We start from the raw sequence: 121896 nt of genomic DNA on the forward strand, positions 1-121896 counted from the left end.
GAATCAGTTATTACGCTGAGGCTTGCAAAATAGTGATTTACTAATTACACAATTATTTATGTATTTATTAGGTGGCATTCTTTTATAAATAATGGCTGTAGTAAATACTGTGGTGCTCTGCTCAGATCTCCTCTTCAGGGCCAACACACTATCCTCCCACTTCTGGGAAAATCAGCTGCTGACTTCACAGCTATGTCCCTCATTTCAAACTGCCCTCGGCTACAGGGAACTGCTTTACTCAAGGCTACCCATCCCTTTCACCCCTCAAGGAACAGGCAGTAGTCAATGAGTATCTGATGTAGAAATACAAGTCATGCATGGCTTACTGATGGGGATACATTCTGAGAAATGCTCGCTCCTTTAGACAATTTCATCCATGTGCGAACATCATAGAGTGTATTTACACAAACCTAGATGTTATAATCTACTGTACACCTAGGCTACATGGTATAGCCTATTGCTTCTAGGCTACAAACCAGTACAGCGTATGACTGTACTGGATACTATAGGCAATTGTCACGCAATGGTAAGTATTTGTGCACATAAACATATCTAAACGTAGAGAAGGTGCTAAGATGTTATGACAGCTACAATATCACTAGATGATAGGAATTTTTCAGCTTCATTATAATCTTGTGGGATCACAGTTGTATATGCGGTCTGACATTGACTAAAACATTCTTAGGCAGTGCATGACTGTACAAAGGTTCAGCCCACTCTCCTTAATTTGAGACAACTCTGAAGGGCCATCCCAGCTCCAGAGCTCTCTGTAGAATTGTCTCAGGCCTCAGTTGTAACTGCATTGTAGGTCAACTTCTCTCTCGGTCCAGTCTTGTCTTCCTCACCCTCTTACAGATGTTTCTCCACAGATCTCTCCCCAATAAACTTTCTGTATCCAGCTTTCCATCTGACAGTCTGTTAACCTGAAATCCATTATAAGACAAAACAAAGAGCTTTCACCTTTTTTCCTTTTAATCTTTCCTTTTAATGTTTTTGAAGTATCACTATGAATTTAGGGAATTTAATTTATCGAATGTGTTAGAATAAATTATGGCCATTATTCTTTTTGATGTTGAAATGATCTCAAATGTGGCCAGTGAAGGCCCTTCATGATGCCGCCTATGTCATGGGGCCCCATGAGTCTTTAAGCATTTCCTTGCTTTTTAGCACAATAAGATATCCCATGAGCAACATGTATTTTTCTACCCCCAGATCCGGAATTAGACATTACCCAAAAAATCTCTGGTGCCCTTTTAGTGAGAATGGTGGTTAGAGATCAAGATAATGGGCACTAGGGGTAAACTATTTTGTTTAATTTCATTATCTAAATGTCTTTTTGTTGATATACAGAAATGCAATGTATTTCTGCACAGACATTCACGGGGGTTGCATTAGAATTAAAATTAAGTTCTCCTAAATCTCAATGTATATTAGAAATATTTTCAGCTGCAAGTAACAGGAAGCTCACTCACAATGGCCTACAAAAACAAGATGTTTAGTTAGCTCACCTGATAAGGAGTCTCGTTACAGTCAGTCTGGGACTAATGCAATGGCTCAATGATTCTGTCGGGGGGACCCATATTGTTACTGTTTAGCTCTTAGTTTGTCCTCTTGTTTTTTGCCTCATTGTTACAAGATGACTGGCCTACACCAGGTATTGTCTACATTCCAGGCGAGTATAAGGAAGGATAAAGAAGTTAATGACAAAAATATATTCTCCTTTCCAGGTTTTGCTTTTTTATTGGGGAAAAATGCCCTCTCTGGCCCGGTGTGTTGGCTCACACATGTAATCCCAGCACTCTGGGAGGACAAGGCAGAAGGATTGCTTGAGCCGAGGAGTTTCAGGCCAGCCTGGGCAACATGGCAAGACCCCAGCTCTACAAAAAATACAAAAATTAGCCTGGTGTGTTGGCCTATAGTTCCAGCTACTCGGGAGGCTGAGTTGGAAGGATTGATTAAACCCAGAAGGTGGTGGCTGCAGTGAGCTGTGATCATGCCACTGCACTCCAGCCTGGGTGACAGAGTGAGACCCTGTCTCAAAAAACAAATACCTCTCCAGATAATTCCACTTGCTCATTATTAGACAGAACTGTCACAAGTCCAACTCTTGATGTATAATAAAGTAGTTTAGAAAACTGAGTTTTATTTTTAGCTGCTAGCCCAGAATTATATTCCTAGTGAAAATATCCTTTAAAATGAACATAAAGTAAAACTAGTCTCAGAAAAACCAAAACTGATACAATTAATTGTCACCAGAGTATTTATTCGGGTTAGAAAATAATGATCCCCAAAATATGAAAATGCAAAAAGGAATAAAGAGTACAGGAAAGGATAAATATGTAGGTCAACCTATATGAATACTGATTGTATTAAACAATTATCATAACGTATTGAAAGGCTTAAAATACACATAGAACTGACATTCACAGCAACAATAGTACAAAATATAAGAGGGAATTAATTGAGTTGAAATATTTTACATCATTGCATTGTTGAGGAAGTAGTAAATACACTAATCTGTAGTGGACTAATAAATCAAGAGTGTACATCATAATCCTTAGAACCAGTAAAATAATGATCAAAGAATGCAAAACTAAGAAGGTGAAGGAAGGGAAATAGAATAATAAAAGTTAATTGATTAATCCAAAAAGTCAGGAAAGGACAAAAAAAAAGGAACAAATAATGGGAGACAAAACAGGTGACAAGTAGTAACGTGGTATACTGAAACATACATATATCAGTAATTATGATGAAGCTCAAATTGTCAGAAAGGATTTTAAAAAGAAGAGTAACTATATGTGGTTTACAGGAAATATATCACTAATGTGAAAACACAGAGATGAAAAGCAAAATGATGTAATATAATATACAATGCAAATACTAATCAAAAGAAGGTTGGTGTAGCTATGTTAATATTGTGGGTTGAATGGTAGTCCCCAAAAAGATATGTCCTAACCCCCAGAACCTGTGAATGTAGCCTTATTTGGAAAAGGGGTCTTTGCAAAAGTAATTAAGGATCTTGAGGTGAAATTATTCAGGATTATCCAGATGGGCTCTAAATCCAACAACAAATGTCCTTATTAGAGACTTAAGAGGAGAAGAGAGAGAAGAGGAGAATACCAGTAAAGACAAGCAGAGACTGGAGTTGCATTCCTGTCAAATCTTGATTTTAGACTTCTGCCTTCCAGAACTGTGTGAAAGTAAATTTCAGTTTTTAAGCCACTAACTTTGTGGTAATTTGTTATAGAAGCCTTAGGAAACTAATAAAGATTTTGGTACTAGGAAGCAGGGTGCTGGAGTAAGAAATAGCTAAAAATATGGAAATGGCTGTGGCATTGAATACCAGACAGAGGCTAGAAAAAGTTTAAGAAGCATGATGGAAAAATTCCAGATTGCCTTGAAATGATTGTTAGTAGAAATATGAACATCAAGGCAATTCACGTCACGGCTCAGGAGGAAATGAGGAGTATGGCAGAGAAGGCTTCTATAATCTTAGAGAATACATATATTGTTATGCAGAATGTTGATTAAAATATGAACAATAAAGGCACATATAGTAAGAATGCAGAAGGAAATGAGGGACATGCATTGGGAATGGAGAAAAGGTGATCCTTGTTATATAGTGGCAGAAAACTTGGCTGAGTTGTATTCCACAGTTGTGTAGAAAGCAGAACTTGTAAGTGATGAATTTAGGGATGTAGCTGAAGAGATTTCCAAGCAGTGCTAAAAGTGTGACCTAGTTTCTTCTTGCTGCTTAAAGTAAAATGCAGGAGGAAAGAGATAAATTGAGAAAGAAATTGTTAAACAAAATGGAATGAGCATTTGATGATTTGGGAGGTTCTTGGCCTACCCAGTTTGCAAAAGATGCTAAAATTAGAAAATTCACTGTTGGGAAAAAAAAAAAAGAGAAAATTTACTGTCGGGGAAAAAAAAAAAAAGAAGAAAATTCACTGTTGAGAATAAATGTTCCAGGGAGAGGGTTAAGGGTCTTGCTAAATAACTTTTTGCTGAAGAGATTAGGTGTGTTACTCATGGACCCAATCAACCATCTCAGCAGAAACCAAGAATCAAGGGATAGAAATGAGAATGGCACTACCCACCCCTAGAGATCCACTAGCAAAATTTTTGCTTCCAATCTCTGCGACCTTATGTTTTACTAGTCTAGAGATCTTAGTTTCAAAGGAAGGAATGCTTTCCACTAGGAGACGCAACAATGATTCCATTGAACTGGAAGTTAAGACTGCCATCCAGCTGCTTTGGGTCCCTCTTGCCTCTAAATCAACAGGCAAAGAAGGAAGTTACTGTACTGGCTGGGGTGATTAGGCCTGATGAGCAAGGAGAAACTGGGCTGCTAATACAATTGAAGGTAAGAAGGATTTTATCTAGAATACTGGAGTTTCCTTAGGGCATCCCTTGGTACTACCATGTGCTTGGATTAAAGTCAATGAAGAACTACAGCTCAATCCAGGCAGGACTCATAACTGTCCACACCCCTCAGAAATGAAGGTTGTGTAACCCCACCAGGCAAAATACCACAACCAGCTGAGGTGTTTGCTGAGGGCAAAGGGAGTATGAAATAGTGATGAAAGATGGCAGTTATAAGTACCTAGCTATGAGCACATGACTGGTTGCAGAAATGAGGACTGTAATTGTTATTTCTTCTTTGTTTTTGTATGAATATGTGATATTTATGTGTGTGTGTGCATATGTAATATTTTTGTTTTCTTCCCTCTCTTATCCATTTATAATCTAACGTAAGATGTATTAACAATAGTTAACTTCACATCACAGTATTTATTTAAGTTACAGGATGTCAAGGAGAAGAGTGAACATTATTCAAAGGTATTTGCATCCTCTTCTAGGGAAAGAGTTGGTGCAGTTTTGGTTGTATGCTGGATAATTGTATCACGTTAGGTGGAAATATGACTTTGTTATTATCTTTATTTGAAGATTAAGCATAGTTTAAGGAGATGTGTATGGTACCAAGATTACAAGGGATAGACGGTGATGATTAGTTTTGTGTGTTAACTTAGCTAGGCTATAGTGTCCAGTTATTCAATCAAATACTAATCTAGGTGTTGTTACAAAGATATTTTGGAGATGTGATAACATCTAGAATCAGTTGACTTTAGGTAAAGAAGATTATTCTCAGTAATCTGGGTGGGCCTCATCCAATCAGCTGAAAGATCTTAAGAGCAAAACTGAGCTTTCCCTGAGGAAGAAAATTCCACCTGTGGACTGCAGCATCAGGTGTTTCCTGAGGGTTTCCAGCCTGCTGCCCAGCCCTACAGATTTCAGATTTGCATAGCCAGCCCCCACAATCATGTAAGCCAGGGGCCCCCCAACCCTTAGGTCATGGACGAGTACTGATCCGTGGCCTGCTAGGAACTGGGCTGGACAGGAGGAGGTGAGCACCCAAGAGCATTATTGCCTGAGCTGTGCCTCCTTGTCCAATCAGCAGCGGCATCAGATTCTCACAGGAACGAACCCTATTGTGCATGCAAGGGATCTAGGTTGAGTCCTCCTTATGGGAATCTAATGCCTGGCAATCTGAGGTGGAACAGTTTTACCCTGAAACCATCCGCCTGCCCCTATCAATGGAAAAACTCTCTTCCACGAAAACAGTCCCTGGTGCCAAAAAGGTTGGGGACCGCTGATGTAAGCCAATTTCTTGTATGTATTCTACTAAACTCCAACTGATACAATTAATATTAGACAAAGTAGATTTTATGGCAAGAAGAATGATTGGATGATTGGAGATAAACAATCATATTTTATATATATATATAGTTTTTGTTTGTTTCTATATATATATATACACACATATATATATAGTTTTTGTTTGTTGGTTGGTTGGTTTGTTTTTGAGACAGAGTCTCACTCTGTCACCCAGGCTGGAGTGCAGTGGTGCAATCTCGGCTCACTGCAACCTCCACCTCCCAGGTTCAAGCGATTCTCCTACCTCAGCCTCCTGAGTAGCTGGGACTACAGGCACGGGCCACCATGCCCAGCTAATTTTTTTTTGTATTTTTGGTAGAGATGGGATTTCGCCTTGTTGGCTAGGCTGGTCTCAAACTCTTGACCTCAGGTGATCCACCTGCCTCAGCCTCCCAAAGTGCTGGGATCACAGGCGTAAACCACCGTGCCCAACCTAAACAATGATGTTTTGATAGGCCAATTAAAAAGGCCAATTAACCAGGAAAATGTTGCCAGTTTAAATATTTAAGTGTATCTTTTTGAACAGGAAAAGGCCATGCTGAAAACATAATATAACACATTGAATAGCTTCCATCCCCTGGTAACAGTCATTTGGGGCACCAGTGCTTGTAACTTCAGAGCCAATATTGTGAGGGCAGCAATAATACACTCTACAAGAAAAAACGACACTCTGTACAACAACAAAATTACATTGAATTGACACATGTCTGTTTCTGTCTCTAACTACAAAACAGTCTCTTCTAAAGTAAGCTTTTTTTATTGTAATGTTCTTGCTATTTGATGAAGAAAAGAAGAATGTTTTCTGGGGTTAGACATATCCATGCCCAACCAACTACTGTTTGTCATTCCACTTGGGAGGAGCCAGACAGTCTATCCTCTTCTCGGAGCAGTACATTCCACAGAGACCCAGGAATTACCATTTTATCAACACAAATGACCTCAGAAGAAGACTGTGTCTGCTGAACCAATGGATGTAAGGCCAGATTCCTTAATCTGAGCAATGTGAGCCATTCGTCCCCACACCCAGATGAGTACCCATTGGGCAGCTGCCAAGTTCAGTGTGTGCACATGATGGCAGCCTTCAATGAAGAGTGGAGCAAGGCTGACAATGATGTACTCCAAAGGAGAAGCCATACCTCCATCTACTCCTCCAACTTGAGGACACAGGGATACCTCCTTGGGAGTCTGAGCCCCTCAGATTTCACACCAGTCTCTGTCATTGGCCTCTGCACATGTGGCCCATCATGTGGTATCATGTAGGCAGAAGAAGGTGAGCTTTGTCTTCATCCCATCCCAGTAGGTACAGAGAAGATGACCCTGGGAATCCATGTAAGATGCAGGGGATAGGCATTATGGAGGACATCACACGGAGAGGGGGGTTCTGTTCCCCCCTCCCCACCTTCTGACTCATGGAGCTCATGAGCCCTCCCCAGAGTAGAGACACCAGAAGTCATGATTGTTTTTTTGGTTGACTTTTCGTCAGTATTCCTTCTTACAGCAAGTCACAAGACTAATTGTTTTGGAGGCCATTATCACAAGTCTAAATGAATGAGTCCAGTCCAGCCAGACTTGGGCTACTTTGTAGGACCCCATGTCTCTTATCCCATAAGACAGAGTATGTGGATCCAGCATGATGATTATCTCATCCATTATGATATTCTCTGGTTGAAGGAGAAAAGTTAGGGGCATCTTCCACTTAAAAGGTCGCGCCATATTCCCATTCACCATTTTGAGTCAAGGCTTATCATTGGACTCCCAGGAACTTTGACTCCCAAGATTCCCATGTAAACCATACTAAAATGGCAAGCTGTCTCAAAGCAATTCCAACCTCACAGGGATATTACCTCTACATTCAGGAGCTCAGGGATGCCCCTGCCCCATGTGTATGTGAACCTAATTCCCCTGAACCCCCATTTCAGGAATAGGCATATATGACATATTCCAGATATGTCAGTAGACATATCTGATCCCTCCTGTTGACTGTTGGATCAGTGCTCATCAGAGTCATTCTTCTGCAGAGTTCTGTACTGAACACCATTTTACTCACCACTTGCTTCATTCAACTGCATGAATGTCACCCCTTTATCACGTAGACAAATAATCCAGTCTCCCAGAGATTTCTTCAGCCCTGCATGGTACTACCAGTCTTGGGAGAAGTCTTATTATTATTTCCATGAATTGTAACAGTTTTACCTATACCTGATTTTATCCAAAAGTCCTCTGTCTGGTACATTGTATAATGATTGAATCTGAGGAGTTGGGCTGCATCAGCTGCCACAATGATGACCAGATTTAGGGGTGGGGTGGGCTCTCTTTCGTCCCTTTCTCTTCATCTTTAAAGCTCAAACATAGAAAAGCTGAGAAATATAACAATAGGCAGCCTTGTATCTCAGCCTCTTTTTTTTACCATAGTGATGTAGCCAAATTATCTGCTCATTCAGGTATTCTGCTCATCTGTGGCCTCCAGACATTGTAACTACCCAGTGACTAGCTACCTAGGGCCAAATGAACTGCCCATTCAGGAGTGTTTCTGTGACGTAGAGACATCCTGGCCATATGATCAAAAGGCTATCAATTCAAATTGCCTGTCAGTTTAGGGGCATTTATGGGCCACAGAAAATGAGGCCATTCAATCATGAGCATTATGGGTGATTTGTCCTCAAACCCAGAGAGGATGCTTCTCAACCCTTGAATGAAACAGCGAAACTTTTCTGCCATGATCACTCCACATTAGGCACTACTATCAAGTAAAGGGCTTAGTCAATCACCAGAAAGTATCACTGAGGCAGGCAGGTCACACATGCATGGGTCAGCAAAAAGCACAGGTCTCCCACTCCCTTGTTATCTTGCAGAGACACATGCTTGGGCTGGGTGCAACTGGATGAACCAGGAAAGGACCCCCTTCCCCTACTTCTCTTCCTTTTCATAGGTAGAGCATGAAAGTGCCATTGTAAGTAGAAGACAATGATCTGAGCTTGGATGCCGGTTGTTCAGGGGAGTGCTAAAAATGACAGCTGCCCAGCAACCTTGTGAGAAGTTGAGATCATGAGCAGTCCCTCATTTAATTTGGAGGATCAGTAGCCATTTATCCCACTTAGCCCATTTTCAGGCAACTATAGGACACATTATTATTCAGCAAATAATCTTTTTCATCTCTCTATATGATCTTCGGAATAAGTTCTATAGTGAGACACACTTGGAAAATGTATTATGGGAGACCTATACAGTAAATTAGCATTTTACAGGTTCTAGAAGTCCTAACATGAAAAAACATTTGTACACAATGTTCCCCAAGTTTTCACAGTTACAGAACTCTTACATCATACTTGCTAATAAGCCAGAGAACCAATGTTTTGTGGAACATATTTTGTGAAATGCTACACTTAGGCAGGCATGGTAAATAAATTTCAAAATATTTGCCAATTCTGATTGGTAGAGATAGTCTAGAACATACCGTTGAGAATGATTTTAAGACCTTGTCTGACCTCAGCTGGAAAGAGTACAATTACTGACAAACAATAGCAGCTATGGATGTAGAAGAATATAACGGCAGCACGGGGGCAATGGGTTCAGTCTTGATCCAGCTCATTTAGCTTCATTTTCTCCAGCAAAAGATTCCTCTAGGTCAGAATCATTGACTCAAGAATTCCTTCATCAGGAACCCAACTTGGGAAACATGACTCTTCATTCACTATAGTTTGCTCATGCTTATTGAGTGTTCACTGAGTAGATGGGGCTCTCAGGAGGGTGAGTAGGTTGTTTCTATTGATGGGACTGCTCTCAAAGGTGCCACACAAAAAAATCCTGGAATTTTCCTCCAAGCTCAGTGCACAGGAGGATGCTCCATGCCTGAGGGCCTCCATGACTGCAGACTTGGCCTCTGAGGCCAGTGGTATTTGGGCAGAATCTACAAAGTTCTCCCAACTCATCTGAAGCATCCTTTGTCTCATGATTTAGGAATGTTTTAAGCTTCTCCTCTGTGACACTGGGAGATTTTCTGTCTGAGATATGGGTCTGCAAGTGCATGTATATGCACATGCACAAGTACATACATGTACAAGTGTATACAAGTGTCTTAGTTCATTTTGTGCTTCTATAACAGAATATCACAAAATGGTAATTTATAACAAGTGGAAATTTATTTTGCATACAGTTCTCGAGTTTGGGAAGTCCAAGATGAAGGGGCCACATCTGGTGAGGGCCTTCTTGCTGCATAACATGAGAAAAGGCATCATATGGGTGAGAAAGAGAGGAAAGGGAGTCAAACTCATCTTTTTATCAGGAAACTATTCCCAAGATAATAGCAGTAATCCATTCATGAGGGTAAAGCTCTCATGACCTAATTATCTCTTAAAGATCCCACCTCTCAACACTGCTGCATTAGGGATTAAGTTTCCAACACATGAACTTTGGGAGACACATTCAAACCATAGCATTCCACACCTGGCCCCCAAAATTCATGTCCTTCTCACAGGCAAAATACATTCATTCCATCTCAATAGCCCAAAAGGTTTTAACTTGTTTCAGCATCAACTCAAAAGTCAAAAGTCCAGAGTCTCATCTAAATTAGATATGGGTAACACTCAAGGTATGATCCATCCTGAGGCAAATTTTCCTCCAGCTGTGAGCTTGTGAAATTAAACACGTTATCTACTTCCAGAATACAACAGTAGGACCAGCATAAGATAGACATTCTCATTCCAAAAGTGAGAAAGAGGCAAAAATATAGGGGTAACTGATCCCCAATAAGTCCAAAACCCAAGAAGGAAAATAATATTGAAACTTAAGAAGACAGAACAATCTCCTTTGATTCCATGCCCTACATCCTGGGTACACTAGGGTGGGGGTTTGATCCCCAAGGCCTCGGGCAGTGCTGCCCCTATGGTTTTGCTGGGCTCAGACTACCCAGGAGCTCTCACTGGTTGAAGTCTCATGCCTGCAGCTTTCCCAGGCTGGAGTTGCATGCTGCTAGCCTTACAATTCTGTAGTCTCAGGAGCTGCCCCACTCCAATGACTCCACTAAGTAATACCCTAGGGGGACTCTGTGGTGGCTCTACCTCTGTGACAAGTCTGCCAGGGCTGCCAGGCTGTCCATTACATCCTTGAAATCTGACATGGCCCTATAGCTCTTACATTCTGAATGCCTGCAGAATTAGCATCATGTGGACTCCAGCAAGATTTACAGCTTCTACTTTCTGAAGTGGTAGGATGAGCCCTACCTGGGCCTTCTTGAGCCATGGCCAGGTGGCTGAGGAGCACTGTGCAGAACTCAGGGGGCAGAGTCCCAAGTTGGCACAGGGCAGTGAATGCTGAGGTCCTGCAGGGAACTCTCTGGAAACCCTGCTTTCAAAATCCTAGCTTGCCTTTAAGATCTCCAAAATCCCTTTGGGGTCATTCTCCCCAATATACTGATGAACAGAACTTTCTATCCATATTAATCTCTTTAGCAAACAGTGGCTTGGCCACACCTTTTATTCTCTCTCAAGCATCCTTTTTTATTCTTTACATGCCAGACTGGAAGTTTTACAAATCTTTCCATTCTGCTTCCCTTTTAATTATAAATTCTGCCTTTAAATAATTTGTTTTCTCTGATTTTACTGTGAACAGCCGAAAGAAGCCATGCAGCATGTTGAACGCTTTACTGCATAGATATTTCTTCTGCCAGATATCCTAGTTCATCACTCTTAGGTTCTGCCTTCCACAAAGTCTTAGGACATGAACACAAATTCCACCAAAGTCTTCGCAAATGTATAGCAAGGATGGCCTTTACTCCAGCTTCCAATACCTTGTCCCTCAGTTCCATCAGACCTCATCAGAATGGCTTTTACTGTCTGTATTTCTACTAACATTCTGATCACAACTGATATGGTTTGGATGTTGGCCCCTATAAATCACATGTTCAATTGTAATCCCTAATGTTGGAGGTGGGGCCTGGTGGGAGGTCACTGAATCATGGGGCTGCATTTCTCATGAATGGTTTAGCATCATCCCCTTGGTGCTGTCCTTGTGATAGTGAGTTCTCACAAGATCTGGTTGTTTAAAAGTGTGTGGCATCTTCCCCTTCGCTGTTTCTTGCTCCTGTTCTTACCATATGACACGCCTGCTCCCATTTTGCTTTCCACCATAAGTAAAAGCTCCCTGAGACCTCCCCAGAAGCCAAGCAGATGCTGGCACCATGTTTGTGTGGCCTGCAGAACTGTGAGCCAATTAAACCTCTTTTCTTTATAAATTACCCAACCTCAGGTATTTCTTTTCTTTTCTTCTTTTTTTTTCTTTGGCTGAGCACAGGGGACTTTACTGATGGTACATGACAAGGTGGGGCTCCCTAGGCCCTTCCCTCTTCAAGTGGTCTGCATGGAAACTGTGAGGAGGGGAGATTCAGTGTGGTGGGGGACTGAGTGTGGCAGGGACTCCCCAGCAGTGAGGGTCTCTCTCTTCCTCTTGTACTCTTGCTGGGGCTGGTGGTCCAGGGGTCTTACTCCTTGGAGGCCATGTGGGCCATGAGGTCCACCACCCTGTTGCTGTAGCCAAATTCACTGTCATACCAGGAAATGAGCTTGACAAAGTGGTCGTTGAGGGCAATGCCAGCCCCAGCATTGAAGGTGGAGGAGGGGGTGTCGCTGTTGAAATTGGAGGAGACCACCTGGTGCTCAGTTTAGCCCAGGATGCCCTTGAGGGGGGCCTTCAACGCCTGCTTCACCACCTTCTTGATGTCATCGTATTTGGCAGGTTTTTCCAGACAGCAGGTCAGGTCCACCACTGACACGTTGGCAGTGGGGACATGGAAGGCCATGCCAGTGAGCTTCCCGTTCAGCTCAGGGATGACCTTTCCCACAGCCTTGGCAGCGTCAGTAGAGGCAGGAATGATGTTCTGGAGAGCCCCGTGGCTGTCACGCCACAGTTTCCTGGAGGGGCCATCCACAGTCTTCTGGGTGGCAGTGATGGCGTAGACTGTGGTCATGAGTCCTTCCATGATACCAAAGTTGTCATGGATGACCTTGGCCAGGGGTGCTAAGTAGTTGGTGGTGCAGGAGGCATTGCTGACAATCTTGAGGTTGTTGTCATATTTCTCATGGTTCACGCCCATCACAAACATGGGGGCATCAGCAGAGGGGGCAGAGATGATGACCCTTTTGGCTCCCCCCTGCAAGTGAACCCCAGCCTTCTCCATGGTGGTGAAGACGCCAGTGGACTCCATGACATACTCAGCGCCCACATCACCCCACTTGATTTTAGAGGGATCTTGCTCCTGAAAGATGGTGATGGGATTTCCATTTGATGACAAATTTCCCATTCTCAGCCTTGACGATGCCATGGAATTTGCCATGGGTGGAATCATACTGGAACATGTAGACCATGTAGTTGAGGTCAATGAAAGGGTCATTGATGGCGACAATATCCACTTTAACAGAGTTAAACGCAACCCTGCTGACCAAGCGCCTAATACGACCAAATCCGTTGACTCCGACCTTCACCTTCCCCATGGTGTCTCATGGATGCAGCTGGTAATGCAAGAGAAGATGCCGTTGTCTGTCGAACAGGAGGAGCAGAGAGCCAGGTATTTATTTACAGCAATGCAAGAATGATGTAATAAAATGGCCACTTAACTAATCTCTAAGAAGATTTAGGCTTTTGCTACAGCTCTTGTCTTCTTCTGAGCCCTCACCAGAAATGACCTTTATGCTCCATTTACGGCAATATAGGCTTTTTCTAGTCTGCTCTTCTAAATTCTTCCAGCCTTTAACCATTACCCAATTTCAAAGGTGCTTCCACATTTTCAGGTATTTGTTATAACAATTGCCCCACTTCTCAGTACCAATTTTCTGTCTTAGTTCATTCTATGCTGCTATAACAGAATACCACAGACTAGGTAATTTTTAATTAACAGAATTTATTTGGGTCATGGTTCTGGAGTTTGGGAAGTCCAAGACTGAAGGGCCACATCACATCTGATGAAGGCCTTCTCACTGTATCATAACATAGCAGAAGGCATCACAGAAGAGAGACAGAGCAAGAGAGGGGACAAACTCATCCTTTATAAGAACTCCACTCCCACAATAACAAACCCAGTCCCACATTAATCCTACTCGCCTCTTAAACTTAAAGGCCCCACCTAAACAATGTTCCACTGGGGATTAACTTTCCAACACATGAATTTTGGGGGACACATTTAAACCAGGGGAACAAGAATACTGGGGAATATAAACTAGGACTAACTTTATACCCAGGGAGTTTAGGGCCTGGAAAAGAAAATTTCATGACACAAACCACTGTTGTTTGCCTCAGCAGCTGATGCCTCAGTTTGCAGCGACACTAGAGGGTTCTGCAGTCTTCTACTTCAGTTTGGAAGGAAGAAAAGGGAGACAAATCTTTCAACTTTAATGTGAATTTCAAAGATGCACCAGGTATTGTCTATTGACACTCCACAACATTCCCACTCTTATTCCCTTCCCTGGATTTCAGAGACTGGAGGCCTTGAGACAATATTTCTCAGACTCCCTTGCGAATGCAATCTCTGAAGAAAATTTGGAAGAGAGAAGGGAGCTAGAAGCCATACTTTTCCTCTAGCAGGAAGAGTAGATGTGAGTTTTCACAGCACCCTGTTAAACTCCTTTCTAAGCTAATCATCCTGGGGCCAATGGGATACTCATGCTATCAGCAATGGCTTTCTGCAATTTTCTGACCTCTGGGTGGCAGAAACAATTTCCTGACCATGGTGATCCTGAAAGCTAGTTGTAAACCCTGAGCTATGTTCGTCCACGTTCTTTCTTACTTCCAGGAATGATGACGACCAGAGTGCCTTGGAAGCCATTTTGAAGAGGGCAGAGATGATCACAGGCTGGGTCTACATGAAGGGGCACTGCTTGTCAATATGGAATGCCCATGGTTGATTCTTGTGTGAGCAAGAAAGAGATTGTATCTGAGCCATTAAATTTTGGGTCTAATCAGTAGTTTGGCCTAACCATAGTACTACAAAAGTTGTAGTATGCATTTAGTTACTGGTAGTTCCTGGAGTTTGTGGGCAGGCAACTGGGCTTACAAATGGTATCTGAGCATCTGAGAGGTTGCTGTAGTTACATTTTCCCCAGGATGGTAGCTGTATGGGCAAGCAGATTTCTGAAGGGAACCATTTTGACCTTTCTCCTAGGCGCAGTACAGCTGGGTCTTCCCGGGCAGCTAAATCACGTTTTCAGTACAGCATGGTGGGCAAGAAGATCTGGAATGAGGATCACCTTGTTTTTTTCCTGCAAAGTCATGAATAATGTGATATTGAACAACGCCCATTCCTTTACTACTGTTCTTCCCAGAAACCCTCATGCAACAGAGGAAGGAACGGGGAAGGGAGGAACACTAGCTGAGAAGTCAAGTGGAATGGGTCCTAGTTCCAGTCTGTTAATAACTCCCTAAAGAGTCTTTTCCCTCCTTGGGCCTCAGACTCTTCACCCCAGAAGGGAATTGTTAAGGGATCTCAGAAGTGAGACTCAGAGAACACACCTGCTGTGTCTTTGTGTGTGTGTGTGTGTGTGTGTGTGTAGGTAGATATGTGTTTAAGGAAATTCTCCTGCTCGGAAGCCACAGCTGCTAAACCAGAGGGTTGCTCAAATCTTCTTTTGACTGAAAGCATAGTCTGAGGACTGGCAGCAATAGCATTGCCTGGGAGCTTGTTAGAAATGCAGAATTTCAGGCCCTTTACAGAAGTATTGAATCAGAATCCCCAATTTAACAAGATCCTTAAGGGGATACCAATGTGCATTCAAGTCTGAGATGCACTGCTCCAGAGGACCTGGGATAAGACAAATGTCAGCCTAAAAAAAGAATGGGATTTGAAGTCAGGAGACCTAGGTGTTAGCTTTAATTCTGGCACTCACTGGCTGTCCAAACTGAGCAAGTCATGTAATCACCCTGATCCTTTTTTTGTAAATGTGGTGCTCTAGTAACTACAGAATGGTGTCAAGATCAATGGTGTATGTTCTGGAGCCAAACTGTCTAACCTTAAATCTTGAGTTCATTTATCAGCTATGAAGCTTTTCGTGAGTTGCTTGATATCTGTGGGCTTCAGTCTCTTTATCTGTAAGATACGGTATCATAATAGTGACAGACACTGAGAATTTTAAAATGGGCCAGGTGCGGTGGTTCATGCCTGTAATCCCAGCACTTTGGGAGACTGAGGCAGGCTGATCACCTGAGGTCAGGAATTCAAGACCAGCTGGACAACATGGTGAAACCCCATCTCTACTAAAAATACAAAAATTAGCTGGGTATGGTGGCACGCGCCTGTAATCCCAGCTACTGGGGAGGCTGAGGCAGGACAATCGCTTGAATCCAGGAGGTGGAGGTTGAAGTGAGCCAAGATCACGCCACTGCACTTCAGCCTGGGTGACAGAGCGAGACTCTGTCTAAAAAAAAAAAAAAAAAAAAAAAAGATTTTAAAATGAAGTAATTAATGTAAATCACATAGCACAAGGCCTGGCATCATCTAAATTCACTGTACATCTTATTATACTCTGACTTCCTGTACTATCTTTCAAGAACAGAAAGAGACCTCTAGAATAGAGCCACCTGGAGGCTTGCTGAAGACTCCCACCTTTGGTGTTTATGATAGTATACATACTTCTCAACAATGGGCACGGTCGCTCAAAGACTGGAGCTCTAACCTCTGAATCACCAGACAGCCATGAGATTGGCTTCATGGTATTATCTTAGGCCACCAACCAGTTCCCGTGCATGTATTCCCCATTCCTTTGTTGTCTATTCCAGTTACACTCAAGTCTAGATACTCCCTTCCCTGTGAAAATCCACAGGGCAGCCATATACAGAGCAGTGCCATCCAGGTGGGAGATGACCACTTGTAACTGGCTTTCCTTTCCCTACAGGAACTCACAGTTCAAAGAGTGGAATGTCATCAAGGCATTGCCTGATGGGCCTGTCACAGGCAACATCACTGGAGGGATGTTGGCCTGTCACACTCACTGGAGGGAAAGGATCTAGGAAGAGGCAGGTTCCAGGGATCATTAGCAACATACCAAACCACAGCAAGAAACCAAGCATGACTCAGCTCCTGCCCACTGCAATTACTCAGGACCTCTGCCCTTCCGATGTGGAAAAAGCCCAGCAGTGCCTTGCAGTAACTGCTGCTAAGGTCTGGAACTTCCTGATAAATAACCTTGCAAGTCTTTTGCTACAGGGGGGCTCAAACTGGATTTCAGAAGGCCCACCCCACCAGGATGACTGAAACAAACTGTGGACTGGGTATCAATGCAAATAATATTGTAGCATCAGGAATAAAATAAATTTCAACTCAATAAGAGGCCTAACTTATGCGTTTAAAAATGTCTGCAGGTGGATACAAGTGGTGATCCTGGGCAAAGTTGGTGCCAGGCACAGGCACAACTGTGCAAGGAAATGGCAAAAGGGAAGCCCACAGTATGGAAAAGTCCAAAAGGGGCACCAGCATGTTCCATAGTGTGGGAGAGAGGAAAATGAAAACACCATTTACCAGATGCCTGCCAAGGGCTATTCCTGGGCCTGCGGCTCTAGAGATGTTCCTCTGAACAAAACAGGAGCCATCTAGGATAGGTGGTGCTTGGCTATGGCAAAGAGGAGGGAACTTAAGCCCAACGGGTCAGTAAGTGATGGATTTGAGCCTTCTTTTCTAATGGATTAGTAGATCCCAACAGTCAATACGGTGGGGGGTTGGAAAAACCTTCCTGTGTTTCATGACACCCGAATGCCAATGTCATGAATGGCAAATGCTAGCATCCCAATAACGGTGTGCCCTTCACGAAACCCCATCCAAAGATTCAGCCCCTTCTCCTAATGTTCAAGCACCTGTTCCTGCAGAATCGGGATATGAAGAGAGGCTGGCAAAGGCCACAAACCAGGTACTTCTGCAGCTTGCGGGCGGGTGGAGGGTGGGGAGGTTTCTATGCTGTCCACACCACACTGTCACACTAACTCTATTAACCCTTTCCTACCTAGAGATAATGATATGAGAAAAGAAGGTTATCATCAGTTCACCTCTCCTCTAGAAGTAAATAGGATGGTATCTCCGAACCTGGCCATCGTTACAGATGCAAATAAAATACAGAGTGGGCAATAATGCAATGCACATATGCCTAAGACAAAACGGGCTGGCACGAACAAGGAAAGGGGCTTCATTTCTGAAAATACCAGCTCCACTTAACACTGGATATTCTCCTGCCTATGGAAATCCACAGGGGCAGTTGTAGAGAGTGCTGCATGTTTCATAGTGTTGGGAGAGGACAGTGAAAACTAACATTTACCAGGTGCCTGCCACGGGCTATTCCTGGGCTTGAGGCTCTAAAGATGTTCCTTTGAACAATAACAGCAGCCATCTAGGATAGGTGGTCCTCAGCTATGGGAGAAAGGGGGGGAATGAGACCCAAGAAGCTAGCAAGTGGTGGATTCCAGTCTTCTCTTCCAATGGATTAGTAGACACCAATGGCCCAGGCAGGGTGTTTCTTAATTTTTGAATACTAACATCACGAATAGCAAATGCTGGCATGGCAATAAGAGCGTGCCCTGCATCTGGTCACATCTAAAATATCAGTCCCTTCTCTTTCTGAAGAAATACCTGTTCCTGCAGAATCTCCATATCCTGATATGGAGAGATGCTCGTCAGGGACACAGACCAGCTGCTTCTGCAGTTTGCAGTTTCTCTATTGTCCTCAGGACACTGTCATACTATTAGCCCTTTCCTGTCTAGTGATAGTGATGTCTGAAAAGAATGTTATCAGTTCACCTCTCCTCTAAAAACGAATAGGTTGGTATCTCTAAACCTGGCCATCAGCAACACATACACATGAAATTATGAATGAGCAATAATTCACTGCTCACATGCCCAAAGGAAAACAGGTTCTTTTCCTAGGACTTGTACAGGAGGCTTAGACAGGGTAACTTCCCAGGGAATGGCTGTACTGAGTTTGCAAATTTGGGCTGAGACTCATTCAAACTACCTGGGGAATGCAAGTTAACCTGCAGAGGAGAAAGAGAAAAAGAAAAAGGAGAAAGACCCATGTTCAAATGGAAATTAAATACATATCTGATGGATTCCATGATCAGCTTTAACACTTTCATCTATAAACAATGTCTGGCACCAACTGGCTCCAGCACAAAAGGGATTGCTTTGTACCTGGTGGAGACCCTGCCATGCCTGACCCAAGGAAGCCTGCTTGGTAACTAGGCAGGCACAGAAGGATGGAGAACACACTTGGTCTGTTTCCCCCAGGCCCAGACAGGAAACAGAAAACTTTCCTCAAGGCCATTACAGGCCTTTTTAGGGGACCATGTTACCACTGGCTGGCAATCTCAGAGAAAACACCTCTTTGCTATTTACAGTGCGTTTTCAAAAAAGTAAAATCCAGATTCTCCCAGGGTGTCTAGGATCTCAGGAATTGGAGCCCCTCTATTGCGTAGAGAAAAATCAGAATGAGGGTTTCTTTCCTCATTTCAAGAGATCGCTGGCTCTGCAGCCCAATTCAAAAGCCCATCCTCCAGGCCACTTCCCCGTCTGAGCCAGACCCCTTGCTCCCATGACTCTCTGAGAGCCAGGCCCAGGGTCGGGTTCCCTGAGATCAGCCTGGACCCTAGATGGCCACGCCTCCGAGCGCTATTGACGCCGGAGGCGCGACTCTTTTTCCTATTCTCAGGAGGGGAAAAAAGCGAGAACAATGGCTTTTGGGACGGAGGGACACAAACACCCAATGCCGCAGCGACTGGGAGGGTCGCGATGCAGCAGGACGAAATGGGAGAAGGGGGACAAGGGGGACTTCGGCCTCCCTGCGGGCGGGAGCTAGGCCGCTGGAAAGTCCGCTCGCCTCTCGCCGCCAAGGGATGACGCCCTGGGCCTTTTGTACCACTCGCCACGGAAAATGGTCACACGCTTTTGTCCTCAAACCGAACACTATCAGAAACACAGGGTGCTTGGAAGCCGCCATCTTGGCCATTGGCGGTGGCGCACCCACTCCCGTGCTACTGCGCGTGCGCGGCGCTGCGACACACTCCGACCGCATCCCGCGTTCCCAGGGGGCGGTGGGAAGCGGAAGTGCTCCGCTGACCCGGGAGGGCGGTCGCTAGTTCACACTGGCTGTTGTCATCGGCCTCTGAGGTTTCAGGCTCTTGGCGGTGAAGTAAGAGGGACGCGGAGGTGGTGATGGTTTTGATGGGGGCGGGGGTTGACGGGGTCGTGGGGTCATGGGGCCATGGGTGAACGCCTTTGTAGGTGACAGGTGGCTCTACAGCCCAGCTCAAAAGCCCATACTCCAGGCCACTTCCCTGCCTGAGACAGGCCCCTTGCTCTCAGGACCCTCCGAGCCACGACCAGGGTCCGGTTCCCTGAGACCCGCAGGCCTGTGGGCGTGAGTGCTGGGGGCGAGGTTCGGGGCCAGCGAGTGACTGATTGATTGAGTCACTCGGCGCCTGTTTCCTGAGCGCCTAAAAATGCCAGGCAACCTTGCAAATGTTTCACATTAATCTTCACAGGAGCCCTGTGAGGTGTTACGATGATTATTTTCGTGCTATAGAGAGAAAATGGCTCAGTGTGGCTTGACAACCTGTCCAAAGTCACGTAGGTAGCAAACCCGAGGAATCCTTTTTCTTTTTCTTTTCCTGTGCTTTGTTTATCATGTTTATTGTTTCCTGTGTGTCTCCCCCGCTAGACTAGAAACTCTGCAGGAGCTGGGACTTTGAGATTTTGTTCACTGATGTATTTCCAGCACGGAAAACGGGCTCATGGAAGGCACTCGTTTCTTCAGTGAATAAAAGTGGCACAGCAGTCGATCAGTTGGTTCCAAAGCCCGGACTCAGGAAGGCAGGGTTTCGCTCACTGAGGATAATTGAGCTGTGCATGAATGTTAACTCTTAAAGCTAGAATGAGGGGTTGTCCCTCTTCTGCTGGGTAAAAACCTTTGGGTTTCACTCAACTTCACTGCATGGAAGGGAGCATAGGTGTTGCTAATTGAATCTCCCGTGGTCACTGTGTTTCCAGGGTCAGCGTGCAGACCTGAGACCACTGCTCACCGACTCCAGACTCCAGTTTATCTGTGCCCCGGCTTCCTCACTTAGTCTCAGAAGACTTAGGCTGAGGCCTCAGAAGGAGGTGAGTTCCCTGGGTCACAGGCAGAGATCTGTTGCTATAGTGATGGCCCCAACTGGGGCGTGTTTGTCTCTGAATCCCTTGGTCCTGCCGCCTTGGACACAAGAGAAGTACGCTGAGCTGAGGCGAGTTGGAGGAGAAGCCTCAGCAAGAGCCCAGACCTAGATCCTCAGAGCAGAGAAAGGAGGCTCACGGGACAGCAGGTCCTAGAAGAGCTGGACCCGTAGTGGCCTTTGTCCCTCACTTCAGCTGAGACAGAGCAAAGCTGGCTCAACTTCCAGGTGCCATGGAGGACCGTGTGACAGTGCAGTTTGATTCCTGCTGGAGGAGGGACAGGTGAAAGTCACAGGTGGATGGAGGCATAGATGTCCCCCCATGGGGCAGGTGCCCTGCTGTAGTACCTGCAAAGGCGGGATGAGGCTGGGAAGGATCACAGCCAGCCACAGAGGATTGGCCTCTCCTAGCACACCTATTTGTGCACCCCTGTGTTCCCGTCTCTTGCCATTGGCTATTTCTGAATTTGAGTCAGCCCCACACCATCAACCAGGCACCTGCTTCCAGGGGAAATGCTGAGTGTCCCTTCATCCTGACCAAAGTGCAGAAAATATATTTTTAGTTTATAGAATTTCCAAGTAGTCTCTAGGTACGCTGTCATCCATCTCTGCTGCCTTATTTCAATGCTTAATGAAAGTGGGCCGGGGGACATGACCTGCTAAGCTACACCAAGCTGAACCCTGTTGTCCTGATACTGTCACAATGATTGCTGCAGTATGCAATGGTTACTCTGCACAGAAGCTCCTTGCTGGAACTTTATTTGAAAAACTACCAAAGAAGGAGGAGGCTGGTAATCAAAATGCAAATTGTGAGAAAGGAGGAAGTGGTGGGGTGGGAGCAGGGTAGGTGGCCAGTTAAAGAGGCAGATGCAGGGGAGCAGGCACAGTGGTTTTCAGCCCCTCACAGAACCCACCCAGCCCCACACCTCTCCTCCACTGTGGCCCTCTGAGCCCTTGTTGGGCTCCTTCCTCCAAACCACATCAAGAGATCCTACTTATACACACTTGCAGAGGGTCTTTTCACCTCTAGGGCTCGGTTTGATAAGAGGTGATTTTTAATAATTTTTAATTTTTGTTTTACTAGTGATATTCTTTGTCAAAAATTGAGAAAATGCAAATAAAAGAAGAAAATTGAAATCACCACTCAGAAGTAACCAATATCAGCATTTTAATAAATCCTCTGAGACATCATATATGTGCATATTGATTATCAAAAATGAGATCACACTGCGCTTGCTTTCTTGGAACCTGCTTTTAAACACATTAGGAACTAAAAACAAATTCCATAGTATTTTGAAAAGCTGTTCAGTATACCTGCTTTTGCATGTGTCATATTTTTTAACTGTGTCCTCTTTGCTGGATATTTAGTTGCTTCCAATTTTTTTTGTTTGTTTATTTGTTTTTTGTTTAGACGGGGATTCCCTCTGTCACCCAGGCTGGAGTGCAGTGGTGCCATCTTGGCTCACTGCAACCTCCACTTCCTGGGCTCAAGTGATTGTTCCACCCAGCCTTCGGAATAGCAGGGACTACAGGTATGTGCTACCATGCCTGGCTAATTTTTGTAGAGATGGGGTTTCGCCATGTTGCCCAGGCTGGTCTCAAACTCCTGGGCTCCAGTGATCTGCCCACATCAGCCTCCCAAAGTGCTGGGATTACAAGCATGAGCCACTGCACCCGGCCGCTTCCACATATTAATATTTTAATGGTAGAAGTGACTACAGTTAACATTCTTTCAGCTTTTCCACATTTAGGATTGTTTCATTATGACAAATGTCTAAGAATAGAACTCTTAAGATAAAGGAGATGTTAATTGTTACTGGTTTCTAAAGTAGATATCTTTAGACATAAGCCATACATCTGTCTAGTAAGGGAAACAAAATTTCATGTGCAAAACCTACATGATCTTAGTAGAGTTTCATGGAAACAGGCTGGAGCTACCAGGTCATGTTTTTAGATCACTCTCCCTAGGGTACAAGGGTAATTATTATTGGGATGGTAATGATGGTCTAATGGCTGTACCTACCGAGCGTACTCTCCTAATTTTGCCTTTATAGATCTCCATCCTTTGTCCAGAGCAGAACAGGATGGCCATGTCCCAGGTGAGTTCCTAATTTACCCATACTTTGTTTCCATTGAAATTGAGGCAAGGTTTGGAATCTATATAGTAGACTTGAAAATACCAATTATCCCCTCTTCTCTGGCTGTTTTCTATTCAACTTGTTCTCAACCTCTGGTTTCTCTGATCCTCCCCCTCACCAGGAGAGAGGAAAAACAATGAGTCCTCTCTCTACTTCTTGTTTTTTCTTTTTCTTTTTCTTTTTTCTTTCTTTCTTTTTTTTTTTTTTTTTTTTTTTTGAGACAGAGTCTCACTGTATCACCCAGGCTGGAGTGCAGTGGTGCAATCTCAGATCACTGCAACCTCCACCTTCCGGGTTCAAGCGATTCTCCTGCCTCAGCCTTCCAAGTAGCTGAGATTACAGGTGCCCGCCACCACGCCTGGCTAATGTTTGTATTTTTAGTAGAGACGGGACTTCACCATGTTGGCCAGGCTGGTTTTGAACTCCTGACCTCAAGTGATCCCCCAACCTTGGCCTCCAAAGTGCTGGGATTACAGGTGTGAGCCACCATGCTCTCTACTTGTTCTTCTGAGAACTGTACCTCATCTTCTCTTCATTTCCTTCTCACAGAAGATTGTTTACATACATAGATTCATCTTGCTCTTTCCTCTTTCTTCACTTCTAGATCACTTGGTCTTTTTCATCATTCATATTTATGATAATAAGTTTGTGCATAATGTTTTGATGTGCGTAGAAAAAGCTAGTAGCCCAAAGGATTCTATTCCTTCTCCCCCGAGTACCATGTTCCTCGTCAGAGATGCCCACTGTTAACAGTTGGGTTAAATGTGGGGTAGATGCATTTATGTCAATTTAATGAACTAAAAACATATACATACGTATTGTTTTCATGCTTTTACACAAATGGCATCATACTCCCATACCCATGTTGCCTTTTGCACCTGATTACTTTCTGGGTGGTGTTCCTTGTCGATATATAAAGATTGTTTTAATTTCTATTTCATAGTATGGATGTATTAATATCATGTAACTTTATTTATGGATATTTAAGCTTTTAATTTCTTTTTACTGTTGTAAACAGTGCCTCATGAACAACTTTCTCTGTATCTACTTGCTCTGTAGTACCAGTGTTTATGGAGGTTATACCTGGAAGTCGGGTTTTGACTAAAAGATACTGAAACTTAAATTTGCCCTCTGAAATCCTTCATAATTACTCCTTTCACTAAATGTAAAGACCAGATAATTTCTGTCTTCCAATTTTCCAGGCTATTAAAGATGAAAAGGCACCCAGTTCATTTTGTGAAGCCACTTAACCTGAAATTTGAGGAAGATACTACAAAAAAGAAAATTATAGACCAGTTTCCCTTAAGAATATAAATGTCAAAATATTAAAAATACTCTGAATAGAACATTAACAAATTGCATTGGGCATTTCAAAAGCAATGGATGCACATGGTAAAAAAATTCAAACAAAAGCTTTGTTCAACCAAAAAAAGTTTTTTGTGGTTTTTGTTTTTTGATGCAGGGTCTAGCTCTGTCCCCCAGGCTGAAGTGCGGTGGCACAATTTCAGCTCACTGCAACCTCTGCCTCCCAGACTCAACAATCCTCCCACCTCAGCCTCCCAAGTTGCTGGGACTACAGGCACATGCCACCATGCCCAGCCAATTTTTGTATTTTTTGTAGAGATGGAGTTTTGCCATGTTGCCCAGGCTGGTCTTGAACTCATGAATCTCTTTCTCTGCCTACGCACAATCACTCGTTCTCTCCTGCATGTGCTTTCTCTCTCTCTTTCTCTTTCTCTCTTTAATAAGTTAAAGTACATCCTGGTCTTTCTGGTCCTTTTTTTTTTTTTAACGAACTTTTCACTTGTATTAACTCTACACCAGGGTTTCTTAGTGTGGCAATATTGACATTTTGGTTGAGGTCATTATTTGTCATGGGTTGCTTTCCTGTGCATTGTATATGTAACAGCATCCCTGGGCTCTCTCTACTAGATGCCAATAGTGCTCCCTCCTCCAGTTTTGGCAACCAAAATATCTCTTGTCATTGTCAAATATTCCCTGAGGAATAAAATTATCCAGTGTTTAAAACCAGTGGCCTACCCCGCTTACAAAAATGGCTGCTCGATATTTCATTTGATGGCAATACCACCATTTATTTACCTTTCTCCTAGTAATAGATATTTAGGATATTCCTAGTCTTTTGCTACCATAAACAACATAGCAGTGTATAGTAGATTCCCATTGTGTGCATGTGAGAACATTTATAGGATAACTTTCTAGATAGGAAGTTTCTAGGTCAAAGTTTATGCATCTTGAATTTTGATTCAAAACTGTCAATTGCCTTCCAAATAGGATGTACTGATTTGCATTGCTGGCAACATTATAATGCCTTTTCCTATAAATGGGAAATCACAGTGTATTATCCGCTATGATTTTTGCCATTGTGAGGGAGAAAAGAGTCGTGCATTTTAGTTTGTTTTTCTTGATTTGAGTGTCTTTTTTCATTTTTAACCACCATGTGTACTTTTTTCTTTCAAATATTTATTCTAGTCATTTGCCCCCTTTTCTCTTGGGTGTGGAATTACTTTGATTGCTGGATGTTAGCTCCTTGGGTTAACTTAAGCAAATGAGATCTCTGTCATATATGTTGTCAATATTTTTCATAGTTTATTATTTGCTTTGATTTGTCTTATACATCTTGGGGAGTGGACACTTAACGTGTTTTTAATGTCTAATTTTACAATATTTTGTGGCTTCTAGAGTTCTTGTATTGCTTAAATAGGATTCTGTGAGTTGAGATTATAAAAATGGCATTTCAGTTATGTGGAAAAAGTGGTTACTGAATGATGGTGGCACCATTGAGTCTCCATCTGGATGGAAAGAAAGTGAAACTCTTCTACATCATATAAAAGTGAATTCCAGATTGATCAAATACCTAAATATATATTTGAAAAATTAGGTGAAAATTTAAGAGGATATTGGTATAAGCTTGCTTAGTGCACTTTTTTTTTTAAATGGTACAATGTTTTTCTTTTAATGATCATTGGGACATCTTAAAATTAACTACTAAGTAACCACATGAATAAGGAAACATAAGAAATGCCATAACCCAAGTACTTTTGAAACTACTTCTTAGTTCCAAGCCCCAGCATGTATCAATTGTATGAATTAATTTTTTTTATTTAGAAACCGGATCTTTAAGACTAGTATAAACAAAAATAAAATGTAAACAACTTGTTATTAACATAATAGCTGCAGTTATTAACTGCAAGAATACAGTAAAAAAGTCATACTAAATGTTAATGTTCTTGTAACACAATTATCCATATCACCTTATGGTAGCAAATTCTGGCAAGAAATGATCATTCATTTCTTATTAAAAATACTTATTTCCAAGATCAGTTATACCACAAGTAAAACCACAGTTTATTCAATAGAGCCCTTACCTTTCTCTTTTTTTCCTGAAAGATCTGCCATTTACAGGGAACTACTAATTTCAGATCAGTTACTCAAACCAGGGTTATTCCTGTAAATGTACATCATAACTTTATATATAGTAGATGTACACTCATATTCCCTCTCTAGTCTTGAAGCTAAACACTTTCACAAAAGAAACAACCTAAAATCACTTCATGTGAATCTTGGTTCTTACTTTTCTTCTACCTCATTTGTTCTTCCTCCTCATCACAAAAATTCTCTTCCTGCATGGTGGCAAAGGAGAGAGATCTAGCAGCCACTTCTACAGCAAGGCCATCAGTGAAGGTAAAATTCAGTGACAGCTGTAGCCGTGCCAGCTTCTGCTGAATGGAAGTCTGTAAGGACTCCCTGGGAGATGGAGGGGTAGTGACCAGAACGCCTCCATCTGCTTGAGATTCATCTTCGCCCTCACATTGGTAACACATTCTGTCTTCTGCTCCTTGGAGGAAGACTTCATTTGCAGAATTGTCTTTATTTTTACCCTCTAGATCAAGCTTGTCCAACCCATGGCCCCGGGCCACATGCAGCCCAGGATAGCTTTGAATGAAGCCCAACACAATTCGTAAACTTTCTTAAAACATTATGAGATTTTTGGGCTCATGCCTGTAATCCCAGCACTTTGGGAGGCCGAGGCAGGCGGATCACAAGGTCAGGAGTTTGAGACCAGCCTGACCAACATGGTGAAACCCTGTCTCTACTAAAAATACAAAAATCAGCTGGGCATGGTGGTGCGTGCCTGTAATCCCAGCTACTCGGGAGGCTGAGGCAGGAGAATTGCTTGAACCCAGGAGGCAGAGGTTGCAGTGAGCTGAGATCGTGCCACTGCACTCCAGCCTGGGCGACAGAGCGAGACTCTGTCTCAAAAAAACAAAAACAACAACAAAAAACATTATGACATTTTGTTGTAGTTTTTTTTTTTTTTTTTTTTTTTTTTAGCTTATCAGCTGTCATTAGTGTTAGTGTATTTTATGTGTGGCCCAAGACAGTTCTTCTTCCAGTATGGCCCAGGGAAGCCAAAAGATTGGACACCCCTGCTCTAGAGAGTCTTCACATAAATACTCAGTCCTACTTATTTCATTGTCACTTGTGGAGTGTTTACTATCTTCCTCTTCAGTATCATTTTTACTGACTTTTCCTGTATCTGAATTCATTGATGGTTCTGAATTACTTGTGGGTTCCACTGGGTTTACAGGAGACAAGGATTTCAACACAGCATGATCACTAAGTAGAAGTTATAACCACTTCTGCCTTTCTGCCTCTGAAGCTTTAAATCCCAGCACAGATTTTAATTCTTAGAGCACCCTCTTGGATTCTTCATGCTCGTGCTTCTGTCTTTCTTTGTCTTCTTGAGACAAGTAATAAAAATCATCCTTTCTGCAATCACTGTCAATATCTGTATCATCTACATAAGCTTCTAAGTCCTATTCATCCTCCTCAGGGAGTGGATCTTTGTCTGCAATGTGTAGAGTAGGCTGCATCAAAGTTACCACTGTACAGTGTGGGTTTTCACACACTACCTCAGGCTTGCCTTTTTTAAATCTGTATTTCTTCATAGCAGTTTGTCCACCTGAGAAATGGCCTCTTCCCAGCAATTGTTGCTTGTTTAAACATGGGGCTGAATCAACTTTAATTTCTGTTCTAGGATTTGATAAGCCTCTGACACTGTTCTTGTGTTTCTTTAATACAAAAAAGCTTTTCAAATTTATCTTTGAGAATTATTACCTTATTCAGTAATGCTTTCACATGGAGCTGCAAGTTGCACACTGCTGTGTGAATGTTATTCAATTCTTTTGACTTCTGTTGAGTTTTGGATAAACGCTGGTACTGACTAGTGCTGAGTTTCAAAGTACTGATAGAATTCAGAGTTGCTCTTAAGCTCTTCCAAACAGGCATAGTAAGCATGACGTAGACCTTGAGTCAAATCAGATAAGATTTGATGATGCAAAAGTGCTGAAGTAAGGGCCCAGGAGGTGAATTGGCTGTAGAGAGTAATAAGGCTAGCCATCTGAAGAATTCTGAACTCTGCCACCCAGAGTTGGAACAAAACCTTCAATGTAGGCAGGCTGAAGTCATCTGTAAAGTTAGGTGCTTCCTCTTCTGAAATCTACTCTTCACTAAGTCCAAGGCCCAGCTCCTTAAAAGGCATGACACAGATATAGCTGGTTGCATTGTCACTTTCAGAGTTCAGGGGGTAGTTTTTCAGCATCTGTAGGATAGATAGCCTTGCTACTTGGAAGTTCTGTAGACAGCTTTCCAGAGACTGATGAGGTACTGAGTGGGATGCCGTCCAGCTTTATTAAATGAGATAAATAATTATTTATCATTTAATAATTTAATAATGTATTATTAAATTATATAATTTATAAATATATAAATTATAATTTATTATAAATTTAATAATTTATTATTAATCATTTAATAAATTATCTCATTTATTAAATGGGATAAAGCACTGACCCTGTCAAGCAAAAGTATAAATCCTCTGGAAATCACTTCAGTTTCTTGAATGAGATGTAAAGCTTTTCTTACAAGGTTAGTAAAAGCTCAGCTATTTGCTGCCATATCTTCCAAGTGAACATAGTATTTTTTTCAGGTCACTTGTAGTTTAGCTGTCCTTCATACTCTCAAAGCTCTTATGACCAAATAAACAAATAGAATCACTCCCCATACCAGCCAGGAAGATAACGTCCACCAAGCGGGAAGCATAACAAGCAAACTAATGAAGGCAAATAGCATTGAGACATCCCAAATATTAGGGGTTGCCAGGGAGCAAAGTGTTGGAAGGTGTCCACTTTCCTGTTGTTGAGGTTGCCCTGTTTACAGGATACTGGAATCAAGTAGCTCAGTGAGCTCCACATCCTCTTGAAACAAGACTTCCTGTTGCAGGATGGTATGTAATGAGTTGAGTCGGAATCCAATATCCAACTTGTGAAGTAAGTCATCTTTCTTACTGCGCTGAGAAAAAAACCAACTTTTGGTGGTTTTAGCCGCTTTTAACAGAATGCGTTGCTTAATAACCCATTCCCTGAGCATGCCAGTAAGTGGAGTTTATGTTCATTGAGTGATTACTGTATCCCAGGTATTTTGGTAGGACTCTTGTAGGAAGCTTTTGTTGTCCCTCCATGGTGCATTTTTCTGTTTTTGGTGACAAAGAACATATTTCAAAGTCTGTGTGTCCCAGATCCTGTAAGTACTGATAAAGCGGATAATTCCAAAAGCTACCTCCTTGCCAAACTCCAGTGTCATCCTTCTCTGCCATGCCACCCACTTCAGCACGTTGGGAAATCAGAAGAAACATTTTTAATGAAGATGGGAAACCTAGAAACCATAACGAGAAAGATTGTCAGATTAAACTGTATTAAAATGTTAAAACCCGTAGAGTCAAAAGACATATTTGAGGCTGAGAGAAAATACATGCAATGCATATGATATGCAAAGGATTCATATATAGAAAATGAAAAAGGATGAAAGAAGGCAAAAATGTGGTGGACATATAGTCAAAAAGATAAGGCAAGCAATTTATGAGAAAAAAGTGTGATGCCATTTGAAAAGATCTTTACTTTCCCCAGTTTTCAAGCCAGGAAAACAGGGCTGATTTTCATTCCTCCCTTTCTGTTGCATTCCAACAAATGAAACCAGTCTCAGCCCTTCAACTGTTTGCCTTTCAGAGTTTTTTTTTTTGTTTTATATATATACAAAACCACAACATTTTGCATGGGTTGTTTTTAATGAAAATATGCTCCTACTGTGCTTTTCTGTTTTGGGGTTTTTGTTGTTTGTTTGTTTGTTTGTTTTTTGAGATGGAGTTTCGCTCTGTCACCCAGGCTGGAGTGCAGTGGCACAGTCGGCTCACCACAACCTCTACTTCCCGGGTTCAAGCAATTCTCCTGCTCAGCCTCCCAAGTAGCTGGGATTACAGGTGCCTGCCACCACGCCCAGCTAATTTTTGTGTTTTTAGTAGAGATGAGGTTTCACCATGTTGGCCAGTCTGGTGTCAAACTCCTGACCTCAAGTGATCCACCCACCTTGGCCTTTCAAAGTGCTGGGATTACAGGCATGAGCCACCGCACCTGGCCCCGACATTAGAAATTTCTAAGCACAATGAAAATCTTAAAAATTATCAAACACATCCATATCAAAGTGAGAAAAATATTTGAAGTATACATAACAATGAGCTACCTTCTTTTATACACTAAAATTCTAACAAATCATTGAAGATCACACCTAATATATAGCTGAAAGAGTATGAAATGTATGTAGAATAGTATACCATGTATCATACTTCATATTCTTAAACATTAAAAAGGTTGATAATAGTTAGTACAGTCAAGTATGTAGAAAAAACACCAAAGAAGTTATAAACTATATACAGCATTTTGTGGTGGAACAGTTGGTTTATATATATCAACATTTACATTGCAAATACCCTTAACACAGTAATGCCCTTTCTAGAATTTTACCCTAGACCTTTAATATATCAATAAGACAAGACAACCCAACAGAATGAAGACTCATAGTAACAGAAATATTAGTGGCCTAGAAACATACAAAGAGATTATAATCCTCACTAAAACTCACATACCTGCTGTCATTTATCTGTAAGAATGGTAAACTTTGAAAAGATAGATAAGAGCCACTGTGGATGAGAGTACTGGCTGGTTGAGAGGTAATTTGGCTGTACTTATTAAAGATCTTTTTCTTATTTTAATCAGCAGTTGCATTGATAGGACTCCATCCTAGTGAAATATTTATATGTCCACAAAGATTTCCAAAGCAGTTCTATTCATACTAGTGAAAAGTAGAAGGAGAAAGCCCTAAGTGTCCCATGTTCCTGAGAATCCAATAATGGTAGAATGACAGCTATACTACCAGGTGGCATTGCTTATGATAAAAATGACCCCTGATTGGTAAACAAACTTCACATGGACGAGGAGGACTACAGAGTGGTTAAATAAATTGCCACATCCATACTCTGGAACTGTCATGATAAAAATTGACTCATATGTAAGAATGTCTGGGATACTTTTGTCTAAGTGAAAAAAATCAAAGTTCAGAAGAGCATAGTAGGAGCAGCCGGGCATGGTGACTCACACCTGTAATCCCAGCACTTTGGGAGGCCGAGGTGGGTGGATCACCTGAGGTCAGGAGTTCAAGACCAGCCTGGCCAACATGGTGAAACCCTGTCTCTACTAAAAATACAAAAAATTAGCCAGGCATGGTGGCGCATGCCTGTAATCCCACCTACTCAGGAGGCTGAAGCAGGAGAATTGCTTGAACCTGGGGGGCAGAGGTTGCAGTGAGCCAAGATAGTGCCACGGCACTCCAGCCTGGGCAACAGAGTGAGACTCTGTCTCAAAAAAAAAAAAAAAGAAAAAAAAAAGAAATTTCTAATGTCTAGGTAGTCAAGTTTATCACTCTGTAGCTATGTATTTTCTGAATTTGGGGATTGCTTAGAAAGGCTATCAGTCACTACAAAACTATCAAAACTTTTATCTATCATTTTTATGGTTATTTTGTACACATTTAAATCTCTAATCCATCTGTAATTTACTTGGGGGCTCAGAGTAAGATGAGTAATTTGCTTTTATGGAGTTTCTTCCCTCCATAAATGCCTAGCCAGATTTTCCTAATGACATCTTTTCTGCAGAGATTTAAGATACTTTTATTATGAAGTAACCTCTGACACTGTACTTCTAGGATCTGTTAGTGGTTATTAACTCTCATTATCATTGTCATGTTTAGCTCTGTGTTACTGGAAGCCTGATAATGGAATGACGGCTGTTTTACTGGGTCTGAGAGATAAGGAAGGAAACCCAAGTTTTTCCTACTGTCTACTCTCACTTGACACAACACTTCTGACACCATATGTAATCCCAGGCCCCAGGCTGTTCCCTCACATACCAAGCAGTTTTCCCTGGACACCAGCTGGGTGTGCTGTGAAGTCAATTCCATTCTGACACCGTCTGCCTGGAGTTAGTGTGAGCTCCCACAGGTTGAGGCTTAGTCCCACAAGACTGCCCCGACTTGAGATGCTAGTCACAAGTAGGGTGTCACCTATACATCTGACTGATGGGCCACAAATTGGGGGTTCCCATGAACCCCTCCTGAAGATTGATTAATTTGCTAGAGTGAGTTTCAGTTTCCCTGCGTTTCCTCTATTTGTTATAAAGGATATTACAGGCCAAGCGCGGTGGCTCATTAATCCCAGCACTTTGGGAGGCCAAGGCGGGCGGATCACCTGAGGTTGGGAGTTTGAGACCAGCCTGACCAACATGGAGAAACCCCGTCTCTACTAAAAATACAAAGTTAGCCAGGTGTGGTGGCGCATGCCTATAATCCTAGCTACTCAGGAGGCTGAGGCAGAAGAATCGCTTGAACCTGGGAGGTAGAGGTTGCAGTGAGCCAAGATCGCATCATTGCACTCCAGCCTGGGCAACAAGAGCGAAACTCAGTCTCCAAAAAAAAGCTGGGGGCAGGAGGGTGGATATTACAGAGGATACAGATGAACCGCCAGATGGAAGAGATGTATAGGGCAAGGGATGTGGGAAGGTCCACGGACCTTTCATGCCCTCTCTGGACTCACTACCATCCGGGAACCACCAAGTGTTCAGCTGTGTGGAAGCTGTCTGAACCCACCCAATCCTTTGGTTGTTGTTGTTATTGTTGTTTTTGAGAAACAAGGTCTTGCTCTGTCCCCCAGGCTGGAGAACAGTGGTGCAATCTTGGCTCACTGCAGGCCCAACCTCCTGGCCTCAAGTGATCCTCCCTTCTCAGCCACCCTTAGTGCTGGGATCACAGGAGCCAGCCACCACACCCAGCCACAGTGGGGTTTTTATGGAGGCTTCATCACAGAGGCATGATCATCATTGGCCCTTGGTGATCAACTCAACCTTCATCTTCTCTCCCCTCCCAGGAGTTTTGAGGATGGAGATGAAATTCCCAACCCTCTAATCCTGTCTGGTTTTCTGGTGACCAGCTTCCATCCAGAAGCTACCTAGGGGCAGCCAGCTAACAGTCATCTCATTAGCATATAAAAGACACTTTGATCACTTCAGAGGCTATTTCAAGGGTTGCAGGAGCTTTTTGCCAGGAGACAGGACAAAAACCAAATATATATTTCACAATATCAAACCAGGTGACATTACTCCAGATAAAAATGACTCTGGATTGGTAAACAAACTGCCTCTGGACTGGAGGACTGAGTAAACTATGACTGGCTGGTAGGAAGCCATGGATTGGGGTTTTCTGAGCACATTGTCACTCAGTGATATGTAACTGGGCACATCTTTTCTGGGACCCTGGAAGCCATGCCACTGGGACCATTACAAGAGATACTGGTCTATGGAACAGGTTAGGGCTTCCAAGCAACATCATCCTAGCACTCAGCAGTGTGGTTTTGTTCCCCAGCACCGGAGCTATCACGAGGGAGGGGCAGATTGGGCTAACAGCTCCTGGATTGCTCTGAGAAGCCCTCCTACTGGAGAAACCTGCCTGTCCCCGCCCTCTGGCACACTGGCTTTCCTGTCCCCTCTCCTTCTGCACAGCTGGGTAAACTGGTGCCACTGTGGCCGATTTGGGCCTTATGGGTGCAGCGAGTGGCTTGAATTGAAGGCCACCAAGTGTCGGCGTGACAGGATAGGATCTGGAGCAGAAACAGGCCGGTTATTAGTCTTTGCGAGGAAATGGGGCGCTTGTAGAAGTGAGTTCTTGTTTGGTGGTGATAAGGCCAAGCACAGACCTTTCCCCTTTTGCTTCAGTCAGCTGCCCAGGCCACAGACCTCTGGCTTCCTGTTCTTTGTTTCATGATTGATTAGCTATGTTTAGAACTGTTTGTTGTAGTTCTGTGTCCCCTGTGAAGCCTGCTCTGTCAGCCCCAAGCAGGATTGACTTCCTCCCTTGTGGACCACCCGGACCCCTTCCTACATCTGTCACTGTCCCTGTGAGGCAGGCTTCCTCCCTGCCTCTGTTTCATCTATGAGTGTCTTAAGTGTCGCTTTTCTCCCTCCACTAAAGTGAAGCTCCTTGAGTTCAAGAGGTGTGGTTTTGTATCAATCTTTACTTCACAGGACTTACCAGCCCGGCCTCTATTCAGTAAACATGTGTTGAATGAATGAATTTCCAGGGTAAAATATTTCTCATACCCTATCTGTTTCTCCTATAAAGTTCAAAATGATTTTAGTCACATAGATACTCTATGTAATATACTATGCCAAACTGACTAGTGACTGGCATAAGAACAATTACATGAGAAAGGCCAGGCCGGGCGCGATGGCTCACGCCTGTAATCCCAGCACTTTGGGAGGCTAAGGCGGGCAGATCACAAGGTCAGGAGTTCGAGACCAGCCTGGCCAATATGGTGAAACTCCGTCTGTACTAACAATACAAAAATTAGCCGGGCGTGGTGGCAGGCTCCTGTAGTCCCAGCTACTCGGGAGACTGAGGCAGGAGAATCGCTTGAACCCGGGAGGCGGAGGTAGCAATGGCCGAGATTACGCCACTGCACTCCAGCCTGGGCGACAGAGCGAGACTTGGTCTCAAAAAAAAAAGAAAGGCCATCGTGGGTGTGGGAACCAGACTGCGTGGATTCGACTCCCCTCATTCCTGGCTGTGTGACCTGGGCTAGTTACTTAGGCTCTGTGCACCTCACGCTCTTCATCTGTCAAGTTTCTCCTAGAGGGCGCAGAGTAAGCCCTCCGTGTGTGTGAGGTGCCATGTCCCAGTGCCCCAGGCTGGTCCTGGGGTGCTAAAGAGGAATGTGCTGTTACAGGAATCATTGACCTTCAAGGACGTGTTTGTGGACTTCACCCTGGAGGAGTGGCAGCAACTGGACTCTGCCCAGAAGAACCTCTACAGGGATGTCATGCTTGAGAACTACAGCCACCTGGTGTCCGTGGGTGAGGGACCGTGCCATAGGCTGATGCAGAATGCCTCCAGTACTGTGTTTCTTTCTCAGCTGCTCCAAGCTCTGGGGCCTAGGAACAATGAGTGTGGGTTACCACCCTCAGTGAGTTTGGGTTACTGCCCACTGTGTAGTATTCGTAGTCCCCTTTGGACACTGGAGAGCATATTGGTGCCCTTGCTTGCTATGTGAATGTTCTGTACTGAGGGGGCAGATAGCTGTGTGCATGCGCCATCACCGAGGCCTGCAGGGGTGGGCCTAGGTTCTGGAATTCCTCAGCATTAATAACGAAGTCCTATGTCATTTCCCCTGAACAGGGTATCTAGTTGCGAAGCCAGATGTGATCTTCAGGTTGGGACCAGGTGAAGAGTCCTGGATGGCAGATGGAGGGACCCCGCTACGGACCTGTGCAGGTGAGGACAGGCCAGGTGAGTCAGGCCGGGGAAAGGAGACCAGGTTCGTTGGTGAGATCTTGGCCTCTGGGATGTGCTCAGGAGCCCTTCTCAGAGCCTCAGACTTGTGGACATGCCTAGGCTCTGATGAGCGGAACTGTTGTCATGTCCAAATGAGGCTTCTGCCTGGCCGCCGGTTACAGTCTCTGTGTTCTTTGCTTGGCATTCACATAGATTGTGGCCACTCTTGTTCTGAGATCCCATTTCTACCTTCCAACCTCCTGGCTTGTTAGTGAGAAGTGCCAAGCCCCTTCTCATTCCTCTCCCACCACCTTTCTGAAAGCTTTTAAGACTTATTCTCCCACCTTCTTGGCCTTTTGTATTTTCACCATAGTAGATGTATTAATAGATGTCAACATTTCCTCTTTATTGGGCATACTGTGGGCCCTTTCAGGCTGAAATTTGGACTTTTTTTTTTTTTTAGCCTAAGGTAGATTATCATACCTGGTTTTTTGTTTGTTTGTTTTTTGTTTGTTTGTTTGTTTGCTTGTTTGTTTTGAGTCAGTATGGACACCAAAGCTTTGCCAGTGACCTTTACCCAGCCAGGTACCCACCACGTTCTTGCCTGCTTTCACTTTGTGGTTAACACTGTAAACCTCACACCATTTTCTGTTTTCTCTACTTATTTCTTCTCAGACTCTTACAAATCTGACTTCATACTACTTGTTATCAGATTCCTCCATTTTTCAATACATCCTTCCTACTCAACTCTTGTTTTTGTTATTATCTCTTTACTTATTCAAAAAAAAAAAAAAAACACACTTGAGAGGACATTACTCCCAGGGTGGAATACTTCAGTGAACTGTATTTTAGTCCTGCATAGAACTGCTTTTTCCTTGTCTATTTTTCCTGTGGGCTACCTACAAGGATCCAGAAACTCTTCAGATACACTGGTCTACTCTTTCTCTCCTCTTCATAGTACCCCCTTCACTGGCCCATGGCAAAGAAGCCTGTTTAGAATGCTATTACTCTTCAGAGGGTGATCCCTGCCTGGGCATTGTTGGGGCACTAAGTAGAAAATCAGAATCTGAGGCCCCACTCTAGATTTTCTGAAAGAGAATGTGCATTTCAACAAGCTCCCCAGGGACCCCATAGGCACAGTAAAGCTTGAGAAGCACTGCTCATTAGAGATTAATTTCAGAGCATCAGCTGTAGTCAGGTGCTGGCCCCAAGGACCCACAGGTGACTCCTCATATGGCTTCCTCCAGAACCCACTCCTCAGCACACACACCTACTCTCTGAGATCCTCCCTGTTCTGGCATTTGTGGCTCCCACCACGCTGTAGCTTCCCCCAGGAATGTTTTGGGTGATGATAACCTCTTTGTTGCTCAGTGTAATTCCCTATCTGCTGCTTAGAGATTCATCAGGATTTCTGGTGTGCTGATGGTATGCTTGCTTTCTTCCAGTGATGCCTGGAATTGTAATGACTGTGTGTCTTGTTCTCATTTCAGTGCTATCCCAGAAGGGAGGAAAAGCAAATTCAGGCACAGTCTACCCTCCTGAGTCCCAATTCCCTAAGAACAACTATATTATATTAAAATACAGACATTTATATATTCAGTCTAAGAGTGCAGAACAGTATAGGCTAAAAAGTAATCTTAGGTGCATTCCCAATCACACCTCCCAAGGGCAGCTTCTTCTAAAGATTTCTCTTTTTGGTTCTGGTGAGCACCTCCATAGGTTTAGGGAATACCTTTATATCTGCATTTTGCAGGTTTTCAGTTTTATCTTCCCTCTATGAAAAGTAAGGATTTCCCTCACACTTTGGCCCTCCACTCCCCAGCTCTTCACAAGTTTGTTATATGCTTATTTTTAGTTCCTTTATTGGTTACATTTGTAACTTTCAATAATATAGCTATGCATTTCATATGGTAACTTTTAAAAAATCTAGCTAAGTGCCAGTGGCTCATTTCTTTAGCTCAAACACAACCCCTAGACATAAGAGCCTACATCTTGTTCTGACTTGTTCCAGTGTGGGACTGGTGGAAGACATTCAATAAATATTGCACTGATTGTTTTGGACCTGGGCAGAGGAAGGAGCTTTGTTATTCATCCACATACAAGTGGCTAAGAGCATGGACTGTGGAGTCACATAGCCTGGGCTGGAATTCTGGCCACTTCCCTCACTAGCTATCACTGTGTACACATTGGTTGGCCTCTCTACCTGTTGTAGAATGGGGCTAATGATAAAACTGAATGATTTTCAGAAATTAATGAGTTGATCCATGTAAAGCACCTAAAAGGGTGCCTGGGATAAAGGAAACACTCAACAAATGATATCACTATTTTTATTGTTGTTATTATCCATAAAACAGTTTTTTTTAATTTAATGTAGTGGTTGTTAACCAGAGATGTATTACGTAGTTACCTGTGGATCTGTCAGAATACTCATGAGTAGGCCCCCACTCTAGAAATTGTTTCAGAAAGCCTGTGGTAGGCCTGGTTATGTGCATTTTGAGTGACACTCCAGAGGGTTCTGATGCCCATCTTTGGTTAAGATCCACTACTTGAAATATCTGCTGAGAGGAATTGCAAGGAAATAGGAGACAGCAATGAGCATGCGAGCGGGATGGGATGGGAAGACAGGAGCATATGGACTCACTCCTAGACAGCTCTCCAAACTCCCAGGGTTGGAAGCAGAAAACAGCAGAAAGCAACTTGAATTTCTGCCCTATTTCTCCATATTTAAATCTATTTCAGGAACTATATTTTTCCCTCTGTCTCCTGGATGAAACCTCTGGTTGGTCCCATAAGTTCACTGGTCATTCTGAGATAATAAAAATCTTCTAGGAACTGTTACTTTCAAGAGTAGCCTCATTATAGTAATGAAAACTGCCCAGTCTCATGTAGTAGTACAAACTGAAGTTTATTTCAAGTTTGTTGATCTTTTCTTAGAAGTTTTAGCTTTGTTAATTTTCTCTACCGTTTTTCTGTTTTATTGATTTCTCCTTTTATTTCCTTTTTCCTACTTACTTTCAGTTTACTTTGCTGTTCTTTATCTAGCTTCTCCCCCGACATTTTATTATGAAAATTTTTGTATAAAACAAGTAAAAGAATTGTAGGTTGAACACCCATATAATACCTCCACCTAGATTTATAATAACTATAAAAGGCCTACCCCAGGCTTTGCTATATTTATCCCCTGTCCATCTGCCAATTCCTCTGTCCTTCCATCAATTCGATTTATTTTCTTATAGTGCATTTCAAAGGAAGTTACAGAGATCAGTACCCTTAACCCCTAAGTCCCTCCACAGGCATATCGTTAATTAGAGTTCCATATTTGTTAGTACTTTATCATTAGCGCTCATGAAGTATTTTAATAAAACAAAATGCCCTTATGGCACCATATGATCTTTGGCCATACATGTTAATGTTTGAACATAATTTTCTATATGTGTTTTTATGTGTGGTCATTATATATTTAGGTTGATGTGACTGCATTCCTTTTATTTTTTCAAATGAAATTGATTAAGGTATAATGTACACACCATGAAATTTATCTTTCTTAGGTGTATAGTTGTATAGTTTTGACAAATATATAGCTGTGTAACTACTACTACAATCAAAGCATTGGACATTTTCATCCCCCGCAAAAAACTCCATGTTTCCTTTTATAATTCAGTCTCTCTCCTCATCCCAGGCTTGACCTCTTTTCCTTCTAGTTTGGTTCTTTCTAGAATATCATGTGGCTGGCTTCTTTCACTTACCTTAATGCATTTTAGGTTCATCCATGTTGTGGCATGTATCAGTTTGTTCCTTTTGATAGCTGAGTAGTGTTCCAGTTTGTCTGTCGATGGACCAGTTAATGCACATTTGAATTGTCCCTGGGTTTTTTTGGTTATTATGAATGAAGCTGGCGAACATTCTTGTACAGGCATTTCTATGGATCTGTGTTTTCATATCTCTTGGGTAAATATCTGGAGTGAGATTGCTTGGCCATACGGTAAGCATATGTTTAACTTTATAAGACATTGGGCCGGGTGTGGTGCCTCACGCTGGTAATCCCAGCACTTTGGGAGGCCAAGGCGAGCGGATTACTTGAGGTCAGGAATTTGAGACCAGCCTGGCCAGCATATAGTAAAACCCCGTCTCTACTAAAAATACAAAAATTAGCTGGGTGTAGTGGTGCACGCCTGTAATCCCAGCTACTTGGGAAGCTGAGGCAGGAGAATCGCTTGAACCCAGCAGGTGGAGATTGCAGTGAGCCGAGATCACGCCACTGTACTCCAGCCTGGGTGACAGAGTAAGACTCTGTCTCTCAAAAATAATAATAATAATAATAAGATATTGCCAGACTGTTTTCTAGTGTGGCTGTACTATTTTGTTTTCCCACCAACAACACACCTTTCTAGTAGGTATATAGGGGGATCTCATTGTGATTTAAATTTGCATTTCTGTAATGATCAGTGATGTTGAGCATGTTTTCATGTGCTTATTTGCCATCTGTATATGTTCTGTGGTGAAGTGTCTACTGTAATCTTTTGCCATTGTTTGTTATTAAATTGTGAGAGTTCTTTATATATTATGGATATAAATCTTGACCAGCTATGTGTTTTACAAGTATTTACTCCTAGGCTGTGGCTTGTTTTGTTCATAACAGTATCTTTTGAAAAACAAATGTTTCTGTTTTTATAAAGTCCAATTTATTAAATTTTTCTTTTATGGTTCATGCTTTTTGTGTCCTTTTTAGCAAATCTCTCACTAACCCCGGGTAACAGAGATTTTTTCTGTATGTTTTCTTCCAGGAGATTCATAATTTTAGTTCTTATATTTATAAGTCTGTGACTGTTAATGACTTAATTTTTGTATCTGATGTGAGGTAAGGGTCAACATATTTTTATATTATTTTTACATTGCATTTCCAATTGTTCCAGTAATATTTTTGAAAAGAATATTCTTTCTTTTTCTCAGATCAACAAGTGATCCATTTATTATTTGACATCTACTTTAAAATGATGCCAAGTGTGGTGCCTCACACCAATAATCCCAGCACTTTGGGAGGCTGAGGCAGGAGGATCCCTTGAGCCCAGGAGATCAAGACCAGCCAGGGCAACATAGTGAGACCCCGTCTATACTAAAAAATTAGCTGGGCATGGTGATGCGCACCTGTAGTCCTAGCTACTTGGGAGGCTGAGGCACAAGAATCGCTTGAACCTAGGAGGCAGAGGTTGCAGTGAGCCGAGACCGCACTGCTGTACTCCAGTGCTCCAGCACTCCAGCCTGGGCAACAGAGCAAGACTCTGTCTCAAAAAAAAAATGTTAATAGTAAGAATTTCACTGGGGAACTAGGATATATAAAATAATCTAATGAAAATTGAAAATTAAGAATTTAATATATATAAAAAAGAAACACAAAATTTAAAAAGCAACAACAAAAAAAGAATTTAATATATAGACTTAATAGCAGATTAACCAGAGCAGAAGAGAGGTTAAGTAAGAAAGATAAGTTACTATCAAATATTCAGTCTATTCTAGACTGTTCTTTCTTGATTAACTTACTTTGGCATCCTTTTTGAAAAGTATTTGAACATATGTGTCACTCTGTACACCAATACAGGTTGAGTATCCCTAATCCAGAAATCCAAAATCCTAAATTCTCCAAAATCCAAAACTTCTTGAGCACCGACATGGCATCCAAAGGAAATGCTCATTGAAGCTTTTCAGATTTCATGTTTTCAGGTTAGGCTGCTGAACCAGTAAATATATAATGTAAACATTCTGGAAATCAACAAAATCTGAAATCCAAAACACTTCTCGTTCCAAGCATTTTGCATAAATGATACACAACCTGTACCACATGTCTTAATTGCTGTAGCCTTATATTATGTGTTTAAATCAAGTAATATGAGTCCTCTTACTTTGTTCTTCCTTTTTGTAATGTTTTAGCTAGTCTAGGTCCTTGGTATTTTCCTAGAAATTTTAGACTCAGCTTGTCAATTTTTGCAAAAAAGCCTGCAGGGGGTTTTGACATTGCATGGAATCTGTGGATAATTGATGTGCAATATTGAGCCTTCTAAATCATGAATATGGTATATCCGTCTATTTCAGTTCTTTTAAATTTTATTTCAGTAATATTTGATAGTTTTGAATGGATAGGTCTTGCACATATTTTGTTTAATTTACCCCTGTGTTTTATGTTCTTACAAGGTAATATAAATGGGGTGTGTGTATGTACCTAGTTGTTTTGTATTTCATTTTCCTATTGCTCATTGCTAGTTTATAGAAGTGTAATTGATCTTTCCATATTGGCTTTGTATCCTGGAACCTTTCTAATAAGCTCATATATTAGTGCTAGTAGCTCTTTTATAGATGGTTTGGTATTTTCTACATAAACAATCATGTAGTTATGAATAAGGACAGTTTATTTCTTTTCCCAGTCTAGATGCCTTTACTTCTTTTTCTTACCTTATTGTACTTACTGGCTAGGATCTTCAGTATAATGTTGACTAGGGTAGGGAGGGCAGCATACTTGCCTTGATCCTGATCTTAGGACAAAAGCATTTACTCTCTTACCATTAGGCATAATTTTACTTGCAGGTTTTTTCATAATGGCCTGATAAAGGTTGAGGATATTTCCTTCTAATCCTGATTTTCTGAAAGTTTTTTTTATTATGAATGGATGTTATAAATTATTTTTATGGATCAATTCCTATGATGGTGTTTTTTCTCCTTTAGACCATTACTTCCTATGTAATTATTGATATTATTGGATTTACATGTACCTTTTTAAATTTATTTTCTGTTCATCCCCCCAACCAAACTTCTTTTTGGTTTTTTGTTGTTATTTTACTTCACCATTCTTCTCTTTGGAATATTTGACTGTTTTTAAAATTAAACATTCTGTATTGAGATAATAATAGATTCCCATGCCCTTGTAGGAAATAATACAGACAAATCTCGTGTATTCTACCCAGTTTCCACTAATGGTGACATCTTGAAAAACTATACTACAAATCACAACAAGGATATTGACATTGAGAAAGTCAAGATACAGAAAATTTCCATTACTACAAGGGTCCTTCATAGTGCTTTGTATAGCTATACCCATTCCTTCCCACCCCACCCATTCTTAAGCCCTGGCAACTACTAATTTGTTCTCCATTTCTATAATTTTGTCATTTCAAGAATATTACATAAATGAGGTCATACAGTATGATACTTTATGGGATTAGTTGTTTTCACTCAGCATACTTCTCAGTTGGATTCATCCTGTTGTGAGTACCCAGAGTTTCTTCCTTTTTGTCACTAATATTCCACCAAATGGATGTACCACAGTTTGTTTAGCCATTCACCATTTGAAGAACATTCCTGTTTTCAACTTCATTGATTTCTGCTCTTATTATTTCTTTTCTTCTGCTTGATCTTTATTTCTAATATATGCATTCAGTGCTATACATATCCCTCTAATTGCTGTGTCCCACAAATTATGATATGTTGCATTTTCATTTAATTCAAAATAGTTTCAAATTCCCCTTAAGACTTATTTAGAAGTAAGTATATCTTTAAATTTCCAAATATTTGGGGTTTTCCAAGTATCTTTCTCATTGATTTTTGTTGTAATACTTTTATTGCACATAATATGATTTCGTATAAATTTGTACAAGTTTGTTTTAAGACCCAGAATATGTTCTATCTTGGTGAATGTTTCATATGCACTTGAAAAGAATGTATATTCTGCTGTTGTTGGATGCAGTGTTCTCTGAATGTCAATTAGGTGAAGTTGGTTGATGGTGCTGTTCAGATTATCTATATCCTTGCTGGTTTTCTGTCTACTTGTTCTATCAATTATTGAGAGAAAGTGTTGAAGTCTCCAACAATAATTGTGGATTTGTCTGTTTCTCTTTCAGATGTATCCATTTTTGCCTCATGTATTTTGAAGTGCTGTTATTAGGTACATACACTTTTAGGATTGTTATTTCTTCTCAAAGAATTGACTGTTTTATCATTTTGTAATGTCCCTCTTTGTGCCAGAAAATCCTTCTTGTTCTGAAGTCATTGTCTGAAATTAATGTAATTTCTCCAGCTTTCTTTTGGTTAGGTTTTCATGGTATATCTCCATCCCTTTACACATCTCTCTACAGAGAGTTTCCTTATACCTCTCTCTACCCACCCCCACCCCGCCAATTTCCCCTAATAGTAACATCTTGCATTAGTATGGTACATGTGTTACAACTGGTGACTGAATACATTATTATTAACTAAAGTCACATCTTACATTAAGGTTCACTCTTTGTGTTGTTCAGTTCTATGGGTTTTGTCAAATGCATAAAAATCCACCATTACTGTTTCATACAGAATAGTCTTACCGCCCTAAAAATCCCCTGTGCTTTGCTTTTTCATCCCTTTTTCACTCTCTCCTGGCAAGTGCTGATCTTTTTACTATCTCTATAGTTTTGCCTTTTCTAGAATGTCATATAGTTGGAATCATATAGTATGTAGCCTTTTCAGACTGGCTTCTTTCAAATAGCAATATGCATTTAAGTTTCCTCCATGTCCATGGCTTGATAGCCCATTTCTTTTTATTGCTGAATAATATTCCATTGTGGATCACTTTGTTTATCCATTCACCTATTGAAGGACATCTTGGTTGCTTCCAGTTTGGGGCCATTATGAATGAAGCTGCTATAAACATCACGTGCAGGCTTTTCTGTAGACATAAGTTTTCAACTCATTGTGGTTCATTTCCTTTTGAAGTTTGTAATTTTTTTTTACTGTGAACTCCTTTTCAGTGAGAGTTATTTTCCATGGAAATTCTGTGTACCCTAAGCTATGAAAGCATCACCGCAGAACTATTTGGATTGCCACTGCTGGGGCCCACTGGTTTCACTAATGCAGGAACAATTTATAGGTGAATTTATCAACTTCGGGGGTTTTGTATTATACTTCAAATGTCCATTTGGAATGCACTCCTACATGTGGTACAGGACTGTGGTTCTGACTTCTTGTAAGTAACCCCTGATTCTTCTTAACATTTTCATTAGCCAGTGGGTGACATCTTTCTAGTTCCTATTTTACACACAGAGATGTCCTTTGTGACTCCCAGCTTTAAGCAGGTAGCTCAATTCTAATTCTCTGCACATTTGTGCCCTGTGGCCTAGAATTCACTTCACACTCATGATTAGAGCCTTAGTCCCCCAACTGCAAAGCCACACAGCTTTAATTTCTGTTCACCCCCTCACTTTAAATTTCTTCTTCATTTTTGTCACATAATAAATTTATTTTCTGGTTTGAGCTTGGCTGCATATTAAATTATTTTTGTTAAATTTGAGCCAGCATTTCTTTGTACTTGCACTCAGGGGAGGTGGTGGTGGTGGGACATGGGGAGGGTCCATCCACATCAGCTCAAGTCATGTTGATAGGAGTTCACTGCTTGGGCATTTAGGGATTAATGTTATTCCATAACATTCTAGTGGAAAGACTTAACAAGTTTGATGATTCATTCATTTTCTTCTAGAAGTCTGGCAAGTTGATGAGCAGATAGATCACTACAAGGAAAGCCAAGACAAACTTCCGTGGCAAGCTGCATTCATAGGCAAGGAAACACTGAAGGATGAAAGTGGTCAAGAATCCAGAACATGTAGAAAAAGCATTTATCTGAGCACAGAATTTGATTCTGTAAGACAAAGACTCCCTAAATATTATTCATGGGAAAAGGCATTCAAAACATAATTTAAACTTTCTTGGTCAAAATAGAAGCTATGTAAGAAAGAAAGATGATGGATGTAAGGCATATTGGAAAGTATGCCTCCATTATAATCTTCATACAGTTCAACCTGCAGAGAGATTTTTTGACCCTAATCAACGAGAGAAAGCCCTCCACCAAAAGCGAGCCCTTAGAAAAAGTCAGAGAAGTCAAACTGGGGAGAAACTCTACAAATGTACTGAATGTGGAAAAGTGTTTATCCAGAAAGCAAACTTAGTTGTACATCAAAGAACTCACACTGGAGAGAAACCTTATGAATGCTGTGAATGTGCAAAAGCCTTCAGCCAGAAGTCAACCCTCATAGCACACCAGAGAACTCACACAGGGGAGAAGCCCTATGAATGCAGTGAATGTGGAAAAACCTTTATCCAGAAGGCACCACTTATTAAACATAAGAAAATTCATATGGAGAGAGACCCTATAAATGCAGTGTCTGTGAGAAAGCCTTCAGTAGGAAGTCAACTCTCATTAAACATCAGATAATTCATATAGGAGAAACCTTGTGAATGTAATAAATGTGGGAAATCTTTTAGTGTTAAATCAACTCTAATTGTATGTCACAGAACATAAATGCATAAGTTGCATGCTATTGTGAGTAGTGTGATGAAATTTTGCACTGTCCTGCTCTTTCCTGCTCAGGATGCAAATCAGTGAATCTTTTTTTTTTTTTTTTGAGACAGAGTCTTGCTCTGTCATCCAAACTGGAGTGCAGTGGCACAATCTTGGCTCACTGCAACCTCCGCCTCTTGGGTTCAACCGATTCTCCTGCCTCAACCTCCCAATAGCTGGGATTACAGGCACATGCCACCATACCTAGCTAATTTGTATTTTTAGTAGAGACAGGGTTTCACCATGTTGGCCAGCCTGGTCTTGAACTCCTGACCTCAAGTGATCCGCCTGCCTCAGCCTCCCAAAGTGCTGGGATTACAGGCATGAGCCACTGCACCCGGCTTGAATCATCCTTTTGTCCAGTATTATATCCATGCTGTATATGCTACCCGCCCACTAGTCCCTTAGCTGTCACAGTTGTCAGATTGACTGTCATGGGATTGCAGTGCTTGCATTAAAGCTACCCTTATTGTATAATGACCCCAAAGTGCAAGAGTAGTGATGTTGGCAATTTGCATACACCAAAAATAAGTTATAAAGTGCTTCCTTAAAGTGAAATGGTTAAAGTTCTTGACTTAATAAAGAAAAAAAATGTATGCTGAGGTTGTTAAGATTTACAGTAAGAATGAATCTTCTATCCAAGAAATTGTGAAGAAGGAAAAAGAAACTTGTGCTAGTTTTGTTGTCACATCTCAAACTGCAAAAGTTATGGCCACAGTGCATCATAAGTGCTAAGATGAAAAAGACATTAAATTTGCGGGTGGAAGGCGTGAATAGAAATGGGTTCTGACAGCAATCGGGTTCGGTACTATTCACAGTTTCAGGCATCCGCTAGGGATCTTGGAACATATCCCCCATGGATAAGGGAGGACTACTGTACCTTGTCATATTGTGCATTAAAGAATTCATTGAGTGTAATCATGTAAGTCTAACACACATTTAAAAAGCCCTCAGATATCATTTCGCCTTCAGTTGATGTAAGAAAACTCAGAAGTTACTCAAATCATTCAATAAATGATAAATTATTTATTTATTTATTTATTCATTTTTGAGACAGGTTATCGCTCTGTCACTTAGGCTGGGATGCAGTGGCATGATCACGGCTCACCAGAGCTTCGACTTCCCAGGCTCAGGTTATCCTCCCACCTCAGCCTCCCGAGTAGTGGGGACTACAGGCACCTGCCACTACACCCAGCTAATTTTTGTATTTTTTTTAGATGGGATTTTGCCATGTTGCCCAAGCTAGTCTCGAACTCCTGGGCTCAAGTGATCTGCCCACCTCAGCCTCCCAGAGTGCTAGGATTACAGGTGTGAGCCACTGTGACCAGCCAATAAATGATAAATTCCTTACCCATGAGTTTTAGTACATTGTACATCAAATAATTTATGAAGGGTCGAAACCATGAAGCTAGCAAACACTGGAATGCCTTTGGAAAGAAGTGAGGTGTCATATCAGAGCACTTACATTCAGGAAACATCAATTTAATAAATTTGATAACCCAGCTTTCCTGTATAATATAAGGAAAGTCATGTCTCAGATATGTCATCATCCATTTTATAGAAAAGATCGCAGGGGTTACAGTCAAGCACTCAATTATAAATTATACACATATTCTCTGTAGAATAGGTTTAAAAGCTTCTGAAAGTATAAATATATTTTATAATCAGGAGGACAGAGGAAAAACATATTAATCCTTACTAGACCAATCCCCAAGATTATCTGTAAATAGATAATCCCTAAATAGATTAGTCTGAGAGCACATGAGCCAGCAGGACTGCCAAATAGACTTGCACATGTATTTTATCTATCATCAGTACAAAAGTGGAAGCATCTTATGGAGAAAGGTTATATTCTTCTGGGATACTTTTCTTTTGAAAAGTCAAAGTTTATTACTCTCTCTTAAAAAAAGTAATTATGGTGGAAAGATCCTATAAGAGCAGTATTAATTGAAATAAAAATAAGCAACTTGAATATCCAGTAATAGGTGATTGAGTTGATATATTCATAAATTGGAATCATGCTTCCATTAATGTATTCATATTTTAAGGAGTGTGGAAAATGTTCATAGTAAACTAAGACTATAAAACTACTTTATGATTTGTGTTGTAAAATGGCATATATAAGAAGGATATGGCTGGGCGTGGTGGCTCACGCCTGCAGTCCTAGCACTTTGGGAGGCCAAAGCGGGCGGATCACCTGAGGTCAGGAGTTGGAGACCAGCCTGGCCAACATGGCGAAACCCCATCTCTACTAAAAATACAAAAATTAGCCAGGCATGGCATCACGGGCCTGTAATCCCAGCTACTCGGGAGGCTGAGGCAGGAGAATCCCTTGAACCCAGGAGGCGGAGGTTGCAGTGAGCTGAGATCGCACCACTGCACTCTAGCCTGGGCAACAGAGTGACATTCCATCTCAAAAAAAAAAAAAAAAAAAAAAAACGATATGCGATATGCACCATTATAAGTTCAGTGTCTCTGGGTTGTAGGAATATAGGCAAATTTTTTATTAGTAAAAAGTTAGATACATATGTATATATTTATATTACCTTTCTATCTTGTCTATGTGTTTATTCTCACATGTGGAGAGACACACAAAAAAAGCTAGGAAGAAACTACACCGTCTATTAATAGTTATATTTGGAACAAAAATTATTGATTTTTAATGCCTCTGATTATACTCTCAAATTTCAAGAAACTACCAAGAAGGATTATTTACAATGTCTTTTATATAGTTTTCTTTATCCCTCCTTATTTTTCTATTCAGTTTTATTTTCAATATATTACACTATTCTGCTACTTTCTGTTCTGCACACATCATCCCACTTTGACATGTCTACACATACTCTGTTTTCCATGTGGTTGTCTGTTTGATCTCATTGTTAGAAGAACATATTCTACAACTTTGAGAAAGTATCTCTTATGATTTTAACTTGGAGAGTGATTTTCTAATGAGAGCTAAAACATCATCTTGCTTTTACACTTCATCCTCACAAATCCTGTGACCTAAATTGGAAGATACCAGATTTTACATATGAGAAAACACTGTAGTGAGTAACTCAAGGTCCCATGGGTAATAAGAACAAACTGACGAAAACCCAAACCTCCAGAAACCAAATATAAATTCTGATACTGGTGATTGCTATTGGATAACTATTTTCTCTGTTCCTCTTTTTTCCATATTCCCTATCACCAGCCCACAAAATGCACTGTGGTGAGTATCTCTTCATATTGATTTGTTATGAAAGTAAAGGCTTTTCATTTTATAAAAGCATTACATTGATAAATTCCACTGATTCTCGTGGTAACACTATTAAGAGGGAAGACAATGACAGTCCCACCTCCACCGATCAGACATACCTTCTGATATTTTATAGATGAAAAAGCAAAATCATAAGGAGTTTGTTTACTTAAAACTCATGGAAAACAAGAAGTATAGCAACATTAGCCACTGATACACATTCCGTGTGGCTCCATGCAGCCAATTTGTGCTCCTCTACAATGTCTTTCATCCCTCTACACCTCACCCAATGGAAGAGAGGAGGGAACATCTTATGTGGTAATTTAGTATCTTCTCATTTTTGTCTTGGATTTAAATGTTGAATAAGAACAGGCCCTCATTTCCATGTATATTGTAGTTGGTATTGCCAGGCCAGCAATCATGCTGCAACAAGTTGTGGCGGGGCAGGGGGTGGGGGATGGGGAGATAAGTTGAAAAAAGTTTAAAGATATTGCCAAGCTGCGGAAACAATGAGTTCTAGATGAATTAAAATTCCAGAAAGTGAAGTGCTTTTTCTAGGGGAGTTGACAATTGTTGACCATTATCTCATCTGGGGGCACTTGCTGATTTTCATTGTGAGCTGAGGATGGGGCTTGGTCTAGGCTGATAGACTTTACAAGAGGAACAGATCCGGAAGGGCTTATGGAAGTTACATAGGGCTGACTTAGAAACTAGAAGAGCTTCAAGCACATGATTAGTTTTGTCCACCGGACATTTGCTAAGTTTGTGATCATGTGGGAGGTTAGGGAACTGGGCCAGAAAGGCCGTCTCTCTGCTTTGGAAACAGTCCAAATAAGAGAATGGGCTTGCCACAGTCATGAGAAAGAAGGCTAAAGAGCTCAGCTCAAAACCCATGAAGGGGAGAACTAAATCTCAAGCAGTTTTTCTAGTCTGAGGAGATAGACCAAACGGGCTCTCCAGCAAAAGTGCAGGAGGGAAACACCTGAGGCACAGTGATGAACAAGAGCTGGGTTGTGTTCGTAACACTAAAGCCCTGATTGTTTAAGGTGATTAGTGCCTTACCTTACCTCTCTTATCTTTAGAGAAAAAGATAATAAACTACAGTCTCTACAGTTTGTTTTGTTTTTTTGACTTAGGGTCTCACTGTCACCCAGGCTGGAGTGCAGTGGTGTGACCATGGCTCACTGAGGCCTCAACCTCCAGGGTTCAAGAAATCCTCCCACCTCAGCCTCTTAAGTAGCTGGGACTACAGACATACACTACCATGCCTTGCTAATTTTGTATTTTTTGTGGAGATGGAGTCTTGCTATGTTGCCCAGGCTGGTCTCTAACTCCTGACCTCAAGTGATCCTCCTGCCTCAGCCTCCCAAAGTGATGGGATTACAGGTGTGAGCCATCACACCCAATCATCTACAGTTTTTAAAATGCACAATGACCACAAAATTAAAGATTACTAGGTGCAAGAAAAGGCAGAGAAATTCAGCTGTTAGGACAAAATAGGCCAGGCACAGTGGCTCACACCTATAATCCCAGCACTTTGGAAGGCTGAGGTGGGAGGACCAATTGAGCCCAGGAGTTTCAGACCAGCCTGACTGATACGGTTTGGCTGTATGCCCACCCAAATCTCGTCTTGAATTGTAGCTCCCATAATCCCCACATGTCGTGGGAGGGACCTGGTGGGGGGTAATTGAATCATGGGGGTGGTTATCCTCATGCTGTTATGATAGTGACTGAGTTCTCATAAGATCTGATGGTTTTATAAGGGGCTGTTCCCCCTTTGCTCAGCACTTCTCTGCTGCCACCATGTGAAGAAGGACATGTTTGCTTCTCCTTCTGCCATGATTGTAAGTTTCCTGAGGCTTTCCCAGCCATGAGGAACTGCGAGTTAATTCCTTTATAAATTACCTTTATAAATTACCCAGTCTCGGGTATTTCTTCATAACAGTGTGAAAATGGACTAACACAGTAAATTGGTACCAGGAGTGAGGTGCTGCTATGAGGACACCTGAAAAGGTGGAAGCAACTTTGGAACTGGGTAACAGACAGAGGTTGGAACAGTTTGGAGGGTTCAGAAGAAGACAGGAAAATGTGGGAAAGTTTGGAACTTCCTAGAGACTTGGAGGGCTCAGAAGACAGCAATATGTGGGAAAGTTTGGAACTTCCTAAAGACTTGTTGAATGGCTTTGACCAAAATGCTGATAGTGATATGGACAATGAAGTCCAGGCTGAAGTGGTCTCAGATGGAGACGCAGAACTTGTTGGGAACTGGAGCAAAGGTGACTCTTGCTATGCTTTTGCAAAGAGACTAGGCCAGGCATGGTGGCTCATGCCTGTAATCCCAGCACTTTGGGAGGCTGAGGTGGGCAGATCACTTGAGGCCAGGAGTTCAAGACCAGCCTGGGCAACATAGTAAAACCCTGTCTCTACCAAAAATACACAAAATCAGCTGGGCATGGTGGCGAATGCCTGTAATCCCAGGTACTTGGGAGGCTGAGGCAGGAGAATTGCTTGAACCTGGGAGGTGGAGGTTGCAGTGAGCCAAGATCAAACCACTGTACTCCAGAGCCTAGCTGACAGAATGAGACCCTGTCAAAAAAAAAAAAAAAAAAAAAAGACTAGCAGCATTTTGCCCCTGCCCTAGAGATCTGTGTAACTTTGAACTTGAGAGAGATAACTTAGGGTATTTGGTGAAGGAAATTTCTTTTTTGTTTTTTTTTTTTTTTTTTGCTGTCCTTTTTTTTTTTTTTAATCATACTTTAAGTTCTAGGTTATATGTGCAGAACGTGCAGATTTGCTACATAGGTATACATGTGCCATGTTAGTTTGCTGCACCCATCAACTCGTCACTTACATTAGGTATTTCTCCTAATGCTATCCCTCCCCCAGCCCCCCAACCCCCGACAAGCCCCAGTGTGTGATGTTCCCCGCCCTGTGTCCAAGTATTCTCATTGTTCCATTCCCACCTATGAGTGAGAACATGCGGTGTTTGGTTTCCTTTCCTTATGATAGTTTGCTGAGAATGATGGTTTCCAGCTTCATCCACGTCCCTGCAAAGGACATGAACTCATCCTTTTTTATGGCTGCATAGTATTCCATGGTGTATATGTGCCACATTTTCTCAATCCAGTCTATCATTGATGGACATTTGGGTTGGTTCCAAGTCTTTGCTATTGTGAATAGTGCTGCAATAAACATATGTGTGCATGTATCTTTATAATAGGATGATTTATAATCCTTTGGGTATATACCCAGTAATGGGATTGCTGGGTCAAATGGTATTTCTAGTTCTAGATCCTTGAGGAAACACCACACTGTCTTCCACAATGGCTGAACTAGTTTACGGTTCCACTAACAGTGTAAAAGCGTTCCTATTTCTCCACATCCTCTCCAGCATCTGTTGTTTCCTTACTTTTTAATGATCGCCATTCTAACTGGCATGAGATGGTATATCATTGTGGTTTGGATTCGCATTTCTCTGATGAGCAGTGATGATGAACATTTTTCCATATGTCTGTTGGCTGCATAAATGTCTTCTTTTGAGAAGTGTCTGTTCATATCCTTTGCCCACTTTTTGATGGGGTTGCTTGTTTTCTTCTTGTAAATTTGTTTAAGTTCTTTGTAGATTCTGGATATTAGCCTTTTGAGTTGCCTGTTCACTCTGATGATAGTTTCTTTTGCTGTGCAGAAGCTCTTTAGTTTATTTAGATCTCATTTGTCTATTTTGGCTTTTGTTGCCATTGCTTTTGGTGTTTTAGTCATGAAGTCTTTGCCCATGCCTATGTCCTGAATGGTATTGCCTAGGTTTTCTTCTAGGGTTTTTATGGTTTTAGGTCTAACATTTAAGTCTTTAATCCATCTTAATTTTTGTATAAGTTGTAAGGAAGGGATCCAGTTTCAGCTTTCTACATATGACTAGCCAGTTTTCCCAGCACCATTTATTAAATAGGGAATCCTTTCCCCATTGCTTGTTTTTGTCAGGTTTGTCAAAGATCAGATGTTGTAGAAGTGTGGTTTTATTTCTGAGGCCTCTGTTCTGTTCCATTGGTCTATATATCTGTTTTGGTACCAGTACCATGCTGTTTTGGTTACTGTAGCCTTGTAATGTAGTTTGAAGTCAGGTAGCATGATGCCTCCAGCTTTGTTCTTTTTGCTTAGGATTGTCTTAGCTATGCAAGCTCTTTTTTGGTTCCATATGAACTTTAGTTTTTTCCAATTCTGTGAAGAAAGTCATTGGTAGCTTGATGGGGATGGCATTGAATCTGTAAATTGCCTTGGGTAGTATGGCCATTTTCATGATATTGATTCTTCCTATCCATGAGCATGGAATGTTCTTCCATTTGTTTGTGTCCTCTTATTTCGTTGAGCAGTGGTTTGTAGTTCTCCTTGAAGAGGTCCTTCACATCCCTTGTAAGTTGGATTCCTAGGTATTTTATTCTCTTTGTAGTAATTGTGAATGGGAGTTCACTCATGATTTGGATCTCTGTTTGTCTGTTTTTGGTGTATAGGAATGGTTGTGATTTTTGCACATTGATTTTGTATCCTGAGACTTTGCTGAAGTTGCTTATCAGCTTAAGGAGATTTTGGGCTGAGACGATGGGATTTTCTAGATATACAATCATGTCATCTGCAAACAGGGGCAATTTGACTTCCTCTTTTCCTAATTGAATACTGCCAAGACCAGCTCGGTCGGGGAGACCCTAACCCAGCGGCGCTAAAGAAATTAAAGACACACACACAGAAATATAGAGGTGTGAAGTGGGAAATCAGGGGTCTCACAGCCTTCAGAGCTGAAAGCCCTGAACAGAGATTTACCCACATATTTATTAACAGCAAGCCAGTCATTAGCATTGTTTCTATAGATATTCGATTAACTAAAAGCTTCCCTTATGGGAAACGAAGGGATGGGCTGAATTAAAGGAATAGGTTGGGCTAGTTAACTGCAGCAGGAGCATGTCCTTAAGGCACAGATCACTCATGCTGTTGTTGGTGGCTTAAGAATGCCTTTAAGCGGTTTTCTGCCCTGGGCAGGCCAGGTGTCCCTTGCCCTCATTCCCATAAACCCACAACCTTCCAGCTTGGCGTTAGGGCCATTATGAACATGTTACGGTGCTGCAGAGATTTTCTTTATGGCCAGTTTTGGGGCCAGTTTATGGCCAGATTTTGGGGGGCCTGCTCCCAACAGAATACCCTTTATTGCTTTCTCTTGACTGATTGCCCTGGCCAGAACTTCCAACACTATGTTGAATAGGAGTGGTGAGAGAGGGCATCCCTGTCTTGTGCCATTTTCAAAGGGAATGCTTCCAGTTTTTGCCCATTCAGTATGATATTGGCTGTGGGTTTGTCATAAATAGCTCTTATCATTTTGAGATACGTTCCATCGACACCTAGTTTATTGAGAGTTTTTAGCATGAAGGGCTGTTGAATTTTGTCAAAGGCCTTTTCTGCATCTATTGAGATAATCATGTGTTTTTTGTCATTGGTTCTGTTTATGTGATGGATTACGTTTATTGATTTGTGTATGTTGAACCAAGCTTGCATCCCAGGAATGAAGCTGACTTGATCATGGTGGATAAGCTTTTTGATGTGCTGCTGGATCTGGCTTGCCAGTATTTTATTGAGGAGTTTTGCATCGATGTTCATCAGGGATATTGGCCTAAAATTGTCTTTTTTTGTTGTTGTGTCTCTTCCAGGCTTTGGTATCAGGATGATGCTGGCATCATAAAATGAGTTAGGGAGGATTCCCTCTTTTTCTATTGATCAGAATAGTTTCAGAAGGAATGGTACCAGCTCCTCTTTGTACCTCTCGTAGAATTCGGCTGTGAATCCATCTGTTCCTGGACTTTTTTTGGTTGGTAGGCTATTAATTATTGCCTCAATTTCAGAACCTGTTATTGGTCTATTCAGAGATTCAACTTTTTCCTGGTTTAGTCTTGGGAGGGTGTATGTGTCCAGGAATTTATCCATTTCTTCTAGCTTTTCTAGTTTATTTGCGTAGAGGTGTTTACAGTATTCTCTGATGGTACTTTGTATTTCTGTGGGATTGGTGGTGATATACTCTTTATCATTTTTTTATTGTGTCTATTTGATTCTTCTCTCTTTTCTTCTTTATTAGTCTTGCTAGCAGTCTATCATTTTGTTGATCTTTTAAAAAAAACCAGCTCCTGGATTCATTGATTTTTTTGAAGGGCTTTTTGTGTGTGTGTCTCTATCTCCTTCAGTTCTGCTCTGATCTTAGTTATTTCTTGCCTTCTGCTAGCTTTTGAATGTGTTTGCTCTTGCTTCTCTAGTTATTTTAATTGTGATGTTAGGGTGTCAATTTTAGATCTCTTCTGCTTTCTCTTGTGGGCATTTAATGCTATAAATTTCCCTCTACACACTGCTTTACATGTGTCCCAGAGATTCTGTTACGTTGTGTCTTTGTTCTCATTGGTTTCAAAGAACATCTTTATTTCTGCCTTCATTTTGTTATTTACCCAGTAGTCATTCAGGAGCAGGTTGTTCAGTTTCCATGTAGTTGTGCAGTTTTGAGTGAGTTTCTTAATCCCAAGTTCTAATTTGATTGCATTGTGGTCTGAGAGACAGCTCGTTGTGATTTCTGTTCTTTTACATTTGCTGAGGAGTGTTTTACTTCCAATTATGTGTTCAATTTTAGAATAAGTGGTATGTGGTGCTGAGAAGAATGTATATTCTGTTGATTGGGGTGGAGAGTTCTATAGATGTCTATTATGTTGGCTTGGTCCTGAATATCCTTGTCAAGCTTCTGTCTCGTTGATCTGTCTAATATTGACAGTGGGGTGTTAAAGTCTCCCATTATTATTGTGTGGGAGTCTAAGTCTCTTTGTAGGTCTCTAAGGACTTGCTTCATGAATCTGGGTCCTCCTGTATTGGGTGCATATATATTTAGGATAGTTAGCTCTTCTTGTTGAATTGATCCCTTTACCATTATGTAATGGCCTTGTTTGTCTCTTTTGATCTTTGTTATTTTAAAGTCTGTTTTATCAGAGACTAGGATTGAAACCCCTGCTTTTTTTTTTTTTTTTTTTTTTTTTGCTGTCCATTTGCTTGGTAGATCTTCCTCCATACCTTTATTTTGAGCCTATCTGTGTCTTTGCACGTGAGATGTGTCTTCTGAATACAGCACACTGATGGGTCTTGACTCTTTATCCAATTTGCCAGTCTGTGTCTTTTAATTGGGGCATTTCGCCCATTTACATTTAAGGTTAATATTGTTATGTGTGAATTTGATCCTGTCATTATGATGCTAGCTGGTTATTTTGCTTGTTAATTGATGCAGTTTCTTCATAGGGTTGATGGTCTTTACAATTTGGCATGTTTTTACAGTGGCCGGTACCAGTTGTTCCTTTCCATGTTTAGTGCTTCCTTCAGGAGCTCTGTAAGGCAGGCCTGGTGGTGACAAAATCTCTCAGCATTTGCTTGTTTGTAAAGGATTTTATTTCTCCTTCACTTATGAAGTTTAGTTTGGCTGGATATGAAATTCTGGGTTGAAAATTCTTTTCTTTAAGAATGTTGAGGCTGGGTTCAGTGGCTCACGCCTGTAATCCCAGCACTTTGGGAGGTCGAGGCAGTGGATCATGAGGTCAGGAGATTGAGGCCATCCTGGCTAACACGGTGAAACCCCATCTCTACCAAAAATACAAAAATATTAGCTGGGCGTGGTGGCACGCACCTGTAGTCCCAGCTACTCGGGAGACTGAGGCAGGAGAATGGCATGAACCCAGAAGGTAGAGCTTGCAGTGAGCCGAGATCACACCACTGCACTCCAGCCTGGGCAACAGAGCAAGACTCCATCTCAAAAAAAAAAAAAAAAAAAAAAGAATGTTGAACATTTGCCTCCACCCTCTTCTGGCTTATAGGGTTTCTACAGAGAGCTCCCCTGTTAGTCTGATGGGCTTCCCTTTGTGGGTAACCCCACCTTCCTCTCTGGCTGCCCTTAACATTTTTTCCTTCATTTTAACCTTGGCGAATCTGACAATTATGTGTCTTGGGGTTGCTCTTCTCGTGGAGTATCTTTGTGGTGTTCTCTGTATTTCCTGAATTTGAATGTTGGTCTGCCTTGCTAGGTTGGGGAAGTTCTCCTGGATAATATCCTGAAGAGTGTTTTCCTACTTGGTTCTGTTCTCCCCGTCACTTTCAGGTACACCAATCAGACGTAGATTTGGTCTTTTCTCATAGTCCCATATTTCTTAGAGGCTTTGTTCGTTTCTTTTCACTCGTTTTCTCTAATCTTGTCTTCTTGCTTTGTTTCATTAATTTGATCTTCAATCACTGATATCCTTTCTTCTGCTTGATTGAATCAGCTATTGAAGCTTGTGTATGCTTCACGAAGTTCTCATACTGTGGTTTTCAGCTCCATCAGGTCATTTAAGCTCTTCTCTACACTGGTTATTCTAGTTACCATTTCATCTAACCTTTTTTCAAGGTTTGTAGCTTCCTTGTGATGGGCTAGAACATACTCCTTTAGCTCAGAGAAGTTTGTTATTACTGACCTTCTGAAGCCTACTTCTGTCAACTCATCAAACTCATTCTCTGTCCAGTTTTGTTCCCTTGCTGGCAAAGAGTTGTGTTCCTTTGGATGTTTAGAGGCATTCTGGTTTTTGGAATTTTCAGCCTTTCTGCTTTGGTTTCTCCCCATCTTTGTGGTTTTATCTACCTTTGGTCTTTGATGTTGGTGACCTACGGATGGGGTTTTGGTGTGGATGTCCTTTTTGTTGATGTTGATGCTATTCCTTTTGTTAGTTTTCCTTTTAACAGACAGGCCCCTCAGCTGCAGGTCTATTGGAGTTTGCTGGAGGTCTACTCCAGACCCTGTTTGCCTGGGTATCACCAGCAGAGGTTGCAGAACAGCAAATATTGCTGCCTGATTCTTCCTCTGGAAGCTTTATCCCAGAGGGGCACCTGCCTGTATGAGGTGTCTGTCGGCCCCTACTGGGAGGTGTCTCCCAGTCAGGCTACACAGGGGTCAGGGACCCACTTGAAGAGGCAGTCTGTACATTATCGGAGCTTGAACGCCACGCTGGGAGAACCACTGCTCTCTTCAGAGCTGTCAGGCAGGGACATTTAAGTCTGGAGAAGCTGTCTGTTGCCTTTTGTTCAGATATGCCCTGCCCTCAGAGGTGAAATCTAGAGAGGCAGTAGACCTTGCTGAGCTGTGGTAGGCTCCACCCAGTTTGAGCTTCCTGGCCTCTTTGTTTACATTGTGAGCACAAAACCGCCTATTCAAGCCTCAGCAATGGCTGACCCCCCTCCCCTTGCCAAGCTCACGCGTCCCAGGTCGATCTCAGATTGCTGCACTAGCAGCGAGCAAGGCTCCACGGGCGTGGGACCTGCCGAGCCAGGCATGGAAGGGGATCTCCTGGTTTGCTGGTTGTGAAGACTGTGGGAAAAGCACAGTACTTGGGCAGGAGTCTACCACTCCTCCAGGTACAGTCACTCCTGGCTTCCCTTGGCTAGGAAAGGGAAATCCCCGACCCCTTGCGCTTCCTGGGTGAGGCGACACCCCGCCCTGCTTCGGCTCGCCCTCCATGGGCTGCACCCACTGTCCCAATGAGATGAACCAGGTACCTCAGTTGGAAATGGAGAAATCAGCCATCTTCTGCATCAATCTCACTGGGAGCTATAGACCAGAGCTGTTCCTATTTGGCCATCTCCCAGAAGATAAGCAGCCCAGACTTGAGTTTCTAGATGGATAAAACCAGGTGCATGTTCGAGGCACAGAGCAGGGTATTTATAACCCATGGTAACATTAAATGCAGTGCCTTCTTCTCCTGATTGAGCAGGACAATGGTCATCTGTAACTGATAAGCCCAATAAGAATAATTATGTGTAGCAGGTAAATCAGTGTGAGAGGAAACTGGTGAGACAGAAAGTATAAGGAGGAGAATCATTAAATAAAACCTAGTGTAAGCGAGATTCAGTGCTGAAGGAGGAAGAGAAGAACAGAGGGATGTTATTTTAAGGCTAATAGAAATGGTGAGATTTTTAGGTTTGTAAGGAGAAAAAGAAAGGTAATCAGGAGAAGTGGGATTAGTTAGATGGGTCTCCATTGCCATCAGGGAGGATTGAATCAGACCCATTGTGATTTGGTGTGCCAGCTTCTGAGGAGTTGGCACAGATCTCACCACATCTGAGGACAGTCTCTGACACAGACGTCTTTTCTCTGTGGTTTTCTTTTGATGATCTCCTGGTGAAACACAAGCATATCCTCTTTCCCACATTAAGTAGAATAAGAGACAATATTTAAAAGTTTGGGGAAATCCTGTAAGGCAGTAATTACAGCAATTAACTCTGCCTTTTGAGCAGAGGTATAAGAGGTAGAAATAAGCTTGTCTGTAGGTCTTAAATAATTAATGTTACCCAAAAGTTTTTGGAAGTCATTTAAAGTTTTGAAGGTATCTCTCCTAATTTGAACTTTTTGAGGTTGAATACGTTGTTTATCGACCACCATTCCTAAATAGTGAACAGCAGTGGTCTGTTGAATTTTATCCTGAGCGATGTGTAATCCAGCCTCTATAACACGGCGGTTCAAACTTTGATAACAGTCAATTAATTCTTTATCAGTGGGGGCAGCAATTAAAATATCATCAATATAATGAAGAATATAGGCCTGGGGAAATTGGGCTCAAACTAGTGAAAGCACTTATCCAACATAAAGCTGGCAGATTGTAGGGCTATTTAGCATTCCCTAAGGAAGTATTTTCCATTGATAATGAGCTGCAGGCTCCTGATTATTGATAGATGGTACAGTAAAATCAATTTTTTTACAATCCAATTTATGTAAAGCAATATAAACAATCTTTAAGATCAATAACTATGAGAGGCCAATTTTTAGGTATTAAAGCAGAGGCAGGCATGCCAGGTTGGACAGCTCCCATAGGTTTAATTACAGCATTAATAGCCCTTACATTGGTTACCATCCGCCATTTGCCTGATTTCTTTTTTACTAGAAACACAGGAGAATTCCAGGGGGAAAGAGAAGGTTCCACATTTCCAAGTTGTAACTGTTCAGAAACCAATTGAGTTAAAGCTTCCAGTTTTCTTTAGAAAGCGGCCACTGCTGAATCCAAACGGGTGTGTCAGATTTCCATTGTAAAGGGATAGGATCAGGAGGCGTGGCAGCAGCCACCACTAAAAAGAATAACCTAAACCATTACTGTCTTATTTTATAGTAATTGGGAGGGGTTTAGTAATCCCTTCATGCTTTGGACCGAGACCAAGCCCACGAACAAACCCCATGTTTTCCATCATATGCTGACTGGGAGCACTGTAAGAGTTATGTGGAATATTAATTTCAGCCTCAGTATCTACTAGGCCCTCAAAACTTTTTTAAGATCATTGGGGGTAACGTTAAGCCAAAGTTACCAGAGTTAGACATTGAATTTTTAGTATCGTTAGGTGGGGGAGGAGTAGGCGAAGGGAGAGGCTGAGCAGATAACGAAGGCCGTGTGGGAGAGGAAGGCTGAGGAAAAGGCAGAGAAACTGAGGAAAAGGCAGAAAACTGTGGCAACTGCAGGGGGTCACGGGATTGGCACACCACCAAGACAGCACACACCAAGGCCCAACCACCCCAAACAGTGACAGTAACATAATTCCCTGCCGGGACCAGCTCCCAGAATGTTGAACCAACATGATCCCATACTTTTACATATACGGTTCCTTTTTCAGGAAACCAAGGACAGTATTTTTCCACTGCCCTGAATAGAGTGACCATATTTTCCATGGTTACTCGGACCCTTCCCTGTTTCAACAGGTCTACGTCTAAGATTCCTTTTTCAGGAGACCAAGGACAGAATTTTACCACTGCCCTGAATAGAGTGACCATATTTCCCATGGGCACTTGAACCTTTTTCTGTTTTAACCGGAGTTTAATATAGAAGAGATAAGTATAATTTTTATACTCCATGTGACCCATAGTTAACCCGGACCATACACAGACTACTCACCAGTCATCAGGGAGTCAAACACGTGTATCTGTGGACCCAAACCAATGACATTTCTCTGCACCTACCAAAGGGAATCAGGTTCCCACATGCACTTAGGAAAAAAGAAAGACCACGTGGGCGTCAGATATCGGGCAAAATTCACCCCCGATATTTCACGTAGGTTCTTTTCTATTTTCTCTAAGTGTCGGCTGGTCTGAGAAATAAAGGGACAGAGTACAAAAGAGAGAAATTTTAAAGCTGGGCGTCCAGGGGAGACGTCATATGTCGGCAGGTTCCATGATGCCCCCTGAGCCATAAAACCAGCAAGTTTTTATTAGTGATTTTCAAAACGGGAGGGAGTGTACGAATAGGTGTGGGTCACAGAGATCACATACTTCACAAGGTACTAGAATATCACAAGGCAAACAGAGGCAGGGCAAGATCACAGGACCACAGGACCGGGGCAAAATTAAAATTGCTAATGAAGTTTCGGGTGCACACTGTCATTGATAACATCTTATCAGGAGACAGGGTTTGAGAGCAGACAACCAGACTGACCAAAATTTATTAGGCGGGAATTTCCTCATCTTAATAAGCCTGGGAGCGCTACAGGAGACCGGGGCTTATTTCATCCCTCAGCTACAACCGTAAAAGACAGCCGTCCCCAAAGTGGCCATTTCAGAGGCCTCCCCTCAGGGATGCATTCTCTTTCTCAGGGATGTTCCTTGCTGAGAAAAATAATTCAGTGATAGACCCTCTTCATTGTATCATTCCCTCAATAGTTTGAGTGTCTGGAGAACCTGTGAATACAATAAAATATCACTTCTGTGATTATGTTACTTTAAATGGCCAAAGGGAGATTGTCTGAGTGGGCCTAATGTTTTCACATGAGCTCTTTAAAAGCAGAGAACTTTCTCCTGTTGGGTGGCAAAAGAGGGAGTCACAGATTTGAAGTACAGGAGGGATTAGAACACAAGGGAGATTCTGTTACTGATATGGAGAAGGCTCATAGTAAGGAACTTTGAACAACCTCCAGGATTTGAAAGTAGCCCCTGGCTGACAGCCAGCTAGAATGAGGACCTCAATTCTACAATCAAAAGAAACAGAATTCAGCCAAGAACCTTAATGAGCATATAAGCAGATTCAGCCTCCAGATAAGCTCCTAGCCTGGCTTACATCATGATTTCCACCTTGTGAGACAGAACTCAGCTAAGCCCATCTGTAATTCTGACCTACAAAACTATGAATTAATAAATGGGTGTTGTTGGCTAGATGCAGTGGCTCACACCTGTAATCCCAGCACTTTGGGAGGTTGAGGCGGGCAGATCATTTGAGGTCAGTTCGAGACCAGCCTGACTAACATGGTGAAACCCCATCTCTACTAAAAATACAAAAAAATTAGCTAGGCATGGTGGTGTGTGCCTATAGTCCCAGCTACTTGGGAGGCTGAGGCAGGAGAATTGCTTGAACCTGAGAGGCAGAGGTTTCAGTGAGCCAAGATTGCGCCATTGCACTCCAGCCTAGGCAAGAGAGTGAGACTTTGTCTCTAAATAAATAAATAGGTGTTGTTTTAAACCACTAAGTTTTTGGAGGTTTGTTTTGGCAGCAATAGAAAACTAATGCAGAAAACTTAGATGATTTTCATACTGGAATTAGCCAAAAGCACTTTAAATTACCATTAATATAACAGATGTAAAGGAAATGGATTAAAATATGAAGGATTTCAAAATATTTGTAATATCTAAAAATGAATGAAATATTTATGCTACAAACTGAAACAAAATACAGTAGCCAAGAACTTACTGTATGGGTTTTAACAGCAGATTGGACACAACAGAAGACAGGATTCATGAATGTGAAGACAAGTCAATAGATTTGTCTCACTGGGAGGGAAAAAATGCAAATAACACAGACAGTGTTAGGCATTTGGGACACAGCCAAAAGGTAAAGCACATATAACTGGGGTCCCAGAGAAGAGAGAAACATTGGAACAGGAATAATATTTGAGACAATGGTTAAAATTGATAAAAATCCAGTGAAAGAGATCAAATTGTGGGGTCAAGAAGCTTTGAGAATCCCAATTCAAATAATATACCAAAATTCATTTCCAGCCATGATGGAGTAATCAGGTCCAAACTTACCCACCTGCTATAAACAACTAGAAATAATATATATACACTATATGAGGTAACAGTTTTTGTATATTGAACAAAGGCAGTACAGGATTATAAAGCTGAGAAAAGGAAAACAAATGAGGTGAGCTCTATGATTGCCCTGGCTTCCTGCCTGGATGTACTTTGCAAAATGTGATACAGGGACAGGGGTTTGAAGAAGAACATGATGGTTCACAGAGTTAAGAGGTCAGTACTCAGGAAGTCCAAAGCTACTGGAAGTTTCAGCAGAAAAGGGAGTTGACAAGAGAGAACAAGAGAAATCTGCATGAGGTCCCCTTAGGTTTGTAACTGAATATTAAGCTGTGTATAGTGGAACTCCACAAGGCAAGGGAAAGAGCAGTTGGGGAGCTGTAAGCTGAAGAGTTTCCAGAGGTCACACAGGGATGGAATGTGTGAGTTCTAGCAAGTCAGAGTGGAGAGTTCTTGTCAATCACCCCCAGGCAATCAGTGGAGACCCCACGGGAGTCATGTCTTAGTAGCGGGGATAAAATAGCCCTCGAAGGGAATGGGAGAAAATTTTTGCAATCTACCCATCTGACAAAGGTCTAATATCCAGAATTTACTAGGAACTTAAACAAATTTACAAGAAAAAAAACCATCAAAAAGTGGGCAAAGGATATGAACAGACAGTTCTTAAAAGAAGACATTTACGTGGCCAACAAACATAGGAAAAAAAGCTCAACATCACTGACCATTAGAGAAATGCAAATCAAAACCACAATGAGATACCATCTCATGCCAGCCAGAATGGTTATTATTAAAAAGTCAAGAAACAATAGATGCTGGTGAGGCTGTGGAGAAATAGGAACGCTTTTACACTGTTGGTGGGAATGTAAATTAGTTCAAACATTGTGGAAGACAGTATGGTGATTCCTCAAGGATCTAGAACCAGAAATACCATTTGACCCAGTGATCCCATTACTGGGTATATACCCACAAGAATATAAAGCATTCTACTATAAAGACACATGTACACATATGTTTACTGCAGCACTAGTTACAATAGGAAAGTCATGGAACCAACTCAAATGCCCATCAATGATAGACCGGATAAAGAAAATGTGGTACATATACACGATGGAATACTATGCAGCCATAAAAAGGAATGAGATCATGTCCTTTGCAGGGACATGGATGAAGCTGGAAGCCATCATCTTCAGCAAACTAACACAGGAACAGAAAACCAAACACTGCATGTTCTCACTCATAAGTGGGAGTTGAACAATGAGAACACATGGACACAGGGAGGGGAACAACACACACCAGGGCCTGGTGGGAGGGAACTTAGAGGATGGGTGCAGCAAACCACCATGGCACACGCATACCCATGTAACAAACCTGCATGTTCTGCACATGTATCCCGGAACTTAAAGTAATAAATAAATAAATTAATTAATTAATAAAAATATCCCTAGAGGGAAGGATACCATTAAACTTACCCTAACAAAGGTACAAATTAGTCTTGAAAGAATGAAGCATCTTAACCACTTGCTAGAATGAAGTCCAACATTCTTTAAAGGAATACAACAAAATAGCATTCAACAATGTAAATTTATTATGTAAATTTATTTAATATCCAATCAGATATTAAGATGTGAAGATATAGGAAATGTGATGCCTAGCTAAGAAAAAAATCAGATAATGAAAATAGACCAAGAAATGACAAATATGGTGGACTTTTAAAAATCTATTAAAATATTAGAAATATTCTTGAAGATTGAAAGGAAAGGTGAGGAATGGAAGATAACTTCATGTCAGAAATGATGCAAGCCAAAACACAGAGGAATGAAAGCTTCAAAATGCAGAAAGAAAAAACAAAATTGTTGATATAGAATTCAAAACCCAGAAAAAATATTCAAAAATGAAGGCAGGCCAGACACAGTGGCTCACACCTGTAATCACAGCACTTTGGGAGGATTTAAAGAAGGATTGCTTGAGTGAAGGAATTCAAGACTAGCCTGGGCAACACAGTGAGACCCCATATCTACAAAAAATTTAAAAAGTAGCTGGGTGTGGTGGTGCATCCCTGTAGTCCCAGCTATTCAGGAGGCTGAGGTGGGAGGATTGCTTGAGCCCAGGAGTTCAAAACCAGCCTGGGCAACATAGGGAGACTCTGTTTCTACAAAAAATTAAAATATTAGCCAGGCATAGTGGTGCATGCTTATAGTCCCAGCTACTTGGGAGGCCGATGTGGGAGGATTGCTTGAGCCCAGGAGGTCAAGGTTTCAGTGAGCCATGGTTGCACCACTGCACTCCAGCCTGGGCAGCAAAGTGAGATGCTGTCTTAAGAAAAAGAAATAAACCATGATCATCTCAATGGTTGCAGGAAAATCACTTGGAAAATTAATATATATTCATGAAAGAAAATAAACATCTCTCAGTAAACTAGGAATAGAAGGGAAATTCCTCAGTCTGTTAAACAGCAGCTACAAAAAGCCACAGCCAACATCATATTAAATAGTGAAACCCTGAACGCTTACTCTCAAGCTCATTAATTCTATTATTTAAAAAAAAATTTTTTAGAGACAGGGTCCTGCTTTGTTTACCAGGCTGGAGTATAGTGGCATGATCACTGTAGCCTCCAATTCCTGGGCCTAAGCGATCCTCCCACCTCAGCCTCCCAAGTAGCTGGGTCTCTGTGTGTGTGTGTGTGTGTGTGTGTGTGTGTGTGTGTGTGTGTGTGTGTGTGTGTGTATAGAGACGGGTTCTCACTTTGTTGCCCAGGCTAAGCTGGGACTGTGTGTGTCTGTGTGTCTGTGTGTGTCTATGTGTGTGTGTCTGTGTGTGTCTGTGTGTAGAGATGGGTTCTCACTTTGTTGCCCAGGCTGAGTCTCAAACTCCTTGCCTCAAGTGATCCTCCTGCTTTGGCCTCCCAAAGTACTGGGTTTACAGGCATGAGCTACCATGCCCAGCCTCAAGCTCATTAATTCTTTTCTCAATTGTATCAATTCTGCTGATAAGCCTGGCATTCCTAAGAGTTAAATTGATGGGTACCCAAAAGGTCAGCTATTTAATATTACAATCGGAAAAAGGAAAGATTCAAAGAGCAGGTGTCTGAGGACAACTACCTCATTAAAATATGAGTGTTCCTTGCTCAGTTCCCAGACCTGAGCCAATCTTCAGATCTAGAACCATTTGTCTACAGAGTTGTCCATGTGCCTCAGAGGAAGAACCCTACAGTTTTATGGCAGGCATAGATTATAATGCTTACCCTAGTCTCTCCCCAAAGTAACCTATGGCCATTTATTTGGGTGACTATACACTTGGGAAAGGAAATACCAAGAAATTTTTAGGACTATCAGAAAAAGCTTTCAAAGTTGACATCAATACACAGACACTGAAAGCATCATCATGGCCCTCCTATCATGTGGGGACTTAATGGGTCCAGGCAATAATGGCATCCTGGCCAAGATGGTAAATTTAAAACAATATTGTACTCTAGGGGATGATAGTGTCACCATTAAAGACCTAAATGATGAAGGAGTGGTGGTTACTAATATATTTCTGTTTAATTAATCATTCTGGCCTTTTCAAAAACCAGATAGATCCTACAGAATGACTGTAGAATATCACAAGCTCAACGAGACCAAGTTTAATTTTGCAAAAGAGAAGTACAGCCCATGTTAAGCCTCCTTGGGATCTAAAGGTAACATATTACACATCTAGAAGTGCTTCTCTGTCCCATACACCAAGTGATACAGAAGGCTGCCAGCTTTGAGTGGGGCCTAGAGCAGGAAAGGCTCTACAGTACACAGCTTTGGTACACACAGCCTTGTTGCTTAGATCATATGATCTGGCAGACTTTGGCGTGGAGGTGTCAGGGGTGGAAAAAATGAAGTATGAGAGCATCCCTGGGATTTTGGAGCAAGGCCATTAAATCTGCAACAGAGAATTATACTACTTTTGAGAAACCACTGCTTGTGTTAGGCACCATAAACCTCATTTTGTCATGCTGCTCCAGTCCATTTACTGACTAACCCACAAAATTGCCAATTTTCGCTGTGGCCCAGAGCAGGAATAACTTTTAAACAGACCTGATCTGTCATGCACACTGTCTCTTGGGCCATATGACCTAGTATATCATATGGAGCTGACGTGTCTGTGCCAGATAGAAATGTTGTATGACACCCTTGGAAAGTCCCTGTGTGTCACAGTACAATCCATTAGGATTTGGAAGCTGTATTAATCCGTTTTCATGCTGCTGATAAAGACGTACCCGAGACTGAGCAATTTACAAAAGAAAGAGGTTTAATGGACTTACAGTTCCATGTGGCTGGGGAGGCCTCACAATCATAGTGGAAGGCAAGGAGGACCGAGTCATGTCTTACATGGGTGGCAGCAGGCAAAGAGAGAGAGCTTGTGCAGGGAAACTCCCATTTTTAAAACCATCAGATCTTGTGAGACTTATTCATTATCATGAGAATAGCATGAGAAAGACTGGCCCCATGATTCAATTACCTCCCACTGGGTCCCTCCCACTGGGTCCCTCCCACAACACGTGGGAATTGTGGGAGATACAATTCAAGATGAGATTTGGGTGGGGACACAGCCAAAGCATATCAGAAGCAAAGCAATATCATCCTCTGCAGATAACTATTCTATAGAGAAGAAGTTTCTAGCTTGCTATGGAGCCAGTACCTTTTCTCTAATCCAGTCCCATCCCTCAAAGTTAATAACTATCCAGAATTGTAATGCCAAAGAAAAGGGAAGTTCCATAAATTAGATGGTATATTTGAGACCCTAGACAAACAAGAAAATAAAGGAAACTCCAGGAAAATTTTTAAATAAGCATAAATGATTATTAAAAATAATTCATATTTTCTTATGAATGTTATATATTTCCTTGACCATATTATTCAATTATTTTAGAATCCATGATTCATAGCTTTTATATCTGAAAGGCCTGTGGGCCTGCTTCTATTGTCCACTTTTTTCTTCTGACTCTGGGTAGACCTGGCAATTTTTGATTGAATGCCATTGTGCATAAGAAATTGTAGAAGCTCTAGATGAGCTTTTGTTTCTTTTGTTTGTTTAGAGACAGTGTCTTGCTCTGTTAGCCAGGCTGGAGTACAGTGGCACAATCATAGTTCACTGCAGCCTTGAACTCCTGGGCTCAAACAATCCTCCCACCTCAGCCTCCCGAGTAGCTGGGACTACAGGTGTGAGCCACCACACCTGGCTAATTTTTTATTTATTGTAGAGACAAGGTCTCACTATATTGTGAGGCTGGTTTCGAACTCCTAGCCTCAAGTAATTCTCCCACCTTGGCCTCCCAAAGTGCTGGGATTAGAGGCATGAGCCACCACACACAGCCAAGCTTTAGTTTCTGAAGGTAATTATAGTAGGAGCAAATTACCTGAATTCAGTTAGTGAGCTCATTCAAGGTGTGGTATCAATCTTAAGATCTGGTCTATGTTTACTCCTTCCTAATTCCTAGGTACAGTCCTTCAGAGGTTCCAACTGAAAGCCTGTGGTATTTAACAAGGCCCATCATCACCGGTGGAATCTGAACTTCAAGTCTGATTTCCTTGGCATACAATTTTCTACTAAAAGCTCTGCACCTGGCTGCTGTGAATTTCCAAATCTATCCCAAGCCATTCACCAATTAGTATATTCCTTGTGAGGAAAAGTAGCTTGGTCTATTGGACTTGTCTCTCTTCACTCCTCTTGTCACCAGGATCTTTCCATTCAGGTCCCATTGTCTTAGCTCACGGCTCCCTCAAGTACTATCAGCCAGCTGCAGTCTCTTGCTACATGGGCTTCTTCAATATGGCTGCTTACTTCATCAAACCAGCAAGGAAAATCTCTCCAGTCTGCTAAGACAGTCTTATATAACATAATGTAGTCATGGGAGTGACATCCCATCACCTTTGCCCATAGTCTATTGGCTAGCAGCAGTCTCAGTTCTGCCCACCTTCAGGGAAGGGATTATATAGGGCATTAATCATTGGGGGTCATCTAGTGTTTCTGCCTTAACTGCTAACAGAATGACAGGGACAAGAGGGAGTACAAGCATTCAGCAGCACTCACAAATATCACAGTGAAAAGAGCTTTCTTCAGAAGTTCATTTTGTCTCATTACTTGAACACTTAAGCATTCCTTACATCTCTCACTTGTAAAATTTGTTAACTAGTAACTTATATCACAGGATTTGGTGATTATAGAATAACAAGCGATTGAGATGATTTTATCAGAAAATCACATACAGATATTATTAAAATCATAGGATACTGTATTCCCAGCTACTTGGGAGGCCGAGCAGGACTGCTTGGGCCCAGGAATTTGAGACCAGCCTGAACAACATACTGAGAGCCCCTGCCTCCAAATATTATAGGATACCCAGTCTCGAGATGCAAAATATTGTTGACCCTGGAACATGGGATTATGGGCACTGACTCTCCAGCAATAAAATATCTGCATATAATTTATGAATCCCCCCAAATTTGACTACTAATAGCTTACTGTTGACCAGAAACCTTACTGATCATGTATACAGTCCATTAACACATTTTGTGTATTATATGTGTATCCTATTTACTATTCATTCAGTGAAGTGGATCATAAGAAGTTTTCATCCTCGTCATCTTCACATTGAATAGGCTGAGGAGGAGAAAGAAGGGTTGATCTTGCTGTCTCAGTGGTGGCACATATGGAAGAAAATCCACATATAAGTGGACATACACAGTTCAAACCCATGTTGTTCAAGGGTCAACTATGTACACACTCAAACCTGTAAACTCAATCATATGGAAAACAAATAGGCAATATGTATACATATGTGAAAATGGGATCATTTTAAGAAGAGAATGATGTTACATATTAAAGACAAAGCTGAGTGGCAAAATGGATGGGAAAAGAAAATAAGCATGCATAAGATACACTTTAAACGATATATTTTATTGGTGATTTCTGGAGACTACATTCAAAAAAATTTTTACACATCAATAATCCCCATACTCAAATGCCAATGTACTTAATAATTTGGTGTGTTTCTTTTCTTTTTCCCTCCACACTACACAGATATACCTTTTTGTTCCATGTGTTTATCTATATACATACTCACCTATGAAATAGGTGAATACAAATTTATACTTATATAGATGAAATACAAATTTATACTTATATGTGCATATAACCTTACTCATCACAAAATTTTTATATGTCAACCACCCAGAATCACTGATATAATGGTTCATATACTTCCTGTTTTTACAATATTAATCATATGGTTATTGTTTTATATTTTTTACTTAATGATTTACCATGAACATTTTCCCAAATTTGCCAGTAGTCTTAATTGGTGCATGTTATTTCACCTAATTGACATATCAATTTTTAATCATCTATCATTGGATATTGTCTTATTTTTTCACTACTGTAAATAATACTGCTGTTATGGAAGATACTCTGAAAATTTTAAATATTGCTTCACCATAAAATTGTTACTTTCTTAAAACATGGAGAATTTTAAGTTCTAAGCACTGTTCCTAAGGAAAGTATGTAAAAGCTTACTATGTGCCCTTTCTGTAATGGCTTTGCATTTTTGCACTGAAGATATTGATGAATAATATACGTAAGGTCTCCTGTTTGAGATCTTTGTTTCAGGGATCCTGATGACTCATCCTCTCTTACCCTATTTAAGAAAGCATTTTTTTCTATTTGTTTAGGAAAAGAATCTGGGAGTTTGCCCCACATAGGATATTTTATGCTTTATACTGTTCTTTTAAAAATGTCATACTCACTGAGCGTGGTGGCTCTCGCCTGTAATCCCAGCACTTTGGGAGGCTGAGGCGGGCGGATCACCTGAGGTCAGGAGTTCGAGACCAGCCTGCCCAACATGGCAAAACCACGTCTCTACTAAAAATACAAAAAAAAAAATATTAGCTGGGTGTGGTGGCGGGTGCCTGTAATCCCAGCTACTTGGGAGGCTGAGGCAGGAGAATCGCTTGAACCTGGGAGGCAGAGGCTGCAGTGAGCCAAGATCGTGCCACTGCACTCCAGCCTGGGCGACAAGAGTGAAACTCCATCTCTAAATAAATAAATAGTCATACTCTACTCCACAGTGAACATATCTTAAATTTATAATTGTTTTCCACCTCTACACCTCTTCCACAAAATGTTTGGTAAAGAACATGGTAAGTGTGGTGGCTCATATCTATAATCCGAGTGCTTTGGGAGGCAAAGGTGGGAGGATCAATTAATGCTAGGAGTTCAAGACCAGCCTGGGCAACATAGCAAGACCCTGTCTCTATTAATAAAAGAATATAGAGCATGATTCCTCTCATTTCTACCATGGGTTTGTTTATTTATTTATTTGACAAGGTCTGGCTATAACGCCCAGGCTGGAGTGCAGTGGCACGATCTCAGTTCACTGCAACCTCTGCCTCCTGGGCTCAAGCCATCCTCCTACTTCAACCTCCTGAGTAGCTGGGACTACAGGTATGCACCACTACACTCAGATAACTTTTGTATTTTTTGTAGAGACAGAGTTTTGCCATGTTGCCCAGGCTGGTCTCAAACTTGTGAGCTCAAGCAATCTGCCCACCTCAGCCTCCCAAAAGTGCTAGGATTACAGGTGTGAGCTACCTACCATGCCTGGCTACCATGGTTTTATAAGCTCACTAAATTCTTAGTTTTCCTCGGCATAAATACTCTGATAAACAGTGCCATTTAAATTATTTCTGAAGGCTTTCCCACATAACTACACTCAGTTTTGCCCCTTTTGAATTATTTGACATACAGTTCTTCACTCCTGGGTGAAGAATTCTGGGTGAAAAAACTGATCACATTTATTGACACCTCTGGAATTATACTTTTGTACTTTTTATTAAGTGAACATTAACATATCAAGAATTTCCAATATTCTGGACATTTATAAGATTACTCCCCATGATTAATTATTTGACAAATAATGAGACTAGTAATAGTCAAATGACAAATAACTACTAGTATAATTATCCCACTCTCAAGTATAATCATAGGTTTTTATCTCCTGTGTGACTTCTCTGATGTTTAATGAGAGTTGACTTCCCACTGAATGCTTTCCCACAGTCTCTGCATTCATAAGGTTTCTCTCCTGTATGAGTTCTGTGATGCACAATGAGAGTTGATTTCACACTGAAGGCCTTCCCACATTCATTACATTTGTAAGGTTTTTCTCCTGTATGAATTCTCTGATGTTTGATGAGAGTTGACTTCCTACTGAAGGCTTTTTTACAGTCAGTGCATTCATAGGGTCTCTCTCCTGTATGAATTCTCTGATGTTTAATCAGTGGTGACTTCTCACTAAAGGCTTTCCCACATTCGTTGCATTTATAGGGTTTCTCTCCTGTATGCATTCTCTGATGTACAATAAGGGTTGACTTCTCCCCAAAGGCTTTCCCACATCTTCTGCATTCATAAGGTTTCTCTCCTGTATGAGTTCTATGATGAACAGAGAGGTGTGACTTTCCACTGAAAGTCTTCCCACATATACTACATTCATAGGGTTTCTCTCCTGTATGAATTCTCTGATGAACAGAGAGGTGTGACTTTCCTCTGAAGCTTTTCCCACATTTACTACACTCATAAATGTTCTCTTTTGTATGAGTTCTCCAATGTTTAGTGGGACTGGGCCTCTCATCAGAGGCTTTCCCATGTTCACTGCACTCAGGTTTCTCACTTGTGTGAATCATTTGATATATAAGGCTGGACTTAGTACATTTAATACCTTTATAAAATGCTTGTCTAATATGTGTTTTTTCATGTCTAATAAGATGATATGAACTCTTAAAGGCTTTTGGACATTTGTCACATACAAATGGTTTCTCTCCTGTATGAGTTCGTTGATGTTTAATCAGAGTTGACTTCTGGATAAAGGTTTTTCCACATTCACTGCATTCATAGGGCTTCTCCCCTGTGTGAGTTCTCTGGTGTGCTATGAGGGTTGACTTCTGGCTGAAGGCTTTTGCACATTCACAGCATTCATAAGGTTTCTCTCCAGTGTGAGTTCTTTGATGTACAACTAAGTTTGCTTTCTGGATAAACACTTTTCCACATTCAGTACATTTGTAGAGTTTCTCCCCAGTTTGACTTCTCTGACTTTTTCTAAGGGCTCGCTTTTGGTGGAGGGCTTTCCCTCGTTGATTAGGGTCAAAAAATTTCTCTGCAGGTTGAGCTTTATGAAGATTATAATGGAGGCATACTTTCCAATATGCCTTACATCCATCATCTTTCTTTCTTACATAGCTTCTATTTTGACTAAGAAAGTTTAAATTATGTTTTGAACACCTTCCCCATGAATAATATTTAGGGAGTCTTTGTTTTACGGAAACAAAGTCTGTGTTGAGATAAATGATTTTTCTACATATTTTACATTCTTGACCACTTTCATCCTTCAGTGTTTCCTTGCCTATGAATGCAGCTTGCCACAGAAGTTTGTCTTGGCTTTCCTTGTAGTGATCTACCTGCTCGTCAACTTGCCAGACTTCTAGAAGAAAATGCAATGAATCATCAAACTTGTCTTCCCACTATAATTTATGAAATAACTAATCCCTAAATGCCCAAGCAGTGAACTCCTATCAACATGATTTGAGCTAATGTGGATGGAGGGCCCTTCCCATGTCCCAGGCTCAAAATCAAGAAAAGAAATGTATTAGGTATCAAAATGAAGTGGGAATTTGAAGTGAGAGAGTAAACAGAACAGCTTGAGGATTTGAAGGGGACCATAAGGCACAAATGTTCAGGAATTCAGCAAAGTCAGAGTGTAATTTTGGCTTAAAGCTCATATATATATATATATATACACACATATAATTGTATATATATATGTGTGTGTGTGTGTGTGTGTGTGTGTGTGTGTGTATATATGAAAGGTTGCCACTGCTATGAACCTACCAATAACAAGACCAACTTTTAAAATTTTTCAGTTTATAGGCTCTGTACTATGCTTGTAATCATTTGGATTGATTTACAGAATTAGGCTTTTGATGTCTTATATATAACATCCTTCTTGCCAATTTCTCTGGCTAGTGGGGAATCCTTCTAGTTCCTGTTTAACAAGCATGAGAGCCCTTGTAGTTCTATATATATATATATACACACACACTCATGTCTTTATAGCTGAAGACATCACAGAACTTCTAGGGAAAACCAACTCTCACTGAGGAGTTCACAGTAGAAAATTTAAAACCTGGCTGGGCGTGGTGGCTCACGCCTGTAATCCCAGCACTTTGGGAGGCCGAGGTGGGTGGATCACGAGGTCAGGAGTTCAAGACCAGACTGGCCAACATGGTGAAACCCTGTCTCTACTAAAAATACAAAAATTAGCTGGGCGTGATGGCAGGTGCCTGTAATCCCAGCTATTCAGGAGGCTGAGGCAGGAGAATTGCTTGAAGCTGGGAGGCGGAGGTTGCTGTGAGCTGAGATCCCACCACTGCACCCCAGCCTGGGTGACACAGCAAGACTCCGTCTCTAAAAAAAAAAAAAAAAAAAAGAAAAGAAAAGAAAATTTAAAACCTTAGAAGGAACTGATCCATCATTAGAAAGAATTGACCGATACATTTAAATATACTCACATTCCTAGAACTGTAGATAATAGAACAATCTGTACTTTAAAATAAGTATATTTCAAATGTACAAAGATAAGGTAAGAACTAGACTATGAAGGAAATAGCAGGAAATTTTGAAAAAAGACAGATGAGTATTTTTAAGGTAGGCATTACTTAAAAAAAACTCTAAATAGGTTGAACAGTAGACTAGCCACAGATAAGACAGATTTAATAAATTAGATGACAGATCTTGGGAAATCACTTAGTCTCTAATAGGCTTCCCTTGGCATAAACATCACACATGTTGGTGCATCTTTGATACTGGAGTTAGAGTGTGCTCTGTGTTCATGATAGGCAGACGGCATAAGGAAGTTAGAGTGTGCTCTGTATTCATGACAGGCAGACAGCATAAGGAAGCCTGCACATGAATGCCTCCAGATTCTGCCTGTGCCTTTTTCCCTTATAATCCAGTTGTTTATCATTACTACATCACTGTAATAAATCTTACCCATGATTACAACTATATGCTGAGTTCCATGAATTTCTCTAGAGAATATGTGAGTATGGGAGTGGTCTTGGGGACCCCTGATCTAGGCAGTATTTGAAGATACAATGACTGATTCTTTTCTAAAATGGAAGAAAGGCATGTATCCTACCACTGAATGTCCAAAGTCCTTGAGTGTGAAAAATAAACAAGTCTGCACTTAGACAAAGTTCAGTGTAGCTGTGCACAAGGCTTTCAAGTCAGAAAGAAAATATTGTAAGCTACCATGAATAAGTAAAAATATCCCCTATAAAGAAATAATTATATCAACATCAGACTTCTTCAAAAAAGAAGCCAGAAGATTAAAGAATAATATCTTCTCTGTCCCGAGACAAGCTTTCATCTTAGAACTCTATACCCAGATAAATTATCATAAAGAAAGATGACAAAGACATTTTTGGACAAAAAAAGACAAAGAATTTGCCATACACAAAACCTGGCTAAGAATAATGCTTGATACTTCAGTTATTCAGAAGGATAATGACTAAAGAGGAAAAAGGGGGTAAAGAAAATCCAGCAAAGGCAAGAAAAAAGAAGTAATGAAAAGCAGGCTATGTAGAAAATATACTAAAAGAAGAAATACAAATATAGTAATTTCACAATAAATATATATTAACCCTATTAGTTAAATGCCAGCCACATCAAATTGCATTTTTAAAAAATCAGCTCCATGTTTTCAGAAGACAATTAGGGCAAAATGACAGAGAAATGTTGAAAATAAAATTACGGGAAAAGCTACACCTGGCACTTAGTAACCAAAATAAAATTGGCAAGATAATGCTTATATGCCAAAAGCAAAGAAGGATAAAAGACGAGAATATTATAAAGCAATTTTCACTTACAAAGATGTGAAACTCTTAAATATACATGGCAAATTGATTCTACTTATGACGGATAAGAGGTAATACACTTAGTGTTATTGAAAAATATACAGCCTGGGCAACACGGCAAAACCCGTCTCCACAAAAAAATACAAAAAATTAGCTGGGCGTGGTGGCGCACACCTATAGTCCCAGGTACTTAGGGGGCTGAGGCAAGAGGATTGCTTGAGCCCAGGAGGTCAAGGTTGCAGTGAGCCATGTACACAACACTACACTCTAGCCTGGGTGAAAAAGTAAGACCCTGTCTCAAAAAAAAAAAATACACACATGTGCACACATGCACACATACACACACACATGCCTTACTACCTATTCCACTTGTAGTTCATACCATAGGGAAATTATGGCAAATTTTAACATGTACAAGAATGACAACAAAATATTAGAAACCACCAAATATCCACCAATAAAGGTATGGAAAGTGAACTATGACACTCATATTTCCGCTAGTACAGCAGTTAAAATAAATGATCTAAATCTAAAGTATCAGCATAAAGCTCAAAAGGTAATACTGAACACAGAAAACAAGTTGCAGAAAGAGCCCTATAATTTTTTTTTTTTTTTTGAGATGGAGTCTCGCTGTTGTCACCCAGGAGTACAGTAGTGTGATCTCGGCTCACTGCAACCTCTGCCTCCTGGGTTCAAGCAATTCTCCTGCCTCAGCCTCCCGAGTAGCTGGGATTACAGGCACCTGCTACCACGCCTGGCTAATTTTTGTATTTTTAGTAGAGATGGGGTTTCACCATGTTGGCCAGGCTGGTCTCAAACACCTGACCTCATGCGATCCATCCACCTCAGCCCCCCAAAGTGCTGGGATTACAGGCGTGAGCTACTGTGCCTGGCCAAGATTCCTATAATTTGAGTGTAACAATCTGGTAATTTTACAAAAAGAATTCTATATTGATTACAGGTACAAATATACGTAGCAAAAGTATAAAAACAGATTAGAAGGATACTCACAAAATTCATGATACTGTTTACCTGGGGAGGAGATAAGAGGAATAGGCCTCAGGAGGGGAAAAATGGGACTTCAACTTTATTTGTAAACCTCTGTTTCTTTTATTTTCTTTTTATTTTTTTAATTTTATTTATTTATTTATTTATTTCGAGATGGAGTCTCCCTCTGTCGCCCAGGCTGGAGTGCAGTGGCGGGATCTCGGCTCACTGCAACCTCCGCCTCCCGAGTTCAAGAGATTCTCCTACCTCAGCCTCCTGAGTAGCTGGGATTATAGGCACACACCACCACGCCTGGCTAATTTTTGTATTTTTAGTAGAGACGGGGTTTCACTGTTTTGGTCAGGCTTGTCTTGAACTCCTGACCTTGTGATATGCCCGCCTCGGCCTCCCAAAGTGCTGGGATTACAGGCGTGAGCCACCGTGCCTGGCCTGTTTCTTTTATTTTTTAAAAAATGACAAAATGTTAACATTTGCTAATACTGGGAAGGAAGTACAAGAGTGTTTGTTAAAATTATGATTTTCTGTACTTTTTTGCAGTTTTAAAAGAAAGGCTTTTAGGCTGGACTTCTGAAATGACAGAATGAGAGGAAGGACCTCAGTAAATCCTCTTCCCCCAAAAAGTAATGAAAATACTGGTAAAATCAAAAATTATCAAAATCAATCATTTCATGACTTCAGAAATTAACCAAAGGCAAACAATCAATTAAAAATCATTTATTCAAGAAAAACTATGCCGGACGTGGTGACTCATGCCTATAATCCCAGCACTTTGGGATGCCGAGGCGGATGTATCACCTGAGGTCAGGGGTTCAGGACCAGCCTGGCCAACATGGTGAAACCCCGTCTCTACTAAAAATACAAAAATTAGCCAGGCATGATGGCAGGCGCCTGTAATCCCAGCTACTCAGGAGGCTGAGGCAGGAAAACCACTTGAACCTGGGACACAGAGGTTGTAGTGAGCCGAGATTGTGCCATTGCACTCTAGCCTGGGCTAAAAGAGCAAAACTCTGTCTCACACACACAAACACACACACACACACACACACACACACACACACAAAAGAAAAAAAAACCAGTAAACCTCACTAAGAACAGCCAGGTCATGGTTCACTTGGCACTACTACTACTCTTCCTGCTCTCCCAACTGGCTCCCCAGCTCCATGAAAACTGATAGCCTCACAGCTACCCAAGGGGATGACCTGTTTTGGAGCTCTACCAAAAGCCCTATCCCCAGATTGCTGTTGCTATTTGATCTAACTTAAAGCTCAGCTCCAAGAAAATAAAGGACACTCTATGGTAACTCAAATCCACACAAAGAAATAAAGAGCACCAGTAAAGGTAACCTGTAGGAAAGTGTTAACACAGCAGAACTGATCTTTAGAAGGGCCTGCTCACAGGGCTGGCTCCTGGCTAAAGTCTGGGAACTTGGCTTGTGAAATATTCCCTATGTTGATATGATGGTTTTGCCTGCCTAGGGCACTGAACACCTGTTTTTCTTCTGGGAATCTGGATGCCCGAACACTAGAGGCTGATGATTTTCTGGTATGATGTGCCTATTTTTAGTGGGTCAAACTGGACGTGTCCACAGACAAAGTGAAAGGAGCTTAACAAAAAAGGCCTAGCTTGCCACTTGGATGTGCAGTGCAGCTGTCTGGCCCTGTAGCATCTTGGCTTTGCATGGGGAAAAAAAAAAAAAAAAAACTATCCCTGTGGGGATTTATTTCCTATCAGGCACCCAGAAATACTGGTGGCAGTGATCCCATATGGGGATATGTCAGAGCACCTGAGATAAAGGGGGTAAAATCTTATAAGCTGAAACAGAGAAAAAAATTATATCAAGTATCAATAATCAGAATAGCTTTACACTGAAAATTAGATGACAATGAAGCAATGCCTTCAAAAGTCTAAGGGAAAGACATTTCCATCCTAGAACTCTACTCCAAGCCAAACTCTCCATTAGGAGTCAAACACTTGTAGACATCCAAAAATCTCAAAACTTCATCTCCCATGGGCCTACATCCTTTCTTAGGAAAGTACTTGAAGACTGTGCTCCAACCAATGAGGAAGGGGGCATGGCATAAAGAAAATATGGAACCCAGCAATGCAGAAGGTGAAGGGAATCCCCAGAATGACACTGAAGAGCAATGTCAGGATGGTAGCTGCACAAGAAGGAATGAGGGTAATCCACCCAGATGAGAGCAGGTCAGAAGGCTCCAGAAAAACTCAGGGATATGACACTGAGGAAACCCTTGATATCTCCAGAAGCGCTCAGAGTCACTCTAGACAAATGGTGATGAGTATATGGAGAAAGAAACAAATGAAAGAAACAAAATAAGCCAGGAGAAGTGGTTCACTCCTGTAATCCCAGCGCTTTGGAAGGCCGAGGCAAGAGAATGACTTGAGTCCAGGAGTTTGAGACCGGCCTAGACTCTCAGTCCAGTGAGACCCCATCTCTATAAAAAACTTAAAAAATTAGCTGAGTGTGGTAGTGCACAGCTGTAGTCCCAGCTACTCGGGAACCTGAGGTGGGAAGATCGCTTGAGCCCAGGAGTTTATAGCTGCAGGCTGCAGTGAGCCAAGACCACACCACTGTACTCCAGCCTGGGCAACACAGCAAGACTCTGTCTCAAAAAAAATAATTATTAACCAAAGGAACACAGTTATGCAGGGAAGGTAAATTAATCATAGATTACTATGTGGCTTGGCTGTGTATAGTATTTATATATACAGTTAGCCCTCTGTATCCATGGGTTTTACGTCTGTGGATTCAACCAACCAAGGATCAAAACCCACAAATACGGAGGGCCAATTATACCTTGCCATTTTATATCAGGGACTTGAGTATCAATGGATTCTGGTATCCATGGAGGTTCTGGAACAAATCCCCTGCAGATACAGAGAGCTAACTGTATAGTCATATTGTAAAAAATAGTACTGATGGGAAACAAATTTATGGTATAATCACATTGGGACTATTGGGAAACAAGAAGTCTATGTACATATGCATGCCTTTGGGTGGGTGACAGGAGCAGCGTGGTGAGTTCAATCTTAACCTTCCACAGTGAAACATTTCAAATAAGTTTTGTAAAATATATGTAAGTTATAAAGAATAGTAATACCAAAAATAATACCTGTGTATCTACCACCCATTAAAACAAATTATAGTTATCTTTGAAGTTCTTCATATGCCCATTTCATTTTCTTTCTTTTCAGATAATCAATATCCTAAATTTTATGTTTATCATGCCCTTCACTTTCTTTACAGTTTCACCACATTTATTTTATTCTTTAAACATCAGGCATGACCTACTTTAATAAAACTAAGACTTTTTTTAAATCAAGAGAATACTGCCTTAGGTTGGTAAATCGGACATCTCAGATGAAACATAATGATCTAGAAAAATGACCAGAATTGACAGAAAATACAAGAAGCTTGAATAAATCAATAAATAATTGTTTTTTAAATTATAAAAACTGACTCCATAATCAAGTCTTGCCATATCCAGATGGTTTTGAAAATGATTAGTATCAAACTCTCAGGAAACTAAATTTCAGTCACAGTTTCAAAAATTACAAGAAGGAAAAGTACTCAGTTTATTTTATGCAGCTAGTATAACCTTGGATACCAGAATAAGAGAAGAAAGTACAAAAAAAGAAAATCTAAGATCTATTTTACTTCTAAACATTAATGCAAAATTCATAGGTTAAATACTAGTAAAATCAATTCTAAATTAATGTTTTAAAATGCTTCACGATTAAGTAGAGTTTAGCACAGGAACACAAGAACACTTCAATATCAGAAATTTATTCATGTAATCTATCACATCAATAGATTAAAGGAGGAAAAACTGTCTTCTCAACATATGCAGAAAATAAGCATTCAAGAAAATACAACACTCATTAGTGATTTTTTAAAAAGTCTTATTAGGCCGGGTGTGGTGGCTCACGCCTGTAATACCAGAATTTTGGGAGGCCGAAGTGGGTGGATCACCTGAGGCCAGGAGTTCAAGACCAGCCTGGCCAACATGGTGAAACCCCATCTCTACTAAAAAATACAAAAAATTAGCCGGGCGTGGTGGTGGATGCCTATAATCCCAGATACTTGGGAGGCTGAGGCAGGAAAATTGCTTGAACCTGGGAGGCGGAGGTTGCAGTGAGCCGAGATCATGCCACTGCGCTCCAGCCTAGGTAACAGAGCGAGACTCTGTCGCAAAACAAAAACAAAACAAAAGTCGTATTAACAAAATAGGACTAATAAAAGGGGCTCTTGATGAAAGATATTTTTCAAAATACCACAGCAAATACCATATTTAATAGTGAAAGCTATAGAAGTTACATCATTTCTGTGCCTCAGTTTTTTTCATATATAAAACAGGGATAACAACCAGCCTACTTTACAGGGTCATTGGGAGGATTCAATTATTTAATATGTGCAAAGCATACAGAACAATGCATTTGTGGCACATGGCAAGCATTCAAATGCTACTTATTATTTTATTACAATCATTGTCTTCATGATTATTTCCACTAAAATCAGAAACAAAGAATGCAACATCATTGTATCTATTAAACATTGTACTACAGGTCCTAATTCATTGAGTGAAGAAAAAGAAATAAAATGTATAATTGGAAAAGACAATTGCCTTTATAAAGATAATTATTCACATAGAAGACCCAAGAGAATAAAAAAAGATTAGTATTAATAAAAGCCTTCAGAAAGATTTCTGTACACATGATTTTATGAATATCACTAGCATTCTCATATACTAATATTAACCAATTAGAAGATGTGATAGGAAAGAAGATCCCAATCACAAATGTAACAATAACTCAGAGGTATCTAGGAAGAAATTCAACAAAAAATGCACAAGATCTTCCTGACAAAAAATTTGAAACATTATTAAATGACATAAAAGGAAAACTGAGTAAGAGTTCACTGAAAGGAAAATTCAATAGTATAAAGATGCCAATTCCCAACCCACTCCCAACTCATTTGTAAACACGTGCAATTGCAATTGGAATCCCAGAGTTTTCCTTGGAACTCAACAAACGAATCCTAAATTCCTATGGGAGACCAAAGGATCAAAAGAGATAAGGGGACTGAAGCCTATTAGCTCTTAACAACATTAATTGATAAGAATGGTACAACAGGCTGGGCGCAATGACTCATGCCTATAATCCCAGCACTTTGGGAGGCCGAGGCAGGTGGACCACCTGAGGTCGGAGTTTAAGACCGGCCTGGCCAACAGGGCAAAACCCTGTCTCTACTAAAAATACAAAAATTTGCTGGGCATGGTGGCATGTGCCTGTAATCCCAGCTACTCAGGAGGCTGAGACAGGAGAATTGGTTGAACCCAAGAGGTGGAGGCTGCAGTAAGCCAAGATCACAACATTGCACTCCAGCCTGTGCAACAAGAGTGAAACTCCATCTCAAAAAAAAAAATAAATAAAAATAAATTTAAAAAAAAAAAAAGATGCTCGCCTGGGCACAGTAGAACAACTGGGTTTTGGCCGGGTGCCACAGTGGCTCACACCTGTAATCCCAGCACTTTGGGAGGCCGAGGTGGGTGGATCACCTGAGGTTAGGTGTTTGAGACCAGCCTGGTCAACAAGGTGAAACCCCATCTCTACTAAAAATACACAAAATTAGCCGGCCGTGCTGGCACATGCCTGTAATCCCAGCTACGCAGGAGGCTGAGGCAGGAGAATCACCTGAACCTGGGAGGTGGCAGTTGCGGTGAGCCGAGATCACACCATTGCACTCCAGCCTGGGTCTCTAAATAAATAAATACATAAATTCCAGGCAGGTTTTAAGAAAATAAATAGCAAATATTTAAATTTTTAAAAAATTATATAAAAATATTTTTATGTGCTCAGCCAAAAAAAAAAAATTACTTAAAATTACACAAAAAGGGTCAGGCATGGTGGCTTACGCCTGTAATCCCAGCACTTTGGGAGGCCGAGGCAGGAGGATAACCTGAGGTCAGGAGTTCGAGTTCAGCCTGGCCAACATGGTGAAACCCCGTCTCTACCAAAAATACAAAAAAAATTAGTTGGGCATGGTGGCACATGCCTGTAGTCCCAGTTACTCAGGAGGCTGAGGCAAGAGAATCGCATGAACCCAGGAGACAGAGGTTGCAGTGAGCTGAGATGGCACCACTGCACTCCAGCCTGGGTGACAGAGTGAGACTCCATCTCACAAAAAAAAAAAAAATTACACAAAAAGCAAACTAAAAATTGATACATTTGATTATTTTACAATTAAAACTTATACTCAAAAAGACACCATAAACAGCCTAGACTAAGGAAAGATATTGACTACACACAAAATTGAAATCTAGAATATACAAAGAATTCATATAAAGCAATAAGAAGAGACAACTCAACAAAAACATGAATAAAGAATATGAACAGGTGGCTGGGCGCAGTGGCTCATGTCTGTAATCCCAGCACTTTGGGAGGCCGAGGCAGGCAGATCACGAGGTCAAGAGATCGAGACCATCCTGGCCAACATGGCGAAACTCTGTCTCTACTAAAAATACAAAAATTAGCTGGGCGTGATGGCGCACACCTGTAGTCTCAGCTACTCAGGAGGCTGAGGCAGGAGAATCACTTGAACCCGGGAGGCAGAGGTTGCAGTGATCCGACATTGCGCCACTGCACTCCAGCCTGGCAACGAGCGAGACTCCGTCTCAAAAAAAAAAAAAAAAAAAAAAGAATATGAACAGGCAAGCCACAGAAGAGGAAATCTAACTAGTCAATAACATATGAAATGATAAATACTTTCAATAGTAATCAGGGAAGTGAAAATTACAATAACATACCAATTTACCCTTGCCATATTACCAAAATTCAAAATCTATAATTCTGTGTGTGTGTACACGAGTCTAAATCACACACTATCTGTAACATTAATTTTGCCACATAAGGTCATAGAGCTTTGCATTTTAACATTGATGATTCCTATTCAAAAGCTGAATTCCATACATTTCACGAAGCTGTATCTGCCCACCTGGCTGCAATCCATGCTTTTAGGGGATTAATTTGACATGATGTTAAAACCAGCTTTTTTTATTTCAAAGACTGGTAATAAAATACTATCAAGTATTTTCCCAGTCCGCAGGCCTTTACGGGACTCAAAAGGAATAGGTCAAAACCACTTAATGTCCTTTATCTCTAACATACCCTTTAAAAGCATAAGAGTGTTGGTCGGGTGTGGTGGCTCACACCTGTCATCCCAGCACTTTGGGAAGTGAAGGCAGGCAGATCACTTGAGTCCAGGAGTTCAAGAGCAGCCTGGGCAACATGGCGAAACCCTGTCTCTACCAAACAAACAAACTTAGCCAGGTGTCGTGGCATGTGCCTGTAGTCTCAGCTACTCTGAAGGCTGAGGCAGAAGGATCAATTGGGCCCAGGAGGTTGAGGCTGCAATGAGCCAAGATGACACCATTGCTCTCCAGCCTAGGCAACAGAGAGAGACCCTCTCTCAAAAAATTTTAAAAAGAAGAAAAACAAAGTATAAGAGTGTTAAGGTTGAAGACGCTAAGAAAGAAAATTTCTTTAGAGATAGCCATTGGAAAGCTGCGGCATTTTCTCTCTCCAATAGGTGAGTGAGGAGTGTGTTCACCCCACCCCAATCTGATGAGAAGGATTTCAAAGAGATGACCTGTTTGATATACATCCACTAGACTTTAGGGGACACAGAGAACTTGGCACCTGACTTTCATGTAGAAAAACTTTATAAATGACAGGATGAGGCAGTCTGTGGTAGTAGAGAAGAGGTTGCGTGGGGGTGAACTGTGGGTCTTACCCCCACAATCACACATACTCCACAAGCCAGATGTGGACCCTCTGGACATGAACAGGCTGGGTTACTTTGGAAAGAGGGCTTTTTGCTAGCATCAAGGTGACCTCAGCAAAAGGAGACTGAAGGTACACCATGGGGCCCGGGGATATATTAAATAACTGGTTGGGAAAGTGGCCCTTCCTACATCAAGGAAATTGCAGTCAGGGGGCTCCACCTAGGACATCTCCAAGGAAACCATAAAGTGTCAAGAACAGGAAGAATCAGTCTTTGGAATCTGCAACATAGAGAGGGCATCAATATTAGATTACAACTTTGTCAGTTAGGTCAAACTTTTTTTGCCCATTGTATCTCCTTCCTTCCTTCCTCACCCACTACACTCAAGGGCCAGAGATGGCCTAGGAGTTGTGGGGGAGAAAGGGGAGGGAGAAGAGCTAGCTGGAAGAGTAAAGAATGAAAACACCGAGCATGCTCTTTTTGCCACTAAAATCTTTCAGCCTGAAGCAGGTATTTGCTGGGAGAGAGCTTTTCCTTTAAATGAACTTCATTGTTTTCAATACTATATGTGATGAGACTTACTTTAAAACTAAAATAAGACTACCACTGACCCTCAGAAATTGAAAGGATGATAAGGGAATATTAAGAACAACTTTATACTAATAAATTTGACAGACAAAACTGATAAAACTCCTTGAAAGACACAAATTATTGGCTAGGCGTGATGGTGCATGCGTATAATCCCAACACTCTGGGAGACCTAAGTGGGCAGATCACATGAGGTCACGAGTTCAAGACCAGCCTGGCCAACATGGCAAAACCCCATCTCTACTAAAAATACAAAAATTAGCCAGGCATGGTGGTGTACGCCTGTAATCCCAGCTACTCAGGAGGCTGAGACACGAGAATCACTTGAACCCGGGAGGCAGAGATTGCAGTGAGCTGAGTTGGTGCCACTGCCTTCTAGCCTGGGTGACAGAGCGAGACTGTCTCAAAAAAAAAAAAAAAAAAAAGGAGAAAAGAAAAAATTATGAAAGCTCATTCAAGAAGAAATAGATCATCTGAATAACCCAGTATCTATCAAACTTTTAAGGAAGAAAGAATACAATTCTACATAAACTCTTCCAAAGAATTGGAAAGACGAGGGAATACTTCCCAACTTGTTCTGTGATCTTATTATCTTGATTGTGGTGATGTGATCCTGGGTATATACATGTCAATACTTACCAAACTGTTTGCTTTATTTTTTATTTTTTGGAGACAGGGTCTTGCTCTATCACCCAAGCTGGAGTACAGTAGAACAATCATAGCTCACTGTAACCTCAAACTTCTAGGCTAAAGTGCTCCTCCCACCTTAGCTTCCTGAGTAGCTACGACTACAGGCATGTGCCACCATGCCCAGCTAATGTTTTTTATTTTTGGTAGGGATGGAGTCTTGCTATGTTGCTTAGGCTGGTCTTGAACTTCTGGTCTCAAGCAATCCCCCCCACCTCAGCCTCCCCAAGTGCTAGAATTACAGGTGTGAGCCACTGTGCCCATCCCTGTTTAAGTACGTATAATTTCTCGTATGCCAAATTAAACCACAGTAAAGGGTTTAAAATAGCTAAATCAGTACTTAGAGATAGTTATGGCATTCACAATGCTTATATTAGAAAAGAAGGGTCTCAAATGATGACCTAAGCATCCACCTTATGAAACTAGAAAAAGAGCAAATTAAATTCAAACTAGCAGAAAGACAGAAATAAAAAAGATAAAAGCAAGAATGAATGAAATCGAGGTTTCCATTTCTAGCCACAATGGAGTAAGTCTACTACAGCTTCTCCTACTGATTATTGCAACAAAAATCTCTGGACAAAATACTTAAAGTAACTACCCGAGGACTCTGACAAGTCAACAAAACCAGGAAGACTACAGAGGTGAGCCAAAAAGTAGAGAAGCAACTCATACATCAGTGGGTTCCCCTTTTATCCCTCATCTTCTCTCTCAAGACTCTGACCCAAATACAGGTCCCAGTGACTTATGAACATACACAAGTCCTGAGTTCATCCAGGGACTCTTCACTCAAGAGAAAGCAAAGCTACATACCAAGCCTTAAGAACTGAACTAAGATTTAAGCCACAGCTCAAGTCTGAGACTAACACCTGAGTGACAAATGTAAGCAGGGCAGTGAAGGCTTTGAACACTGTACAAAGACTGAACCCACCACTCAAGTCTCTAACCCCTAAATGGCACATGCACACGACAGATCGAAAGGCTTTGAAAACTGAACTGGTTGGAACTGACACCCATAGAAGGTGAGACAGACCTAGTGGTTTATTACCTGATAAAGATGAAAAGCAATAATGGGCTGGGTGCGGTGGCTCTTGCCTGTAATCCCAGCACTTTGGGAGGCCAAGGCGGGTGGATCACTTGAGGTCAGGAGTTCAGGACCAACCTGGCCAACATGGCGAAACCTGTCTCTACTAAAAACACAAAAATTAGCCAGGCATGGTGGCAGGCGCCTGTAATCTCAGCTACTCGGGAGGCTGAGGCAGGAGAATTGCTTGAACCTGGGAGGCAGAGGTTACAGATTGCAGTGAGCTGAGATTGTGCCACTGCACTCCAGCCCGGGCAACAGAGTGAAACTCCGTCTCAAAAAGAAAAGAAAAAGAAAAAGAAAAAAGAAAAGCAATAACGACACAGTCACCACTATCCAGGATAGAATCCAAAATTATTCAACATAACAACCGATCACAAAAAATGTGACCAATTCTCCAGGGAAAAAGACAACTAACAGATGTCAATCCTGAAATAACCTAGGTGCTGGAAATATCAAAGACATTTAAGTAGTTATGACATCTAAGCTCCATGAGGTAATGGCAAACACCTGAAATGAATGGATAAATAGAAGTTCTCAACAGAGAAACAGAAACTGTAAAAGTAAAAAATTATAAAAATGATTGGAAAAAAAAACAGGGCCTCTGGGGACCTGCAGGACAATACCAAAAGGTCCAATGTACATGTCATTAGAGTCCTCAAAGAAGGAGAAGAAGAGACTACTGTAGAAAAAAAAATTGCAAAAAATAATAACCAAAAACTTCCCATATTTGGAAAAAGACATATATTTACAGACTCAAGAAGCACAGCACACCAGAATCAATATAAACTCAAAAGAAACACCAGAAACATTATAATCAAAAGCCTGGAAAGCCAACTTAAAACATTTCTAATGCAGCCAGAGGAAAAAAAGGTACACTGCCTACGAGGAAACAAGGATTCAAAGGACTGCAAAATTCTCATCAGAAACAGTAGAGGTCAGAAAACAGTGGAACATCTTAAAAATACTAAAGGAAAAGAAATGTCAATTCGTAATTCTACATCCAGCAAAAACACCCTTCAAGAATGAAGACAAGTGCTCACTGTCTAAAATTGGAACATATACTAAAATTGGAACAATACAGAGAAGATTAGCATGGCTCCTGTGTAAGGATGACATGCAAATTTGTGAAGGGTTTCATATTTTTTTATAACACAAAGGATAAATGCTTGAGGGGATGGATACCCCATTCACTCTGATATGATTATTACACATCATATGCCTGTATCAAAATATCTGATGTACCCCATAAACATATATACCTACTATTTACCCATAAAAATAAAAATTTTAAAAAAAGGAGACGAAATGTAAAAATTATCAGGTGAAGGAAAATTAAGAGATTTTTGTCACTAGCACACTTCTTCTAAGAGAAATGCTGTAGGTTCTTCTTCAGGTGAAGGGAGATGATATCAGAGGGAAACACGGAACTTTGGGAATAAATGAGGAGCAACAGAAATGGCAAAATATCTGGGTAAATGTAATGTATAATTTTTCTCCTTTTGAATTCTTTAAGATATATATGATAGTTGAAAGCAAAAAAATATAACACTGGCTGGGGGATTTAAAATGTTATTAGATGTAATATGTTCGAAAACTGTAACATGAAAGAAATTAAAGACATCTATACTGTTGTAAAGTTTCTACATATTGCTTGAAGTATTAAACCATAAGTAGAATGTGAAAGGTTGTGTGTGACTATCTTAATGTCTACAGCAGCCACTGATTTTAAAAAATAACAACCAGGCATGACATCACACATCTGTAGTCCAAGCTACTTGGGAGAGTGAGGCAAGAGGATTGCTTGTGCCCAGGAGCCCAAGACCAGCCTGGGCAACATAGTGAGACCCCATCTTAAAAAATAAATAAATAGGCCAGGCGCGGTGGCTCACGCCTGTAATCCCAGCACTTTGAGAGGCTGAGGCGGGTGGATCACGAGGTCAGGAGATTGAGATCATCCTGACTAACATGGTGAAACCCTGTCTCTACTAAAAATACAAAAAAAAAAAAAAAATTAGCCAGGCATTGTGGTGGGTGGCTGTAGTCCCAGCTACTCAGGAGGCTGAGGCTGCAGAATGGTGTGAACCCGGGAGGCGGAGTTTGCAGTGAGCTGAGATCGCATCACGCCACTGCACTCCAGCCTGGGCAATAGAGCGAGACTCCGTCTCTAAGTAAATAAATAAATAAATAGGGCAGGACACAGTGGTTCACGCCTGTAATCCCAGCACTTTGGGAGGCTAAGGTGGGTAGATCACCTGAGGTCAGAATTCAAGATCAGCCTGACCAATATGGTGAAACCCCATGTATACTAAAAATATAAAACTTAGCCGGGCATGGTGGTGTGCACCTGTAGTCCCAGCTACTCGGGAGGCTGAGAAAGGAGAAACACTTGAACCCAGGAGGCAGAGGTTGCAGTGAGCCAAGATCGCACTACTGCACTCCAGCCTGGGCAACAGAGCGAGACACCATCTCAGATAGACAGATTAGATAGATAGATAGATTAGATAGATAGATAGATAGATAGATAGATAGATAGATAGATTAGATAGATAGATAGATTAGATAGAGTAGATAGATAGATAGATAGATAGATAGATAGATAGATAGATAGGCCAGGTGTGGTGGCTCACACCTGGAATTCCAGCACTTCAGCAGGCTGAGGTGGGTGGATCGCTTGAGGTCAGGAGTTCGAGACCAGCCTGGCCAACATGGTGAAACCCCGTCTCTACTAAAAATACAAAAATTAGCTGGGTATGGCAGTGTGCATGTGTAGTCCCAGCTACTCGGGAGGCTGGGGCAGGAGAATCGCTTGAACCAGGATGGTGGAGCTTGCAGTGAGCCAAGATCGCGCCACTGCCCTCCAGCCTGGGCGACAGAGCGAGACTCGCTCTCAAAAAAATAAAAAAATAAAAATAAATAAATAAATACATACATACATAAAAATTTAATTTAAAAACAAGGAGACAGTGACGAACAGTAAAGAGGTATGTTTAAAATATAATATTTAAATTATAATTGCACTCCTGGAAATTCATCCCAGAGAAATAAAAACTTATTACAAAAACCTACACAGAAATGTTTGTAGCAAATTTATTCGTAATAGCCCAACACTGGATACAACCTAGATGTCCTTCAACAGGTGAACGGTTAAACAAACATGCATACCATGGAATGCTACTCAGCAATAAAAAGAATCAAGCTTGATACATACAACAACCTGAATGAATCTCTGGAGGATTATGCTGAGTGAAAAAGAACTAATCCCTTAAGGTTACATATAGTATGATTCCATTATATAACATTTTTCAAATGACAAAATCATAGAAACAGAGAATATATTAGTAGTTACCAGGCTATAAGAGGAGATGGGCTGGGAGAAAATCGGTATGACTATAAAAGAGTGACGGTCAGGTGTGGTGTCTCGCGCCTGTAATCGCAGCACTTTGAGGGACCAAGTTGGGCAGATCACTTGAAGTCTGGAGTTCGAGACCAGCCTGGCCAACATGGTGAAACCCCATCTCTACTAAAATACAAAACTTAGCCAGGTGGTGGCAGGTGCCTGTAATCCCAGCTACTCGGGAGGCTGAGACAGGAGAATCGCTTGAACCCAGGAGGCAGAGGTTGCAGTGAGACCAGATCGCGCCATTGCACTCCAGCCTGGGCCACAGAGCGAGACTCCATCTCAAAAATAAATAAATAAATAATAAAAAGAGTGACATGAGGAATCCTTGCAGTGACAGAAATGTTCCATATTTGATCTGTATAGATGTCAATATCCTGGATGGGATACTGTACTACAGTTCTGTAAGATGTTGTCTACCAATGGGGGGAATTGGATAAAGGGTACATTACAATCTCTTTGTATTACTTCTTACAAGTGCATGAGAATGTATAATGATCTCAAAACAAAAAGTTTAAGAAAATATTCAAATGTTCCAAAGAGGAGAGGAATGGGAAAATAGAATAACAACAATCAGAAAAAGGGGGACAAAGAAGAAAGAAATAATAAAATGGTAGACCTACATCCAACAATGTCAATAATTACAAAAACACAGCAATTAATAGGCAGATTGTCAGATGAGATTAAACACACAAGATTCAACTATATCATGTCTACAAGAAACGCAATTTAAATATAAAGAATCTCTGTTCAACAAGAGACACAAGAAAGACAGTGAAAAGACAATCTAGACTGGGCGCAGTGGCTCACGACTCTAATCCCAGCACTTTGGGAGGCCGAGGTGGGCGAATTGCCTGAGCTCAGGAGTTTGAGACCAGCCTGGGCAACATGGTGAAATCCTATCTCTACTAAAATACAAAAAATTAGCTGGGCATGGTGGTGCATGCCTCTAATCCCAGCTACTTGGGAGACTGAGGCGGAAGAATCGCTTGAGCCTGGGAGGTGGAGGTTGCCCAGGAGGTGGAGGTTGCAGTGAGCCAAGATCACACTACTGCACTCCAGCCTAGGTGACAAAGCAAGACTCTGTCTCAAAAAAAAAAAAAAAAAAAAAAAAAAAGACAATCTAACAAAGAGACAGTATGCTTGCAATAAAGCATTAATATGTACTCTACCAAAAATAGTGCCACCAGGCATGGTGTCTCATGCCTGTAATCCTAACACTTTGGGACACTGAGGCAGGTGGATCGCTTGAGCCCAGGAATTTGAGACCAGTCTGGGCAACACGGCAAAAACTCATCTCTACAAAAAAATACAAATATTAGCTGGGTGTGGTGGTGCATGCCTGTAGTACCAGCTACTCAGGACGCTGATGAGGAAGTAGGATCACCTGAGCCCAAGGAGGTTGAGGCTGCAGTGAGCCATGATTTCCTGGGCAACAAAGTGAGACACCGTCTCGAAAAAAAGAAAGAAAGAAAATAGTACCATGGGCCGGGCGCAGTGGTTCACGCCTGTCATCTGAGTACTTTGGAAGGCCAAGGCAGGGGCGAGGCAGTGCATCACCTGAGGTCAGGAGTTCAAGACCAGCCTGGCTGACATGGCAAAAACCCATCTCTACTAAAAATACAAAAATTAGCCGGGTATGGTGGCACATGCCTGCAATCCCAGCTACTCGGGAGGCTGAGGCAGGAGAATTGCTTCAACCCAGGAGGCAGAGGTTACAGTGAGCTGAGATCTCCCCACTGCACTCTACCCTGGGCGACAGAGCAAGACTCTGTCTCAAAAAAAAAAAAAAGAAAGAAAGAAAAGAAAATAATAGAATAGAAAAGAAAAGAGTGCTATGAATAAGTAGGAGGAAGGCACATACCATAAGAAATAAATGAGTTGAAGACTTACGCAGACGCCGTGTAAGATTTACACAAGTCACTCAAGTTCTCTATAAAATATGAAATGAGGATCAATTACATTACTAATCAAGGAAATGAAAGTTTCAATCACAATAAGATACTAATACACACCTACCAGAATGGGAACAAATAAAAGTCTGACAAGCAGAAGTGGCACGGAGGGAGCATCTACAAATGTTTTACAAACCAACAACATTTGGCCTTATCTATAAATTTTTCACACCTCCAGAACCCAGACACCACAACCTAGGTATATACATAGGAAAGCTCTCACAGCAAATGTTCCTAGCAAACATGTAAAATAATGGCAGCATTATTATTAGCTATACTAGCCTTAAACCGGAAACAACCCAAACACCATCAAGAGAGTAAATACGGACTGAGTGCAGTGGCTGATACCTGTAATCCCACACTTTAGGAGGCCAAGACAGGAGGATTGCTTGAGGCCAAGAGTTCAAAACCAGCCTGGGTGACATAACGAGACCCCATCTCTACATGAAAAACAAGAATAGCTGAGCACAGTGGCACATGCCTATAGTACTGTCTACTCAGGAGGCTGAGGCAGGAGGATTGCTTAAGCCCAAGAGTTCAAGCCTGCAATGAGCTACGATCACACCACTGCACTCCAGCCTAGGTAGCAGAGTGAGACCCTGTCTCTAAAAAATAAATAAATAATTTAAAAGAGAGAAGAGTAGGTACTTTTAATTGTGTGATACCCAAACTAGAACAGTATCCTGCAATGAAAATAAACATCATGGCTGAATCTCACAACTATAGTAGTGAATAAAAGAAATAAGTCACAAAATAATTCATACGGATGATTCTGTTTTTATAAAGCTCAAAAAAGAAAAGTTCAAACTAAACAATATATTGCCTGTGTATACAAATATAGATAGCAGAAGCTCTAACAAAAATCTTAAAAATAATTGCCCCCGAATTTGAGATACAGGTTACATCCAGGAGAGAGGTAGGAGGATGCAATCTGGAAGGGGTAGAGTCGTAGTTCTCAACCTGAGAGGTGATTATCCAGGTGTTAGCTATATAGATCTTCTGAAAAGTACGCATGTGTTCTAAATGCTCTTCTGTATGCAAGATATAGTAATCAATAAGGATTTCTTTCTATCTCAAAGAAATAGAAAATGAAAAACACAAAAATAAACACAATCAAAAGCTGGTTCTGTGAAAAGATCAATACAATGGATAAATCTTAAGTCAGACTGATCAAGAAAAAACATACATTATCAATATCAGGAGAACATTACAGATCCTACAAATATTAAAAAATAATAAGGAAATTTATGAAAAAACCTTTATTTTATTTTATTTCTTTATTTTTTGGAGATGAAGTCTCACTCTGTTGCCCAAGCTAGAGTGCAGTGGCATGATCTTGGCTCACTGCAACCTCCGCCTCCTGGTTTCAAGCGATTCTCCTGCCTCAGCCTCCCGAGTAGCCGGGACTACAGGCACCTGTCACCATGCCCAGCTAATTTTTGTATTTTTAGTAGAGACAGGGTTTCACTAAGTTGGCCAGGCTGGTCTTGAACTCCTGACCTCGAGATCCGCCTGCCTAGGCCTCCCAAAGTGCTGGGATTACAGGCGTGAGCCACCCACCCGGCCAAAAAAAACACTTTATATCAAAAACTTGATAGTTTAGCTCTCCCTCCTCTCCCTCTCCCTCTCCCTCTCCCTCCTCTCCCTCTCCCTCCTCTCCCTCCTCTCCCTCTCCCTCTCTCCCTCTCCCTCTCCCCTTTCTTCGGTCTCCCTCTCCTTTTTTCGGTCTCCCTCTGTTGCCGAAGCTGGACTGTGCTGCCGTGATCTCGGCTCGCTGCAACCTCCCTGCCTCGGGCTCCTGTGACTCTCCTGCCTTGGCCTGCCGGGTGCCTGGGATTGCAGGCGCGCGCCGCCACGCCTGAATGGTTTTTGTGTTTTTGATGGAGACAGGGTTTCGCCGTGTTGACCGGGCTGGTCTCCAGCTCCTGGCCTCGAGTGATCTGCCTGCCTCGGCCTCCCGAGGTGCTGGGATTGCAGACGGAGTCTCGCTCACTCAATGCTCAATGGTGCTCAGGCTGGAGAGCAGTGGCGTGATCTCGGCTCGCTACAACCTCCACCTACCAGCCTCTTGCCTTGGCCTCTTAAACTGCTAAGATTACAGCCTCTGCCCCGCCGCCACCCCGTCTAGGAAGGGAGGAGCGTCTCTGCCTGGCCGCCCATCGTCTGGGATGTGAGGAGCCCCTCTGCCCAGCCGCCCCATCTGGGAAGTGAGGAGCGCCTCTGCCCGGCCGCCATCCCGTATAGGAAGTGAGGAACGTCTCTGCCCGGCCGCCCATCGTCTGGGATGTGAGGAGCGCCTCTGCCCGGCCACCCTGTCTGGGAGGTGAGGCGTGCCTCTGCCTGGCCGCCACCCCGTCTGGGAGGAAGTGAGGAGCACCTCTGCCTGGCTGCCCCGTCTGGAAGATGAGGAGCACCTCTGCCCGGCCGCCCCGTCTGGGAAGTGAGGAGCGCCTCTGCCCGGCCGCCCCGTCTGGGAGGTGAGGAGTGCCTCTGCCTGGCTGCCACCCCGTCTGGGAGGAAGTGAGGAGCGCCTCTGCCTGGCTGCCACCCCGTCTGGGAGGAAGTGAGGAGCGCCTCTGCCCGGCCACCCATCGTCTGGGATGTGAGGAGCGCCTCTGCCCGGCCGCCCATCGTCTGGGAGGTGAGGAGCACCTCTGCCTGGCCGCCACCCCATCTGGGAGGAAGTGAGGAACGCCTCTGCCCGGCCGCCCCGTCTGGGAGGTGAGGAGTGCCTCTGCCTGGCCGCCACCCCATCTGGAGGAAGTGAGGAGCGCCTCTGCCCGGCCACCCCATCTGGGAAGTGAGGAGCGCCTCTGCCCGGCCGCCCCGTCTGGGAAGTGAGGAGCGCCTCTGCCCGGCCACCCCGTCTGGGAGGTGAGGAGTGCCTCTGCCCGGCTGCCACCCCGTCTGGGAGGAAGTGAGGAGCACCTCTGCCCGGCTGCCCCGTCTGGGAGATGAGGAGCACTTCTGCCCGGCCGCCCCGTCTGGGAGGTGAGGAGCGCCTCTGCCTGGCCGCCACCCCATCTGGGAGGAAGTGAGGAGCACCTCTGCCTGGCTGCCCCATCTGGGAAGTGAGGAGCGCCTCTGCCCAGCCGCCACACCGTCTGGGAAGTGAGGAGCGCCTCTGCCTGGCCACCCCGTCTGGGAGGTGAGGAGCGCCTCTGCCCAGCCGCCCAGTGTGGGAAGTGAGGAGCACCTCTGCCCGGCTGCCCTGTCTGGGAGGTGAGGAGCGCCTCTGCCTGGCCGCCACCCCGTCTGGGAGGAAGTGAGGAGCGTCTCTGCCCGGCCGCCCCGTCTGGGAAGTGAGGAGCGCCTCTGCCCGGCCGCCCGGTCTGGGAAGTGAGGAGCGCCTCTGCCCGGCCGCCCCCTCTGGGAAGTGAGGAGCACCTCTGCCCGGCCGCCCCGTCTAGGAGGTGAGGAGCGCCTCTGCCTGGCTGCCACCCGGCTGGGAGGAAGTAAGGAGCGCCTCTGCCCGGCCACCCCGTCTGGGAGGTGAGGAGCGTCTCTGCCCGGCCGCCCCGTCTGGGAAATGAGGAGCGCCTCTGCCCGGCGGCCCCGTCTGGGAAGTGAGGAGCGCCTCTGCCCGGCCGCCCTGTCTGGGAGGTGTACCCAACAGCTCCGAAGAGACAGCGACCATCGGGAGCGGGCCATGAGGACGATGACGGTTTTGTTGAAAAGAAGAGGGGGAAGTGTGGGGAAAGGAAGGAGAGATCAGATTGTTGCTGTGTCTGTGTAGAAAGAGGTGGGCATAGGAGACTCCATTTTGTTCTGACTAGGAGAAGTTCTTCTGCCTTGGGATGCTGTTGATCTATGGCCTTTCCCCCAGCCCCGTGCTCTCTGAAACATGTGCTGTGTCAACTCAGGGTTAAATGGATTAAGGGCGGTGCAAGATGTGCTTTGTTAAACAGATGCTTGAAGGCAGCATGCTCTTTAAGAGTCATCACCACTCCCTAATCTCAAGTACCCAGGGACACAAACACTGCAGAAGGCCGCAGGGTCCTCTGCCTAGGAAAACCAGAGACCTTTGTTCATGTGTTTATCTCCTGACCTTCTCTCCACTATCATCCTATGACCCTCCCATATCCCCCTCTCCGAGAAACACCCAAGAATCATCAATAAATACTAAAAAAAAAAAAAAACTTGATAGTTTAGATGAGACAAATTCCTTCAAGGCCACAAACCACCAAAGCTTGCTCAAGAAGAAAAGAGTTATCTGAATATACCTATAATTATAAAAAAACAAATTTGTAGCCAGGTGCGGTGGCTCACACCTGTAATCCCAGCACTTTGAGAAGCCGAGGCTGGTAGATCACCTGACATCAGGAGTCTGAGACCACCCTGGCCAACATGGTGAAACCCTGTCTCTACTAAAAACACAAAAATTAGCCGGGCATGGTGGTGTTTGCCTGTATTCCCAGTTACTCAGGAGGCTGAAGCAAGAGAATTGCTTGAAGCAAGAGGTGGAGGTTGTGGTGAGCCACGATCGTGCCATTGCACTCCATCCTGGGCGACAAGAGCAAAACTCCATCTCAAAAAAAAAAAAAAAAAAGAATTTGTAGTTCAAAACTTATCCTCCAAGAAAACTCTAGGCCCAGATGTCTTCACTGATGAAGTCTACAGAACATTTAAGAAATAATGCTAGTCCTATATAAATTTCAGAAAACAGAAGAGAAGGAAACATTTCCCAACTCATTTTATGAGGCCAGCATAACCCTGACGTCAAAACTAGACACAAACAGTGTAAGTGAAGAAAACTACAAACGATTATGACGCATAAGCATAGATGCAAAATAACAAAATATGAGCAAAAATAAATAAGAGCATATCAAAGGAATGATAGGTCATTATCAAGTGGGGTTTACACAGGTAATGAAAGGCTGGTTCAGTATCTGCAAACTGGCTAGGCATGGTGGCTCACACCTGTAACCCCAGCACTTTGTGAGGCCAAAGCAGGTGGATCACCTGAGGTCAGGGGAGTTCGAGACCAGCCTGACCAACATGGAGAAACTCCGTCTCTATATATACACACAAAAAAATTAGCCAGGCATGGTGGCAGGTGCCTGTAATCCCAGGGATGCTGAGGTGGGAGAAACGCTTGAACTTGGGAGGTGGAGGTTGCAGTGAGCTGAGATCGTGCCACTGCACTCCAGCCTGGGCAACAGAGATTCCGTCTCAAAAAAAAAAAAAGAAAAAAAAAAAAAGAAAAATTTGCAAATTGACTAGGCATGGTAGCTCACACCTGTAATCCCAGCACTTTGGGAGGCTGAGATGGAGGATCACTTGAGGCCAGGAGTTCAAGACCAGTCTGGGCAACACAACAAGACCTCATCTTTACAAAAAAATTTAAAAAATAGCTGGGCATGGTGGTACATGCCTGTAGTCCCAGCTACCCTGGAGGCTAAGGCAGGAGGATCACTTGAGCACAGGTGTTCGAGGCCGCAATGAGCTATGACCACACCACTGCACTCCAGCCTTGGGAACAGAATGAGATTCCATCTCTAAATATAATAATAATTAATTAATTTAAAAATAAAGGAGAAGAAGCATGATCATATTCATTGATGCAGAAAAAGCATTTGCAACATTCAGCATCAATTCATGATAAAAACTCAAAAAACTAAGATTAAAAGGAATAATCCTCAAGCATTGTCAGGCCATCAAAGGAAAACTCTACAAATAAAAAATTATACTTAATGATGAGAAAGTGAGTACTTTTGCCCTAAAATCAGGAATAAAGCAAAGAAGTCATTCTCACTATGCCTATTCAACACAATACTAAAGATCCTAGCCAGTAAAAAATGGCAAAAAGAGGCCGGGCATGGTGGCTCACGCCTGTAATCTCAGCACTTTGGGAGGCCAAGGCAGGCAGATCACCTGAGGCTGGGAGTTCGAGACCAGCCTGATGAACATGGAGAAACCCCATCTCTACTAAAAATACAAAAAAAAAAAAAAAATTAGCTGGGCATGGTGGTGCATGCCTGTAGTCCCAGCTACTTGGGAGGCTGAGGCAGAAGAATCGCCTGAACCCAGGAGGTGGAGGTTGTGGTAAGCCAAGATCGTACCATTGCACTCCAGCCTGGGCAACAAGAGCGAAACTCCTTCTCAAAAAAAAAAAAAAAAAAAAAAAAAAGAGGGCAAAAAAAGAAGTAAATGATATCCAGACTGGAAAGGAAGAAATAAAACTGTCTTTATTTACAACTACATGATTGTTTACATAGGAAATGCCAAGCTATCTACAAAAAGTTACAAGCTATCTACAAAAAAGTTACAAGTTTTAATATGTACACTTAGAAAGGTCCCAGGATACAAGATCAATATACAAAAATCAATGGCATTTCTATAAGATAGTACTGGCCAATGGGAAATTGAAATTAAACAAAATACCATTTATAGTATCTTATAAGAACAAAAAAAGCTGGTATGAATTAAACAAAATGTGAAAGACTTATGCATTCAAAACTACAAAACATTGAGATAAAATTTAAGAAGATCTAGAGATACATGCTATTCATTAATTGGAAGACTCAATATTGTCAGTATATCAATGATCCACAGATTCAGTGTAATCCCATACAAAAATCCCTGCAGGCTTTTGCGTACAAATCCACAAGCTGATTCTAAGATTTATATAAAAATACCAAGGACCTAGAATAGGCAAAACATTAGGAAAGGAGGAACAAAGTTGGAAAATTCATACTTCCTGATTTGAACACTTAACATTAGGCTACAGTAATTAAACAGTATATTAATGATGTATAGACGGACACATCTCTGTTCAACTGTTTGGTTTTTTTTGAGACAGGGTCTTGCTGTACCCCAGGCTGGAGTGGCAGTGGTGTGATCACGGCTCACTGCAGCCTCGTCCTCTCATGCTCAAGCAGTCCTCCCACCTCAACCTCCCAAGTAGTGGGGACTACAAGTGCATGCCATCATGCTTGGCAAATTTTTAAAATATTTTGTAGACGGGGGCTCACTATGTTGCCTAGGCTAGTCTCAAGCTCCTAGGCTCAACTGATCCTCCCACCTCAGCCTCCCAAAGTGCTTGGATTACAAGTCTGAGTCACTGTGCCCGGCCATTCAAAGGTTATCAGCAACGATGGCAAAGTAAGTCAACAACAACAACAACAACAACAAAAAAGAGTATTTTCAAAAATGCTGCTGGAAAAATTGGATATACATATGCAAAAAACCCCCTGACCCTCAACTTATGTCAGATTTACAAACTTAACTCATTCTTTGACATAGGTCTAAATTTAAGAGCTAAAATTATAAATCTTCTGAAAGAAGACATAGGAGAAAAATCTCCATTGCTCTGAGTCAGAGATTTGTCAGATAGGATAGAAAAAGCATGAACCATAAAAGAACTTGATAAACTCAGCCTTATCAAAATTAAAAATGTCTACTCTACAAAGCACAGTTAAGAAAAAAAGAAGCCATAATCTGGGAGTACATACTTAAAGGACTTGCATCAAGAATATATAAAGAACCCGCTGGGCGCAGTGGCTCACACCTGTAATCCCAGCACTCCAGGAGGCCAAGGCGGGTGGATCACCTGAGGTCAGTTCGAGACCAGCCTGGCCAACATGGCGAAACCTCCTCTCTACTAAAAATACAAAAATTAGCTGGGCATGGTGGCAGGTGCCTGTAATCCCAGCTACTTGGGAGACTGAGGCAGGAGACTTGCTTGAACCCAGGAGGTGAGGTTGCAGTGAGCTGAGATTGCACCACTGCACTCCAGCCTGGGCAACAGAGCGAGACTCCATCTCAAAAAAAAATATATATATATATATAAAGAACCTTACAATTTCATAGCAAAGAAAAATGGCAAAAGATTACAACAAATACTTCCACAAAGAAGATATAAAGATGGCAAATAAGGGCTCAACAATATTCATCATTAGAAAAATGCAAAATTAAATCACAATGAGATCCCCCTACACACCTACTAGAAAAAAGGACTAACACTAACAATACCAAGTGCTGGCAAGGATGTGAAACACGTGGAACTCACATACATTGCTAGTGGAAAAAAAAGTGGTATAGCCACGTTGGAAAACAGTTTAGCAGTGTTTTATGAAGTATTCCAACCTGGGAATAATGTTCTCTCAAGTTTATTTTTGAAAAAATAAAGAGATAATATAAAAAACAAGAGTTGAGTAGGAGGAAGGTACTGAAAAGAGGAGGAATCTGAAAACAGGTGGTATCAAGTCAGATTTGTAAGAGTCTGGGAAGGAATACAAAGAGAAAATAGAAAACAGTGTGAGGTTTACAGTGTTTACAACAAAATAAGAGCAGGCAAGAACATGGTGGGTACCAGGCTGGGTAGAGTAAAGGTCACTAGCAAAGCTTTGTTGCCTATACCAACTCCAAAAAATAATGTATGATAATTTCCTTGAGTCTAAAAAAAAAAAGACTCCAACTTTCAGCCTGAAAGGGCCCACAGTATGCCAAGTAAAGAGGAAATGCTGACATTTGCATCTAGTCTGGTAAAAATACATAAGCACAAGAAGGGAGAAAAAGTTCTAAAAGCTTCCAGAAAGGACAGGGTGAGAGGAATGAGAAGGGGCTTGGCACTTCTCACTAACAAGCCAGGAGGTTGGAAGGTAGAAATGGGATCTCAGAACAAGAGTGGCCACAATCTATGTGAATGCCAAGCAAAGAACACAGAGACTGTAACCGGCGGCCAGGCAGAAGCCTCATTTGGACATGACAACAGTTCCGCTCATCAGAGCCTAGGCATGTCCACAAGTCTGAGGCTCTGAGAAGGGCTCCTGAGCACATCCCAGAGGCCAAGATCTCACCAACCAACCTGGTCCCTTTTCCCTGGCCTGACTCACCTGGCCTGTCCTCACCTGCACAGGTCCGTACCGGGGTCCCTCCATCTGCCATCCAGGACTCTTCACCTGGTCCCAACCTGAAGATCACATCTGGCTTCGCAACTAGATACCCTGTTCAGGGGAAATGACATAGGACTTTGTTATTAATGCTAAGGAATTCCAGAATCTAGGCCCACCCCTGCAGGCTGAAGGTGGCACGGCCTCGGTGATGGCCCCATGCACACAGCTATCTGCCCCTCAGTACAGAACATTCACATAGCAAGCAAGGGCACCAATATGCTCTCCAGTGTCCAAAGGGGACTACGAATACTACACAGTGGGCAGTAACCCAAACTCACTGAGGGTGGTAACCCACACTCATTGTTCCTAGGCCCCAGAGCTTGGAGCAGCTGAGAAAGAAACACAGTACTGGAGGCATTCTGCATCAGCCTGCGGCATGGTCCCTCACCCACGGACACCAGGTGACTGTAGTTCTCAAGCATGACATCCCTGTAGAGGTTCTTCTGGGCAGAGTCCAGTTGCTGCCACTCCTCCAGGGTGAAGTCCACAAACACGTCCTTGAAGGTCAATGATTCCTGTAACAGCACATTCCTCTTTAGCACCCCAGGACCAGCCTGGGGCACTGGGACATGGCACCTCACACACACGGAGGGCTTACTCTGTGCCCTTTGAAGTCCTTTACGTGTACTAAAGATTTCAATCTTCGCCGCCACCCTAGAAGGAACTTGACAGATGAAGAGCGTGAGGCACACAGAGCCTAAGAAACCAGCCCAGGTCACACAGCCAGGAATGAGGGATTCGAATCCACGCGGTCTGGCTCCCGCATCCACGCTGGCCTTTCTTTATATAATTGTTCTTATGCCAGTCACTAGTCAGTTTGGCATAGTATATTACATAAAGTATCTATATGACTAAAATCATTTTGAACTTTATAGGAGAAAGAGATAGGGTATGAGAAATATCTTACCCTGGAAATTCATTCAGTCAACACATGTTTACTAAATAGAGGCCAGGCTGGTAAGTCCTGTAACAAAAAGATTGATACAAAATGACACCTTGACAGGGTGTGATGGCTCACGCCTGTAATCCCAGCACTTTGGGAGGCCTAGGCGGGCGGATCACAAGGTCAGGAGTTCAAGACCAGCCTGGCCAATATGGTAAAACCCCGTCTCTACTAAAAATACAAAAAAATAGCTGGGCATAGTGGCGGGCACCTGTAATCCCAGCTACTTGGGAGGCTGACGTAGGAGAATCGTTTGAACCCAGGAGGCAGAGGATGCAGCGAGCCAAGATCACGCCACTGCACTCCAGCCTGGGCAACAGGGCGAGACTCCATCTCAAAAAAAAAAAAAAAAAAAAAAAAAAAAGACACCTCTTAAACTCAAGGAGCTTCAGTTTAGTGGAGGGAGAAAAGCGACACTTAGACACTCATAGAAGAAACAGAGGCAGCGAGGAAGCCTGCCTCACAGGGACAGTGACAGATGTAGGATGGGGTCCGGGTGGTCCACAAAGGAAGAAGTCAATTCTGCTTAGGGCTGACAGAGCAGGCCTTGCAGGGGACACAGAGCTACAACAAACAGTTCTAAACATAGCTAATCAATCAATACAAACCATTCTAACCTTCACTCATCAATCATGAAACAAAGAACAGGAAGCCAGAGGTCTGTGGCCTGGGCAGCTGACTGAGGCAAAAGGGGAAAGGTCTGTGCTTGGCCTTGTCACCACCAAACAAGAACTCACTTCTACAAGCGCCCCCAATTCCTCGCAAAGACTAATAACCCGCCTGTTTCTGCTCCAGATCCTATCCTGTCACGCCGACACTTGGTGGCCTTCAATTCAAGCTACTCGCTGCACCCATAAGGCCCAAATCAGCCACAGTGGCACCAGTTTACCCAGCTGTGCAGAAGGAGAGGGGACAGGAAAGCCAGTGTGCCAGAGGGCGGGGACAGGCAGGTTTCTCCAGTAGGAGGGCTTCTCAGAGCAATCCAGGAGCTGTTAGCCCAATCTGCCCCTCCCTCGTGATAGCTCCGGTGCTGGGGAACAAAATCACACTGCTGAGTGCTAGGATGATGTTGCTTGGAAGCCCTAACCTGTTCCATAGACCAGTATCTCTTGTAATGGTCCCAGTGGCATGGCTTCCAGGGTCCCAGAAAAGATGTGCCCAGTTACATATCACTGAGTGACAATGTGCTCAGAAAACCCCAATCCATGGCTTCCTACCAGCCATAGTTTACTCAGTCCTCCAGTCCAGATGCAGTTTGTTTACCAATCCAGAGTCAATTTTATCTGGAGTAATGTCACCTGGTTTGATATTGTAAAATATATATTTGGTTTTTGTCCTGTCTCCTGGCAAGAAGCTCCTGCAACCCTTGAAATAGCCTCTGAAGTGATCAAAGTGTCTTTTATATGCTAATGAAATGACTGTTAGCTGGCTGCCCCTAGGTAGCTTCTGGATGGAAGCTGGTCACCAGAAAACCAGACAGGATTAGAGGGTTGGGAATTTCATCTCCATCCTCAAAACTCCTGGGAGGGGAAAAAAGATGAAGGTTGAGTTGATCACCAAGGGCCAATGATGATCATGCCTCTGTGATGAAGCCTCCATAAAAACCCCACTGTGGCTGGGTGTGGTGGCTGGCTCCTGTGATCCCAGCACTAAGGGTGGCTGAGAAGGGAGGATCACTTGAGGCCAGGAGGTTGGGCCTGCAGTGAGCCAAGATTGCACCACTGTTCTCCAGCCTGGGGGACAGAGCAAGACCTTGTTTCTCAAAAACAACAATAACAACAACAACCAAAGGGCTGGGTGGGTTCAGACAGCTTCCACACAGCTGAACACTTGGTGGTTCCCGGATGGTAGTGAGTCCAGAGAGGGCATGAAACGTCCGTGGACCTTCCCACATCCCTTGCCCTATGCATCTCTTCCATCTGGCAGTTCATCTGTATCCTCTGTAATATCCTTTATAACAAATAGGGGAAATTCAGTTTCCGTTAGTTCTGTGACTAACTCTAGCAAATTAATCAAACACCAGGAGGGAGTCAAGGGAACCCCTGATTTGTGTCCCATCAATCAGATGTATAGATGATACCCTACTCGAGACTGGCATCTCAGGTGGGGGTAGTCTTGTGGGACTAAGCCTCAACCTGTGGGAGCTGACGCTAACTCCAGGTAGATGGTGTCAGAATGGAATTGACTTAGAGGAGACCCAACTGGTGTCCACTGGAGAGCGACTTGGTATGTGGGAAAACAGCCTGGGGCCTGGGATTACATCTCGTGTCAGGAGTGTTGTGTCAAGTAAGAGTAGACAATAGGAAAAACTTGGGTTTCCTTCCTTATCTCTCAGACCCAGTAAAACAGCCGTCATTCCATTATCAGGCTTCCAGTAACACAGAGCTAAACATGACAATGATGATGAAAGTTAATAACCACTAACAGATCCTCTGAGTGTCAGAGGTTACTTCATAAAAATGATACTGCCTGTGCACATGTACCCTAGAACTTAAAGTATAATTAAAAAAATAATAAAATAAAATAAAATAAATTTTAAAAAAATAAAACATAAGTATGTGGCCAGGTGTGGTGGCTCACGCCTGTGATCCCAGCACTTTGGGAAGCCGAGGCAGGCGAATCACGAGGTTAGGAGTTCGAGACCAGCCTGGTCAACATGATGAAACCCCGTCTTTACTAAAAATACAAAAATTAGCCAGGCGTGGTGGCGGGTGCCTGTAATCCCAGCTACTCAGGAGGCTGAGGCAGGGGAATTGCTTGAAACCAGAAGGTGGAGGTTGCAGTGATGAGCTGAGATCGCGCCACTGCACTCCAGCCTGGGCAACAAGAGCAAAACTCCATCTCAAAAAAAAAAACAAAACAAAACAAAGTATGTATGTGACTCTCTTAACAACTAAACCTCCTCTATTAGGAATCTTACTACTGTGTTTCTTCATCTCAAATCTTTTAATAGTCTCCTGGTGACTTTGAGAAGTATCATGTAGAAAACCTCTGCATTTTCACTCCACTTTGAAACTGGTCATGTCTTGGGAACTGACTCATTCTACTAATCATATAGCAAAGAGAAAAAACATAGTTCTTAGTTTAAAACATGAGCAATTAATTGTGTCACACATCTTTGTGTTTTGGTAAATTCATCATTAGAGAGAGAGAAAAAACATCAATGGAGTTTAAACCCTTTGTCTCGTTAAGTCACAAAAAAAAATTATTGGACTAAATAAACCATGCAGTGTCAAGTTCAAAAAAGAATGATACTGCCTTTACAAAAATTATAAGAGTGAGAAAATTATGACATTGAAAGAGATCTAACCAACCCCTATCTTGCCTTTAACCTCCAAATTGCCCTTAATCATTCCTCGGCCTGGCCCAAGCAAACTTTGAGAGACATTTGTTTTATAGTTTAAAAGATAATAGACCACAGGTGTCCAATCTTTTGGCTTTCCTGGGCCATACTGGAAGAATTATCCTGGGCCACATATAAAATACACCAACACTAAAGATAGCCGATGAGCTAAAAAATAAAAATCACAAAAAAAGTCACAATAAGTCTCATAATGTTTTAAGAAAGTTTACAAATTTGTATTGGGCCGCATTCAAAGCCATCCTGGGCCGCATGTGGCTCATGGGCCGTGGGTTGGACAAGCTTATAATAGCCTTCTGCAAAACTCAACCACCTTTGTAAAGCTGAGAGGCCACGAGGTTAGGAGGATATGAGGAGACTAAAATCCGCTAACATGTAGACATAAAAGATTTCCAGCTATTATTCCGGAGGTCACAAGATTTGGAACTCCCCAATTACTCCCGCAGATAATATCACCATTATAGAACCTAAGATTGGCCTTTTGAGGCATTTTTTCAAGTTTTTGCATTTCTGACGACCAGTGGGTCCACCAGGACTGGCCAACCTCCACCAACTGGTCCTATGGCCCCACCCAGAAGCTGAATCCATGGCCTACCAAACTATCCTTGAAAAACCCTACCCTCCAAATTTTCGGAGAGATTGATTTGAGTAATAACTCCATCTCCCACGTGGCATGGCCAGACTTATGTCAATTAAACTCTTTATTGCAATGCCGTGGTCTCAGTGAATTGGTTTTGACTGTGCAGCGGGTGGGAATAACCCATTGGCTGGTTACAGCAAAAATATCTTAAATCAGCCAGACACGGTGGCTCACACCTGAAATCCCAGCACTTTGGGAGTCCGAGGCGAGTGGATCACTTGAGGTCAGGAGTTCGAGACCAGCCTGGCCAACATGGTGAAACCCTTTCTCTACTAAAAATACAAAAATTAGCCAGGTGTGGTGGTGCACGCCTGTAATCCCAGATACTCGGGAGGCTGAGGCAGGCGAATCACCTATAATCCCAGCTACTCAGGAGGCTGAGGCAGGAGAATCGCTTGTACCCGGGAGGTGGAGGCTGCAGTGAGCCAAGATCACGCCACTGCACTCCAGCCCTCCAGCCTGGGTGATAGAGCGAGACCCTGTCTCAAAAAAAAAATATATATATATATATATATACACACACATAAAATCTATGCAGAAAAGATGACATTAGGAAAATCTGGTGGATTACTCTGTTCTCATGCTGTTGATAAAGACATACCTGAGACTGGCTAATTTATAAAGGAAAGAGGTTTAATTGACTCAGTTCAGCATGGCTGGGGAAGCCTCAGAAAATTTACACTCATGGAGGAAGGTGAAGGGGAAGCAAGGCACCTTCTTTACAAGGTGGCAGGAAGGAGATGTGCAAGCAGGAGAAATGCCAGAAGCTTATAAAACCATCAGCTCTCATGAGACTCACTTATTATCATGAGAACAGCATGGAGGAAACCGCCCCCATGACCCATTACCTTCACCTGGTCCCACCCTTGACACGTGGGGATTACAATTCAAGATGAAATTTTGGGTGGGGACACAGCCAAACCATATCTTCTGGCTAGGCATTTATGGAGGAAAATAACTCAATAAAACTGAATTACCCATCTCACTCTGAACCCTCAAATAAATTACACAGGATGAGATAGGTCTCCCTCTGTCATCCAGGCCGGAGTGCAGTGGTGAGATTATGGCTCATTGCAGCCTCAACCCCCCAGGCTCAAGCGATCCTCCTGGACTCAAGTGATCCTCCTGCCTCAGCCCCTCAAAGTATCTGGGACTCCAGGCACACGCCATCTCACCCAGCTAATTTTTGTATTTTTTGTAGAAACGAGGTTTCACCATGTTGCCAGGCTGGTCTCGAACTTCTGAGCTCAAATGATCCACCCGTGTCAGCTTCCCAAATTGCTGGAATTACTGGTGTGAGCCACCGCACCCAGCCTTAGAGATTTAAATGTGTACAAGATAACCATAAAATAGATCAAAGTTTTTATAATTTTATAGTGGCTAAAAGCCTTTTTTTTTTTTTTTTTTTTTCGAGACATAGTCTCACTCTGTTGCCCAGGCTGGAGTGCAGTGGTGTGATCTCAGCTCACTGCAACCTCTGCCTCCTGGGTTCGAGTGATTCTCCTGCCTCAGCCTCCCAAGTAGCTGGGATTACAGGCACCCGCCACCATACCCAACTAATTTTTGTATTTTTAGTAGAGACGGTGTTTCACCATGTTGGCCAGGCTGGTCTCGAACTCCTAACCTCAAGTGATCCACCAACCTCAGCCTCCCAAAGTGCTGGGATTACAGGCATGAGCCACCGTTTCCAGCTGGCTAAAAGCCTTTCTAAGCAATCCCCAAATTCAGAAGACATACAGTCACAGACTGATCAACACGACTGCCTAGACAATAGAAATTTCTAAATAGCAGAATGAATTTTTTTTTTTTTTTTTTTGGAGACAGGGTCTTGCTCTTGTTGCCCAGGCTGGAATGCAGTGGTATGCTCACAGATCACTGCAGCCTCAACTTCCTGGGCTCAAGCGATCCTCCCACCTCAGCTTCCCTCGTAGCTGGAACTATAGGCATGCACCACCACATCCAGCTAATTTTTGTATTTTTTGTAGAGACAAGGTTTTGCCATGTTGCCCAGGCTGGTCTCAAATTCCCGAGCTTAAGCAATCCTCCTGCCTCAGCTTTCCAAGTGCTGGGATTACAGGCATGAGCCACAGCACTTGGCCAAAAATTATATTATGAAACATCAATATCAAAGTGAGAAAAGTGTTTGAAATATACAAAAACAATGGGCTAATTTCCTTTATACACTAAAATTCTAACAAATCATTATGAAAAAGACCACAACCCAACATATAACTGAATGAATATAAAATAAACATATAACTTACCATGTATCCCTTTCATATTCTTAAACACTAAAAAGGTTGATAGTACAGTCAAGTATGTAGACAAAACACCAAAGAAGTTATAAACTATTTACAGCATTTTTGGGAGGAATAATTGGTTAATATATATCAAATTTTACATTGCAAATACCATTTAACAAAGCAATGACCTTTCTAGGATTTTACCCTATACCTTTAACACATCAGTAAGAAAAGACAGCCCAACAGTATGAATAAAATTCTCATAGCAACAGAAATGTTAGAGGCCTAGAAACACAAAAAGATTATAAACCTCACTAAAGTTCACATATATGCTCATTAAACAATAAGATATTGTCTTTTATCCATAAGAGTCACTGCTGATGAAGAGTATTAGAAATTAAATACTCTCATATAAAGGCTGATATACTCTCATATAATTTGGCTATACCTATTAAAGGTATTTGTTTCTTACTTTAACCAGCAGTTGCATTTACAGGACTCTATTCTAGTGAAATATTTATGTGTACGTAAGGATGTCCAAGGCAGTCCTATTCGTATTAGCAAAAAGTAGAAGAAAGCTCTAAAAGGTCTGGCACACTGGCTCACACCTGTAATCTCGCACTTTGGGAGGCCAAGGCAGGTGGATCGCTTGAGCTCAGGAGTTTGAAACCAGCCTGGGCAACATGGTGAAACCCCATCTCTACAAAAATAAAAAAGGGCTAGGCGCAGTGGCTCACACCTATAATCCCAGCACTTTGGGAGGCTGAGGCAGGCGGATCACGAGGTCAAGAGATCGAGACCATCCTGGCCAACATGGTGAAACCCTGTCTCTACTAAGAATACAAAAATTAGCTGGGCATGGTGGCGCGCACCTGTAGTCCCAGCTACTCAGGAGGATGAGGCAGGAGAATTGCTTGAACCCAGGAGGTGGAGGCTGCAGTGAGCCGAGATCGTGCCACTGCACTCCAGCCTGGCAACAGCAAGACTCCGTCTCAAAAAAAAAAGAAAAAGTTAGCCGGGCATGGTGGTTTGTGCCTGTAGTCCCAGCTACTCAGGAAGCTGAAGTGGAAGAACTGCATGAGCCCAGGAGGCTGAGGTTGCAGTGAACCAAGATCATGCCACTGCACTTCAGCCTGGGCAACAGAGTGAGACTCTGTCTCAAAAAAAAAAAAAAAGAAAAAGAAAAAAGGAAAAAAGAAAAAGAAAAAAGAAAAAAAGAAAAGATAAAGAAAGAAAGCCCAAATGTCCTGTGTTCCTGGGAACCCCAAAATGGTAGAACAACAGCTTATTACCAGGTGACATTGCTTATGAGAAAAATGACCCCTGATTGGTAAATAATCTGCATGTGGACTAGGACTAGAGAGTAGTTAAATAAATTGCTCCATCTATACTCTGGAACTGTCATGATAAAAATTGACTCACACAGGACGAGTGTGGTGGCTCACGCCTGTAATCCCAGCACTTTGGGAGGCCAAGGCAGGTGGATCAACCGAGGTCAGGACTTTGAGACCAGCCCGGCCAACATGGCAAAACCCCATCTCTACTAAAAATACAAAAATTAGCTGGGCGTGGTGGCATAAGCCTGTAATCCCAGCTACTCAGGAGGCTGAGAAAGGAGAATCTCTTGAACTCGGGAGGTGGAGGTTGCAGTGATCCGAGATCGCACCACTGTACAGCCTGTAGAGCAAGATTCTGTCTCAAAAAAAAAAAAAATTGACTTACACATAAGGATGCCTGGGATACTTTTGTCTAAATGAAAAAAAAAAAAACAAAAGCAAATTTCAGAAAAGCACAGTAAAAGCATATTTTCATTAAAAACAACCCATGCAAAATGTTGTGGTTTTGTATATATACAAAACAAAAAAATTCTGAAAGGCAAACAGTAGAAGGGCTGAGACTGGGTTCATTTGTTGGAATGCAACAGAGAGGAAGGAATGAAAATCGCCCCTGTTTTCCTGGCTTGAAAACCGGAAAAAGTAAATATCCTTTCAAATGGCATCATATTTTTTTCTTATAAATTGCCTGCCTTATCTTTTTGACTCCTTTCTACCACATTTTTTTGTTTTTTTAATCATTGTTCATATTACATACATAAATCCTCTGTGTATTATATGCATTGCAGGTATTTTCTCTCAGCTTCAAATATGTCTTCCGACTCTACAGGTTTTAACATTTTAATACAGTCTAATCTGACAATATTTCCCTTTATGATTTCTGGGTTTTCCATCTTCATTAAAAATGTTTCTTGCAGGGCCAGGCACGGTGGCTCACACCTGTAATCCCAGCACTTTGGGAGATTGAGGCAGGCAGTTCAGTTGAGGTCAGGAATTCAAGATCAGCCTGGCCAACAGGGTGAAACCCCGTCTCTACTAAAAATACAAAAATTAGCCAGGTATGGTGGCACATACCTGTAGTCTGAGCTACCTGGGAGGCTGAGGTGGGAGAATTGCTTGAACCCGGGAGGCGGAGGTTGCAGTGAGCCGAGATCACGCCACTGCACTCCAGCCTGGGCCACAGAGGGAGACTCCATCTCAAAAAAAAAAAAGTTTCTTGCACTGCACAAAGTTATCCATATATCCTCCTAAATTTTTACCCAATTTTTCAAATATATATTTAGGTCTACAACCAATCTAGAATTCACTTTTATATGATATAGAAGAGTCTTTGTTTCCATACAGATACTCAACTGTGCCACCATCATTCAGTAACCACTTTTTCCACATAACTGAAATACCATTTTTATAATCTTGACTTACAGAATCCTATATAATCAATAAAAGAAATCTAGAAGTCACAAAAGATTGTGAAACTAGACCATATTAACAAAATGTAAGTGTCCACTCCCCAAAATTAATAAGACAAGTCAAAACAAATGAAGTATGAAAAAATATTTGCAACATATATGATAGAGATCTTATTTACTTGAGTTAACATAAAGAGCTACCATCCAGCAATCAAATTAATTCCACACCCAAGAGAAAAGGAGGCAAATGACTAGAATAAATAATTGAAATAAAGAAGTATAAATGGTGGTTAAAAAAATGAAAAGAAGACTGGGCACAGTGGCTCACACCTGTAATCTCACCATACTGGAAGGCGAGGGTAGGAGAATTGCTTGAATTTAGGCATTGGAGAACAGCCTGGCCAACACCGTAAGACTCCAGCTCTACAAAAAATTGAAAAATTAGCCAGGTGTGGTGGCATGTACCTGTATTCCCAGCTACTTGGGAGGCTGAGGTGGGAGGATTGCTTGAGCCTGGGAGGTTGAGGCTGCAGTGAGCCATGATCACACCACTGCACTCCAGCCTGGGCAACACAGCAAGACTCTGTCTCAAAAAACAGATAGCCCAGTGCAATGGCTCCCACCTGTAATCCCAGCACTTTGGGAGACCAAGGCAGGTAGATCACTTGAGCTCAGGAGTTAGAGACCAGCCTGGGCAACATGGCAAAATCCTATCTCTACAAAAAATACAAAAATTAGCCAGGTGTGGTGGCACACGCCTCTGGTCCCAGCTATTCAGGATGCTGAGACAGGAGGATCACCTGAGCCTAGGAGGTCGAAGCTGCAGTGAGCTGTGATCATGCCACCATACTGTAGCCTGGGTGACAGACTGAGACCCTGTCTCCAAAAAACAAACAAACAAAAAATATGAAAAGACACCAATTTCAGGAAATGTGAATTAAAATGCACCATTCTTATATGCTGCATCATGGCAAAAATCAAAGCATTGGATAATGCACTGTGATTGCCCACTTATGGGAAAAGGCATATACTGCCGCTAGGAGTACACATCAGTATATTCTATTTGGAGGGCGAATTGACAGTTCTGAATCAAAATTCATGATGCACATGAATCTGACCTAGAAATCTCACATCTGACATACTCACATGCAGGCAATGGAATGTACTGTACATTGCTATGCTATTTATAGCAGCAAAAGACTAGAAATATCCTAAATGTTCATCACTAGGAGAAAGGTAAACGAATATTGGTGTTCATTGCAATGAAATACCAAGCAGTTGCTTTTGCAAACAAGGTAGACCACTGGTTTTAAACACTGGATAATTCTCTTCCCTAGGGGATATTTGGCAATGACTACAGACACTTTGGTTGCCAAAACTGGGGGAGGGATTCTACTGGCACCTAGTAGAGATAGAGGCCAGGGACCCTGCTACACATACAATGCACAAGAAAGCAGCCACAACAAATAATGATCAGAACCATAATGACAATAGTGCCGCAGTAAGAAACCCTAGGGACAACTAAATACAAGTAAAGTGGAATGGTCATGAAGACAAGACCAAAAGGACCAGAATGAGCTCTAATTTGTTAGAGAAAAAGCGTGTGAGAGCGAGAACTAGCACACACAGAAGTGAGCAAAGAGATTCATACATCCTGGCCGGGTGCGGGGGCTCACGCCTGTAATCCCAGCACTTTGGGAGGCTGAGGCGGGCGGATCACGAGGTCAGGAGATTGAGACCGTCCTGGATAACACGGTGAAACCCCGTCTCTACTAAAAATACAAAAAATTAGCCGGGCGTGGTGGTAGGCGCCTGTAGTCCCAGCTACTCGGGAGGCTGAGGCAGGAAAATGGCGGGAACCCAGGAGGCAGAGGTTGCAGTGAGCCGAGATCACGCCACTGCACTACAGCCTGGGTGACAAGGGCAAAACTCCATTAAAAAAAAAAAAAAAAAAAAAAAAAAAAAAAGGCCAGGCATGGTGGCTCACACCTATAATCCCAGCACTTTGGGAGGCTGAGGTGGACGGATCACCTGAGGTCGGGAGTTCGAGACCAGCCTGACCAACATGGAGAAACCTCATCTCTACTAAAAATACAAAATTGGCTGGGCATGGTGGCACGTGCCTGTAATCCCAGGTACTCGGTTGGCTGAGGCAGGAGAATCGCTTGAACCTGGAAGGCGGAGGTTGCAGTGAGCTGAGATCGCACCATTGCACTCTAGCCTGGGCAACAAGAGCGAAACTCCGTCACAAAAAAAAAAAAAAAAAAAAAAGAAAGAAATTAAAAACCTAAATATCTGTGAATAGAAAAATAGTTACATGATACATCCATACTATGAAATAGGAATTAAAACAATCTTTATATATTGACAAGGAACACCACCCAGGATATAATCAGGTTCAGAAAGCAAGATGGGTATGGGAATATGATGCCATTTGTGTAAAAGCATAAAAAACAATACATATGTGTATGTTTTTAGTTCATTAAACTGACATAAATGCATCTACCCCACAGTTTCACCCAACTGTTAACAGTGGACATCTCTAAGGAGGAACGTGGTACTGGGGGGAGAAGAAATAGAAACTTTATTGGCTACTAGTTTCTTCTATGTACATTAAAACATTATACACAAACTTATTCTCTTAAACATAGTAAAAAAGACCAAGCGATCTAGAAGTGAAGAAAGAGGAAAAAGCAAGATGAATCTATGTATTTAAACAATCCTTCTCTGAGAAGGAGAAGAAGAAAAGATGAGGTACAGTTTCTGGAAGAACAAGTAGAGAGAGGTATCTTTTTCTGTTTTTCCTCTCTCCTGGTGAGGGGAAGGATTAGAGAAACCAGAGGCTGAGGACAAGTTGAACAGAAAACTGCCAGAGAAGAGGGGATAATTGGTATTTTCAAGTTTATTATATAGATTCCAAACTTTGCCTCAATTTCACTGGAAAAAAAGTAGGGGTACATTAGAACTCACCTGGGACATGGCCATTTGTTGTGCCCCTGCAAAGGATGGAGATCTACAAACACAAAATTAGAAGGGTTGAGTTCAGTGGGTATAGACATAAGATCATCATCACCACCCTAATAATAATTACCTTTGCACCCTGGGAAGAATGATCTAAAAATAAGGCTTGGTAGCTTCAGCCTATTCCATGGGACGCTACTAAGATCATGTGGGTTTTGCACATGAAACTTTGTCTCCCTTACTGGACAGATGTATGACTTGTGTCCAAAGCCATCTACATGTCAGAAACCAGTAACAACATCTCCTTTATCTCAAGAGTTCTATTCCTAGCACAAAGATGCAAAATGTTCACTGTTGTCATTTCCACTATGAAAAATCTGCCTATAATCCCTGCATGTGGGGAGCGCTGAAGGAGGATTGATTGAGGCCAAGAGTTCAAGACCAGCCTGGACAATATAGCAAGGCCTTGTCTCTACAAAACTGAAAATTAAAAAAATTAGCTGGCGTGGTGGTACATACCTGTAGTCCCAGCTATTCAAAAGGCTGAGGTGGGAGGGTCTCTTGAGCCCAGGAGTGCGAGGTTAGTGAGCCATGATCACGTCCCTGCATTCCAGCCTGTGTGAAAACGTCAGAGCCTGGCTCAAAAATAAACAAAAAATAAAAAAATCTTGGAAGCAACTAAATGTGCAGCAAAGGGGACTCAGTAAAAAAATTTGACACGTGCAAAACAAGCATACTACACACGCTTTAAAGATGGTTTCTGAACTTTGTTTTCAGTTCCTGGGTGTTTAAAAGGAGGTTCCAACAAAGCAACTGCAGTGTAATCTCATTTTTGTCAAGCAATATGTACAAATATGAAGTCTCAAACAGTATTTATTTTTATTTATTTATTTATTTTTTTTTTTTTGAGATGCAGTTTTGCTCTTGTTGCCCAGGCTGGAGTGCAGTGGCATGATCTCAGCTCACTGCAACCTCCACCTCCCGGGTTCAAGTGATTCTCCTGCCTCAGCATCCCAAGTAGCTGGGATTATAGGCATGCACCAACATGCCCAGCTAATTATTCTTGTATTTTTAGTAGAGACGGGGTTTTACCATGTTGGTCAGGCTGGCCTCAAACTCTTGACCACAGGTGATCCATCCGCCTCAGCCTCCCAAAGTGCTGGGATTACAGGCATGAGCCACCGCGCCTGACCTCAAACAGCATTTATTCAAATGCTGACATTGGTTACATTGATCGGTGATTTTAATTTTCTTGTTTATTTGCATTTTTGACAAGGAATATTAATTACTAATGAAACAAAAATTAAAATTTATTAAAAATCACTTCTTATCAAACAGAGCCCTAGAGGTGAAAAGACACTCTCCAAATGTGTATGAGTAGGATCTCTTGATGTGGTTCGGAGGAAGGAGCCCAACCAGGGCTCAAAGGGCCGCAGGGGAGGAGAGGTGTGGGGCTGGGTGGGTAACAGCCAAGCACTGTCAGTTCTGTGAGGGGCTGAAAACCACTGTGCCTGCTTCCCTGCATCCACCTCTCTAACTGGCCACCTACCCTGCTCCCACCCCACCACTTCCTCCTTTCCCACGATTTGCATTTTGATTGCCATGCTCCTCCTTCTTTGGCAGTTTTTCAAAAGAAAGTTCCAGCAAGGAGCTTCTGTGCAGAGTAACTATTTCATACTGCAGCAATCACTGTGATACCATCAGGACAACAGGGTTCAGCTCCGTGTAGGCTAACAAGTCATGTCCTCAGACCCAGTTTCATTAAGCATTGAAATAAGGCAGCAGAGCTGGATGACAGCATACCTAGAGACTACTCTGAAATTCTATAAATTAAAAATATATTTTCTGCACTTTGGTCGGGATGAAGGGACACTCAGCATTTCCCCTGGAAGCAGGTGCCTGGTTGATGGTGTGGGGCTGACTCAAATTCAGAAATAGCCAATGGCAAGAGAAGGAAGCACGGGGGTGCACAAATAGGTGTGCTAGGAGAGGCCAATCTTCTGTGGCTGGCTGTGATCCTTCCCAGCCTCATATCGCCTTTACAGGCACTACAGCAGGGCACCTGCCCCATGGGGGGACATCTATGCCTCCATCCACCTGTGACTTTCACCTGTCCCTCCTCCAGCAGGAATCAAACTGCACTGTCACACGGTCCTCCATGGCACCTGGAAGTTGAGCCAGCTTTGCTCTGTCTCAGCTGAAGTGAGGGACAAAGGCCACTATGGGTCCAGCTCTTCTAGGACCTGCTGTCCCGTGAGCCTCCTTTCTCTGCCCTGAGGATCTGGGTCTGGGCTCTGGGCTGAGGCTTCTCCTCCAACTCACCTCAGCTCAGCGTACCTCTCTTGTGTCCAAGGCGGCAGGACTAAGGGATTCAGAGACAAACACGCCCCAGTTGGGGCCATCACTATAGCAACAGATCTCTGCCTGTGACCCAGGGAACTCACCTCCTCCTGGGGCCTCAGCCTAAGTCTTCTGCGACTAAGTGAGGAAGCTGGGGCACAGATAAACTGGAGTCTGGAGTCGGTGAGCAGTGGTCTCAGGTCTGCACTCTGACCCTGGAAACACAATGACCACGGGAGATTGAATTAGCAACACCTATGCTCCCTTCCATGCAGTAAAGTTGAGTGAAACCCAAAGGTTTTTACCCAACAGAAGAGGGACAACCCCTCATTCTAGCTTTAAGAGTTAACATTCATGCACAGCTCAATTATCCTCAGTGAGCGAAACCCTGCCTTCCTGAGTCCGGGCTTTGGAACCAACTGATTGACTGCTGTGCCACTTTTATTCACTGAAGAAATGAGTGCCTTCCATGAGCCGGTTCTCCGTGTTGCAAATCCATCAGTGAACAAAATCTCAAATTCCCAGCTCCAGATTTCTAGTCTAGAGGAAGAGACACACTGGAAACAATAAACATGATAAACAAAGTACAGGAAAATAAAAAGAAAAAGGATTCCTCGGGTTTGCTACCTACGTGACTTTGGACAGGTGGCCAAGCCACACTGTGCCGTTTTCTCTCTATAACATGAAAATAATCATCGTAACACCTCACAGGGCTCCTGCTAATGTGAAACATTTGCAAGAGTGCCTGGCAGTTACCACCGGGTGAGGATACAAGCGCTGAGTGACTCAATCAATTAGTGACTCGCTGGCCCTGAACCTCGCCCCCAACACTCACGCCCACCGCCTGTGTCACTCAATCCCCACATGGACGCTCACCCGTGGCCCCACGACCCCATGACCCCACGGCCCCGTAAACTCCCGTCATTCCTCCCGTCCCCACCTCCCCCGATCAAAACCATCACCACCTCACCCTCCCGCTTACTTCACTGCCGACAGCCTGAAACCTCAGGGGCGGATGACAACAGCCAGTGTGAATGAAGCGCCACCCTCCGGGTCAGCCGAGCATTTCCGCTTCCCACAGCCCCCTGGGAACGTGAAGTCAAAGCAATGCGCACGCGCAGTGGCTTTGAAGGCGGGGCAACAAAGCCTATGGCTGATATGGCGCTCCTCGGCCCGCGCTTCAAAGGTTATGACACTGTTAGCTCTAAGGGGAGAAGGAATGTGTGACCATTTCCAACGGTGAGTCGTACAAAAGGTCCGGGGAGGCGTACCTGGGCGGCGAGAGGCGAGAGAACTCGGCGTGGGCTTTCCAGTGGCCAGGCCCCTGCCGGCTCCGAAGCCGAAATCCCTTCTTCCACTTCGTTCTCTTGCAGTGGACGTGGGGTGTTCCCACCCCTCTGTCCCCAAGGCCACCGTTTCTGTCTTCCGCTCCTAGGAATAGGAAAAAGAGTCGCGCCTCTGGCATCAGTGGCAGCTCCAGAGCGCGGCCCTCTAGGGTCCAGGCAGGCCACGTGGAGCGGGGCCCTAGGCCTGGCTCAGAGCGTCCTAAGAGCAAGAGGTCTGGCTCAGTCGGGGAAGTGGCCTGGAAGAGGGGCTTTGGAGCCGGGCTTCAGAGCCAGCAACCTCCCGAAGTGAGGGAAGAAAGCCTCATTCTGATTGATCTCTACCCAGTGGTGGGGCTCCGGTTCCTAGGATCTTAGACACGCTGGGAGAATCTGGGTTTTACTTTTTAGCGGAGAGGTGTTTTCTCTGAGAATGCCAGCCAGTGGGAACATGGCCCGCTAAAAAGGCCTGTAGTGACCTTGAGGAAAGTTTTCTGTTTCCTGTCTGGGTCTGGGAGAAAGAGACCAAGTGTGTTCTCCATGCTTACTATGCCTGCCTGGTCACCAAGCGGGCCTCCTTGGGTCAAGTATGACAGAGTCTCCCTCAGGTACACAGCAAACCCTTCTGTGCTGGAGCCAGCTGGTGCCAGACACTGTTCATAGATGTGTCCAAGACATTTGTGGAATCTATCAGACACGTATTTAATTTCCATTTGAACATGAGTGTTTTTCCTTTTTCTCTTTCTCCTCTCAGGTTAACTTGCATTCCCCAGGTAGTTTGGATGAGTTACAACCCAAATCTGCAAACTCAATACAGCCAGACCCTGGGAAGTGACCCTCTCCAAGCCTCCTGTACAAGTCCCAGGAAAAGAGCTTGTTTTCCCTTGGACATATGAGCAGTGAATTACTGCTCATTCAGAATTTCATGTGTATGTGTTACTGATGGCCAGGTTTAGAGATACCAACCTATTTATTTCTAGAGGAGAGGTGATTTGATAACCTTTTCAGATATCACTATCAGTAGACAGAAAAGAGTTAATAGAATGATAGGGTTAATATGTCCTGAGGACAGTAGAGAAACTGCAAACTGCAGAAGCACCTGATCTGTGGCCCTGGCCAGCATCTCTCCATATCCTGATTCTGTAAGATCAAGTGTTTATGCAGAAAGAGAAGGGACTGATGATTTGAATGTGACCAGATGCAGGGCATGCCCTTATTGCCATGCCAGCATTTGCTATTCATGATGTTAGTATTCAAAAATCAAGAAACACTCTGCCTGGGCCATTGGTGTCTACTAATCCATTGGAAGAAAAGACTGGAATCCACCACTTACTAGCTTCTTGGGCCTCAGTCCCCTTTTTTCTACCATAGCTAAGGACCACCTAACCTAGATGGCTGTTGTTATTGTTCAAAGGAACATCTTTAGAGCCTCAAGCCCAGGAGTAGCCCATGGCAGGCACCTGATAAATGTTAGTTTTCATTGTCCTATCCCAACACTATGAAACATGCAGCACTCTCTGCAGCTGCCCCTGTGGATTTCCATAGGCAGGAGAGTATCCAGTGTTGAGTGGAGCTGGTATTCTCAAAAACGAAGCCCCTTTCCCCATTTTGCACCAATCTCTTCAGTCATTTTTACCCTAGTAGTATAATGCTTTGTCAAAGTCACTGTCATCTGATGTTAACAGTTGTTTTTGCCAGATGACTTTTCAAAAGGTAACTTCACCATAATACTGGTTAATGTGACAAAAACACTGCATGTAGCCAATTTTTTTTTTTTTTGAGATGGAGTTATTGGCTCTTGTTGCCCAGGCTAGAGTGCAGTGGCGCGATCTTGGCTCACTGCAACCTCCACCTCGTGGGTTCAAGTAATTCTCCTGCCTCAGCCTCCCAAGTGGCTGGGATTACAGGCACACGCCACCATGCCCAGCTAATTTTTTTGTATTTTTAGTAGAGATGGGGTTTCACTATATGTTGGCCAGGCTGGTCTCAAACTCCTGACCTCAGGTGATCCGCCTGCCTCAGCCTTCCAAAGTGCTGGGGTTACAGGTGTGAGCCACTGCGCCCAGGCAATTATTTTCTTATTTATTTATTTATTTTAGAGACAGGATGCCATTATGTTGCCTAGTTTGGAATGCAGTGTCTATTTAGAGGCATGATCATGGCATACTATAGCCTCGGCTCAAAGGACCCTGGTCTCAAAGGACCCTGCCACCTTAGCCTCCTGAGTAGCTGGGACAAGTGTGCGCCACCACACCTGGCTAATTTTTTAAATTTTTTGTAGAGATAGGGTCTCACTGTTGCCCACGCTGGTCTGGAATTCCTGGACTCAAGGCCTCTTCCTGCCCTCAGCCTTCCGAAGTGTTAGGATTACAGGGTGAGTCACCATGCCCAGCCAGTGTGAATTTTCTAATGCTGAGTAAGTTGTGATCCAGAAGTAAATGTATCTGCAAGCTGATTTAAATTGTAGATTTTCTCTTCATTGTGTATTTTCTGATGTTGAATAAAGTCTGAGTATTAACTAAAGTTTTTCTTCTTAAATATGTAAGAATTGTCCTCAAAATCTCTATTCTTGAGCACAGTAGTAAAAATATTTTTACATACATTGTATTTCAAGGGTTCTGCATAAGCAACCTTGTTTTATTGTGACTAAATTTATTTGGGAATTGTATCAAATATATAATACTGAGATGTTCTCATTCCTTTTGTGAAAATGCTTTTGTTTAAAAACCACTGCCTTCAAATGAAAACCACTAGGTTTGTTATGCTTGCCTCATATTTTCTCGGTGTTTTTCTTTCATTTTTAAAAAATACATGTCTTTATTTTTTTATACCTAAAATAGTGGGTTTTTAAAATGTGATATGTGTATGCATTGTATAATGATTACCACAATCAACTAATACATCCATCACCACCTATACTGTACCTTAGATCTGCAGAACTTGTTCATCTTAGAATGTTTTTACCTTTTAGGTCGGACGTGATGGCTCACGTCTGTAATCCTAGCACTTTGGGAGGCCAAGGTGGGTGGATTGCCAGAGCTCAGGAGTTCAAGACCAGCCTGGGAAACATAGTGAAACCCTGTCTCTACTAAAAATACAAAAAATTACCCACGTGTGGTGGCACGCACCTGTAGTCCCAGTTACTTGGGAGGCAGAGGCACGAGAATCATTTGAACCTGGGAGGCAGAGGTTGCAGTGAGCTGAGATCGTGCCACTGCACTCCAGCCTGGGCAACAGAGCAAGACTCTGTCTCCAAAAAAAAAAAAAAAAAAAAAAAAAAGAATGTTTTATTTTTTGACCAACATCTCTCCATTTCCTGTCTCCCACTCCTGCATCCCCAGTCCTTGGTAACCACTGTTCTACTCTCTGTTTCTATGAGTTCAACTTTTTAAGATTTCACCTTTAAGTGAAATAATGCAGTATTTGTCATTCTGTGTCTAGTTTATTTCATTTAGCATACTATCTTCCAGGTTCCTTTTTCCCTCTGTGTCTCAAGTCCACCTTTGCATTGTCACTTTCTTTTCTGAAATGAAAATGGTATTGTGGCTGTTACCTAGCTAGATACCAAC

At 42.4% G+C, this 121896-nt stretch overlaps 3 protein-coding genes, 1 non-coding gene and 2 pseudogenes across 50 annotated transcripts; 3 read left to right on the forward strand and 3 right to left on the reverse strand.

The window, feature by feature from the left end:
- Positions 1 to 12054: 12054 nt before the first annotated feature.
- LOC100460737 (glyceraldehyde-3-phosphate dehydrogenase-like) lies at positions 12055 to 13202 on the reverse strand (annotated as a pseudogene).
- Positions 13203 to 19391: 6189 nt separating this feature from the next.
- KRBOX4 (KRAB box domain containing 4) lies at positions 19392 to 47137 on the forward strand. 10 transcript variants are annotated; one of them, XR_010139042.1, is made up of 8 exons: positions 19735 to 19868; positions 20726 to 20836; positions 22941 to 22985; positions 35209 to 35335; positions 35658 to 35768; positions 43640 to 43683; positions 44522 to 44736; positions 45247 to 45381. XR_010139042.1 is itself a non-coding variant. In XM_009234766.4 (7 exons), exons 3-6 carry the CDS (start codon positions 22971 to 22973, stop codon positions 43681 to 43683), a joined length of 297 nt encoding a protein of 98 aa, XP_009233041.1. In that variant the 5' UTR covers positions 19735 to 19868; positions 20726 to 20836; positions 22941 to 22970; the 3' UTR covers positions 45247 to 45364. The 10 variants fall into 10 exon arrangements, 7 of the variants coding, with proteins under 7 accessions (XP_054400139.1, XP_009233041.1, XP_009233043.1 ...); XR_010139043.1 differs by having other exon boundaries at positions 35658 to 35753; XR_002913094.3 differs by having other exon boundaries at positions 44522 to 44640; positions 45250 to 45371.
- LOC103889044 (vezatin-like) lies at positions 26624 to 29274 on the reverse strand (annotated as a pseudogene).
- Positions 47138 to 72262: 25125 nt separating the features above from the next.
- On the reverse strand, positions 72263 to 118076 carry ZNF674 (zinc finger protein 674). Of its 38 annotated transcripts, none has more exons than XM_063721334.1 (7): positions 117988 to 118076; positions 117398 to 117545; positions 117110 to 117220; positions 114675 to 114717; positions 102163 to 102289; positions 101730 to 101825; positions 72263 to 73920 (listed from the first exon to the last, which is right to left on the reverse strand). In XM_063721334.1, the coding sequence occupies exons 4-7, from the start codon at positions 114687 to 114689 to the stop codon at positions 72431 to 72433; spliced, it is 1728 nt and encodes a 575-aa protein (XP_063577404.1). In that variant the 5' UTR covers positions 114690 to 114717; positions 117110 to 117220; positions 117398 to 117545; positions 117988 to 118076; the 3' UTR covers positions 72263 to 72430. The 38 variants fall into 38 exon arrangements, with proteins under 38 accessions (XP_063577404.1, XP_063577400.1, XP_063577393.1 ...); XM_063721330.1 differs by having other exon boundaries at positions 72263 to 73923; XM_063721323.1 differs by having other exon boundaries at positions 101715 to 101825.
- Positions 88567 to 88669, forward strand: LOC112131093 (U6 spliceosomal RNA). Its single transcript, XR_002913241.1, has one exon. It is a non-coding gene; the product is annotated as a U6 spliceosomal RNA (small nuclear RNA).
- On the forward strand, positions 118021 to 121023 carry LOC134759365 (uncharacterized). The gene is made up of 2 exons (XM_063721338.1): positions 118021 to 118244; positions 119082 to 121023. The coding sequence occupies exons 1-2, from the start codon at positions 118021 to 118023 to the stop codon at positions 119221 to 119223; spliced, it is 366 nt and encodes a 121-aa protein (XP_063577408.1). The 3' UTR covers positions 119224 to 121023.
- The last annotated feature ends 873 nt before the right edge of the window (positions 121024 to 121896 follow it).

Source organism: Pongo abelii, chromosome X (assembly GCF_028885655.2).
Source record: "Pongo abelii isolate AG06213 chromosome X, NHGRI_mPonAbe1-v2.0_pri, whole genome shotgun sequence".
Lineage (NCBI taxonomy): Eukaryota > Metazoa > Chordata > Mammalia > Primates > Hominidae > Pongo > Pongo abelii.

What these genes read in the sequence shown, in the direction of transcription:
- ZNF674 (XM_063721310.1), bottom strand. An exon ending in GCTGATGCAGAATGCCTCCA is followed by an intron (nt 101,826 to 102,123) that starts GTACTGTGTTTC and finishes TCCCCTGAACAG; the next exon opens with GGTATCTAGTTGCGAAGCCA. An exon ending in TGCAGGTGAGGACAGGCCAG is followed by an intron (nt 73,924 to 101,714) that starts GTGAGTCAGGCC and finishes ATTTTCTTCTAG; the next exon opens with AAGTCTGGCAAGTTGACGAG.
- KRBOX4 (XM_003780501.4), top strand. An exon ending in CAGCCACCTGGTGTCCGTGG is followed by an intron (nt 35,336 to 35,657) that starts GTGAGGGACCGT and finishes TCCCCTGAACAG; the next exon opens with GGTATCTAGTTGCGAAGCCA. An exon ending in TGCAGGTGAGGACAGGCCAG is followed by an intron (nt 35,769 to 45,246) that starts GTGAGTCAGGCC and finishes ATTTTCTTCTAG; the next exon opens with AAGTCTGGCAAGTTGATGAG.
- LOC134759365 (XM_063721338.1), top strand. Translation starts at nt 118,021, where the DNA reads ATGACAACAGCCAGTGTGAATGAAGCGCCACCCTCCGGGTCAGCCGAG. An exon ending in ATGTGTGACCATTTCCAACG is followed by an intron (nt 118,245 to 119,081) that starts GTGAGTCGTACA and finishes TTCTCCTCTCAG; the next exon opens with GTTAACTTGCATTCCCCAGG.